At 39.5% G+C, this 144179-nt stretch overlaps 8 protein-coding genes, 1 long non-coding RNA gene and 3 other non-coding genes across 17 annotated transcripts in view; 2 read left to right on the top strand and 10 right to left on the bottom strand.

Moving 5' to 3' along the window:
* Positions 1-22048: 22048 nt before the first annotated feature.
* LOC137798953 (uncharacterized) lies at positions 22049-25128 on the top strand. Its single transcript, XR_011079406.1, has 3 exons — positions 22049-22258; positions 22658-22759; positions 23786-25128. It is a non-coding gene; the product is annotated as an uncharacterized lncRNA (long non-coding RNA).
* A 6637-nt stretch (positions 25129-31765) lies between these two features.
* On the bottom strand, positions 31766-49533 carry dhx38 (DEAH (Asp-Glu-Ala-His) box polypeptide 38). 3 transcript variants are annotated; one of them, XM_068595980.1, is made up of 27 exons: positions 49259-49533; positions 48144-48466; positions 47519-47715; positions 47057-47203; positions 46810-46972; positions 45959-46077; positions 45790-45866; positions 45538-45693; positions 45246-45407; positions 44868-44975; positions 44277-44401; positions 44002-44139; positions 43687-43873; positions 42433-42618; positions 42100-42240; positions 41640-41750; positions 41277-41393; positions 41085-41192; positions 40852-40964; positions 39338-39546; positions 37559-37713; positions 36989-37144; positions 36587-36721; positions 36034-36159; positions 35845-35940; positions 35536-35657; positions 31766-32950 (listed from the first exon to the last, which is right to left on the bottom strand). In XM_068595980.1, exons 2-27 carry the CDS (start codon positions 48461-48463, stop codon positions 32869-32871), a joined length of 3756 nt encoding a protein of 1251 aa, XP_068452081.1. In that variant the 5' UTR covers positions 48464-48466; positions 49259-49533; the 3' UTR covers positions 31766-32868. The 3 variants fall into 3 exon arrangements, with proteins under 3 accessions (XP_068452081.1, XP_068452083.1, XP_068452082.1); XM_068595982.1 differs by having other exon boundaries at positions 47519-47712; XM_068595981.1 differs by lacking the exon at positions 49259-49533 and adding an exon at positions 48924-49042.
* Positions 49534-52801: 3268 nt separating this feature from the next.
* On the top strand, positions 52802-56399 carry cyb5b (cytochrome b5 type B). Of its 2 annotated transcripts, none has more exons than XM_068596031.1 (5): positions 52802-53328; positions 54206-54334; positions 54845-54871; positions 55049-55080; positions 55239-56399. In XM_068596031.1, exons 1-5 carry the CDS (start codon positions 53131-53133, stop codon positions 55327-55329), a joined length of 477 nt encoding a protein of 158 aa, XP_068452132.1. In that variant the 5' UTR covers positions 52802-53130; the 3' UTR covers positions 55330-56399. The 2 variants fall into 2 exon arrangements, with proteins under 2 accessions (XP_068452132.1, XP_068452131.1); XM_068596030.1 differs by having other exon boundaries at positions 52803-53328; positions 55236-56399.
* A 3988-nt stretch (positions 56400-60387) lies between these two features.
* Positions 60388-62860, bottom strand: zgc:162592 (uncharacterized protein LOC561993 homolog). Its single transcript, XM_068595960.1, has 2 exons — positions 62059-62860; positions 60388-60683 (listed from the first exon to the last, which is right to left on the bottom strand). Exons 1-2 carry the CDS (start codon positions 62858-62860, stop codon positions 60388-60390), a joined length of 1098 nt encoding a protein of 365 aa, XP_068452061.1.
* Positions 62861-76639: 13779 nt separating this feature from the next.
* On the bottom strand, positions 76640-80934 carry ndufs3 (NADH:ubiquinone oxidoreductase core subunit S3). Its single transcript, XM_068596021.1, has 7 exons — positions 80844-80934; positions 80418-80483; positions 79482-79579; positions 78917-79066; positions 78385-78510; positions 78180-78299; positions 76640-76917 (listed from the first exon to the last, which is right to left on the bottom strand). Exons 1-7 carry the CDS (start codon positions 80896-80898, stop codon positions 76747-76749), a joined length of 786 nt encoding a protein of 261 aa, XP_068452122.1. The 5' UTR covers positions 80899-80934; the 3' UTR covers positions 76640-76746.
* A 16158-nt stretch (positions 80935-97092) lies between these two features.
* Positions 97093-123602, bottom strand: cpne7 (copine VII). The gene is made up of 17 exons (XM_068596008.1): positions 123539-123602; positions 122410-122478; positions 121980-122289; positions 118385-118567; positions 118095-118169; positions 115797-115871; positions 112603-112686; positions 112426-112515; positions 112129-112227; positions 111854-111940; positions 111430-111489; positions 110785-110918; positions 107027-107081; positions 103735-103786; positions 103367-103500; positions 102194-102430; positions 97093-101047 (listed from the first exon to the last, which is right to left on the bottom strand). The coding sequence occupies exons 3-17, from the start codon at positions 122151-122153 to the stop codon at positions 100895-100897; spliced, it is 1692 nt and encodes a 563-aa protein (XP_068452109.1). The 5' UTR covers positions 122154-122289; positions 122410-122478; positions 123539-123602; the 3' UTR covers positions 97093-100894.
* A 4146-nt stretch (positions 123603-127748) lies between these two features.
* On the bottom strand, positions 127749-132435 carry rpl13 (ribosomal protein L13). The gene is made up of 6 exons (XM_068596060.1): positions 132351-132435; positions 131761-131881; positions 130995-131136; positions 129468-129641; positions 128417-128473; positions 127749-127955 (listed from the first exon to the last, which is right to left on the bottom strand). The coding sequence occupies exons 2-6, from the start codon at positions 131862-131864 to the stop codon at positions 127797-127799; spliced, it is 636 nt and encodes a 211-aa protein (XP_068452161.1). The 5' UTR covers positions 131865-131881; positions 132351-132435; the 3' UTR covers positions 127749-127796.
* Positions 128113-128192, bottom strand: LOC137798996 (small nucleolar RNA MBII-202). The gene has a single exon (XR_011079408.1). It is a non-coding gene; the product is annotated as a small nucleolar RNA MBII-202 (small nucleolar RNA).
* Positions 129764-129844, bottom strand: LOC137798998 (small nucleolar RNA MBII-202). The gene has a single exon (XR_011079409.1). It is a non-coding gene; the product is annotated as a small nucleolar RNA MBII-202 (small nucleolar RNA).
* LOC137798999 (small nucleolar RNA MBII-202) lies at positions 131348-131431 on the bottom strand. The gene has a single exon (XR_011079410.1). It is a non-coding gene; the product is annotated as a small nucleolar RNA MBII-202 (small nucleolar RNA).
* A 2989-nt stretch (positions 132436-135424) lies between the features above and the next one.
* Positions 135425-139446, bottom strand: gcshb (glycine cleavage system protein H (aminomethyl carrier), b). Its single transcript, XM_068596035.1, has 5 exons — positions 139243-139446; positions 138074-138153; positions 136230-136293; positions 135983-136114; positions 135425-135839 (listed from the first exon to the last, which is right to left on the bottom strand). Exons 1-5 carry the CDS (start codon positions 139388-139390, stop codon positions 135742-135744), a joined length of 522 nt encoding a protein of 173 aa, XP_068452136.1. The 5' UTR covers positions 139391-139446; the 3' UTR covers positions 135425-135741.
* A 3320-nt stretch (positions 139447-142766) lies between these two features.
* Positions 142767-144179, bottom strand: part of kars1 (lysyl-tRNA synthetase 1) — a 6310-nt gene continuing 4897 nt past the window's right edge. For all 3 annotated transcript variants that reach the window (XM_068596058.1, XM_068596057.1, XM_068596059.1), the window contains 3 exons: positions 144027-144153; positions 143752-143895; positions 142767-143046 (listed from right to left, as the gene is read on the bottom strand). In XM_068596058.1, coding sequence (XP_068452159.1) covers positions 142966-143046; positions 143752-143895; positions 144027-144153 — 352 coding nt within the window. In that variant the 3' untranslated portion in view covers positions 142767-142965. The remainder of the gene's footprint in view (positions 143047-143751; positions 143896-144026; positions 144154-144179) is intronic.

Raw genomic sequence — 144179 nt, 5'->3', positions numbered from 1 at the left:
GTGAGAAAAAGCATACACAAGTTTGTTGTGCACTTATATATTTGGCCTCCAATGTAGCTAATTTCTATTAAGCTCATGGATACTATAGATTTGAAAAATCTATTTTTAGGGTCATCTCAATACTTCGATTCTGCACACCCCGCTTAACTCTGGTAACTGTCATTCCAACACTACTTGGCCCGTGGTCAACCTTCCCTTACATATTTCAGCACTTTCATTTACTTCTACTTTAAATTTCACCTGCACTCTGTCCTAATATTAAATGAGGTATTCTCAAGGTCAAGTAATGAGGAGAGGCATTTTGTTTTGTTAAAGTTTTAGATGCCTCTCACTGTAGTCGAGCAGAAAGTACACATCGGAGGGTCAGTGTCCTTGGCTGTTCCGCAGAAAAATAAGTGAATTTGGACTTAAATGGCAACAAATGAATAGCTGAGGCAAGTATGTAAACACATGAACCAGATTGTCTGACTGATAATATATATATATATATATATATATATATATATATATATATATATATATATATATATATATATCTCAATGCGTATGTGTGTGTCTATGTGTGTTGGCCAACTTTTCAATTCATTAAAGGAAATGTAGAGATTTAAGGAGTGCCAGCTGTAAGACAGGGTCTGGCCCTCAGGATGTGTACATTGGCATAACGTATACACAGCAAAGCATTCACAAACACACACGTGCACACAGGCACATACTGACTTCCGTCACCTTGATACTTTATATGCAGTTAAACATAAATCACTTTAATCACTTTTCTGGAGTAGGATGGGAAATAAAACCAGACTGACCTTTCCAAAATACCGCTTCTCTAAGCAATAATTTTTTATTCACCTCTGTAGCTTATTTTTAACGTCCATGCCGAGTTTTATGGCATTTATAACTTTTGATGTTGACCTGCTTTGTAATTTTTCCTTTGTAAGCATGGAGGCATGTAAAAGAGCATGACCCTGACTGTCCTTATTGATGAAAAGGGAATTTATTACCTTTTCATGACCTAGAATTAGTAAGGGAGACACTAAAAAGCAGAACTTTCTGTAACTATAGCTAAGCCTAGGCCAGAAGGTTGTTAAAGAGGGCTTCATGTCCGTGCCGGATCGCCTGTGTGAGGTGTGTTGAGCGCTGAGATGATGTGTTTTTACAGCAAAGTCTTGCTGTGCTTTGGGATGGCAATAAACCACGGCCTTCAAAGCAGCCAAGCGCCACTTACTGCTGAGTGCTTCTCTGGTGGTTGGACGAGATTACTCTCAAAACAAAGTGCAGACAGGTTGATTAATAGAAGGGTCTGCAGAGGTGCGTGCTGTAGTATATTTTCACATCCAGCGAACACTCGTTCATTTCATTCGCATGGACTTTTATGGGATGATCCTGCCACTGTGTGAGTTTGTCACTTCATAAAAAGGTCCCCCTCTATGAGTGTCTTTTAGTAAAAACTTATCAGGGCTGTTACAGACATGTTGTTTTAATATTGAGAGAGCAGACTGTGACTCGACAGGGCAACGCACTTCACAGTCCATATTAGTCCATATCAACATTCTGGTTGTAGGAACCTAGTTGTGCCTCTAAGCATCTGGATGATATACATCCAAACATCTTTTTACAAACTGACGTGCGTGCGAATGAGATTCATAGATATTACTGATTTACTCTCTTACTGATCAAAGAGATTATCGACTGAGGCTGCACTCCTGCTGACTGCCATTTATGAATACTGTGCCATAGTAACTCTGCCCCCGGTCCTCTGCTGTCAGGTGGCTTGGTCCAGCTTCAGAGCTAAGCTAAGAATGACGTTGTAGTAGAGACGCTGTCTGGCCCTCCAGAACTTGGTTCTGCAGGAGGAGAGAAGCCTCCGCCTGGTGGCTCAAAATGTAGGACAAGGTAAGAGACAGAGATGAAGATTGAGAGAGGGAGAGGGCAAGACTAAAAGGAGACAGCAGAAACAGGGCGGCACCTTCAATCTGGATGAGATGGCCTGCAGTAATGATGAGTGGGCTTAGGGTGATTGCAGTCGCGCAGGGGAGGGAGGGGAGCTGGTGGCAGCTTACCGTTCGGTCACCCCCTCGTCACATCAGATCCCAGGGTTCTAATTAACTTCAGCACCGCATCAGACTGCAATCAGCAGAACCACAGAGGAAATTAGATTTTTTTTTTTCCACGCCGTTCAAAAACCAGGCGTTAAAATGCATATTAGCCTTGTGGTTTTAATTAACATTTTGTGCTTAGGAAGCATGTTAACAGTATCCCTTAATGAGCTTTGTGGAAAACAAGTCAGACAGAGGACAAAGGGCAACTTCCCCCTGTGTTTGCTGATGTGCTGTTATTTTCTAATACAATGAGATTCGTAATCATCTACCATTGTCTATAGAATTAGACGTTAGTTGTGATAGAGTGAGGCACTTTATTTATTAGGATGTTGCAACGTGGACTGAAAATCTGTCTGATTCAGACGTAGTTTACTGTGCACATTTAGTGTTCACCGAGACGACAACATTGTTTGAGTACACAAATGCAATGTTACTACCTTTGCAGCTTTCTAATTTCTATATTAGGATTTTTGTAGAATACAAAGTCAACTCGGATTAGTTTGGAGCTGTGTACATGCTCCTGTAACAACATGTGTCGGAGAGCTCCCAAAGAACATTGAAGAGCACCTTGCTGCTGCTGCGGTCTGTCTGGATTGATACCTCATCCTATAACCCGAGGCTCCACCTGCTCTTATTACCTTGCCCAGGTATGGTAATAATTATACTACGGAACTATACATCTCGTGTATCTTATGTCTCAGTGATGTGTGTCTGCTTGGTGTAGCACAAATGGATTTGTTGCACTCACCATTCCTGTGCTGCTGTTTGGATTCACTGGGGAATGCACTCACGAAAAACAAAACCTCTTTCAAACCGAGTATCGGACCATTTATTCTGGAAACCATCCTCGTCTGCTGTAAGTATCTCTAACTGAACTCTGTCTCTTCGTTGATACAACATTTAAACTTTGGGTCGTCCCAGGGAAACTTCATTGGCAATAACTATAAATGTATATTTTCTTGTTGTGTTTAAATATTTCAATAACTGTTCAAGATGAGAATTCAACGTGTCACGATGCCTCCTGCTGGACTTACAAAACATTGTTTATTTTCTAGCACTAGGTGTGTAATTTATTTTCCTTTAAACAACTAGCTGAATTTTTGGACATCCTGTCAATGGCTGCCAACTCCTTGCTGGTTTATTTATTCCTTCTTGCATCTGACTGGTCAGTTATTTGTTTTCCACAGTGTCCCTGTGTGTTATAAATGGGACAGGCCTGTCACTTCAATGCTAAGAGGATGTTTTGAGTTCCTTAAGAATTTTTTATTTATTTAATTTTTGGTTAGAGCAGAGCATTGAATAATGCATCTCGGGCAGCTACATGTACTGTTTTTATCATTAGCATGCAGCCTGAGTTATCTGTAGAATACTTATGAGTACCGGCGAAATGTTTGTGATGTTATTTATTTATGTTGTTCCTTTCAATTATTCATTTGTTTATTTATTCATGGAAGAACTAACTGAAATTGGAAAATTCATTTTTGCTGAAGGGCACTTGGCCCCACTCTATCCTCTACCTACACAAAGGGAATGGAGGGGGGTGGCACATCAGGCTTGTTAGTAATTGCTTTATGTGGTATTTCCTTATATTCACTAGAGGATGTCATTTTAATCCAAACAGATGGGTCAGCAGACAGAAAAAGACAGACAGGAAGAGAGACAAGTGAGCTGAAGCTCGAAGGTGGAAAGAGCATGTGAGAGAAAGTAGGGATGATGATTCTATGAGTTTTCTCTCAAATCTTACCGCTTGTTCACAAGGCTGAGCTCAGGCAACATGCAGTGATGAAGAAGAGAATCTGAATCTCCATACACCCGACAGGACTCCACAGGTTGGACTGGAGGCAGAGGTTCAGATAGAGACGAACATAATAAGCTGTGGTTGCCTTCGGTTGTATCCACGCCTTCACGCTCTCCTGGCCTCTCCATGTTTTTGTGTGCTCACTGTGTTTTCTTTAATTACATAGAGTGAGATTTTGTTCAATTTCACACTTGCACAAACATGCAGCAATTATTCCCGATAAGTGATAACAATTCACTGAACTTCAAATGTGTGTGTAGTGTGTAAGGGCAAGTATGCATGTGTGTTTTGTGTCTCCGTGGCAACAACTTTAGCCTTATGTCGCATTGTCATATAATTCATATTCAATGTAAAGAGTAAAAACTATTTGTCTGTCTGTATGCATTCATAATACTCAATTATCATTTATCACTTTGTTAATTTTGACATTGTTGTGACCTTGAACCTTTTGCTTGCATGTGTCTCTGTTTGCACATGTAACTGGCTGCGCTGAAGCTGGAGGTGTTGATCCTGAGGACAGAGGTGAAGAATCAGAAACTAAACTCACATGTTTACAAAACCTTTAGGAACCTATGAATGTCTTTCTTATTTCATGGCTTCTCAGAGAGATATGTATGTTAAACAAATACAATTTAGAAGTAATTAATATACCATATTTTGTATGATCAAAACTGTCTTCATCACTTATTTCATGGCCAATTCTAGTGCAAGAAAATAGTGCAATTAGCAAAATAACATTCCTATCAAATGAGAAGAGTCTTATTATATTATATATTTAAGAATTTTAGTGTAAGTGTTAGATGCATAGAGACATCAATAGGTGATTATGTTCATACCGCTGGCGTTTCTAGTCCATGTTTAGTAGTTCATTGACAACACTGGGTAGACGTTAGTTTGTTGGTGGTTAGAAACGGTACTGTATCTGTCAGGCTGCAGGAAAAGACCCAAAACTAGATTCTTAGCATTCTTTATATGTACTTGGACCTTGTGTTAAAAGTAACATATAGAGTTTTCTTGTAAACAAAGTTATGCTTGCATTAAAATACAATATGTGCATCCTTGACCACCTTCCCAAATAAATAAGAAAAAACATAACATGAGAATAAGAAAGCAGGAAAAAATAAACTGGGCCGTAATGTACAACTGTCAGCTGTAACAACCACATTTTGGGACTCTAAATGGTTACCTTCTTGCATGGAAGCATAATAAAACTTAATCAAGTGAATATTAAACACAATGAATAATACTTTTAATTCACATTAAGTAGCAATAATGTGTTAGTATGCTTATGGTTAGGAAAAGCTTGTGGTTGGCGTTACCTTGACTGAATAAAGACTCACGTGACTGTTGAGTTTCTAACAAGCCGCTAATAACTGACAAAATAAGTCAACTTTGACTTTCACACAGCACATAGACAGCAGTCTCCTTGCTGAAAGTCCTGAGGTTATTTGACTGATTAATGTATCCACGATCATGTTTCCTCAGCACACACTTTGGAGTTTTTACTGCCCCAGGGTTGTCTCCCACATAGCCTTCTCATTTCCAAAGGTCGATCCATTTTGTGTCAGTGCATCCAAGGGAATGTTAGCTAGCCAAAAGTGACAAAATATGTTTGTCTCGATCCCATAATGTGTAATTTTTTGGTGTTAATATTCAAACGGAACTGGTCATTGAAATTATGCATTTAAATTGGAGCTTTTGTAATTATCGTAATACTTGAGCAATTCTTCCTCCCACATATTTCTTGGCAGTAACTACAATGCGCTCTTATGGCCAATGGTTGAGAATCGCTCCCTCATGGGTTTTCACATACATGTAGTCTTATGATCCATCGTTACAGATTTTTTAAAACTCACTCTCAGAGACCAAAAGATAAGCAAGTCTACCATCTGGCTAGGACAACATTTACCATGTGCCCTGAGTCTAATGAATTCTATTCAAGAGGCGACAGCATTGAGCCTCATGAGGGTGGTCAGGCGTGTCGCGCTCTCTTCTTCAATGTGTCAACAAACAGTGCACAGCCATGAAATGAAAATTTGTATCATTTAATTATGGCACGCTTCTCTTGGCGCAGTTCATATATTGTAATCTTGTTTATGCAGCTTCACAATAAATGTATATATTTTTTAATTATCTCAGATTGTTTGAATTTCATTGATTCCATTTCCTTATTAACCCCCCCCCCCCCCCCCCCCACTGCTCTCCTTCCTTATTTTTCATAATTAATTGTGTGTGCCGCTGAGGAGGAGGCACCAGTGACAGTGTTACACATTTTATAATCAAAGCAATGGTTAGAATAATTTATTGCGGCGGCTGTCGCATTGAGTTTTTGGAGGTGTTGTGATGATAGATTCAGATATGTAAAAGTGGTGCTGACCTAAAACACCAGAAAATGAGAAATTAAGCTGAGTTCACATGTTTTGTCCTAGTGTTTTAGATGAAGCCCACAGACGCCACCCCACCCATCCACCCAGAGCTGACCTTGGCTGTTCGGCCCGCAGCATGTGAGTATATATGCAGGCGTGCACGCATGCGTGCATACGTGTGCCTGTTGGACAGAATCTCATTCCAAACCTAGTGCTGTTTTAATTTTGATTGATGACTCCGTTTATCTTTGGAATAATAATCCTCTGATACCCCACACCACCTCGTCGACCCCCTCCCTTTCTCCACACCGTAGCCCCTGACTCCTCTCCCCATCACTCCCCTCGTATCAAAATGATTTTAGAAACAAAATGAGATTTGAAATTTTGTGTTTGACAAGCAGCTTGATGAAAGGGATTCATAGCTGGGCTTGATCCATGGACATTTTATGCTAATAATACTGCTGGCCAAGCAATCTAGTTGGAAATTAATCAGGGGGCTGGATGGATAGAGGGAGAGGAAAGAGGAGAGGAAGGTAGGTTGCTCCATAAACACCCTTCCCCCTCCTCACCCTCATTCCCTCTTCCCAGCTCCGAATCTCATCAGAAATAGCCATAGGGTGTTGTCTGTGTGATGGGGTAGGGAGAGAAATAGGGAGTTGGAAAATTACACTGCAGCTTAGCACTGATTGATGCAGTGATGTATGCAGTAATGTATGCAGCCATGCAGCGAGCTGCCGTATTATGGATTAGACCTCTCCCCTTCTCAAGCAGTCCCCTTCTGCATTGGAGAAGACTCGCACACACATTTAGAAATGGATACACACACACCTCCACCTCTTTAGCCATGTCTGTTCTTCTGTTATCATATTTGTCATGTGTAGCCTTTAGTCGAGTTTTTTTGTACGTGTTGTTTTCATTGTTTTATGTGTGTATCTAAATAAATAGTGATTCACCAGACAGCCCCCAAGCATGTGTTCTTTCTCGTCACACTGTCTCACACACACATATGCACTCTTCGTCTCTCTGTAGTTATTCTCTTTCCCTCTAAACCCTGGGAGTCATCATTATACTGACTCACTAATGAAGTCATTATCAGATTTCACTTGTTTAAAACAACACAATTAGTACAGAGGCCTTAATGATGTTTGCAAGTTAAATGCAACCAAATTGGATTTCTTCCACATTTCTCCGTCTCATTTCCGCTCTCCTGGCTTGCTGCTCAGTTGGAATAAAGAAAGTAAATGAATCCCTAAAGTGTTTTGTGGATGTGGGTGTGTTCGCGGCTGCATATTTCTCAACCATGTTACAAGTCTGTGTGATTTATTATTTTTACCCCGAGAGACATCTGTTACACCATTCCTTATTTTTGTAATGCATCATCAGCCAGAGGAAACACAATATTATCCAGTCTGGGATATTGTACTCTGGAGTCTAATAATCTAATATACACTAGAGCTGGTGTCATTAAAGTGCCAGTGGAGCTGTAGGGAGATAGTAGGTACACATCTGTCTGAATCCCCACCGGTGATCGCGCTCCATCCCACCACCTGCCTCAATGTAAATACACACATACCAGAGCAAAACACAGACTTGCACACTCAGTCACAGAGTTCGTTCTGTTGCTGTTGGAGTTGTCTTGCCAGCCCGAGGCAGAGAGGAGAAGGTGACCAGGCGCTGAGCTCCAGGCATCAGAGGACAGTGTGCAACAACAAGTCCATGATAGCACTGCTCTGCTCTGAAATGGAGGACACACAGACTGGCTAATTGGATGATATATAAACCAAACCGGGAATTATGTGACTAACAAAAGTGTGTATCATGATATACCTTATTCAATGCTTCTACTAATTAGATAAGACTTTTGTGTGCTTCTCACATATAGTATGCAGGTTCTGGGGGCAGACATCCCTGCCAGCTCTAATAAAGCACCAGGCTTGCCTCCGTAAACTGGCCCAGCACGACAGAACTCCACCAACTCCACACAAGGACATGAACGATCACAGTTCACAGGTCACTCCCACAGCAAGTTTCCTGAAAGTGCAAGTGTGCAAGTATGCTTTTTGTGTGTGAGGATCCACTGATGCAGGCAAAGGGCAATTTAAAATGCCAACCATAAAGCTTTTAGACATCCTTTTTGTATTTTCACACTTCACCTCATAAAGTATATTTTCCATTTGCTATCAAAATTAGATCAATATCCTTCTATATGTAAACTTGTATCTATGATGAAGCCATCAGTTAAACCTTTAGCTTTCCACCATCAATATGGACATCTTCTTGCCATATGCCATGTTCTTCTTGTATACATGAAGCTGACTTAAACAAAATATGTTCTTTAGGAGCTGTGCTGCTAAATAGACGGGTGGGTGGGAGGACAGTGTGGTTAGAGACTATAGAGACTGTGTGTGTGTACGTGTACGCTTGAATCTGCAGGATTTTCTGCACACACATATACATGTATCTGTGAATGTATCCACTATGAGAGATTGTGTGCACATATGTGAGCCTGTGGAGAGACAAAGAGGACAGATCATTTCAGAACACTGATGGACTAAAGTGGAAAGTCATGCTGAGGAAGAGATGTGTGCATGTGTGACATATAATGGGTGTTTGTGCCCAGTAGAGACCACTAGTAGAGGAGTGGAGGTGGCTGAAGGTCTAATGGGGATCTCTCCTCCATCTGTGATTGAAGTGTGGAGGTGCTGCTCCCTACACACTTACTTTCACACTCATTTTCTACTTGGTCATAAGCGTAGTAAACAGACACAGCAAATCCCAAAGTGCTCAGTCCTGCTCATCCCTCCCTAGCGCCTATCCCTGTAAGAATCCAAAGCATGTGAATCTCTCGATGTCACCCTCTTATGCCAGACCTCGATTAGCAATACAGTATAAAACCTATAAACCACGCACGAACATGTGCATATCAGAGAGAGAGAGAGAGAGAGAGAGAGATGTCAATATGATCCTTTTGGTCAATAAAACCACTTGTGATTTAATGCAACCCTGTACCCCTGCACTATTTACTATATCATTTAATTAATAGATGGTACTATTTTTTTGGTCATGAACAAGAATGATTTTCTGATGATGAGACCCAAAAGTGTTTTTCTATATAACTTAACCCCAGCCTCTACTTTAAATTCTGTTGGTACTCTAAATACTTGCAAGAAGGATAAGAGATAAGATGGTATTCTCAAAACAGGATCAAATCTTTTTAACAGGACCAAATGTGTTCATTAACTTGCATCAAACAAATCGTGTCTGAGCAAAGGTTGAAGACTACCCATTTAGAGCATGTGATCCTAATGATAATCAATGGTATTTACTGAAAATGAAACTGTTTCTACCAGGAGGAGCAGAGGGAGAACATAGTAAAGAACCCTAACAATTTCTTTGGATCCCGCTTCCTCCATTCCACCAACTACTGAGTTGATGTGTACAAGCAACTTCTACAATTTATAGCCCGTTATTAAGTCAACCATTTTACTAACCAGTAAAAAAATAATGAAGAATGCATTTTCTTTCCCATAAAACAATTGAAAAATGTCATTGTTTTTGTTATTTGAAAGCTGCATTATGATCCACGTTTGCTTCTTCTTTACTGCCTTTGTTGCAGCATTGCTGTGTTTCTTGGCACACGAGATAGAACAGTGACAGTAAAACAAATGTCATGAACTGAAAAAGAAAACATTTGCGTTTAAACTCTTGGAAAAGTTGTATTTTCATTGAGTTCACACTGAGAAATAAAACACAGAGGAAAAATATGTTCTATTCTGATATGCATTTTGAGCTGTTATTTAATTGAAAATCTTTAGATTTTTCCTACATGGCACTTTTTCTAAGTGGGATTTCTTTTCTTCCCCCCATCAACATATGAATTATGATGTAATTTCACCACAGATTACTGTACAAGAAAAGTCCCGCAAAGAACATCGGTGTACATAAAAACTGTATAACTACAAATCGTCTGTTGATGAAATCAACAACAGAAAGCTGTATGGTGGGACTGTCGTTCCAGAAGAGCGCTGCTCTCTGCTTCGCATGCACATTATTAGTAAATCCCACTCTTCTTGACGCCTCTCCTCAAACCCTTCCTCTCCACCACAAATTGGTGCCAGAATAATGGAACTGAAATCCACCAACACTGTAAAAAAAACCTGCTACTTAGCCTTTTATTCTCATAAAATAACCAGGGACCTAAAGTTCCTCAGTCCCGAAGAAAGGAGGTGAGTGCCCATCACCTGGCAGGCCCTCAGCATGTAAAGTCCACACCCACAGCAGTGACTAATTGTTTGTTATGTCAGTGCTTGTCGTGCCTGTTTGCCTTTAATGGAGTGTAGTGTGGTGATCCATCAGGCTGTCGAGCAAGCCCCATGTCAGTTGAAGTGGCTGTGTGTCAGTGGGGCGAGCGTGCCGTGCAAATGTGATTTACTGCCCTGCTTGTTGCACCGCACTGTGCCTTGCCTCTTTCCCACGCAATGCAGCCCTGCTCCTCTCCTCCACTCTTCTCCACTTTCCTCTTCTCTCTCCCCAGATTGATTACCAGCACAACTGGCTCACGACATTCGCCATCTTCTGGCAACCTTTTAGTGCCATTTTATAGATGGTTAGCACACCTCATTTGGCTATTTATACATCTGTAAGTGGCCATGAAATATAGATTTATCTTGATGGGTGTCAACATCGGAGCTATGGAAGCAGAGTTCAGTGACACCTTGTTATTTTAATGGTGTGGGATAGCGAGGCCCCACAGCAGGAGTCATTTTCAAACATGGCTAAATTATACAGTTTTTATTTTTATTTAATGTTTTCTCTCATATTACACTCAAAGCTAAACACCTTTTTTTTCTTGCAGTGTTTGGTTTGTCCCGAGAGAAGGAAATAGGAAAACAAGTTATTGGGATGGAAGGGAACACCTTAACCCTCTCAGACACAGGCACACATGCAAATACTCTAAACCAAATATTCTACATGTGAATGTTGAAGTGGTTCAGAATGACAAGATTCCTTAACAGTAACATAAGGTGTGACCTGTCATCAACACACACACACATATTTCACTCCATTCACAGGCAAGGTCTCAGAGGTAATTAGGTGCTGGCACCCACTCATTGCAATGTGCTGGTTAATTGAATAGTTAACACATCAGAGGATGTGCAGATTGAAGGTGACACCTGTCAGGAAGCTGTGCTTTCCCGACCCAGGACATTTCCCGCTCCACCAGATACATATGTCATCTTTGTGAAAACACCAAATTAGAGGCAGGCAGCCGAGTGAGTGCAGTGCAGCAGGTGTGGAGATAGCTTGGGGGTGGAGGAAGGCTGACGCTCTTCTGCTCTGTCCTTCAAGAGGATTTGTTAAGCTCCGGGCACCTATCCTTACTTTACCTTAGGCCATTTCCATGGGTATATGACAGGAAAAGTGACAGCGCTGTGTGTGTGTGGGTGTGGGTGTGTGTGGGTGTCCCCTTTGGCAGCCTCTCCCCCAGTGTGCCCAAGGCATCCAGGAGTTGAGTATGCATTGTGAAAAGGTGTGTCAACCAAGTAAAGGTGTCCAGACTCGGCCAGCTCAAAGATGGCTTTCTGACAGGTAGACCGGCATTTGCACACACAAAAGCGTTTCTCAAATGGTACTTTTTATCTCCACATACCATAAAATTGACTGACTGAGTGCTTGCATTCTTGTCTTTAGATGTTGCACCTTCAGGAGGCAGGGGTTCAGCTGCCGGGTGCTGATGCAGTCAGTAGGAGATAACAGCTCGAGACTAGAGGATTACCAAACTAGAGCAAGACCTGAAGGCTCCTCAGAGCCAAACCACCGAAAGGAAGCAGGTCCCAGCTGGGACATGTACCCATGTTACAGGTATAAGCCATACCCTGCACATAAAACAACTTACAACAACAATACAATCACACACTCAATACTCAGTATGTCCTCTCACATTCTCTCGAGCAGGGCAGAAAAGGGATGGACTACTGGGCAGAGACAGATCTGTAGGACACTCAGGAAGCTCTGTAGAGAGAGGCTGTAAAGGCATAGCAGTGTACAAAGAAGCTCAAGGAAGACTAAGACCACTGCAAAGACTTGGGTATGAGAAAAAAAAAGTGCAGTTGGTCTCTCTACCTCTCTATTGTCTTACTGTTCTCAGTGGTTTGTGTGACAATTGCTATAGTGCAAGACATTTGTATCTGTGGGTTCAGCGTATCACATGTGGGACACATCCCATTCCTTGACAGTCATTCTTCATTGTCAGATGGCGCTAAAATGTCTTGAATCTTGAATAACGTCTTTTAGAGGGAACGTTCTCAGACAACTGCTTTACTGTCAGCTTCTTATCAGTCGCTCTGTTTTGTCTTTAAGAAGATGCCATTGAAATTACAAAATGAAAAAGACATTGAAATGAAGACAGAATGATTAAAGGAGAATAAGTCTGGGAGAGAGGGATAAAGGAGGGGGAGTGACAGTGACAGGTTTCGCATCAGGTCAGCAAGCCTCCAGTGCTGGCTTTAATATATTGTGTGAGACAGTCACCAGAGTATGTGATGTGGCATCTGCCTCAGCCACTCACCTGCAAGGAAATTGCCCATCAATTCACAGCCTAGGTCTCCTGAGTGATACACACCATTAATCTATACAACATGCCCACTTACAAAACCCCACTCACACCAAACAGTCCACCATGCATATCAAAATATTCTTCACATACGGATGCATATTTATAGAAACATGATCTGCAAAAAAGTAAATACAGGAAAAGCAAATGAAGTCTCAGTAAAAGAAAAGATGTGGAAAAAAAAGATTATTTTATTAACTACAATTATACAATACCATAATATAATTGTATTATTTAAAAAGTAAATGTGCCAGCAGGTGACCCCCAGCAAAGGTGGTGAAGACTGTGCATCTCCAGAGTAGTAACCCCAAAACTACATTACTATACATGTACTATATTACCCAAAGTGAAATATTTCCATTTCTCAGCGCTGTCACAATATAAATTATCATAAGGTAATCCTTTGACTGTTCACGCTTGAAAAGCATTGCTATGTTCACAGTCACAACTGCACTATGGCTCCCGGGGTCTTGTGTCCTCTCTCTCTCGCCGATCCTCTATCCATTCCTCCCATTCCCCACCATCCATCTGAGCTGTGTGTGGGCCAGGCACTCAATAAGCAGATCATTACAGGTCGGGGCCCTCGTGTGAAATCAGATGTTTAACTGGCCATCTGAAGTGGGACAGGAGCATCTTAACCAGCACCTTGCCAAAGGTCTCATGTTCACTCAGCCACTGGGGCTGCTGTGAGAACGGCTGCCACCTGCCAATAGGCATTAGGCTGGATTTAGTAATTAAGTGATAGGCTGAGGACTAAATTGGGTGTTTGTGGGCTTGCGAGCCACCCCAAAGTCCCTACAACCATGCAGATAGGGGATTCTAATTGCCAAGAATATTGATCAGCCTGGCGAGGGGGTGCACAGGGAATTCACTAGCCATCGATTAGCTGTTACTGCACCTCACTTGTCAATGGAAGAGGGAGGTCAGCATTGGAAAGGCTCCGGGGCTTTTCCCACATTATCCCCTCACCACCACCAGCTCCTGACACGCATACACAGTCAGTATCCGTGACACAGCATGTTGAGATGAAAGCACTCTAACACCCTGTACCGCCTCCATATCTGTAAACCAACGCTATTCTCGTTCAGGCAGTCCAGAGGTGAAACTGGGAGCAGAAGAAGGGCTTTCCAGATGGCTCACTGCTAGTGATAAAGTGCCACGTTCTACCCGGCCCCATCTTTCCCACTGCTATGTTTTTTTTTTTCTTTTCCATACAACTTGCCTCCCTGAGTTTGTACGGTTTGGCCTGTGGCTGTGGTCCTCGGTAATGTTAGAGGGAGAGAAGGTTTTGAGTTTGCTTGCCATCTGATATTTAATGAGTTGCTTCAGCTGGCAGTACATTCGCTCTCGCTCTCTCTCTCTCTCTCTCTCTCTCTCTCTCTCTCTCTCTCTCTCTCTCTCTCTCTCTCTCTCTCTCTCTCTCTAAAACGTGGATTTAAAATGTTTTGTAGTTATGTTTTATAGTTGACTCAGTCTACTTTTTCTCTGCCCTCTTAGCTGGTGTTTCATATGTGCTGAAATTAATTGCACAAGCAGAGAAAAGGTTTGCTGCACAGCAGTCTCTAACCTGAGTCATTTAGAGCCTATTACAAAACATCAATATATTGATTGAAGCAAGTGTCTCAGTGTACTGCTCTGTAAACACATGGTCGTTCAGTTGTGCATGTTTTATCTGCTTGAATCTTATCAGGTTTAAATCTTTTCATCTTCAATTCACTTAATCCTGGCAGTATCGGCTTTTGAGCCAAAGATTCCACCCCTTCCCCCCTAAGTTGTTCAGGTAATTCTTGTCAACCTAAAGAAAAATAACGACTACTTAAAGGACATAATGTTAATAATATATAATTTGTTGTCAATTTCATACACGTGTTTCAAGGTTCTGCTTGCAAAGGTTAGATACTTTTGATTTAATCGATCCCAGCATCCTTGAAATGTAAACGCTCACTTTGAATGAGAAGTTCCCACAATTGGTGAAGCCTGTGGTCTGCATGCCTTCAAGAGTTTTAATGAGAAGCAAACTGAAGACTGCCTCATGAACCATAAAACAATCCAAGCAGCAGAAGAAACAGGGCACTTTAATTGGAAGCAGATAGAAAGTGACTGGTAAGTTGTGACTCAGCTCACAGGCATGTTTAAAGATAGTTACAAAAATAACCTTAAACTTTTAGCCTGTCCAACTTTGCTGTTTTACTGGAATGATCAAGCTTGTGTTGTGACATAAGAATCAGTGTCTAGTGTGACATTAAAGTCATACAATTGTTGTCAAGTTTTGCTCTGCTCTAAGTTTGTGTTTTGTTTGTTTCATGTTATAAATTCATGTTCAATGTTTTATTGTGTTACTCACCTCTGCTGGTGCACTAACCAGTGCTCATTTTCACCAATTCCCGCACCCCCGGTCTTTCACTACATATTTCAGCTCAGTTGCTTTTTGCTTTTGCTTTTGTTTCGTCCTCGCCACATGGAGTTGTTTTTTCTTGTTATCTGACAGCTGTACCTGCCAGCCTTTTGGGAACTTGTAAGACTTTTTTTTTTTCTATTAAAGTACTTGATTGAATCTGCCAGTCTTTGACTCTGCGTTTAGGTCCTCCCTATTTGTGCTGTTCCCATCAGCTGCTACGATAGTATCGCATACAAAGTTATGGCTTTATTTATGGGGGTAGCCATAAAATAAATAGCTGCGTCACAGCGACCAGGGAGGATTGCCGCAGCTCAACCGTGAAAGACACCCGACAACGTAGCCAATGTTCGCCTTTTCTCTGATAATTAAAGCTAAAACTAACCCGGCAATAGCATGCATTAATGTTAGCTAGTGGCACACAGACATTGTACTAAATAATAGTTATTCTGCTGGACCATTCCTTCAGGTTCACACTGGACCCAGAAGCGCCAAGCTTTGACAACAGCTTAGCTGTTTACACCAGAAGCTCAACAAGCAATCCTGCTAATCTGCTGTTATCCATAGAGCTACTCTCTCTCTGTCTATTGGTCTGCATGTGTGTGTGTAAACTCGGTGCGCTCGCTCTGTTTTGACACGCCCGACAAATGTGTAATAAGTGCGTAATTTTAAAATCGGTGTCACAAACACACATAGGATTGAAGTGGATGGATTTTGAAATTGTATAATGTGGGAAGCGAATCGGGTTAAATGAAACTCAGCAGGGAGAGAAAAGAAAGTCAAAATCATATGTTTGATGCATATTTTTTTCTGTTATTTCAGACAGATTTTCGATTTAATGTATAATATGTTTGTTTTTTGTTTATAGTTGGTAATACGTGTATTTCTATTGCCAATTGCGGCAAAGGGAGAAAACAGACTAGACGTCGAAACTATTGTTGAAGTTTGCAAGCTGGCTGTGTGAACATGGTCGCCTAAAGGAAAACTGCAGCCTAACAGCCGCGATCCTGCTAAGCGCTCCTACGAAGCTGGTTATCAACAGGGATTGAGTGAGTGGCGCTCGCCATCAGTACCTTTGCAGAGGCCTGACCAGAATGTTGCCCACCCCCCCGTAGTGAAGTAGAGGCTAGAAGCTGTTTGTGACCAGAAATGTTATAAAAGTCATGTTATAGTAAATATAAAAATACATAATATAGCATGCCATAACAAAGTCAAAGTATATAATGTATTGTACAGTCTTACAGGATCAGCTCTGCTCAGTCAATCACCTTGTGATTTTTTTTTATTACAATAAATCCTTCTTTACTCTCCACTTTGTCTGTGTTTGCTTTTAGGTCCCCCTACACCACTCATTACACATAGCATGTGGTAAAAAGTAATATTCTCGTATGTTGCAAAAAGTCGCAATATAATGTGTTGAAAAAAGTAATTGTGTGTTTCAAAATTATTTAAAAAGGGTAAAAAATGTCTAATTATATGAAAGTCTTTGGAGAAATGGCCCCATAGCAAACATTGTAAACATGAGTATTGTTTTAAATGATTGCTTCAGGTCTTGTTTATTTATGAAAGTATGAACCCATTTGAAATCAAATAGACCATAAAGGAGGGTATGCTATAAAGCAAGCTACCTTGTGACAAGTTGCTACCAGAGCCATGGAGGGCGTCATTCCTACGCAATCCATCATGGTCATTTTCGCTCACTGGATGCAAAAAAAAAAAAAATTAAATTAAAAAAATCAAGACTACAGCCAACACTTAAGATGTCGACGGCCAATATGCAGAACTTGAGGCATCAAAACCACAAGCCAATGGGTGACGTCACAACAACTACAAGCACTTCTCATGTAATGTCTATTATGCCACTGGTTGAAACTACACTTCAGGAACATATCACTTATGACAGATATGGACCGACCACTTTAGTCTTATCACTCAGATATTGTTCCTGAGAAAAACTGTCAGGCCGGGACTGGAATGAGGACTCAGGTGCAGGAAGAATGTCCAAGATCACACTTTATTTGTGGCTCACAAAAAAAACACTTAAAGGCAGAAAAGGGACAAGACTTAAAGTACAACCTTAAATTCACTCTTACGAGGCAAAACTACTAGGTTATAAAAGTACAAAGAAAAACACTCTGTCGAGGCAAAAACACTTTCGGAAAACCACGATGGCTGTGGCAAACCGGCTGTGGCAAGTAGCTGAGGTAGGACAAGACACATCCGCACAAGACAAAGGGAAGATGCAGACTTTAAGCACATGAGAGTAATGGGGAACAGGTGGAAACAATCAGGGATCAGAGAGGCAATCAGACATGAGGAAGGGCAAGTGACCTGAAACGAGAGGGAGGTAGGCTTTCAAAATAAAACAGGAAATGACAAGACAAAACCCAAGACAAGACAAGGCTCACCACGGTGTGACAAAAACGTTGCCACGACCGACTTTCTTTGTAATCTTTTATGCATTTCATTACATTCTCAACTTTTTACGAATAAAGCCTTACCAAACTGTATGAAGGAGGTAAAGAAAAGTCTGTATTGTTTTCATGGCTGAGCAATGAGTAGAAAACGGACATTCTGTCACCGATATAACAGCACAAAAGTTCCACCTCACTAGCACTGCAAAAATGTATTTCTAACTTGCTTAGTGTATTGAAGAATAGATAAACATACCAACATAAAAGCATAAATTACCCGAAATAATTAGCATGAGAACAGTTACTCTCGATTTGTATCTCATAAATGTTCTCAAACTACCTTATGCGACACACTATAGTGCCTTTATCTGACATACAGTACTGTATGTCAGACACAGTACACAGACACACATAGTCATGGTATAGTATAATATGAAGAGGTCATTGATAAAAGTCATAGTTTAGTCTCATATAAAAAGTCCTAGCATAGTATTTCCTATAAAAAGTAATAAGGAACAGATGAAAACTACACATATATGTATTACAAAGGAGCCAGCATTCTGGTTAGTGCTTATCTGTTGATATTTACGACATCCTGCAGCACCAGATTGTAAGATGGGCATTATGATTTGAATTCATGTTCCCATATGAGAGTCTGAACTGTGTGATTTCCAAGGTCATTTTGCCGTCTCTGAAGGGGGATTGTTTCCCCATGCTTGTCTTCTGATTGAAGCCTCGCTTTAACGTTTATTCGCCACTCAGTCCCCCTCCAGCCATGATCACAAATTGAATTAGTTTCAGTTGGAATTTGTGTTTCAAAACTAGTAATTATTTTTAACCCCAGAGGACGCCAAGAGAAATGAGTCAGAAATGTGAAGATATATGAATTTAAACCAACCAAAGGGACACAAGCCTGAAGCACAGCAATTTACCAACCATTCATCTGTTAGCAAATTAAATCACCCACATATGACATCTTTTAGAAAGTTTGATAAATCTGATGAAAAAGTTTCTCTCTCAATTACCATCTGAAATTAATCTGCTTAATCCCAATTTGATCTCTTTCATGCATATAAGGGGTATCTTTCATCTTCCCACCTATGTGCTTTAAATCTTCTCCACAGAATTAGGATGGAACGTGACTGTCAAACTTAGTCCTACGTGAAACTCCAACAGCCATGCAGCTCCATGAGATGAGGGAGATGATTAGGAGAGATGAGGACAGAGGGGCGTGACTGACAGCCGCCCATTATCTGTCTCTCTGTGAAGCTACTGGAAGACGGTAAGCAACCTCCAGGAGGCTGTGACTGAGCTGTAGAGCAGAGGTATGCATGGTGCAGCTGCAGAGCTGGAAAACAAGAGACAATCATATAGCTTATTTACACTACAAATATACATATATACATATATATATATATATATATATATATATATATATATATATATATATATATATATATATATGTATATATTTACATATACAACTACTTGACATTCTGCATTAAGAATGTCTGTGATGATGTGCAAGCAAGTGGTTAATTTTAATTTTAAGGGATCAACAGTCAGGAGAGTTATTAGATTCAGTGTTTTATGATCATATTACTCTGCCATATGCTCTTTAGTTTGCTCTGTACATTTTGTGTATAGGCTCGACAGCGTACGTCTACCAATTGTTACACAAGTCAACTTGTTCTGTACAGCACCTTTCATACAATCAGCCCGAAGTACTTTAAAGAGCAACAATAAAATGTTGGAAAGTTAATAAAAGTCACAAGAATAGATAAACACTATTGGGATGAGAAATTATGTAAAAAAAACAAAGATAGATTTTCCAGGGGACAAAGACAACAGTAGAAGAGAACTAAGCACCAGAACAAAAGCCACTGACACACATGGTGAGTTGCAGATTCTGAATATGTACTTTTTGTCACCCAAAACTGCTCCCAGCATCTGAGCAGGCAGACCATAATTGATACAGATCAGGGCTAGTTTCACACAGGCTCTATCTTTAAGATGCGCTTTGATGTGAGAGATCTAGAAAAATTAACATCATCTCCTTTCTTAACAGTGAGTATTGGTTTAAGATAGCCACAGCAAAGAATGGGCCACAGTACTCTCTCCGTCACACCCCATTCTGGTCATTAGATTCGACCACGCAGCCTTTTTCTCGGCAGGAGTCACAACCCCCAGAGGTCACGTCACACTATTTACTTATTATTAATTCTACGCTAAAGGCAAGATCAGATTCTGTTGTCAAGAAAAGGGAAGACTTTCCTTCGCCTTTTTCTGTATTCCTAAAGATATATGATGAAGTATATTTCCTCACTGAAGGCCGGGATGTTCAGTAGTATTTAATGATTTTGGATAATACCAATTGGATTTTTTTATTATTCTACTAGCCACTTTACAAACCTCAATACTATGACCTCATGTATTTATATTTTCTTAGTTATACACTTGTTTTGGTCTGGAGCTCCAGGTGTACACACTGTTACTTGTTTTTTGCTCTACTGTGCTATTCCTCTAATTGATGTGTGTGCATGCATGATTGCATACATGTTTATTTATCTGTATGTATATGTGTGTGTGCGTGGGAGCGTTCGCGCGCACACACATACGTGTGTGCGTGCATGTGTATGTGTGTCTGTGCTAGCTCTTGAGCCAAAAGCATATCTCTGGCTTATCTCTAAGGCCTGGCGTCAGCCTCCTTAAGTGCTGTCAATGTCACATGGTAACAGCAGCACTGCATTCTCTTAATTGGTTTAGGAAAAGCATCCTTGTCATTTTGCGGTCAGTAAACTCCGCTAGAGAAAATGAAGTCCAAGCTGCTGCCATCTCCTCAACCCCCACACAGCCAGCCTAACAAAAAAAAATAATGATTATGTGCCGTGTATATTTGTGCGTTCGCTGTCTGTTTTCACTTTTTGCTTTTAGAAATAATTGCTGTTGGTTGTGTGGCTGCATCAGAGGAAGGGCATTAATGATTCTCACTAGCGGCGAGAAAACACTGCTCTGCAAAGGGCGGGAGGAGAGCAACTCATTTTCTAGAACTAAACGTGTGTGTATTTGTGCCTGAATGTGTTTGTGTTTGGTAATTTATTTTTAGTCGTGTCCTCATTTTGTCGTGCAGTACATATGCAGCCTATAACAATTACGCTAGCAGTGAGTAGAGAAATGTTTGTATCTCTGAATGTCTTTAATACGTGTGTGTGTGTGTGTGTGTGTGTGTGTGTGAGTGTGTTTGGGGGGCGGAGGGTAGAGGGGGATGCGGACGTGTGTGTGTGTGTGTGTGTGTGTGTGCAATGTATGTGCATGGCTGTCCTTTTGCACGGATTAGCTGGTGAATGCTGCGAGAGGGTGATCAGACTGGGAGCACACCAGGGTTGCTCTGCGATCACACAGGGATTATGGGGGATGTGGAGCTGTAGTGCATTCCAGGGCCGCCTCCAGTTAGGCTCATCTCCGCCACGCTCCCCTCACACACACCACTTTAATTGCCTTTGCTTCTTTCATTACTTTTATTGCCTCTCCTCTGCATTGCGTGCTCCCTGGGCTTGTGGAAAGGTCACTGTGATGGTGGCGGTATGCTCCCAGCCTCCTTCTCCCTGACTAGCAGCAAATGGCTGTTGGACTGACGCTGAAGGAATGCGGCACACGTCAAAGTGGGAACTGACTGCGTTTCATTACAAAGTCTAGAATTTTTCTTTTTTTTAAAACAAGTCGGTGAAGTAAGACTATTTTAATGCCACCCAATGTGTCATGAGGATGCAGTGTTAATGGCATTGACAATATCTTGGCACAGAAAGCAGTGAAGATATTGCAAATGAAGATATCTGTATACAAGGCTGTGTACAGATTGACTGTAAAGCCCTCTGAGGCAAATTTGTAATTGTGATTCTGGGCTATACAAAATAAAATAAAATTTAAAAAAGCAGTGACGGCCCTCGGATGAGGGCCATGTTTCTGCCTTATTGCATCCCCTGTGCACAAAATGACTCAGTAGTGGTAACATCAGTTTGAATTGTGGTCCAATAAAATGTGCAGCTCCTGCTAAATTAAAGTTACTTCTCCTAAAACACATTCAAGATGTGCACCCACCTAATATTAGAGAGATCCCAGTATGTTTACTATATGTAGTATGAACATGTTTTATTTTTAATAATAGTGTTGGTTGTATTAAATCATATCCTCATCAAGAATTACAATCATTTTTAAAATGCTCAGTTTGTATCATCTTAATTTTAATAAAGAGAGCGGTAGTATTTTTTTAGGGGTGACTAAGTTTTTAGGTAGTCCCATCAAAACGAAGACACATAAGCCCTGGCAGTCTAACAGCATTTCTTTTAGGCTTTATACTCAAAGCTTGAGTGTAAAAACAGAAGTACATAAGAGCAGCAGCTACATGTTGTAGATAAGGGATTTTTAATACATACATATGTTTATATCTGCCCTTTACTCCCTATCTCTCTCTTCCTCCCACTCTGTCCCAGTCCAATGTGGAGGTTTTGTGTTCGGTCATACGTCTCTTGTGGCCACAAGATGCTCTCCACTGTCAACTAGTTGCTCCTAAAACGTAAGTAAGGCCTTAATACACACCACATTACTGCTGATGTCTCTCGGCACTTGCACAATAATTGGTTTCTATCCCAACAAAAGCTAATACACATTTTATCATATCCCTACATTGCTTCAGGCAAACAAATGAAAAACTGGCATTGAAAATAAAAGAGCAAAGCATGAATACCATCCATCTCTGCCAGAAAAAGAAAAAGTGGACAGAGGAGAGTTATATTTATGTGCTTTAGTTTCAAATACAACAGTGCGTAAAAAACAGTGCACTTTCGCCTTGCATGTGCGTGTCTGTGTGTGTGTGTGTGCGTGTGTGTGTGTGTGTGTGTGTGTGTGTGTGTGTGTGTGTGTGTGTGTGTGTGTGTGCATGTGTGTGTGTGTGTGTGCGTGTGTGTGTGTACAGGCACACATGAACCATCTGTAAGAGGGTGGGAAGCTCAGCAAATTGAGGTCAGGAGACTAAAGCTGAGCTTGATGAGAGGAGGATTGAAGAGAAGCAGAGCAGGTAATGTATGGCCAGAGAATAAAGACACTGGGACATCTAGAAAATATTGTTGTACATTGTCAAATGTTTACATTTGCTTTTATTTTACTCAATATGTTAAATAAACAGAAGCCTCAGTGACGCCTTAAGAAAGTGCTTGGACATAAAATACATTTTGCATTATTAATATATAATTTGCAGTTGTTGCTGTTGCATGAATCTTTTTTTGTATTTATCTTTTATACAAAAGTAGCTGTGACTGTTGCTATTAAAACCACAATTAAGTTTTTCGACAGGCCTCTCTGTGGCCAGTCTGAAATCCCAGTGCAGAAGTCTCGCCAAAATAGGTCCACTTGATTTCCATCATAGACAGAAAATAAAATGATCCTTGGTGGTGTGGCTGCCTCCCTCTGCATCCTTTGACCAAGTTGTCTAAAGTGCGACATGGCAGCCTCTGACCTGAACCAGTAGGCTACATGGTTTAGTGACGTTGCCTTTGATCGTTCTGCCCTTTTAAACTATCGTAGTCCTGGCAAAGACTCCACTTCTCCAAAAGAGGCTGCAAACCTATACAAGCTCTGTGACAACATGTTCTCTGCTTTTGCTCTGGCCGACTCCAGAGACAGTGTCAGTGACAAACCAGGGAGCTTTCAGACAGAGCAGGAGTGTTTCTGGAGTGGCTCATCAGAAACACGGTTCAATACAAACACTCACCAGCACATCACAGACAGTATCACTGAAAAGCAAAGCTGCTGCATAACTCCCAGGATTTTATCGGCTGTCATGTTGATTTAGCTTGTTCTGGGATTAGCATAGGCCTCAGTGTGTTTGTGTGACTAATGGTCTGTGTTTTCTGGCTGTGAAATCAGCAGCCTGAGAGCCCTGAACAGCCTGCGCATCAGTGTTTGAAGTCTGCCGCACCCCCTGGGTTGTGCCTCTGGGTGCTGTTAATGCAGCCCCAGCACATTTTGTCTCTCTATCTCACAAAGCAGAAGCTCTCCTTTACATACAGCACATGTACCAGCACTCCTCTCCCTCTGCACCCAGGATGACCTCCACGGAAATCTGCTGGACTCTGGCTGGCTTGGGTCATCCCCACCTGTGCGGCCCAGTTCTGACTGATGGCAAAATCTTGTAAACACATGTGTGCAATTAGCTGGGACATGTTGAGGGTGGCAAAGGGAGTTGGTGATCAGGACGTAGCACCGCAGAGGAAGAGCTCCCTCCTCCAGAGCAGACCTCTCCCCAAACTGACCCAAGGACGTTCTCTCCTCTGACCAGGAAGACAGTGTAAGCTGTTAATGGTTACCAAAACCACACAAGACACTTAGCAGGTCACTCAAGCATCACTATTGGAACTTCGAAAGTTTTTGTTTAATGAAATAAATAAAAATGTGTGTTGCTTGAGAAAGGGTTATTTGTTGGTGGAATTATGTCCCAAAGTGAAAGCCATCTATTTTTTTTTTCTCAGCCAATACCACCTTCCCTGAAAGTAAGCCAGATTTCTGTTACCTCGCATTTCCCTGCAACACATTCCTCTGATATCCTCTCAGATTGAAAGCAGGGAAATGGGGCTGATTGAATGGATAAGTTTTGGTGGCAGAAGGACCGAGTCAGCGCGAGAGCAAGGGGGAAGAGATGTGAACCCAATCTGCCATGTGTTGACTGTACTGATTAGGGGCTTGGGCTAGGAAGAGCCTCTCTATCCCCTCATTCCTTCTGTTTACTTTGAGCCCACCATCCTTCTCCACACAGGCATCACTGCAACCAAAGGGCCCTCCTCACTCTTCTCTTCTTACCTTAGCCATATCACCTGCATCACCAGAGACACAAGTGCTCCTTTGTATGCCAAACTAATCCAACTGAAAAGATGACAGCTTAACAAGGGGTCGAAAAGGTTTGGTGGAGTTTGTTAATCTACGAGGGAAAGGGGAATAAGCAGTGTGATTGCTTGAGATGTCTGGGTATTTGCTGGATTTACAGTGTTCTGACAGCTCTTAGTGTGTGTATATTTGTAGAGACCAGTGGTAAGCTGATGCAAACTCAGCCCATTAAGGGCAGCAGGGTGATGGAGCAACATCCAGCTAATGTTTTGGGATGCTGAAACGCCTGCAGGGAGCCAGAAGTATAGAGGCTGGCTGAAAGCAAACCAGAGATCCAGGGAATAATAATAAATAGATAAATAAGAGGACAGAATGGCATAAGAGAAGCTAGGGAAATAGCACATCTATTCTCAAGCGGCACGTTTGTTTATTAATGGCGTCTGAGGGCCTGGTCTGGATGCCGAGTGGGGGCTGGGGGACTACGAGCGCAGGCTTTCCCTCTCAGAGCTCAGGTCCCTAGCTTTCATTAAGTGTCATTACCAGTACTTTGAGAAAGCTGGCCAGGCTGAGACCTGACATCCCCTCTACAGATAGTTGGCCATGCATATGGATGGATTTCTGATCCCTCTTATCCACCACTGAGGAGGGGGAATTAGGCCAGCGAGAAGGAGAGCGGGGGGCTTAAAGGGTGCATCCATATCTGAATTAAATGCCAACCATGGAGCTATTACTCCAATTGAGGGGCAGTTTTTATGCTTGGTTTGTTGTTATATGTCACTCAGGTTATCAACATTGTAAGTGTTTCACTTGAAGATTTGCCTTTTTATGAATTGGTCATGCACAACCATGTCTATACGATCAAATACATTTTATGCTCTTGTAAAGAATTCTATTTTTATTTGGGACACTTTTAAAACATACCCACAATGTCCTTTTAACATGTGCATTTTTTATCAGCATGGTGTTCATTAGCAATTTGGTCTTCCTGTTGCGCTGTGGGAATAAAATATACATTTTGTATGTTTTTCTGAGCAAAAGTTACCTAGATTCTGTGTAAATGGTACTTGGGATTAGATTTTCACAGCAGATTGCTGTTATTAGGGGAAAAAGCCAACCCATTTGAGCAGTCATCTTCCTGGGAGGCAATCTATTTCTCTTTCACGCAGAAAGAGTGCTGGACCAGGCTCTTAATGCACTGAAGCAAAAGTGCTTCAGTCCGCAACCTTTCACGCCTTCAGCTCTCCTTTATGTGATTGAATAGTTAATAACTATGAGTCGCCTTTGAAAGCTCTGTGCCGTTGGTCCTTCTGAGGCACTTCTCTTCTTTTTGTCTGTTTGGCTGATGTACCTGCCCATTGCCCTGTCTGACTGCACATCTTGCTCCAGATGCCAAGTCGACTGATAGCCTACCTCTTTTTCCACCAATCCCCTTACTTTTGTCTTTGTATCTCGCCTGACTTGCCGCTTGTGTGTCTGGCTGTCTTTGTCTGTACATCAGAATTTTAAGGGCCGCGGGTTCATTTCTTACATCTTTTACTTCCTCTTTCTCTTCCGATACACACACTCACAAACACACACACACACACACACACACACACACACACACACACACACACTTACACAGCTCATTAGCCCATCCCACGCTCACAGCTCTGGCAGAATGTGACCCTCCCTAATTGTGTACAATGCTCATTTGTTCTCCCTGCATGATGTGACGATTGCTTATTTATTCTCCTCAGGGCTCCCATCTCACATTAAAATGATTGACTCATTTCATTCACTGCACATTTTCAAGCTTTATTTGATAAGCTCATTTCCCTTGGCATTCATATACCTCCTTTTCCCATGCTTAAAAGTTATAACATTACAGATGAGCATTATTATTCATTTGTTTTTTTCGGCTAATTATCTGTGTTCGAAAATAATTTTGCATGTGTGATTCTGTTTATTCCGGTAGAATTGAGCAGCACAAAAGGGCAGACATTAACGATGCTGTTGGAATTGCTGAGGAGCCAATTGTGTACACAAAGCTGGCAGACGCGGTCAACAAGAAGCTTAAGAGGGATTGGGACACTGCGGAAGCTCGGTCAGAATAAACTGAGCAAATTTGCATTCTGTTAGAATTTACATCTAGTTAGAGACCTGCTTTACAAATAAAAAAGCCATCAATCGTGTATAAAGGGAGTGTTTTGACACAGACAAGAGCATAGCAAGTAATTGCTGATTGGGGATTTGGCCGACATTGTTACAGCGGGATTTTAGCCCTTGTGATTTTGCCAGCTGACAGTCAATGTTTTTCCCCCCCAGCTACTCTCCATCGACAAGGCCTCAGTGACACAGCTGCTGCTGAAAACCTGCTCAGTGCCTTTGTAGGACTTGTGATGGTGTCCGGCACAAAAAGTGTGTGATGGACTAATGACACTAACCCTTATACATATGAGGTGTCATCAGGCTGGATATTGAAATATTGAAATAAATATGACATTTTGACGCTTGAGAACATTTAGTATTTGAGAACTTTTAATTCTTTTGATTAATGGGCACTCTAGCAATTTGGTATTACACTTCCATAAAGTTGGCAAAAATATCCTCTGTCTTTAAGTCCCTAAGCTCCAAAAACACTGGATCTTGATTTCCCTGAATGCAGCAACAGTATATTTTATTAGACTACAGATGACATTAGTCGTTACTTTGAGAAGGCAGATTCCACCTCTCCAAACCCAGGGACGGACATTTATCTATTAAATACTTATAAAAGAGGATTTGTAAACCTCAACAAGTTTTCAAGAATGTATTTTACAATACTATTTACACAAATGCTTGTGTATAGTTGAGTGTAAAGTACAGTTTTGTTATTTTGCATGCAGTCTTGATTTAACAGATGTTATTTTTGCTTCGATGCTAGATGTTACTGTAATCCTCAGAATGTGTGCAATAAAAGTTAATAAATTGAACTTGAACTAGTTGTAATTGAAAAGCTTTCTGTATCATACATAATAAGTAACTATATTTGTCGGCGAAAACTGCTTTATTATTAATCAAATTTAATTGTGTACCCAGATATGCTAGATCACATCAGAGCTTTGATTTCATTATTTTTTAGCACAATCAAGTTGAATACATGATGAGCTCAATTTCATTTTAATCCATTTTTAATGACTATGTTTCTGTACGTTGATTTCAACAAAAGAAAAATGAAGCGCTGAATGTGTTTTGAGTCACATATTGTAACTATTCCTAGAGCCACAGACCCCACAAGCCAGTGGAGCCAAATCTTAATGAATATGGGCAGATAGACAAGAAATTGCAGCCAAATAAAAGAATAATAAAGGCATCTAAACCCTAACAAGTCTGCCTTTGTTCTTCCACTCCACCCACCACAAGTTGGCTGTGTGAAGGCAGGCATTGTTGCAGCTTTGAGGGCAGCTCTGAGAGTTCCATGCCCATCGGCCTTCAATCACATGGGATGTCTGAGTTTGACAGTATAAAGTCTTTCTTCTAGAACAAAATAAGACCCCTAAGCAATAGTGGATGAGCTGTTAGTAACCATACAGTCCACAGAGAGGTAGACCAAGCATGGTAGTACAGCATACACAAAGTGTTGGTTAGGGATAAGACAATGGACCAGTAAAAACATTACTGCATGCCGCAACAAATTTCTTGCATTTGACAGAAGTAAACTATGCCCGTTTTGTTTGGTAAAATTCCCTTTGACTTTATACAGACCAAAAGTAAAGTTTATGAAAACAGCAGTTCATGTTTAAAAAACCATGTCGGCTTAAACAATCAATATTAAAAAGTATTAATTTTCCTCTTGCAGGAGTTGTAGTGAACGAAAGTGTTAGTGCAGTTAGAGCTATCATCGGTTTACTGTTTCTTGCAGCCTCTTACTATTCCATGCACTTGGTGGTGCTCATCTCTTGGTGGTTTGACTTGTCAGAAGCCCCTGAAGATATACCATGAGTTCACACAAAAAGTGTCTCTCCAGTCGCAGGGTCACAGCAGGTAAGTTATTTACTCAGTGGCAGCATGTAAGGACTAATTCAAGCCTCACAGGAAGAAGACACCATCGGTTTCTGCCTTGGATCAATAGGCAACATTCTTTCCAGTATAGCAGTCAATACGCCACACTTAAGGTGTCTGAGGAAACTAAAGAACACCAATAATTGTTATTAATGCGTTGGATGTCCCCAAGCATTGTATTTAAAGGCGGCCCCCATCTAGAAGACATTCAGCCATCACATATCCTCCCAGGCTCTAGTGAACTGTGAATACTCCGGACCAGAATGTGAACACAAAAAATGGTGACCAATATTAGATAATGTGATTTCCCAGATGGTGGATATGCTTGTAATATGCATGCGATAAGCCTGTAATATACCTGTAGAGTTGACCTTTGGGAGGACTTTAGTCACTAGTGTGGCTATAAGTGTGCCAATGTCGCTAGGTCCTGAGTAAAATATCTTGGATGGAATAGCATGACATTTTATTCAGACATTGTTTTATGCTAATTAGTCTTTGGAGTAAATTGTGTTGGCTGTGACTTATTATTTACCTTAAATGGGATTTAAAATGGTGGCATATGTGTTTGTGTTCTTGACATGCTGACATTTACACAGCAAATATAAGTGTAATATAAAGGTAAAAATGCTATGCTAAAATGTTTGCTTTTGGTTAAATAAAAACATTGTTTGTTGATTGACCTAAAATAATCTACAACACTGACTTAATCAGTGTTTATTCATTTTTAAAATACCACAGCTAACTGATTCTAATCTCTTTCTTACGATTCATTTTAAGAATATGCCATATATTGTAGGGTCACAACACATTGTATATAAAGCCTCTCGATCAGCACAGGCTGTTATCAAGTGAAGGACATCCAACAACACGCATACATGGCCTCCTGCTTCCATCGTAAACCACATGTGGGTTCAGAACTGGTGAAGGTAAGGGACTACAGAAGATGATGGGTGTGTGTGTGAGAGTGTTTGTATGTGGGGGTGTAACATTAAAAATTCAATCAAGTGAAGGCCGTGTCCAGCAGAGTAACAGGGAGTGGAGGGGCGGAAGGGGGGATGAGGGGAAACTCAGCTGAAGTTTCCACCAGGCCTGCTGTGCTCCTAATGCAGCCTTGGATGTAATTGGGTCCCAGAAGGCTGTTCATTATCGGGGGCGAGCGAGGCAACAAAACAGAAAGGGATGGAAAGTGAAAGAAAACGTCTCATTCTTTGCTCAGTGCCTCTGTCCGAGCACCATTATGGGACAAGAGTTAATTAAAAGAGCAGTTGATGCCTGTGTTTTTCTCATCAATCTCACTTCTGCTCTTATTAAGTTTGTAATGACAGCAGAGCTTGTCCCCATCTGCCACCTGAAGCACAACAAGGAGGAAGAATCAGATGAAGGCAAGGGCGGGGCACTTAATGTGAGGGACAGCTCATCTTAACAAATCTCACAGTGGTCAACAACCAGCATTCACCCTAATCCCTCCATCAAATCTCAGGGTGATGAAATGTAGTCATCGCAAGAGAGCTGTCCTTTATTTGGGGTGTGGTTGAGGAGGTAATTCAAGAGGCGTGGCTTTGCACTGTAATCCCATGGCTCTCATCTCCACCGCCTTGGAGGCCATCTTAATTCTCTACATCATTACAGGGACAATCCCTGAAAAGCTTTGGAAAAGGTGACTGCTGACACTGTCATTCACAAGGACTATTTCAAAATGTCAGCCCGCAGCTGAGATTTGTCTCATTAAAGTTGCCGGAGTCCATTATATCCATTCCCTCCTTCGCCTGCCACACTCAATCAAGATGACTTAGAGAATTGAGGGAACGCTCATAATCATGCGTATTTGCATGAGGGTTACAGTGAGACGGACTTTCATTGACCAACAAGAAAGGAGAAAAACACTGAGTTGTTGCACACTGACGAAATCATAAGCAGACCAGCTTCTTTTTTGTCTTTTCCCTCCAAATGCCAGCTAGTAAGAGCGGTTTCAGCTAAGAGGCATCAAGAAATGTCAACCTAACCGTGATGAAGGCACTGGAACACCATCCAAGCGTTTGTTCAACAGTCTTGTGACCTGGAGATTTACATACAGCTTCAATAAAGCCAAACACGAGATCCACCCACATATAGCTCTTCATCTAAAGCACATCAACGTCTCTACAGCTAAGGGGTTTCAAAGCCCAGGGATCACTCATGTAGATGTGTGACATCTGTGGGTGCGAGTGTCTGCGTGAGGGAGGGACAGACCCGGGCTTTTTGTTTCTCTCTGATCAGTTTCACTCGCCTCGGCTTGCAAATGGGAGCTGACAATGAAAACACCCATTCTGGGAATTTCATTAAGACCATTCCAGTTGTGAAACTTACAGATTTACAGGCATTTGAGTTGCTCCATATGTGCATTTGCATTTTGGGCTACGAAGGCCCAGGACGTCACTGACCTCAAGCTAGATGTAAGAATAAGTTCATTGAATGTACTACAGTTTGTTTCCCAACTAAGTGTTCAATGTCATCGTTTATCCTAATAAAGTGTTGTTGCTGATTGACAGAAAAGTAAACTATTACTATTTTTATTGTCCATTATTGGGTTGAATAAAGATAGCAATTTGAAGTAGATATAAATTAGTGAATTAACACCAATTCCTCTGCCACTATTTTGATAATTATTTCAGGCATTGTTTATGCAAGAACATCAAACATTTTGTGGTTTAAGTTTCTTGAGCGTGAAGCCAGTTTAAGATGTTACCGTGGGCTATTTAATGATCGACAAGATGAATCAATTCACAATGACTAACACAATACAATGGACATTGTACTAGTTTCTGAAATGTTATAGAAATAACTAGTGATCCCAGACAAAGGCAGATAAACGTATAATGAAACTGATTGTTGGACCCATGAAGTTTAGTTTCATTTTCAGTCCCGTATAAATCTTTCTGTACAAAATGATGGATATGTATTGACATTGTATGTGCACAGACGAGAACTTCATCACTGTTTTGTTTTAAAGGGAGACCAAAGCCAACATGAAGAAATTATAGCCTCAACTAATATGCATCATTTTCCCTTATTGAGCTATAATTCATGCTACTGTAAAACTTACTTAAAAATGTGCATCTAAATTACATACTTATGTTAAGCACGTGCAGTGCAGACACAATGTCACATTAGTCATTACAATATCAAATGAAATCACCTTGGATTTAAAAAAAAAACAACAACATTTATTTGTTTCATTTACAAAAGATGTTGAAAGAGAGAGAGAGAAAAAAAAATCCATTAGCAGTCCTTCTGCTGTCTCAGATCCATGTTAAAAAAGACCAAACGGACTCACTGTCACTATGCAAACATGGCCCTCACTAAACTGTTTTCTTACAGACAGACCAGTCTATCTGATGCTGCACAATATCCTGATCATCTGAGAGGGCAGGAGATAGATCAACAAATAGATTTAACCACTTAAAAGACACATTTGCTTGGGAGATAACTCAAAGAAAACAGTGTGCTATTTTGAAAACAATGACCATAAAAATAAAACAGTTGATATGTTTAATCCATTGTGGCAATGTTTTGTATGAAGCGAAGCTGTGGTACATTACATTGGTGGAACAAGGTTAACAGAAAATAAAAAAGGTCAATTGCCTAAGACTGCATGAGTGTGTTGTGTGTATTGGGGGTCATTACAATCCAACTCTAGAGTCTGAAGACACTCGTGCCACAAGTACAGTTTGAACAGTGCTTCAGTCCATAGAAGAGCACTTCATGGCAGCACACACGCTGTTCAAGCCACGACAGAACAAGAACTAGTAAATGCATGGACACACCGACAAGTAACATTGAAATTAGATCGCTATTTCACATTTACCGGTTCCCCTGTGACAATACACTCAGGATTGAAGCAATGCAACAGAACATAGAAAATAATGTTTCTAGCCCAGATAAAAAACATTACTTTATAGAGACATCTGTAAAAACACTTCAGTAATGACAACATATAAATACTAAATATACAAAAAAACAACCTTTATCCCTTAAAATGCATCATGGAAACAGCTATCCGCTGATGGAGGTAAGCTGGAGGCTTTTTTGATGGACCTGGCTCATCTTTGAGTCTTGTGCCTTATACAAGTTCTCACTCTAGTGGTCTGTACATGAACTGCAGTTGATTCTGGCCATGCTGGGGGGAACAAATGGCAGTTGGATTTACACTGTTTGCTTGTGCTGGCATGGTCCAGGTCAGGATGATAATGAGTCTAGCAGAGCCAACATTGAAGGTTGATGGGCTTTAACCTCCATGAGGGGGTTTTACAGTCCAAAGCGGGCAGGGGTGCGTCTGGGCGTCATCGGGGCTTCTTCTTTTCTTCCTGGTGTGCAGATTTTCGGAGCCCTAAAGCAGAGAAAAGTCTGTGTTAAGCTTCATTCTATACTGCGCTCTTCAGTCTAGTCTAAACGTCCCTTACATTAGGCAAGCAGTTTTGGTTGGAAAAGGCTGAAGGTGAGGGAAGACTGGCCTGAATGTGAACATGAAAGGAGCAGGCCTGCAGGAGATTGGAAAGGCAAGCTGGTGTCTCTGTGAAGAGTGTTGGGACGTGGAGCGCTGACGCCTCTGACAGCACAATCTATCATCTTTAATTACAGCAGTAAGACACCCTGACACTGCCCACACTTCCCTCGTTTGTGACACACACACACACACACACACACACACACACACACACACACAGAGAGAGACACACAGACACACACAATTCTCTGGATTTGGGTAAAAAATGTTTCGCGGTTCCTTCCATACACAGGCTGCCTGTAGCTTCCTAGCAGCAGCGCACACAAATACAGACAGTATTGTATACAAGAAAGTGGACAATGCACACTTGTGGACAGTTGACTGATTTTAAACAGATTTTTTCTGCAGGGTGGTAAATGGACTATACCATTGGTTTAGCTTGTTTTAGATCATCCCCTATAAATTCTGTGTATTTTACATTTAACAATACAGCAAATCATGTTTCTGTGTTTCAGAATGTCGTCGTCGTCCCACAAATCTAGATTTCCACTGGTATTCTTTCATTTCTGTAAAACAAGACAATTTCAAACTTTCAAAACTTCCAAATCATTCTGTATCTCAGCAGTCCTGTACATTTCACAAACATTAAGTAACATTTGTGGCAAGGGCAATTGAGGATGTAATGTTACGTTAACTAAAAGTGCTCTTTTTTGTCCACTGACTGGCTCAGATTGTTATAATTGTTGTTATCAAGTGTCTGTCAACTTTAAGGAGAGGAATCAACGGAGACATTAAACATAAGTCCGTTCCTTTCCCTTGATCCAATCAGTTTGTTAATGTGTCCAAGTCCCAGAGGTCTCTCTGTGAAATCTGAACATCAGGTAGGGTGAGGTCCCACTCTTTACATGAGTGTCATAATTCCTCTCTTTAGCAACATGTTAGCTCGTTATCCGTTCACACTGGCTAAAACAAAACAAAACAAAAAGACAGCCATTCAAATCAAAGGTCTCATACACATGAACAAAATTACCTAAATATTTAGCTATGCCATTGAAAATCTTTAAGATAACACTAAGCTACGTTTTTTTCACTAGAATGCATGACCGTCATTTCAGATCGAGACGTCTCCTTTAGTGAGATTCTTTCCATAATGTTGTTGGACACTTATAGTAAAAATCTGAACCAGAGTCAGTGGCAAAAACAAGCACTTTTAGGGGACGTAAATTGACAGCACCAAATTGTCTCGATGCGATTAGAAAGCAGCCTGTGAGGGGCTGCTGTCAGCGCAGCGCTCGCTCAATATTGCACCAATTTCAGAAATGGTTGTCCCTATTAGCTGTTAGAAACAAAACAAAAAGACCCACATAGAAAAATACAGAAGTTACCTTTCAAAACGTCTTGTTTTCTTCTGTCACACAAATATATTCAAATTACAGTAATGTATAAGAAAGACCAGTACAAAATCTTAACAACTAAGGAGCTGGAACCAAAGACAGTTTGGCACTTCTCTCCTCATCCACTTGAGAGCTTTTGACGTTCGGCCCTACATACACGTTTCAGACGGTACCAAAAAGATTTATTGAGTTTTATTGTACTTAGGAAGCTGAATCTTGTTGTATTGTCCTTTAGCTGCTCCGTATGGAAATAAAAAAACACTTCTCTTACCATTGATGTGGTTCCAGAAACACTCTCTCACTTCACCACTTTTAAAACACAAAACAACCAACTGGGTCATTGACTAATTCACACCATTGATCTGTGTCGGTGAGCAGGGAGACAGGTGATACACAGTCGGCACATGAAGGCGTACCCAACGAAATATTTCATCTTGGTCACACTGAATTCATAGAGACACTTGTGAGGCCTGCCGGAGGACAAAGGCAGCCAAGTAAGAGCCCAGGAGAGCAGACGACATTCATTATCACACGTCGAGCTTCCTCTGACTAAATCTAATTCTTAATCCTCTACCTCCAGTGTGATTACATTCAACAGATCTGTAACAGCCGTGGTCACGCAAAATCAAGACAGATAAACCAGCTGATTAATTAATAACCTTGTTTTTTAATGTGTCTTTATAACCTTATTTCTCTCTGTAAAGCATACAGGATGGGTGTGAAATACATTTTTTGGTTTAATTTGAAATTGAACGTTCCCCTCCTTTCTCTGCTCTGCTATGGCACAATTTAAATTGCTGCAGTAATGGGGGTCAGCCAGGAGTCAATATTATTTCTTTTTGTCTCGTCTGCAGGGACCAGAGGTGAGAAAAGCTCATCATGAAGAGAGAGAGAGGTGGAGTAGAGCGAGTGAGAGAGGAGGCGAGGGAGGCGTGAGGATTGGCAGCGAGGTAGGTAAATTTAATGTTTCTAGCTTGAATGTGAATGGAAAATGAGGGCCACGGAGAACTATTGTTAGATGAGGACCCATGTATGATGAGGAGGCAAAAGAAGGAGAGATAGTCACCGACTTACTTAACAGTGCCAGTGGTGCTCTTCTTATCCTGCTCTTCTCGACGCGATCGCAGCTGCTCCTCAGCCATGGACATCTCCTCCTCCATGTTGGTGAGCTCCTCCTTGGCCCGCCGACGATTCTCCTGGAAAAGCGACACAAACCGATCAGACAGGTATACAAAAATGAACACACATCAGACAGCAGACATCTGCAACCAGTGACAAGATGTCACAAGTAGCCATTTCTTCATGATGAGATGTTACAAGGGACAAAGGTTGGGAACTACAACCAAAAGTACATAAACATGAGGACATTTCTGTTTACTTTACCTGTCTGCTTTTTCCTGCATGTTTGATGCTGTAAAACATTGGTCCAAGTTCTGCGAGCCACTCTCCATCCACTGATGTCACACACTGCATGTACTCCTACAACACAAAAGAGCATGTTAAACATGAGCAACAGATATGGAATTAATTGTTTTAATGCTTGCCGGGCTCTGCAGCCAACAGACTTTTTACCTTGGTGGTCATGACAAGCTCGTGGTAGATTATGTAGTCGGGGGTGTAGCCCATACCAAACAGGGAGCTGGTAGGATGGAGGTGACATGGCATGCCTGTCCTCACGTTCACATATTCACCAATGCCCTAGGAGAAAACACGGGCATAAATAACAAATTAAATGTGCAACTGGGTAGGAAAATGGGACCCTATGTGTAGTGTGCTGCAGGTTAAATGCGTTCGTGTTCGTGCCTGCATATATGGGAGCATTGTACGGTCAGAGTAAAACAGGTCTTATAAGCTAATTTGCTTCTCCACCTGGCTTAGACAGCAAGAAAATACATTTGAAGTATATCTAACGCTGCTACAATTGCGTGGGTTAGCTGGATAGTCATAAGTCAGACAGAGAGCCTTGATTATACAGTCATGATTTCAAATTCTCTTTCAGATTTTAGCGCTGTATTAATGGGAGGCCAGAAGGGACATTTCACCACTCTGTAATTATGCGGCTATAAATCTGCTACAACCAGTTGCCACGAGACATAACATTAACTGAGGAAAGTGCAGGAATTACCTTGAGCTTGGCAGCCTGGTGGAAGTATGCCGCACAGATGCACTTTCTAATGATGTCCCAGTCTGACCCACAGGAAATCAGGTTCATTCTCTGCTGCACCATGATGTCCTTTAACTGGGAGCGCACCTCACGCACCTGCACAAAAATAATATGTATTGTAAGTGGAACCACATAGATAACAACTCCAATCTCTTGGCTTGCAATCTACTGTTTTCGGGGAAGATTTCTATTAACTAACTACGGTATTTAAAATAATTCAGCAGGATAGTGAATATGCCTTAAAGGACCTAAATCATATGCTATACATATTCAAACAACTAATAAAAAGCAAGAATGCACAGGAATGAAATAGAAAACTCAGAAGGTGTTGATGGAGAATAGGTGAGGCAGTGGGAGTCTGACCTTGCGCATGGCCTTAGTGTGGATGAAGTGATCGTTGCACCAGATGCTGGAGTAATTGTTGTTCTTCCACTGCATGTAGACATTCAGGTAGGTGAGGTGGTCGCTCTCTGGGACTGCAAACTTCTCCCTCACCTGGTCACTCTCCTCCTCACGGCCCTGAAGGCACACATGAATAAAGTTTGACATGTATCCCTGAGAATTTTATTTTTTACAATACATTATTTCATGCATTTAAAAGTGTATATTGTTAAACACAAATATATTTTCATGGTCTCGTGGTCCGCTTTTCTTCTTTTTGTAGGAGAACGCTATGTGATAAAAATTCTAACCAGCGTACTTCTCCGACTCTTGAGTCTCCCGCGTCTTTCCCCCGTGTGAGTAGATCTCGCCCCAGAATACACACATTTGATTGGCCGAATAGCACCACGTAAGATGATTTATAACGCATTTAATCTGTCGGTGTGTTTCCTGGACTTCTGAGTGAATGCTGTCAAACCTAAAAAAGTCTGCCTATTAGTGACCCCCGTATTTAACAGTATGCGTTTCAATTATACAGCAACTGTCTCAAACCTTAGGTCTGTAGAAGATGGCTGGCACAGACAGCATGGAGACAATGATAAGGATGTCAGCACTGCAGGCCATGTCGCAGGACACAATCAGCATCTTGGAGAGGGCGGGGTCGAGGGGAAACTCCACCATCAAACGCCCCGTCGGTGTCAAAGCACCTGAGAGGACGAAATAGAACACAATTGCGAGGTTAGTCTTGAGGATTATAAAAGTGCATGCAATGTGAAGAATTACGAAGGAACAAGTATAAGACGAGTGATAAGCTCCTTTTCCATCAAAAGCCTGCTGGCATGAGGGAGAAGCCAGCATAATGTGACACTTATTTGTCTATCACCGTGAGAGAGGATGAACTGCTGACAGTTGAGAAAGAAAAAAAGAAGAGTAAGATCAAAAACTTTGCCAGTTCTGATTTAAATGATTAGACGACAGAGTCTAAGAAGCTTATAAGGAGTAAAAGCAGAGAAGCAGAGCAGCCAGTTTGGGGCAGGTAAGCCTTAATCAGAGATAATCTGCTGTTAACACACCATACAGGGAATCATCAAAAGTCCCTCCTCATCCCCAAATCCCTAAATCCCCTGGAATCTGGCTAAGGATGAGACAGAAATGAGACCCGACCAGTCAAATCAAACACAGGATCAGTTACTAGGCAATTACTCCACCGGCTAAACTTCACAACTACTTCCTCAAGGCTTGTTTGCAGGGTCTGCATCATCACTGCAGCATAGTCCCCTGCCTGTGTTTGTAGTGTCAGCTTCACTATATAGGAGCTCAACGCAATGCTGAGGGGGAATGCAACCGCGAAATACCCAATATTCTCTGTCACAGCATCATCTTTATCTCAACAGGAGGAGGATTTATGTTCTTTGGCCTTTCTATATACAAGACTGGTCTAAGACTTCATTGGCTTACAACTAGAGGCAGGGAAAAGAAACCTGATATAACATGTTATTAGGATACTTTGCATTACGTTATTAATACAGGATTTTTCTGGATTAAAAGTTCCAACTAGTTACAAAAAGAAAAAATATCTGTGATTTTGTATTACGTTCAACATTTGCTGATATTTACAGCAATCATGAGATTGGTAGAAATACAGTGAAAATGTTACATAGTGTAGGGTAATAAACATTATTAGTTGATGATTTTTCTTTATTCCTCATGCAGAATACCATCTTATTGACATTTGCATATGTATTACATGAATATAATGTAATGAAACGGAAAGCATCGCTATTTATTGAATTTTATTAAAGTTTTTTCTCTCACCACAGGTCCACTCAAGAGGGAATTAAGTGGCCGGGCATTATCCATCCACTTGAGGACGGCTTCACCCACGAGTGTTTTATCCAAGCACATTGCGTTTCTGTCTCCATTACTAGCAGCCATGACTATAACTCGTTGTTTAAGTCAACGACACACGGTGGCTTGAGGAACAACAAGATTTGCTGCTGCATGTCGGTGTCATAAGCGTCGAGGAGACTATGTTCTTCATTGAGGAAAAATTACTTCCAGTCATGATTTGAGCACCAGCCTCAGGTAGGCAGCCGGAAGAAGATGGGGCAAGGAGAAGTATTATGGTATAAAAGTTTTAAAAAAAACTAAATTACTGTATTTTTCCATATAAGTTTGCACTATAACCATCGCAGCCCGACTTTAAATGTACACTTTCACAAAGATAATACATTAAATCATGTTACCATACTGTGCATATTAAAAGTGTCATAAACACATACACTATACAAATTATGATATTATCAACATTGTATTATGTTCACGTCACACCTGTGTTGTCTAGGGCTCCTAAGATCCACAGCTGGTACATGGAGTTGAGCATGTTGTCTTCAGGTGGTGGATCCATAAAGTGGAATTGAAGCAAATCCTGAACACCCAGAGACTTCAACAGCAGGACCACATTGGCCAGGTTTGTCCTCTGGATCTCTGGTATGGTGGTAGTCAACATCTCATTCTTATAGGCGCTCTGAGTGTAGAGCCTGAACGAAGAGGAGGGCATGAACACAGACGTGGACAGAGACATGAATAGGAAATGTATTATTTTTGAGACATGGAATTCAATTATTGGGGATGAAATTGTCCTATTCTCCAATATTTGGAGACATGTCTGTTGGAAATAAGCAGTAAGCACCAGAGGAAAATTCAGGAAGCTACAATTTATTAAGGGGAATATCCAGAGTCTGAGTTAAAGTAAAGGACCTGACTTACAGCTCACACAACAATTACAGCTGAGGTAGGCGCTTATAATTACAGAATGATTTGAATGTATATAGAGGGTTTGAGCTGGTGAGCGAGTGCCTGCAGTCACAGCTAAAAGGGTCTTTGAGTGGGGAATTCTCCACACAAGCGGAGCAAACCAGCGTGACTCACTATCTGCTCACTAACACATACACACATCCGCACACACACACCTTAACTGTACTAAGTGTAAAGCTCCTCCAAAACTGATTCTTCATAGATTTGTGTGCGCTTGTGTGTCAGAGCAGGTGGGCAGGATTAATCCAGAAATATGTGGAGTTTTATAAGTATGCTAGCTCATTAGCAATGCATAATGTAATGCCCTGTGCGTGTCGCTGTCAGTCAATCTTTACTGAAGTGAATATGGCAAAGGAGAGAAGAGGCCAAGTGAAACCTCTGACGGGGTCTTTTGTGGCACATTTCCTTGCCATAAACAGAGTTAAACTGCATGAAATTCTTTGGAGATTGGAGTTCTGGCCCTCTTCCCGCCTCTGACTGTCTTGAAAGCAATGGCATGTCACACATCTAGAGCTCTGAACAAATCATCTGAAGATGGCACTGATATCAAACAACTGCAGGAAAAACACATTAACAGGTATGTGTGGGGCCCACATATTTTATATTTATTATTTTTATTGATTGCTTTTTTGTTTTGTTTGTTCACCTGGCATGTTTTTGTGTATCTGCAATGTATGTTTGAGTGATTTGGTTAATGTTTTGGTTACGAGAATGAAGTTTAGGCAGACCCTTGTTCAGCTCAGGGGTTCTTTGGGGAAAAGTGAGGGAAAAAGAAACACTCGCGCTAATCAGTAGTGGACAAGAATAGCCTGCAGTATGCAGTTCGGGGCTGATCAGAGTGTCTTTCTGTATGTTCAGTGCTGTCAGTAAACTAATTCTTAAAAGCTTATGCATGGTTTAGAAGCAGCATCGCGGGAATCTGAATATGGCAGTTTCAACATGCATCGGATGGAGCTCAACATTGATTGTGTCTGTGTGCATGTGTTAATAAACCCAAACACATGCAGCGTGAAGACATGGGGCATTACCTGTAACACTGTCCAGGTCCTGTACGCCCGGCTCTGCCAGAACGCTGGTTGGCATTAGCCTGGCTGATGGGATAAACCTGTAGAGCATCCATTCCAATGCGAGGATTGAAAACCTGTTGACAGAACAATAGAAGTGAGTAATATAAAAACTATGTCAGATTGGTTTAATCTTGTGCATAGGGAAAATAAATTTCTAGAACTGCAGTTTGAATACAGTATAAACACATTCCTACCTTAAGTTTGCAGTAACCTGCATCCACCACAAACATGATTCCATCCACAGTGAGGGAGGTCTCAGCGATGTTTGTGGCGACAATGCATTTCCTCACACCATCTGGAGCCTAGAAGAGGATAAATTAAAAGCCAATCAGCTTTGTGTTCTCACTTGTGTTTATAACAAAGATTCAAAGTGTACTGATACAAACCTTCTGGAAGATCTTGGCCTGGAGGTCAGAAGGCAGCTGGGAGTAGATGGGCAGCACGGCCAGAGCAGGAGCGTTCTCCAAGTCCTCCAGCCGCTCCACGATCTGATCCGACGTCACCTGCAACGGCAAAGATATAATAGCCTTAGATTTGGGAACAATGAAAAGATCCTCCTGTTAACAGAAAACATACAGTACACGTACAATATAAATAAATACAGCAAACTACGGACATAATCTAATTCCTGTCTTTCTGAGGGCAAAAACAACTACTTTACATTAATACATGCAATTTGGATCACCGTCCTTTATGCTAAAGCTATACGCAACAAACATTTGAATGGAAATAGCAGCCATGTCCCTCACCTCAATATCTTCCTGCCCGGGCATGAAGATGAGGATGTCGCCTATCATTCCACTGAGGTGGATCTGCAGGGCCTGCTTCACTGCTGCCTCCACATAGTCCTCCTGAGGAGTCTACACCGCACAAACCACAACAAATAAGTCCAATACAAACCACTGAAGTCACCTTACAACAAGCAAAATATAATTATGTATATTTGTATATGCCAAAAGTTACAAAATACAGCTGAATGTGAAGCATAATTTTACTGGCCTTTTTTTTCACAAATGCATTTTATCTTATATGATTGTGCTTTGAGAAAACATATGTCAGATTGTTATGAAGACAGTCATTGAAAGATTACAAATGAGCAGTAATTCCTAAAATATAGCATAATGATCTGAAGCGGTCAATAGGATGTACTGACAATGATTTCATGCATTTAGGATCATCATTATCATTAGAATAGAAACTAAAACATACCTTGCTAAACAAGATGTCTACGGGAAATGTTCTTCCTGGAATGTGGAAAATGGGTACATTGCCAAAAAATGCAGCAAACTTGTCTGAGTCCATAGTTGCAGAAGTAACTATAAGTTTCAAATCAGTACGTCGAGCTACAACCTGATGGGAAACAGAGGACAGAGGACAGTTGAGCGGAATATTTAAGTTGTGCGTTTCCACTCAAATCAGTCGAGGAAACAAATACATTTCTCTGTAATTTATCAAGATATACACACACAGCAGATTCAGCTGTGTGTGTATATCTGAAAAATAAAACTCAATTTTTGTGGAGTGTTGGGTAGTTGTTCTGACCTCACGTAGCAGGCCGAACAGCACGTCAGTATTCAGGGAGCGTTCATGAGCCTCATCCATGATAACAGCACTGTAGTGATCCAGGTCGGACTCCCTCAATGACTCCCTGAGCAGGATACCGTCTGTCATGTACTTTATTAAGGTTTTCTCGGATGTGCAGTCCTCAAAACGGATCGCGTAGCCCACCTTAAGACGTACAGAAATTATTGCATGACATGTGTAGGGATTAAAAATATGTTAAAAAAAAACAAACACTAACTCATGTTAACGTTTGCAATAATACAGCATTTTTTGCTGATCTCCATGTATTTTTTTTAGGCAACTCCAGTGTTTCCCTTATTGCTGCTCCTCAGTTCAAATCCCAGGCAGTAACAGACATTTTATTTTTGACCACTAGATGGCATCATTACACAGCACATGACTTGCTATTGAGATTGTGCAAGAGAGCATTCAGACACAATACTGTAATTACTGTAGTTTACAGACCATTGACCTTCATATAGCAGAGAAACAAGGACACAGTAGAGCTTTTTGTCTCTACTTAATTACTTGAGCAATCAGACAAGATTCAAACAAGTCCAGTTTTACAATATTAGTTAAACTACTTATTTGATATTGAAAAAAGGCAAGAGTTAAGGTTCAGAACAAAAGATTTGGGAGGGAAATTGCAGAGTAAAATGGTTTCATAACAGAATTTAGGAAGGGGGGGGGGGTTAGAGAATGAGATGAATATAGGAGGATAACTCCTATAAACAAGGTTCTAGATAGGATGGATATCTGGTTCAAAAGTCATACATTCTCTCTAAAAGTTCAAAATGAGTGCTATAATGATCGCCAAGCATAAAAATGAACTGTCAGATCATTTTTGCCTTTAACACATTTCCCAGGTTAAGTTCTTAGATGTAATCATTGACAATCAGCTTACCAGGAAAACAAGTAACAAAAAAAATTCTGGATCTAAAGTACTTTTAATTAATTATTATTTTAGTATTATTATTTATCCTTCCATACATTACGGCAATAAATCGATCCTCATTTCAGATTTTTGTACAGTACTTTGAAATGTACTTATGATAGTGTATGACAGCAGTGCAATTGGTATTGTAATCATTTGTATTTCTCAATCTTTTTACCTCCAGTATTTGTTGATACTTTCTGATGTTAATGTCTCACAATCTTTTTTTCAGAGATCAGAGATAAAAATGCACACATAATACCAAATGTACCAAATTGCTTCTTGAGCAGTTGTCTTACCTCCTCTCCAAGGTTAGTGCCGATCTCCTCGCTGACTCTCTTGGCCACACTCATGGCGGCTACTCTTCGGGGCTGAGTACAACCCACCATGCCATAGCTGGTGTAACCGTCCTCATGCAGGTACTGAGTCAGCTGTGTGGTCTTCCCACTGCCCGTCTCCCCAACAACAATCACAATGCTGTTGTCCCTGCAGAGGCCAGTTAACATATTAAAACAGTCAATGTTATAACTCTGGCAAGTAATAAGTCATCACAGTTTTCATTTAACACTTTTAAGGAGAAAATTGGGAACAACAGCAATGCACTCTGAAAATACCGTATGATGTTGAGAAGTTGTTGTCTGACAGCAAAAATAGGCAGGTACTGTCTCTGTTCCAGAAGGGTCTTCTTTTTAGCAAAGTCACTGCTGGCCTCAGTCTTTTCTTTCACGTGGTCTGCAAATTTCTGCTCCGCTCTGTTAGGCAGAGAGGAGGAATCACCAAAACCTTAATATGGCAGGTCAGACATGACAGTGCAAGTAGTTAGGCTGGTGAATTATCAAAAAGAAAATAGGAAACGTCATCTAGATCTTTGCAGAGACAGTCTGGTCACCTGTAGTCTACTTTGCCGTCCTCTCCCACCGGTTTGCCCGCAGAGGAGTCTTCAGCTTCAGTTTTCTTGATGCCCATGATATCTCCCAACTTGGTGCCTGCCAACTCCCAGTGTTTGTGCTGTGCCTGAAAACAATTAATTATTCCAATTATATCAGATGAATATGAAGATTGAAGCTCAAGTCAGTTGCTTCACACATTTGCATTGTAATTTTGTGCACATTCAATGGATAAGAGATGACGGAGCATCTGGTGTTGCATTTGTCTAGTTGCTTCACCTTACTGATGGTGGTGTGCAGTTAAAATGTCATCAACTGACCAGGTAATGTGATTATGAATAAATTATTTACTGAAGTGAGAAAGTTAGACAGCGATGGCATTATCAACCGGACAGGTGCACAGCAACAAACCCCAGTGACATTTATCAACAGCAGAGGATGAAGATCATATCTGCCATGTGTTCAGCACTTCTCCACACAGAGGAATATAAATAACCCATATTCATTTAAAGTCCTCACTGGTTTTCGCTATAAACATGTCGACTGTATCAACAACAACAATAACATTAGTCTCAATTGTTAATCTAACTTACCTTCTTGCGTTCCTTCTGCTCACGATGTTTACGGACAAGCTGGCTGCCTTTACGAGCAATGATGGCCATGTCAGAGGTCGCATCTTTCACAGGGATGACGGGCTCCGGCTGCAGCAGGAAAAGAAATACACAAATACAAAGTCTTCAAGTTTAGTTTAGAGTTGTCATTAAATATTTTGTCAGAACCATTGGTCAACTTCAACGGTAAACCTAATGACTAGTGGGCTCAACATTTTTTACTCTCCCCCAACAGATTGTTGTATTTATTAGCACTGGCAAACTGTGTCATACAGAGATGGATTCGACCCAAGCAAGCGTGCAATAATTATTGTTGAGCCTGAAGAGGCCTTCGATCATTAACTGTTAGACCTTGCTTACCTGCTTAGTAAAGACAATTCTTCCATCCAGAAAAGGTGGAACCAGGTTGTGAACCAGCAGATGAACCTTAGCAGCATTGTCCTCCTCAAAGTCTTCATCCACCTCTAACCTCTGCACTACACCACTGGTCAGCATACGGTTGGTCTCCCACCGCTCATTATCCTGAGAAGAGAAACACAGCCCGTTACAAAGACAGACCAACAAACAAGCATAGGACTCACATGAAGAGTAGATGCCTGCGCTTGCGGACACGCAGTTCCAATAAGGTCAAGATGAAGCACTGTGGTTGTACCTCATTGATCTGTCGCTTATGGGCAGATATCCTTTTTTGAGTCTGCTTCTGAAGGATCTGCTCTCTCTTCTTCACATATTCTTCAGAGGTGGTAGTGAAGGGGTTGTGGAACTCATCATAGCCTTCATCCATCATGTACCAATCTCTGTCAGCTTGCTGCAAAACCGTGAGACAATGAGACACGTCCAAAAGTTGACACAGAAAACCGTTGCAGCTTCTATGAGGCACAAAAGAGAAATAACTGCCACTCACCTTCTGGTCCTCCTCCCACTGGTCTTTCTCGTCCTCATTATCAAACATAAATCCTCCCTGTCCATCTTCTTTCCTACCTGAGGAAGAGACAGATTAAGTAATGTTATGGGAAATATAGTATTTAAATCCTGACTGGAAGCAAAAAAACAGCTTGATTTTAGAATAGTACCTTTTCCTTGTGATAAACGAGGGGTAGAACCCAAATGCTTTCTGTCATTGGCCCACTCGTTGTACTTGTATGATGGAGTTGGCAGAGGTGTGTCGTCAGGGTACCGGCCTCTGACTGACCTAAGCACACAGCAGACAGACGTTATGGACGGATCAGAAGGATGAAGTGGAATCAGCTTCTCAGCAGCCAAACATTTCGCGTCAGATATGACGAGTGGAACTAACGGTGAGGATTTATAAAAGCCTTTTACATGTAAGAGTGACAGTCCAAAAGGGTGTCATAATAATGTAGTTATAAACCTGGAAAATGTGGTAAAATCACATACAAATGTATATATTAAAGAAAAAAGAAAAAAGACTAATAACCTGAAGCGTTCAATAAACATTGTGTTGGAAAAATAAGTGTTTGGAGAACGTTAACTGACCAAAGATTTGGTCTTTATCTTTGTGAGGACAATCTTTTTGTCTTAGTTTTATGCAAGTAAGTGTCTGCTAGCAAAAAAGATTAAAAAGCAAAAATTAAATAAAAAATATTTTTAGCATTTTGCAAAAATGCATGAGATAAAACAAATACAATCAAAACTGTTCTGATATATTACTTGTTTGGATGTTTTACTATGTCTCTTGTGTGTACTTTATCCTGTTTGCTGCTGTAATCCTGAAATTTCCCCACTGCGGGACTAATAAAAGGAATATATCTAATCTAATGACATTTTTGTTTCTGTCGGTCTTCAGTTTGAATTATTTCAATGCCATTTAACAATCTACTATTGACTTCAAGTACATTTTTCAACGAAGGCTTTGGGTCAGGAGGATAAAAAACGTAAGATAAAATAATTGACCGTTGTTTACCTGTCTCTCCTCTCACTCTCTCGGCCGGAGCGATGGCTTCGCTCTGAGCGATCCATCTCTCTGTGAGGCAGGGCAGGGGACGGAGATTCCCACTGGGAATGCCGTGAACTGGAATAACCACTGTCATCTTCCTCCCAGTTGGAGCGCGAGGGGGTGAAAGAATCTATGATGAAAACAAAATGAGTTTAGTCAACCAATATAGTACAAGGGCAATTACAAGCCCATTAAAATAAATAAAACATAATACCTCTGGGGCGTTGCTGTGGCGACAAGGGTTCTTCTCTCTTAGTCCCTCTGCTGATGCGATCGGAGAAGCCATCTCTCGGCGAGCGCTCACTCCTCTCACCGCGCTCCAAACGGCTGCTGCTGCCACCACGACTGCTCTCTCGCTCATCTGACAGACAGAGAAAGTTAATCTCAAAGACCCAGACTGGTCCAACGTTTGCTTTCATTATTGAATGATCTACCGGTTCTGTTTCCCAAATTCATCATCCATTTTATACAAAGTAAGTGGAAAATAATGAACAACCTACAATCCTAAATAAAATTGCCTACTTGATTACTAAAATGTATTTAATATACCATATAACGATACAGATAAAATATCCGATCCTTCCATTTGAACAGGCAAATGTTTTTTTGACTTTGAATATAATAGTCTCCTAACATTAGAATACAAACATGTAAAATAAGCGATCATTAGAATCACCTCTTTCATTCCTTCGATCTCTTCCCTTATCTCTGCTCCTTTCTTTGTCTTTTTCTTTGTTCTTGTCCTCTTTGGAGGAAGCGTAGACTCCATGTTCACGTCTGTCTTTCTCTCTCTGCTGGTGTCGGTGTTTGAACTCTTCGCTGACCCCTCCGGGGCTTGACGGTGTCTCTGAGCCAGTCACACGATACTTCCTGCTTGAAAATTTTAATAAAATATTACACGTTAGTCATAGTATACATATTTTGGCGCAAAGGTCAACAAATAAAATACAAGGAACACACGAACATTAAAAGAAAGGATGTTAACGGTCCACATTCACTGAGGTTTCGCAATGACTCACAGTGACAGTACTGGTTAAATACTTGTTTTGGTGAGCTGGTCGTTTTCCCAAAAATGGGCTAAAATCTTCACCAAAAAAGTGATTTAAAACATCCCAAACAGTGAGGTCCAGAAAAATAAAGATCCAAAGAAATGAGTATGAAATAAATTAGAAACAATGATAATCTCATTTCACATGAGGGACAGGTGTTGCTTGAATATTTATGCATCATCCATAACTTAATATTATACTATAACTTACTTAATAAAGTATTATCATCATGCGGGAAGCACCAGCACTTACCTCTCCTTCTGAGCATCCCTGTCCTTATCATCATCTTCTTCATCAGACCCAGAGTCACTTTTACCTTCCTCCCAGTCCTTGTAGGAGGAAACCTTTGACTTCTTTCTACTGCTGTCATCGGCCTCAGCCTGCTCCTTAGTCTCACGCTCCTTCCTTTTCTGGGCTGCCAGCAGATCCAAGCCGAGCAGCGAGGTCCGAGGAGTGGGTGCTCGAAAAACGTGGGGCTCTGCAGCGGCACTCAACTTCTTTACCATCAGTCCACCAACCTGAGCAGCTGGATCAGTCCCTTCCAGCCTATGCATGGACTCATCGTCATCCATTATCTGTGGCGAAATAATAATAAGTGGAAACGGTGTTCATGTGTGAAACTACAAAACCATTTTTCATGACAAGCTCAATGAGATAAAACTAATTTGTTATTTTTAACTTATAGTTCAAGTTTTAGTGCACCGTGAATGGTATGATTTATAAGATGTCAAAGTAACCTCTTCCTATTGTCTGACCAACAGTGGAAAGCCCAAGTATCAAATCCTTACAGTGGAGAAGCTGTAACAAGAAAAGGTTCGCTATGTTTTTTGGTTTTAAACGTAGTCACTACAGTTAATTGGTCTAACTATCAAAACAGCTCTAAAACTACATTTGTGTCCATTTCTGACCCTTAATACCATGGAGGTGTACAATTCTAAGATTCTGTGTTTACCTTCCACGGGATCAGATACTTGTTCTATCAAAATGTACTTTCAGCTGAAAGGGACAACGTTTAGTAATATATGAACTTACTCAGAAACGACCCATCAAGAGAAAGGTAACTTTAGTTTCTCCGTGTGTTAACTACAAAGTCACAACCAGGGACAGACTCATGCTAACTACACGTTAGTTCTCCTGTCCTTTGCGTCAACTGTCGTGTTGTTTAACAATGAAACGTTGACGTTACAAATGACATGCAGTAACTAAGGCTAAGTCAACATTGACCCGATTCAGTGAGAGGAAACGAGTTGTAAATCCAAACGACGTCGATGCAGTGACTGCTTGCGATGGTGTATTTGTGAGTACAATGATTACACGTCCCCTTGTATAATAACAAATATACTAAATTAAGTGAAACTATTGCTTACCTGACAAAGAGCTGCTAGCGTCAGCAAGCCTGCGAGCTATCAGGTCTTGACCTGACAAGGCCGGGCGGCAAATTGCGGGAATATGCCGCGTGCTTCTGTGTCTGAAATGCAGAAACTCTTACATCCAGATTAAGATTTGAGGTCAACTAATAGACGGGTAAGTGCGCCAGGAAATGGAGGCTCTACAGCTGTCACTGGTAATGATCTAAACTGTGACTTTCGTAAACACAACGCATATGTTTACAGACAAGAGAGCAGCCATTGCGATCCCACAATTCTTCTTTTCTTCTTTTAGAGTTTATTGGGTGTTGACAAACCAATGTAGAGGCGCATTAGCGCCACCTATTGGACCGTTACTGTTCTTCTTCTTCTTGTGCTTTATTGGAGGGTTTGTGACCGTTGCTTATAGAGGGCTTACCGCCATCTATTGTACCCAGTAGGCTATGTAGTATAAAACATTGTCCCAAAATACCTTCATAAATTATAAGTCTGTAATTCAAGTAATAAGTAGTATAGTATTATATATATATATATATATATATATATATATATATATATATATATATATATATATATATATATATATATATATATATTATCTCCTTTAAATATTCCACAACTCCTTTCTGTGTAAACTTGAATCCTCTCCCGTTGTTCCAAGAATACATGTAGGTTCCTTTTCCTCTCTGCCTAAAAAATATCTTTTAAAACTTGTCTTATGCTTTCCTCCTTCCTATGTTCTGCATTCTCTCTAACTTTACATTCAGAGTATTCATCTGATAAACTTCTCCCTAGCAGAAACAATGTTTTATTTAATCGTGCGGGGTTGAAACTGTCTCCTGTCTTCTGTTTCTTCTTCTAAACACAACCAACTGGACTGAAATGTGTAACAATAAATTATAAATGATATTAGAGATAGATACATAAATAAAAAGACACAAGTTTGATTATTATAGTTTCTTCCTTAAAAAAAAGCACGCACACCCTTCAACGTTCAAGTCGCCTGGTACCATGTCCTGCTCCACAAACTAGAGAGAGAAAGGAGGAGAGGGAGAGAACGCTGTAGTGTCATCGATGAACCTGGATTCAGTGGCTGTGCTACTCGTGCCATGACATTTTGTAACCTTTGTACAATAAATTACCTGACACCACCTTGAGACTTGTTTTTTATTTTCACTCAATGATGTTTGAGACATTATTTCACATGTCACAAAACATTTAGATAACTCCGCTCGGTTCATCTCTCAAGAAATCGCAGCCTTTGCAGAGTGTGTGTGTGTGCGTTGCACATAGTTGCAGCAGATGCAGTTACAGATTGAATGCACTGTGTTTTTTTATAAGGTGACTATTGCCACTGTGGGCTTTAGGAGCCTCATCGGGGTTGTCACCTCATGGTCCTCAAACTAACTAAACCCAGTTTGTTTTTTGACTTTTTTAAAAGTTTTTCCCAACTCCCGGTGACCAGGCACAGGCTCAGCATCCAGGTGATGGGTTGTGTGACCAGGCACGGGGTTTTGTTTTTTGACTTTGTCTTCCTTTTTGTCTCAGAAAAGTTTTTATCTCCTGGTCCTCAAACTCAACACTTTTATAGGAGCATAGGCTCTGTGACCAGGTGCAGGCTCAGTGACCGGCCGCTGGGTTTTGTGAACAGGCACAGGCTCAGTGAACAGACAGACGGAGGACACAGCTGTGAGACAGAGGAACAGAGGACGCGCTCAAGAACTTTCATCTTGAGTCACCGTAGGCGCCAGGAGCCTCAACGTGGTTGCCACCTCTGGACGTGTACAAAGTCCAGAGGCCTGTCTCACGAAGCTGGATTTCCGCTAAGCGAGGTAACTTCTGGATTAACTCTGGGTTTTCTGTCTCATGAAGCTGGTTCAATTCTTAGCGGGGTACATTGCCCTGGTAACTTACGCTGAACGCCTAACCTGCTCCGGAGCAGGTTAAGTTCCCGGATAAGATCTCAGCAGGGATATAAAACGCCCAATAGCCAATCATTATCTCGGAAAATGGCCTGCACATTTCTACAAAATCCTGTTGAGGAAGGCGTGTGGAAGATGTTATAATAAACTTACTGAACTATGAAGTTATGAACTGCTACCACAGCTGACCTTTGGAGTCCAACGGTTTAAAGAATGGACAAGCCCCCATATGTCACAACCCGGCTCCAAGGCTGCAACAAAGAGGGAGACATACGAGCAGCTGCTGACAAAGAGCAATTTATTTTAAACAATACCACAAGTAGAACCAACTCAAGGGAATGTATAAGAACAAAAATACAAATCAAAAGATAAAGGGTGTCAGTGGCAGCAACACTCCAGATGCCCTTCCACTGAGAGTCTCTTTTATGGTCCGGTCCCTCCGACTCAGGTGTTGCTCATCCAGACTGACGACACTCCAAAACTGCACCTGTAATATAATCCAAACAGTGACCCCAAGGATACGTGAGGAGGAGGATCATCACACCATGGGTTGGTTAGCACTGATATTGGTTATACTATAACAATGGAACGCCAGAAGTCTACTGGCTAATGGCCAGGAATTCAAGCATTTCATTAAAGAATTGGATTTAAAACCAGATGTAATGTGTATTGAGGAGACTTGATTGAAACCTACTTTAGATTTTGTAATACATGAATATTAAGTAATAAGGAAAGACATGGATCCTGGGCTAGGGGGAAGGTATGCCACATTTATTAAACAAAATATTCCACATGAGGTACTGGAAAAGGGAGACAGTTAAGAGTATATAGTGATGGAAGTGTTGGAAAAAGCAGAGCAGGTGGTTATAATTAACTACTTCAATTAGTGCAAACGATTGGATTTAGACAGCCTACAAACAATTCAAGGACAAAACGGAAATAGAATAGAATAGTATGGTGTGCAGATCAATAAGAGCAATAAATGGATCAAAACCCACATCGCCAGGGGACGATCAGATATGCTATGTCATGTTAAGGCACTTGGGAGAAGGAGCACTTTTGAAGCTGCTGTGCCTTTTTAACAGATTGTGGGAGGAAGGAAAGTTACTGAGCATGCCAATTAAAAAACCTGGCAAGGATCCATCTAAAGCCACCAGTTACAGGCCAATAGCACTAGCATCATATGTAAAATAATAGAAAGGATGATAACGGAAAGATTTTCATTTACGTTCGAGAAGAGAGGAAGGCAAGTTTTCAGAGTGGTTTTAGGAAGGGTAGAAACACCATGAATCTTGTGATAAGGCTATAGACTGACATTAGAAAAGCCCAGGCAAATAATGAGTCAGTCATTGCAGAGGGGTTTTTTCACGTTGAAAAAGCTTATGACATGATGTGCCTCAAGGCAGTGTGATACTCTTCATTATTATGAATATTGACATATTCATAAAGGTACCAGTAGATATTGGTAGGTCTCTGTTTGCTGATGATGAGGGTTACTTAGTTCTTGCTTTTACCCCCCCCTCCCCCCTCCTTTTTTTTAAATTAAATTGTTTGGGGTGATTTTGTTTGTAAGGAGTGCCTACTGTCTGATTCATACTCCGGAGCAGAAGGTGGTGGTAATGCACCAAATGTATGGTTGACAACCGCTGTTAAACTTCAAGAAGAAGCCATCGGTCTATTTGACATGTCTGCTGATGTGCCGGGTTATAGTGTTTTGCTATTTCGTAATTTAGCATTTGTGTGGTAATACTGTTGTTGATGACATTTCGCCTCTATCGTGTCAATGTGAGCTTTATTTGAGCAAAACTATCCTCATTTAAACAGCGTGCGAACTGATCTTAGACGTTACGTCAGCAAGCTAGCGTTAAGCAACACTTGTATAGCGTTAGCTAACCTCAGCTAGCTAGCTGGCTGCGTTGTGGGTGTAGAGCAGTTTACACTAACGTTAGAATGGGTGAGGAAACGAACGACGGCCCCGTTCACACAGGCAGTGGCTCCGCTAATGGCACCAATGTGGAGGAAAACGGTGAAACGGTAGAAGGTGTGAAATATTACACATTAGAAGAGATAAGAGTGCATAGTATCAGCAGTGACTCTTGGCTCATCATCCACGACAAAGTGTATGACATCACAAGTTTCCTCGAAGAGGTAAGACATATAAAACCCTTTTCCGTCGACTGGTAGCAACTATTTTTGCACTGTTTCTTTCACACTTCAACGGGCCTCAGCCAAGTCACTAGTTAACCTAACGTTAGCTAATGCGAGTCATGCTCGCTGTTTCGGCTCAGATTACTTCCCGGAATTCCAAACTGTATTGACTTTTCCTGACTAACATCAAGACCTTCCTGTGTATATAAAGCCTGAAGTTTCGCGTTAGCGAAGGTCAAATCAAGTGATACCTGCTTTAGAAACTATCGTGACAACTTCTAGCACGATGAGTTGTACATTTACAAACTTTTAGCTGACGTCGATGCCAAACATTGTCACCGTGTCATTATTGCTTGTGATTATATAAGTACAGATGCATCGATATAACAGCTACCTGCATTATAACAGTAACTACACACGTTAACATGTCTAAAAGTTGTAAACTCAATAATATATCTATGACTTAGTTAACGTTACTCGTATTGTGACTCCATATACAAAATGTATTTTTTTTTATAGAGTTTTAACATTTTGTAATGTAAAGCTTAATAAATACAACTTTTAAAACTAGTAATGTAATACAGTAGCTTCTTGCAGTGGCGCTAATTCTAACTATTACATGTTAACAAAAAGTAATTCATAATAGAGGGTGGACGTATGTATATCACAATTTGCCTTAGCTTTCAATTTTAGTGGCATAAAATGTAAACACATTAGTACATTGTATATCTCAAACTTATTCGGGAATTTGACTTTCCACAACTGATATATCATAATGGTGCATTTTATAAAATTACCTGTGATTTTCTTTAATTTATTTAGGCTAATGAAGCATACAATAATAATATTAATACGTTAACCCATTCTATGATTTCAGCATCCGGGAGGTGAGGAGGTTTTGCTAGAGCAGGCAGGTTCAGACGCCACAGAGAGCTTTGAGGATGTGGGTCATTCCACAGATGCCAGGGAGATGCTCCAGCAGTACTACGTTGGGGAGGTTCACATGGTAAGATCAGGCCTCTGTTGGCTCCGAAAGACCTGATTCCCTGCCTGCAGTATCTTTGATGGAGCCCATATCCCTCGGTCAAATACTCAAGTTAAGCAAGTAGAGTAATAATCATTGTCACCGAATTGCATTGAGAGAAAAAATCAGCCATTTGTTTCACAAAAGTTGCTTGTCCTGTGAAAATTTGGGATTCAGATGCTTTTTAGCAATTCGAGGGAGATGACATCCAGTCAAATGGAAATGTTTTCTAACATCCATTGGATAAGATTGCCATGTGAGCAGCAAAAAGGAAAGAGGGTAGACCATTCAAAGATAATTTTAAATTTCCAATTTGATTTTAGTAAAATGTTTTATAAAGGCTCTTTTATAAAATATGCATTGTCTGATTATTTCAGTATTTTCTAAAAACTATTTTATAGTTAGACACAAAGTTTATTCTTGGCTTGGTTATGAGTGTAATTTGTCTCAGCCATCACATTAAGATGACACATGTATTTATTTTCTTTGCAGGATGACAGAAAAAAGGAGCAGACAAAGGTAAGCAGCAAAGTCACTGACACAGAATTGACAAAGACAATACAAAGTTCTTGTTTTGTGGCTAAATTATATATATGTATGTATGTATGTATCTATCTATCTATCTATCTATCTATCTATCTATCTATCTATCTATCTATCTATCTATCTAATTTGTGTCGTATCTTTCTCCTACAGAAGGAAAATGCGGGAATCTCGCTAGACTCCAAGTAAGTCATCAATATCGACACTGATGGCTGCAAATTAAAAAGTTGCTATTGGCCATACAATATACATTTTTGTAGCTTGTTTTTGTTGCCTTTCTCATTTTTGTTCATTGTAATTGTTCTGGCTAAAATAAATGCATATTTCTATATCTTTCTAGCAGCTCCTGGAGCACATGGCTGATATCTGCTATTGCAGCAACTGTAGTTGGAGTGCTGTATCGCTACTACCTGTTTGAACACAAGTCTTCTTGAGCTGGCGTCCTGTTTTCATCTGGAGGCCTTAAAATGTTTGACCAAAAAACCTCTTCACACTGAGCATGCACAATTAGAAATGTCTGCATTCTCTGCAACAAGAAAAGGTGAGCAGTTTGATAAAGTACCTTTGTCCTTGACCATTTGCATAGACGCAGACAGTCGGCAGGTGACTATTAAATTGTCTGCCTTCTCTTTCTTTGTATTTATTTGTCACTGCCTGATGTCATTAATGCTGTCCTTAACTTAATTGTTTATATGCATTTGAAACATTTTGGGGTAATTTTTTTTATTATCCAATTTACCTGTATGGTATACATGCATCACTAATAAGATAGACAGGAAGCATTTAATGCTGAGATGTTGGTATGCAGAATGGTGACATTTCTTTTTTTTTTTTTTTAAAGTGAACATTTTTCACTGCTACCTTGTGATACAAATCAGAAGTTTATTCCATTCACTGTTTATGTCCCTTTTCTGGTTTTAAATTGCTTGATCACTTGGTTATTCATGCATTCTTTCCAATTATGTAATTGCAGTTTCAAATCTTTGGTTCTTTATATTAATTAAATGGTATCAGTGGTTATTTAAGTTAGAATGTGTTCTGACTTGTCCCATATTTCTACAGTTCTGTTATAAGGAATTTGTGTAAATGTTCAAACTGCTTGAAACCTATATTAATATAAATGTATGTAGTATGTAATACAGTAATATCTTATTACCTCACCAGATTAGCTTACAATGAATGAGGAATACCCTTGAAAGAATAATTATTTGTTTTTAACTGGTGCTTTGCCATAATCTTGTTTCATTGTAATGCTTTTTAATTTTATGTTTTGGGTAAGTGGAAATGCTGCTGTCAGAGGGTTTGAACTGTAGTAAATAAAGTCTGGTGTGTGTGTTTCTGGCCACAGAGCATATATCTTTCATCTGTTTTAATTATTCAACATCATTGATTCTTGAGGTTGCTGTTAAGCTGTTGGTAAAAAATAAATATTTGCCATCATTCAATTGTAATTTCCTGTTATTAAAACGTTTTTGAATAAAATGTATCTTTTCAAAAAGTGGAAGAGGCTGGTCACTAAAACTTTAAATAACCGAGTGTATGTATGAATGTGCTACTTAAGAATGACGTTATGTAACCATTGTCGTAGTGGCATGATTGTAGCCTAGCTGATAATGTAGTTATGAACTTTCCCATTGATTTTATTTTACATTTGATAGTGTCATACCAGCACAATGGGAATACTAGAGTCTGTATATACCTGCTCCCTTCATCTACTTGTTTGGTGGAGAGGAGCATGAAGCAGTGATTGAAATTAAAGCCTTCCCATTTGCATTGTCCACAAGAGCCCTCACAGTTCAGAGTGCCCATGACCAGCAAACTGCAGAAAGCACAAATTAACACCCATTGATTCATCCTAGTTAATTCAGAGAGAAGATAAAGAACTGGATGCCCCCTCGATACATACATTTCTTAATTTCTTTAAAAGAATAAAGCGTTTCTCTTCAGCTGAAAGACCTCAACATTACATTTACTGCTGGTCTTTATTGTGTATCAATGCCACACGTTTAGCAATAAATAACCAATATACTCATTCAACAGACTAAAATGAGCAATTCATCCAAGCACTACCACAACTAGTCACAAATAATTATACATGTATTGATAATTTTGTCATGCCTTAATATTAACACAGGGTGGCACTACAACCTCAAGATATGTCAGTTGTGTCATTTGACTTTAAATGGCAAAACTATAGATTAATATGGCTAATCTGATAGGTGCATACACTAATAAATTCAGTGCAGAAATTTGCCATGTTCATCACTGGGTTTTTATAGGATGGAACAGCAGTAAACTGAAGAAACAATGCTGTCACACATTGCAAATGCATTATGCAATGATGGAAAACAACCAGAAACAGTATTCCTGTGACAGTGTGATGCTGACAAAGACTGTACAATCAGATTACTTTTGTCAGACAATATTCTGACAAAACATATTTTGGCACTCCTGTTATCTACAGTAAGCCAAAGTAAGGATTGTTTTAGAAATTTGTCAAATTAAATTGTAGATGTTTTGTCAGTTTCTGTCATAAAAATCGTTAGACACATTTGCATTTACATAAGCCTTAACGTAGTAGACAGCAGTTATAACAATATTATGAGCTCTTATGAGACAGCATATTGTATTTGTGGGAGTATATGAAGCCCTCAGACAGACATCATTCCCCATGACTGGATTGCCTGTCATTTCTATTAGCAGTCATCCTCAAGGAGAGCTGAGGCTGCTAATGCACAACACTCCAGTGTCTCAGGAGACCTGCCTGGCAAAAATCTCAAACGACTGAAAAAACACTTATGGATGCTGCAGGAGCAAACATGCCCGACTAGTGGACAGACCTAATCCAAAAAGTCACCAATACGTGGATAACAGTTTAATTTGTTTTATCTGAGATGTTTGTTAAATCAAATTCCTTTGTCTTCATGCAGAAACACCATTGCAGCAGCGATACAGCGGCACACAGAAACAACCAATGTCAGTGTCACATTTTGTTTGCAGAGGAAATCCTGAGAGGGTTTTGCAGCTGTGACACCTAAAAGGTTCACCAAAACATGCCCAACTTTCCTTTTTTTTCTAAAGGATTTAGACCCATGAAAGGAATAAATCCACTCTAGAAATGTCTTTGCTGCAGATTCACATTGCTGAGCATGGGGCTCTGCTTCACACCACATTGAGTCAATTAAAATTATATCCTAAATATCAGTAAAAGTACAAATAAGTAAAAAAATAAATAAATGGAAAAGCTTTCAAATGTATCTATGTATTTACACCTGCCTTAAATGGATTTTTAATTACTAATTAGCAAACCATATAGTCACCTCACTCGTATGGAAGTATGTCTGTCATGGTTTGTATGTTCCCAACCCAATTTTTTGCAAAACTAGTTTGGAGAGATAGAGAGATAACTCGACATGTTGCTCTGTTGTCATGATGCACACTATCAAATTCACACCAATCCATTATTCAGAAGTCAAAGCATTATATTCTCAGCCCCTGATTAATTTCAATGTTATTTAACTCCGTACCCCTCAACCTTTCATCCAACAGGCCATTGGTATGTGGTAATTTGCATAATCAAATTCAAGTGACTCATCATAATACACTTCATCAGATATACAACTGCAGAAAGTGAACACTGGCAGCAAACATTACCAAAATCTAACATGTCATATTTTTGTGTATAGTATATAGCAAATCCCAATTGTTTAGTAATTTAACAGATTTTAAGATTAATAATAGCCAAGTAACACAACAGCAGGAACTATGTTAAATTATTCCTACTCCAACACACACATGTCCTACTACACACCACATTGTCTCCTATAAAACATGGGAATATGAAACAAAATAATCTTCCATTTCTAAATGAGTGGTAATTACAAAGCCATGTATTAAATTGCTCAAGCATAAATTGCTTGGAATTTTGCCTTCTAATTCAAATTTTCATAAAAACAAAAACAGCAACTCCAAGTGTTGCAGACCTATAAACCACCTGCCTCCAGATCTATCCAGAGCACACTAAAGCTGAGACATTCACATGCTTGGTCTGACGAGGCTGTGCTGCTCATGTAGGAACGTGCTCAGGTTCTACGAGTAAGCGACACTGCTCTTCACTGTTCCTTTGACAGGACTGTTTTGCTATTTGTCAGAAGAATAAACGGCAGAAAGTTATGATGATAGTTAAACCCTTTCACTTTAACCCCATTAATGTTTTACAAATAATGCATTTGTACTCAGACAAAGTGAAAACACAATACAAAGGCATAATGCTTTATTTCAAAGATCATCCATAAACCAATATATTATTAATTGTCATTTGTTTATTCTTTATAAAATTAGGAATTTAGAAACATAACAGCATATACATACAAAAAGTTATTAAGTTAGTTATTGTTTTTGCATAATTTAGTGACAGACCTTCTGATGCTTAATACATTTGCATATGCACAAACATGAATGATGAGGACACCCAAAGGCTAAAATAAATTGCATAAAATGTTTCTGAATTTCTGTTTCTCTGAATTTTTTTTTTTAAATATTCTTAATCCTGATTAACTTTAAAGCTAAATCAATCTTCCCTGTGACTGTTCTACTGTGGTAGAAGATACTGAGAGGATGATCTTGGAGCTAATATCTTAAAATAAACAACTGCAGCCTTAGATGTTACCCAAGCTATCTCTTCCTGTGGTAACCTTTCTACAGTGTACCTGCATAATTAGTTTTCTCCTTGCATATACTTAAATGCCGTGACTTAAAGGTTAACTTCTCACAGCGGTTATATGCCAAGGTCTTCGACTCACTGTTTGAATTGAAGGAGAGTTTGATGGCTTTAATCCTTCAAAGCGGCTGTAATTGGATAGTGATGTTAGTTCACAAATGCATCATGTGAATAGGAATCTAAATTTCATTTTCTTGTGATGATCCAATTGACTAACATCAAATGTGAGGTGAATATGTTGACCTAAACAACAAGTCTAATACAGCTGACACCAATAATAAAATTGGTTCTATAGCTGCATCCAAAATAATGGTAGGCATTTCTGGGGCACAGACGTGACTGATAACCAACTATAAAACAACTAAAAAAGGTGGTTTAAGATGCATTCTCTGACAGTAAATCAAATCTTGGCAAGACTGTGTGCATGGGTAAAACAAAAAAACATCCAAATAGGTTATACATTGAGCCTGTGTTCCGCTCAACTGAAAAGTATTTGATAAAAAAAAAAAGAAAAATACACAATGATTAATAACTGAAAGCACAATGACTTACACTGTACATTGGTTATTTCAAGTACTTGCCATGATAGACCAACTTAGTGCTAACCTGTCTGCTTTGCAATGTGACCCACATCGGACCCTTGATACCTTACCTCGGAATATGCCATAAGTTGGACCTCCATTGACCTGCCCAGTCGGACAATACAGGACAGCACAGGGGTCACTGACGATGTGTCTTACCCTGCTAGTGGTGCTCTTCTGGGTCAGACATCCTAAGCCAAACTCAACAGGGTGCAGGTGGAGGATACACTAGAAGAACGCTCATGGACACTGTTGTTATTATCCAGAATTCCTGACACAAACTGTGTCTTTAAAGTGCTGCAGCATCCAAGGCTGTCAGCCAGTTTGGGGCAGACGGCCAGAGCCAGCCTCTGAAGTACGAGGTAGAATTTCCTGCGGAAGCTTCGGTTCACCCAGAAGTAGAAGATGCAGTTGAGGAAACCATTAGAAGTCGGCAGCCATACCACCACAAACTCAATCCACTCTGGTGCGCTGCTACCGGAGACTGCTGCGGGGTGAAAAACATGGCAATGGAAATTGGGCAAGTATTCACAGCAACCGTTAACACAAGACAGCAGCTTCTGACTGAGAGGAGTTGTGATCATTTTTATAAAAGGGTCACAAATAAAGTAAACACAGTTTAGCTATAGCTGGTTTTTGTTGATGTCTAAAAATTGATACATCTATTTTTCAGAGATACAAATCAGTCCACTAACAGCAATAATACGAATTTACCAACCAGTATGGTGTATTTATAAAAATACAAAATTAACTGGTAGATTTGGTGAAGCAGAGGCAACCACTTTACATTGGAGGCTCACTAGCATTTGGTCAGCAAAACACTTTGAAGTTCAAGTTAAGACTGTCAGCTTCATTTTGCAGGGATTTTCATATCAGCCCTCTTTGGAAAATGTCTTCACTTTCTGTCTCAATTACTCCAAGACAGCACGAGGTCGGGATAAATGAGTAAAAAAAAAAAAAAAAGGCAAAAAAGGCCGGAGTCATAAAGCCGGCCATGGGTCAGTATATTCATGCCCATAATTACTCAAATAACTTTGACAGCTATTTCATCAGCACAGTCACAGCCCAAATCGATAGAGAAATGTGTAGAGGGGAAATAGCCATTAAATACATGTTCGATTGTGAATTCAGCATTTAGTAATGTTCTTAACGCCCTGGTTTATCAGACTCTGAACGTTGTTCCTTAGATTAAAAAGTATTTGACGAAAAACAGCACAAAATAAAAAATGCTACACAATGACACCTCATATCCTATATGAACTTAATGAGCCATCCCGGAGTTATTTTGCAGTAATTGTAAAAGTAATAAGCTGGGTCGACATCAGGAGTTTTTAGTTCAAAACACCTAAACTGCCCTGTATTATTAAAACACATTGCTTCAGAAATGGTGTTGCAAGAGCAGTTTTATGCATTTCAAAACAGTTAATGCCATCTAGTCTAGGTCAACACCAAAGGGATACCAATAAATTTAGTGTTTTCATATGACTTCCTCAGATGTTTCTGGACACCTGTGTTTACATTTTGACTAAATTCACTTATTTAATTAAATGAGTTGAAAGGAGCAAACATGTGGTAAATGTGCAGACTGGAGTCAAACAAGATGTTCCTCACAATGAACTATGCAGGTAAATACAAAACAAAGTGTTTTGATTGCTAGAGAGTCTGTAGTCCTGAGACATTCATTATCTATATTCCACCAATATCCACTAATAAATCGTTAAAAGATATTTTCAATAGGAATGTACAGGAACAGAATTAAGGAAAGAAAAAAAGTGATCTCTATATTGCATGGCAGGCCCTCATTTATTGTTCAAGTTACCTCCCCCCTTCTCCATCCCTGCACCTCCTGATGTATTGCTTACCATTGTAGATCATAGCCGCCATGCAGGGTGTCCAACAAGTGTAGTAGGCTGCCATCACAGGTACAAGCACTCTGGATGCCACATTGTGTCTCCTGCGATGCGCACAGTTGTATTTGCGCAGTTTCAGTCTCTGTCTCTTTGCCGCCCACCACACTCTCAGGTTTGCGTATGTCATGATGATGGAACAGGGGAAAAATATAAAGCATGTCAAGCTTAGGGAGTATACAGCATTGGTGGAGTAGGATGGATTGCAGACCAGGGATGCAGTTGAAAAATGAACCTCGATGATGCCATCTGGAAATGATATTGGCGACAGTAGAAAGGGAGGGAAGCACCAGGCGAAGGCAATCAGGAGCAGGGTCCTTTTTCTTGTCATCAGAGATGAATATTGCAGCGGGTAAAACACTGCAATGTACCTCTCCAGGCTTATCGAGGCCAGTGTATACATGCAGGTGGAGTAGACGGTGGCATTGCAAAAAGCCACGACATGACAAAGAGCATCAGGCCCTTCGGTGTAGTCCTTTAGCAGGCTCACCCAGAGATTCAAGGGCATGACCAGCAGTCCAAACGCAGAGTCTGCAGCAGTGAGAGAGAGGAGAAAGTACCGAGAGTTTCTTGACCAACCAGCCACGGTGGAAGTAATAACCAGGAGAACTGCAATATTTCCCAAAGTTATCATCACGCCAAAAATGATAATAATGCTTACTTTAACGGACCGGTGAGTCAGCTCCTGCAGTCTCTGAGGGTCAACACCTGACAGGTTGGAGTCGGCAGAAGTTGAGAAATTAAGCATTAAATACATTTTTCCTCACAGTGGCATCATGGTCGCGAAAAAAAATCATGAAGCACGTGAGGCAAATACGTCCGCTGGAAGACAGAAAAAGTACGCAAAGGTTTGGGGTTACGTCCGAAAGCAGCGCTGCAGATGCTTGTAGCTCAACAATCACAGGCACACCTGATGCAATTAGGGTTGAGCGGAAACGGTCTACTCCAAACGTCCACTGCAACCGTATCAATATTACTTAAACGTCTATGAGAACAATTGCTTTGTAACTTACTTTCGAAAATTGTATAATGTATATATAATATGTCTCTGTGGCTGTTCATTATGTGTTGATTCCACAATAAGATACTCTGGCTGTTATACATTATATTGACTCAGTACAACATAGTATAATAACTTTTAAAAAGGCAATGGAGGGATATTATATTTCATTAAAAGTGACATGCCATGAGGAAGAAATATGTAGGTGCGAAGTCCATTTATTGAGTTTTTGCAAAGCAGTGCACTTTTGTATTTTTTGCTTATGTCATATTGATCAAGAAGCTTATTAGTAAGTTATATATTTTTTGGTCTCATGTTATCTCCTTAGAAACAAAGATAGGATAGGTTTGGATTATTTCAGGTACATCTTTATACAAATTATATCCAATGTAATCATCATCTTCTTCATCTTCTTCTTCTTCTTCTTCTTCTTCTTCTTCTTCTTCTTCTTCTTCTTCTTCTTCTTCTGTGACTTCTCTCTGGGAGATGGTCACACAGTTTTGTGTCTAAGCTCAAGTTAATCTAATGAGAGTTCAGATGTTCAAATGAACCAAATCAAAAAACATAAACCAATCTGAACCTATCCTTCACGGTATAGTATTGAGTCACACAATCACACTGTTCTTCTGTTTCTGTGACATGCTATTGACGTATGTGATCGGTAGCAGGATTTCTAAAGCCATGCAACGATTTGTGTTTTTCTTTTTTACTTATTAGCACAATGTACATGAGTGCTTAGCTATCCACACTTAATCATGTAGAACCTGACCTGAAAGCTCTCTCTTTGTCTTTATTAGATAAAAAAGGCAAGACAGTTCCTTGCAGGTCCTTCAAACAGGAAAAATGTAAATAATATTTCCGGAGTTAATATTATTTTTCTCTAAAAGGAGTAATATTGCATCTTTATGGAGCGTACTACTGTATCCAGTAGAGTCGGGGCAAATATTTAGGATTAAATCTATTAAAGTTTAATAGTGTGACCACGCCCACCACTGAAGAGAGTTGAATCCAATTCTATAGAGTAAAATTATACTCTAAATGGAATAAAATATAACTCTGAATTGAGTGAAATGGCATTACTGTATATTTTAATTTTATGCTAAATTAACATAATGTAGAGTTATATAAACACTGAATGAATAGTACAAAAATACTCTTAATACTCTTTTATTAATTAATATGTTTTATTTTTTAAAGTGGACAATTTACTCTGACAAATTCACTGTGCAGTAAGGGTTGCCTGTTTTATTGTAATTAATAAAGGTGCAATGTTAGTTTAAAATGTGGCCTCTACAGTAAATACTAATAACTTATATGTCTCTATTCAAACTTACCTTGTAAAACAGAGTTAATTTAATGTTTTTACAATAAGCATTGCTGTAATTTAAATGATTCTGCTGGTTGCAAGTTGTCGAATGGAAGCAAATCAAAATGCCACTGTTGACTGCATCCACCCCATCCATCAAGCTTCAAGTTTGCAGTGCAGCCCAGCTTGGCAGCTTTCATCACCCACAATAACAACAAGTCAGTCAACAATTTATCACTATTAAGATGCCACACAAGATCTACGCTCTGTCACAGCCGAGGTAGCCGGACATCTTACAACCAATCATGGTCCAATTTTCCCGATCACACACCCTAAGTGTCAGGCTTTTCTCCACCTCCTGTACCAATGACAAGTTTAAGTGTTTTTGTCTGCACTGCTGAGTGGTAGCTGCTATCTTCTTTCATTCAAAAAACAAACAAACTACATGATGCAAGGGCAAAGAAAAGGGCAGGAAAGATTGTCGCTGACATTTCCCCTCGGGTTACCATCTGTTTCAGAATTATTCTTCTGTGTGACAGTCTGTCCATTAAACCGCAAACTCTTCCCATGAACAATGTTTTATTTCCGTGCATCCTCCAGTACACTAAAACCACCATTATGATTTATTATTACCCTAGAAGACAAGTCCAGTGGCTCCCATATATATATATATATATATATATATATATATATATATATATATATATATATATATATATATATATGTATATATGTATATATATATATATATATATATATATATATATATGTATGTATATATATATATATATATATATATATATATATATATATATATATATATAATTAAATATATATTAACCTCATATACAAATATATAAGCGGTTAATAAGAGGTTAAACCTTGATATCACAGTAAATACATTCTATGACCATTAAAAATAGCCTTTGTGAAACATAATTTGACTTATACATGAGTAGAATGAACGAAAACAGTGTTACATTACATTATGCAGACAACATTTAGATCAATGACAAAAGGTTTGTATCGTACAATTTGTTTGATAAAACAATACATTCATTTCCATCTCTTTGCAGAGCCCCACAGTGTGTGACAGAATGTAAAGTAGAATAACAGCTGCAACAGTGTGCCATGGCAGGAACTTCTCCTATAACAAGTATATAGCACACACACACACACATTGCCTGTAAATATTTATATACAATATATAGTACATGGACTGAAGACAGACGGCTTAACTGTTCCGCTACCACAGTTGCCCCAGAGGAGAACTGACATACAGTATATGTTTTTCTCACTGTGCTAATGAGCAGAGTTGTTCTTAAGGATTTCTAACGCAAGGAGGTGGTCGACTTTGGCATAACAGATTCACTGACAATTATTACAGTGGTTTGTCAATGAATTTGAAGTCAACGTTTGTTTTTAAAGAGTAGCCTAATGCATAATTCATTCATAAATCCAGCTGGCAATGGTATTTCTGTGTGGCGGAAATCATGAGATGTTTTCATGTCACAGAGAGGGAGTATGTGTGTGTGTGTGTGTGTGTGTGTGTGTGTGTGTGTGTGTGTGTGTGTGTGTGTGTGTGTGTGTGTGTGTGTGTGTGTGTGTGTGTGTGTGTGTGCGCGCGTGTGTGTGTGTGTGTTTTGGGTCTACATCTGTGGGTGTGCACACTCTGGCAGTACTTGCCCAAAGGTGTATGTGTAAATGTAGTTGATCCCATGTGAACATGAGTGAGATAGAGAGAGGATAAATTTGTACATGCTAGCAATTGAATATTCTGTGAGTGGGTTGACTCCTCCATTGGACAGCTACTGTACAGTACTTCCTGATGTGGAATACCATTAAAAAGATATTTTTTCAGAGAATGACCATTGAATTGAACTAATGCATATCTCTGTAGAGATTTTGCAACGTGGTATTGTTATTTTTTTTATCCTAGAAAAGGGTTTGTCTGACATTAGAAAAGTGACCCTCCAGGACAATAATGATTTGATATTGCTGTGCATTCAGCATACCGTAGCCTCAAACTAAATGTATGAATGAATAGAAGTGTGAATGTGAGTGAATAGTCCATGGGTCCAGAAAAGCGAGACCTATTGATTTTATCTTTAATGTTTTGCCAATGGTTGCAACTTGCATATAACCACTCAAATCCTTGATAGCCTGGCTGGTCAGCAGCACACAACTTTATTTTGAAGCTCCCCAGTGACCTGAAATGAATGCAATCTGTCATGAACAGATTTGAAGATATTTTAAGAAGATTTTTGAACTGACATTTTTACTGAAAGTGCATCGTGTGTACTGTTCTCATAGTCTCACGGCCAGTGTACACAATATAATGGAGGTAGAAGAAACATTACAAAACATTTAAATAATTTCAACATTTTAATCATGTTTAACAAATATGACCAAAATGTGATCTTTCCCCCGACAGTTTATATAAACTGCCACTTGCCATTTATTGGTTTAAATAAGAGAAGATAACAAATTAGACACTGTCATTTCACCACTTCAAGATTGTGTACAGCCTTTACAACAAATGAGCAAATGCCTAAAAAAAAAATAAACTGTTGTGTAACTGCAATATTATATGGAGGTTTTTGTGTGAAAAAAATTGCAGCACTATTCTAGGCTAAGACTAATAGATAAGGAGTAACAGTAACAATACATAATAAAGTAGACAGGAATTGAAAATGCTCAATGCACGGCTGAAGTAAAAGTCTTGTTTGCAATTGCCCTCTCTGCAAAGCTGATACATTTTTCTTTTATAAGTTGGCTCCTGGTAATTGTGCAGAGAAATGTTTAATATTTGACGTCATCCATGTGTGCGTCAAAGGTGTGATGCTGAGTAGCATGCAGTGAATGACAATGAGCTGCTGAATGGTTGAAAGGGCTGCAGCTTCCAGTTATGGCAACCAGTTCTCCCCTTCAGCTTTACTCACCTTGAAGTTTATTAACAGCCTAATAATATTACAATAACAAGTTTAAAACAAAATAGTTCCTCATGAGAGAGCCATCACAAAACATTGTTTTTAAATGCCTGTGTTGGATTTTGGTATATTTTTCTGATCCAGTTACTTCTAAGTTTTACAAGGAAAAATAAATACTTCAGCAGTTCTTCAAGGGCAGTCCAGATTATATGTGTACATTGGCAGTCTAATCTTACATTAAACCAACTCTTCTGAGAGGACAATTATAAGCTAAATTCTATTTTCTAATTTCAGCATGGTAAAATGCTCAAAATAAAAACATCAACATGTTGATGTTTTTTAATGTGTATCATGTTCATCACTTTAGTTTTACATGTTAGCATGCTAACAATTGCTAAATAGAAACAAATGCAGCTAAAGCTGATAGAATTGTAATTTGTTTTAGCAGCCCGGTATTATGGAAATTTTAAAAATGGTCACAAAATGCAATTAATGGTTTTCATGTTCCAAGACATAACTAATCCATTTGGTTTATCTACTAAAGTCAGCGAGGTTGTAGGTCTATAAGGAGAGGCCAGAGGGTCCAAGCACTGAATAATCAGTGTTTCTGTTTTCTGCAGAGGCTCAGAGGTTTGACCATCTCCAACAAGATGCTGCAGATTATCTACCAGTCTGTGGTTGCCGGCTATCCTTGATGCTGCCATGTGCTGGATCTAAAGCGCGGGAGCAAGAGATACTAACGAGCTCAACAAGCTAGTTAAAAATGCATTATTATTACAATTTTTACTTACAATTCATAATTATGACAATTTTGCAAATATTTCTGTAATGTGCAGCTTTGTATTCTTGCACAAAAGGGACATACTTTGTGTTTCCTCTCATGTTTGTAATTGTGTTTTTACATTTGTTCATTCTAATTGTTTCCACCATAGGGTTTGTTGATGTACTTCTGCTATGACGTGAACTGTACATTTCTTCCAAGGGATTAATAAAGTATCCACCGTTTACATTATATATCATATTGAATTTATCTGACTTACAATAAGTGCATTCAACTATGAGGACAAACTCGGAACAACAAGAATCAAGAAAGTACAATTTCTTCAAGAAAGCCAAACTATAAAGTGCTATAAGTAAGTGCTATAAGTAAGTGCTATTTAAGTGCTACTAAAGTGTTACTTTATCTGTATGCGACGCACCATGTTTACAACTAACTTCAAAGTAAACATAACTGACCAAGCTACGTCATTTGATGCATTGGGGAAAAATAGTGGGTTGCTGGTTAGCAACTATGGTTACCTCGTTTTACGCCATGTTTGTTCACACACACACACACACACACACACACACACACACACACACACACACACACACACGCACACACACACCCACACACATTCAAATAACTGAGAAAACAGTCACTTCATTGGCTCTTCGATGCTAGGAAAATTAAAAATATTCTGATGTTGAGCGTTATTAATTTTTCTATCCATTTTACATCAAGCATCTTAAAAATGCCATTGTTGAATTCACACTGCACTCATGGAGAGCAAAAGTCTCTTGCTATTCTTCCTTCCCTCCCCCTCAATCTACATCCCCTCCTGTTCTGGGTTCACTGCTTTTTTATCTAAGTAGGAGCAGGTGCTTGCAGAAGAATCCCCCAGGATTTCATCTTTATATGAAGCTTGTTTACCATTCATGTCCTGTTCACTATCAGTGTGGAGCTGCTGCCTTATTGTGGAGTAGAGAAATGGGAAATGGATTTCTGGTATCCAAACATTACAAAACGCAGCATATTCCATCACTGAATACAAGCTGAACAGACAGTGGACCATTATAATGGGGTTGACAGTTACATATGTATTATGGAGTTGTCAGCCCATTATTGAGAGGTAGCTTGTCAGTATTATACAGTTTTTGCCATATCTACCTTGTTGCTTGATAAATGAGACTGGGTGTATTGTGTTTTTTTAGCCATTATTTCTCACTCCACCATTCTTTCAAAACCACTATCTTTCACTTTTAGGTTGCACAAAACCAAAAGATACAGGATGTCTGTGTTTGACCTGTGGGGAGAACAGGCTGTCCTGTGTTTGGTAAGTCATACGACATGGGAGGTATTCCATGCAGACAAACCACTGATAAATACATTATTTAACTGTGTAAAGAGATTGCATATTTGTATTGATTTATTACCTGGCTTTACAGCAGTAAACATTATACCAATCCACAAATCAATCAAAACATGGACAGCAACATAACATATATTGCCCCATCTAGTCTACTGTCAACCATATCTAGCAGCTCTACAATGCACTGATAATGTACAGGCCTTATATAGGTTGATATTCCACAAATGAGTCAATTTATGAATCATTAAGGCAGCAATACTGTGGCAGCCAAGGTGATAATGAATATGGATGTTGGCAGAATCACTTCCATCAAATGGAGGCTTCTGTATGGGCACGCTGGCACAGAGCAAGAAATATGCTTTTTGGCTGCCGTTACATCCAATGTGTCACAGACTTGACAACTCTCTTTCATCCACTCCATTTACTGCCATTTTCACTTGTATTTATCAGAAATAATATGAGATTCAACAAAAAAAAAAGTATTTTGGTTGGCATTTATTGTTCAGCAGATTGAGACAAGAGAAAAACAAGTTACAATGTAGAATTGAAGTAGAGTTTGATCATGGCATAAAGCGAACAATAACACAATTATTCTTTTATAATTCTTCACTAAAATGATGCAGAATAGATTAGACGACAGAACAGGTATTGTCCAATTACCACATTTCATCCACAATGTTCTTATCCGATGAGACATAGAGTATATGATAACAAGTGATAAACTCACTGGTGTGACTTACTGGTACTGTACTCTTAAATGTAAAGGAACAAGTAAAGATAATATCTGAAATGCAATCGGATTGATTTTTAATCAATTTGAAATTTACTTCACAATGGAACGACAAATCAGAAAGGTTTCACTGACAGCAATGCTTTATTTGTGTAGACCACCTTGCTGCCACTTAAACACAGTCACACCTGGAAGCTGCCCAGTAAAACTACAATGGTGGTAATGAGCGATAAGCAAGATGTGTCCTGACAGATTGATGAATAAAGCCGTAGTCTCAATATTTAGACAACCAACTGCCAAAGACTTTATTAAGCACATTTTTGTATCAGAAAACATTTCCATATTTATGAACAGGACATACAGCTATGACGGGTTAAGGCTCAGTGGGTTACGAGTTTTCTTTTCCAAGTAAAGTCATTACAGTACAATTTTTTTTTTCCACACAGTTGTATGTAAAAAAACACATTCATCATGTTTTATTTGTAATGCCTGGTGAGAATATTCATGAACATTTCCTCATACTCTTCAACTTCAAATGAGTAATTTTTAATTGTGGTTTCAAAACTGTCACAATAAACTGTTAAAAAATGGATTTTTCTCATGCTGAATACAAAGAGTTAAAAGCTTTCTCGAACAGAGGGTCGCCTTGAAAATTCACTATGTGTTCTCTCGAAATCATATTTCACTATTCAATGTAATTCTCCACACAAATAAGGCAGGAGAAATTATAATCTGCAGAACTCGTCTACTTGTGTTTACTAATTTAAACTCAACTCAGAAAAACTATGAAACTGTCTCACAACAGATCTAAAAATGCAACACAATTGTAATGTTTTTGATAGAGTTATCAAATCATGGCTACAAGAGAAACAACATTGTTCTCACACCTAACACCCCTGTAAACACACTTGTACTTTGTGTATGTATCAGGCCTGGCACCAGACACTGACGTGTTTTAACAGCCATCTCACACCCATAGTGCATAGCCCAAGCAACAGGCACTTTGGTAGGCGGCACCATTTATTTTTCACAAAATACAGCTGAGAGCAGGGCTGTACTGGGACAAAAATTCGGCCCTGGACTTCTTGGTCCAGACTGGCCCACCACAATCCACGCGCAGATACTGTGCCAACTCGGTTGCAATAACACTACTATACTGAATAATATCAATAATGTAATCAATGGGTGGGCTTGGGGTCTCTGGTGAGAGAGATGATGTACTGGGCACAAACCTGGACGTGAAAAGTAGAGAAATAGTATTAGGAATTACGGAATATGTTTGAACACCCCTAATATGTATGCAAATGTTTAATTATTATTCAGTGTTTCATTAGTTTTAACTGTATAATGTGAAATGGGTCATTGTCTCCTTGTCTCTTATTTGCTGTAATTTAATCTGAAAACTTCCAATAATAAGTGTTAAAGAAAATAAAAGCAAGGACAATAAACCATAAACATTGACAGAAAAAATAGGTAAAGAATATTTGAACAAATTGGACAGTGGGCTTGAAGAAAGTGTATTGATACTTAAAACACTTAAACTCTGGTGACCTGATTTGTAATTATAAAAATGGAGAAAAAGCAGATCTGCATGCTCAAACCACACCACCATAAAATAGTGGTTAATTGATTTCCAATACTTTAGAATTAGACTTACACCACACGCTATCTATTATGTCAAGTAAAGTTCATAGACAACGTTTCTGAACATTTAGTGAATGAGTGTTTATCCACAACATGTTAGCTAGCACACACACCTGCTATCACCACCACCACCAGCCTCCTCCTCCCCCTCCTGTACCACCGAGCCTCACTTTCACTGTCCGAGACACCTCCCCCCAAGAGGGACCCGCCGCGCCTGGCGCAGCCAAAGCCCCGGAGCCGGAGGCTAAGCCACCGCCGCCGGCCCCCGCAGCAGCAAACATGTTTATTATATTTCTGCTCTTAGCAGCGTCAGTTGCGACTTCTGGGCCTATCAAAGGGCCACTGGGCCGCTGTATTCACACCGAACGCAGCGCGAATATTCGTGTCGCGTCTACCGTGTCAGTTTACTCGCTTGACAATGCGTCTTCACAAAAATAATCAGCCACTGCTGTGCCGGCCCATTACTGACCGGCCCGCCGGGAAAACTCCCGGTACTCCCTCTGGCCAATCCGCCCCTGGCTGAGAGAGCAGCGGTTGCTAGTTACCTGATAGGGTAACAACTTTAGTAATGGTTGCACATTCATAAAATTACACCGCCGAACTGCATGCGGAATAAAGCTCGCCCATTAATCATGAGATTGCGATGGAGTTTGACAGGACCACCCAGCAAGCAGTTTGGCGGTGTAATTTTATAAATGTGAAACCATGACTGAAGTTTTTACCCTGACACTTAAATAGTTCCCTCCACCGCTGCACTTTGAGCTATGGCGTCAAATAAATATTGCTGCCTGCAGAAGAATGACACCAGCTCCTACAGTATCGGTATACCGCACATCCCTACATGTGATAAGTGACTGACAGGCTTCGCCGTCCAGAGCGGGCCTGGCAACAGAACATTGGCCCAGATGCCAATTTGCGCTAGTATAAGGCAGAACTAGTGGTTATTTATTCCATAGTCAATAGAGGAAACGATCACTCTTTTCATGGAGTGAAATAGTGCTGCACTTATCTCATTGTTGGATTTGATTGGTTTCTGTCAGAGAGTACAGCAACCGACTCACTGCTTTGGCCATAAAGGCAAATGTTTCTACATCAGTTGTCTAGCTGACAGTGCTGTTGTTAGATTGAAGGAAGTGATTCCTTCTGTATTTGACTCATTACCGTCTCGATATAACAGAGGATTCCTGAGCAAACTTCAGTCTGTCCCAGATTGATCATCTTATCAATACCGGCTCACTGAAAATGACACTGGACTCGATAGCCCTTCTAACAAAGAGGACCATCAAACAAAGGAGACTCGCTCCATGGTCTAACCCTCAGACCCACATATTGAAGCAATCATCATGAAAGCTTGACGGCATGGTGTCCCAACGGTCTGGAGGACTCCCGGTTGGTTTGGTGGGATAGTCTAAGAACATATATGAAGGCCCTCCGTAATGCCAGTGGAGCCTATTACTCATCACTAAGAGAAAAAAAGAACAACCCCGGGTTTCTCTTTAGCACTGTGGCCAGGCTGATGGAGAATCACAGTTCTGTGGAGCCGTGTATTCCTACAGACTTCAATAGTAATAACTTCATGAACTTCTTCAATGACAAGATTCTGGCTATTAGAGGCAGGATCAGTGATCTCCTGCCCTCGGCCAATGCTGGTCTATTCTCAGGTGGAGTGAGCTTGGAGGTGATGTGGGCCTTGATGTGTGTTTGGATGTCTTTTCTCCCATCAACCTTGACCAATTGAGTTATATATATATATATATATATATATATATATATATATATATATATATATATATATATATATATATATATATATTCTGCTTGCATTCCTCTTCATGTGTTTTATGTTCCATAATGTTGTAAAGGTATTTAAAGTCTGTGAGTCTGTAAGGGTGGAGATTGGGATTGGGCCATAGCCTCCTGTCAGGTCTGTCTTCCCTCTGGCTGCTTCCCAGCTCTGAGAAGATAAACTCTAGTTTATCCCCCCCAGCGCCCTTCCTCCCTCTCACACTCCCCCATCGCTATATAAATTAAATGAATAACATTTGTAAATGTTACAACCACACGACTCAAAGTGGAAATAACATAGTAGGGAGACCACACAGAGTTAAGGTTTAAATTCAAAACATAATTTATTAAATGATTAAATGAACTATTTACAAAAATCCGTAACTGAGAAGCAAGAAAAGGTAAAGCGAAAATGTAGTGCAGATCAGCATAGTGAATGTGTAGTGCAGATCAGCATAGTGAATGTGTAGTGCAGATCAGCATAGTGTATGTGTAGTGCAGATCAGCATAGTGTATGTGTAGTGCAGATCAGCATAGTGAATGTGTAGTGTAGATCAGCATAGTGTATGTGTAGTGCAGATCAGCATAGTGTATGTGTAGTGCAGATCAGCATAGTGTATGTGTAGTGCAGATCAGCATAGTGAATGTGTAGTGTAGATCAGCATAGTGTATGTGTAGTGCAGATCAGCATAGTGTATGTGTAGTGCAAAAATGGCAGCAGGGGAGCTGGGGATAACAGGTGCTGCAGCCAGCCCTGGTAGCTGCAGGGCCAAAGCAAGCAGAGAAGAGAGTGAGCTCAACGTCAAGAACAGACGACACCAGACCGCTCCTCCTGCAGACCGGAGGGAGGGAACATTTAAACCACCTCTAATATCAACAAGAACAAAGTCTAAAACAGCAAGCTATGGTGTCACATTTAGCAAACACAGGAAGTCTTTATAAGCCTAAATTAATCATAAAATATATTATTTGCTTGCACTTGCTTTTTGGATTTCCCCCTACAGAGTTGAAGGGCCCATATTGCATGGAGTGCTCAGCCCCTCTAAAGTCCTATACATAAACTGAGGGGATAAACACTCACTTGAAAGGTATCATGATGGTTTCTTCCTTGTGACATCTTCAAACTAAGTGAACGTTTAGGCTGTTCTTTAGTTTTTCAGTAGGACTTTTGGGTCCCTGTTAATGACATGAATGACTTAAGCCTAGCATATACGGCGCATCGTGTCATATCATCATATCAATACAAAGTTATTAACAGCGACTTTACGCAGAGGCTCTGGCTTAGGGGCCCCCTGAGCTCATGGGCCCGGTAGGTCCATTCGTTAATCCATCCGTGGCTGCAGCACCTGCACTGGGAAGTACAATCCCTCGATCACCTCCCCCAACCTGAGCTTGGGGATCCGCCCCCTGTGCTCGCCTTTCCCCCTGAATTTCCACACTATACAAAATAAATTGAATTGAATTGTAAATTAGCGTTCCGCCACAAACACTTAACACAGTACATCTAGTTAGTGTGCATACATGGATGTTACAAATATAATGCCACTGTGACGTCCATATCAAATAAAGTCCAGATTGACTCTAATTCAAGCTGCACTCATAGTCTCTGTCCCCTCAATATCTTATTATGTTATTTTTTACAATACGAGTGGACTCATTCATGAAAAATAAAACTGACAAATGTAATTAGACTCTTTGGTCATGTATTTTGCAGTGACACACATGCCCTCTTCACTACAACAGTCCAGTACAATGCCTGCATCAGCACCAAACCGTCTGTCACGCCTCACGCTTCACTGTACCCGTTATTCATAAATTCCCTCACTTGGGGCCGTGCCTCACTCAAAAAAACGGAGGGCCCAATACACTGTTTTCCGGGAAACAACTACAGTCTCAGACTTGGAGGTTGTGACTTTCATCCCAACTGCTTCACAGTTGGCTGCAAACTGCCGTGTTTGCTGAAGGTCACGGTCTAATGAAGCCAGCAGAACCATATCATCTGGAAACAGCAGGGATGCAATTCTGAGGTTCCCAAACTGGACACTCTCTTCCCTTCGACTGCAGCTTGGAATCCTGTCCATGAAAATCATTAATAGAATTGGTGACCAGGGCCGAGGCCAACATCCAATGAAAATATGTTTCAGAAATATGTTTTAAAGAAAGGAAGAGTTTTAAACACCAAGAGCAGTAACTTAAGTTGTGTTTTTGCTCATATTTGTACTCTGGATGCTCTGATCAGTGCTGCAGCACCAACTTCCATAAAATAGACCAAAAAAGTAAAATAATGAATGACTTTGAGAGTGAACGAGGAAGGAGACTCAAATGGCAATGAGACAGGATTGTGAGAGATGGAGCTGTCTGCCACTGACCAATTGCATGATGGTGCAGGAACCCTAATTATCAGGAAAGTCATTTTGTCTGACAGAATGATTCACAGCCACTAGAAATATATGTGCCATATCCATGGTGAAACTCACTCTCTCTGACACACACACGCACACACTGACACAAACACACACAATTGATGTTATAAGTAGAGAAATAGAGTCTTTCAGCGGAGAACTAATTAAAATATTTGTAAAGTTTGCTTTGTCTCAAATAAAATAACTTTAGACGGGGATCTTTTAGTCCCTTCATGTTATGTTTCTCATGTTTTATCTAGTAAAAGATCAAATGAAAACTTTAGACGCTACGCCCATTTCAGACTTTTTGAAATGATCGATATTTCCGTAGCGGTTAAACATAATAATTTGGTTTAGGAGGGTCTAACAAGAAATCTTTATTTTATTATTTATTCACAGTAACGTTAAATCAGTTTGACTGAGGGTTAAGATTTATAACTTATGATTTTAATTTCTATTTATTTGTTTGTAATTTGTTAAATGCAAAAAAGTATGAGGAATTCAAGAGCTAGTTTCTTTATAGGCCAAAATAAACCCAGATTCATTTGACCAGAAACATCCTGAAATTAGAAATAAAAAATAAATAAAATCTGATCCACAAAGACTCTTTTGAAGGTTGTTTTATGACTATTCTTTATTTACATAAATATTTCAGGTGGGGTTTGTTCAGGACACCAGTAGACGTGACGTGTGGCGATGACAGTTAGGGACGCTTCACTTCTTCTCAGGGGCGGCGGTGCCAGCCTCCAACTTTGGCGCCACCTCTTTGGGTTCTCGGTAGGCAGGGAACACCTCCCACGGCGAGTTCAGGTCAAACTTCCTGAACTCCTGCGACAGCTCGACAGGCTCCGCCACCACTCGCTTCACCTCGTCATCGTAGCGCACCTGCATGGGCAGAAAGGTGTGCAGTGAGGCCGTTTCAAGTGATCTTACAGTCTAAACACTGTCAGGTCTTTGTGGAAAATGTCAAATAAAACCATGCGAGAAGCCTTATCTTGTTGTGACATTCTGATCAAATTGTGAAAACAGAAAAAAGTAAAAGATGCTGACATTAATACTTTACCATATTCAGTTTAAGAAAGGATTTAGGCCGTTAAATATTCCTTCTGAACACAAACCGTCAATAATTTAAGGTTTTGTATTCATTATCATAAGATTAGGGCTTGGCACGATAACGCGAGATTAATCTGGCAATCCTTTAACGACGTTAACTATTTTATCATGCGTTAACTGCATTTTTTTTTTATTTTTTAAATTGGGCGGAGCTTATCGCTTTAAATCTTTCCAGGCGGGGTAGTTCAGACCTGGCGTCTTACGGCTCTCCCAATCCGGCCCGCATGAGGTCAATTAAACATGAAAAATAAATAAATAAGATAAAGGCCATGAATGCATTACAGCGACACTGCTTTCACTTTGAAGGCGCGCGCGCTGCCGTAGCCTCGCCGACAGGCAGCTTGACGAAGTTAGTCTGACGTGAAAACACATATTGTTCTGTAGCTTCTGTTCTCAACAAGCAGCGGTGCTGCCGTAAGTCGCTTCACACGCGCTCATAGGCAGGCAAATACACTACATGTATATGCGTCCAGATTGAAAATTAATCAACTATTTCAACTATGCCCAGCCCTACAAAAGATCAATAAATTTATTTGTTTTTAAATCACAGGGTCCTGCAAAGTATTAGCTTATAAGCATGTTAAAGCACAACGAGACAGACGGCGAGGTGAAGACATTTCACTCATCAAGTACCGATGGAGATTGGGTGACTCACCTACTTGGTTATTTGACTAATTTCAAACAGGTTCCTATATAGAATTGAGTTTCTAGGGAGCAGCGTAGGAAAAAACACTGCTATCAATACGAGTGACAACTTTGTTCAGCGCATTTTTCTGGAACCAGTGTAGCACGAAAGCACGGTGGAATTAGCACACTTAATTAGCTAACAAACAGACAGCTGGCCGGTTAGCTCACGTGCTAACATGCTACACCGGTCCCAGTAAATGAGTGACGTCATCGTACTCCCTGCATCGCTGGAAAAAGGACATGCGATCCAGCTAACCTCTGGAGCTGCCGCTTTTCTCTTCCCGCCCTGGCGCTTTACGGCACCGACTGACAAGCGCCAGAATAAACGAATGAAGCAGACAGAGTACCTCCACGTATCCCGAGAGGGGGAAGTCCTTCCTGAAGGGGTGACCCTCGAAGCCGTAGTCCGTCAGAATGCGCCTCAGGTCCGGGTGGTTAGCAAAGAACACACCAAACATGTCCCAGACCTGCAGAAACATAAACACAACACTTTTACCCTCAGTTTGTCCAAACAGTGAAATTAAAAGAAAACCACAGTGACTCGACACTTACCTCCCTCTCGTACCAGTTGGCAGCCATGTGGACCGGAACGACGGAGTCCACCGGCGATAACTCGTCTGTGTACGTCTTAACACGGAGACGAGAGTTGTAGCGCAGCGACATCAGGTGGTACACAATCTGTACACACACACAGGCAAATCACAGAGTAAAACCACAGAGCAGAAAGACTCTTTGATGATCGAGAGTCACTCGTGTCATGTGACACTGTGGGGAATAGTATCATTCTTCTTTGTTATTTGGGGCCAAAACTATTTCAAATAATAAATTTGGTGTCAGAATTGTACCGTTTTTGTTTATTATTACTGCACTGATCTGTTAAAATTGTTTTCACTGAAGGAAACCATCAACCATTAACAGTTAAATGACTTCCACTGAAATGCATTGAATACCGGTGCTTTACTTCAAAGGTAAAAAAAAGTGTGGCATAAGATGGAGTAAAAGGAAGACAGTCAGATCAGATCCGTTACCATTAGTACATGTGTCTAGCTAGGTGTGTGTGTACGTTTGTGTGCGTGCCAGCTACCTCAAAGCGGTTCTGTCTAGATGGGATGTCGACGGCCGTCAGGTCAATCATGTTTCTGAACTGGGTGTTGGTGTGATCCTTCAGGAAGGTCAGCACAGGGATCACGCCGTCAGGGTGGATCATCAACTCCAGCTCGTTGTAACAGGTCACCTACACACACACACACACACACACACACACACACACACACACACACACACACACACACACACACACACACACACACACACACACACACACACTATAGTGAGTCTTATAGTTGCCCGCGGGCAAATGTAAGATTAACTCTTCTTCCTTATATTTATGGATGACAGGAGATATCTGCGGGCTGTGATTGGTCATTCCTTGTTACACAACGCTGGTCTGTTTGACTCTACATTACCATCATTTACTAAATGAATGTCATGCTGTAATGAAGAAGACTTGAAACTAGAGATTGAGACATAAACTCTTGTTTACTTAGGGAATAAATCCAGAAAGAAGTAGTAATTTATTTAGACTTCTATTCATCCAAAGAAGTCGCCCCACACAAGGATGGTGAGCTCTGAAACTCGTATGAACTCACCTGGACCTGCTGGATGTATTTGGGCATTATCTCAGCCACGTACTCCCCAAACGCTGCCAGTTGGCTGTGAGTGACGGCATCTTTGGGCCGAATGGTGGCTGCATGAAGGACAGGAGGAGACAAGAGGTTTAGGGAGACTGAAAATTTTATCCCTGAACTCTCCCGCCTCATCTTTGTCACCGAGTATCTTTGGTATTAGAACGGTCATTTTAGAAAGGAGACAGACAGTTTCACAAACACGATTCTATCGTTGTCTTAATTGGTTAAAGTCATTATTAGTTCTAACAATAAGTAACAAACTGCTTATGATGCCTTATCTTTGTTAAAACAAAATGAGCATCCAGTCATTTTAAATAAACTATTTATTGGCTAAATGGTTAAATTATTCTCGTTGTTGGCTTATTTAGGTAAATGTTTTGCTGTATTAGGATTGTTTTTTCTTTTTATAGTTATTTTTTTAAATTATATAATTATATATATATATATATGACGAGCATGCACCTGGGTAGGTCTATGATTTTTTTTATCAGCGTAGGAAAGGCCAAATGGGAAGTTCCTTTTTCTTTTCTTTTTTTTGTTTAGTCACAATAAATATCCGAAAAAAAACAGAATCCCTTATGGACAATGCATTGCATAATCTATCACAGTGCATCAGTGGCCTTTGATTAATTTTTATTTGATTTGATTCATTGGACAAATGAGAACTACACGCACACAATGTCACTCACATGTTCGTTTCATTTTTGGGGGGAAAATGTGCTAATTACCTTAATAGTAATATGTGTATTTTATTATACATGCAACACTTAATAGAAAACTAATAATGCTGCGAGAATAAATTGCATTCTATGTCTATGTTGGTCGTTAGGCACCCAGTCATATCCCTTGTTTCTGCAACTCATTGGTCTCCTGCAGCATCAGTGAGTCAGTACTCACGGCTGGTCTCGGTGGTGGAGCTCTGCAGACGGTTCTGCTGCTGGAAGAGACACGAACTTCTTGCGACTGGGGAACATAAAAAATACGGCGGAGGCGTCAGAATAATAATATAAACACGCGACTGGTGACTGACTCCAGCTGGAGAGACGTGAGCAACACGACGATAATAAGAAGCAACAAAAACTGCGCCCTGACATCAACTCATAACATAAAGTTGTCGAAATAAACTGGCACGTAAACGGTGTCATTAACATCAACGTGAGCTAACGTTAGCAATAGCTAGCTCGAAGGTCAAACCCGACACGTTTGGAGGTTATAAAATGACACTTCATTGTTCTCACCGCGAAGGAAAGACACATACAACACTGCACGTATCGATGCGGCAACCGGTGAGGATAAAATAAAAGAAGTATCGGATCAACTCACGGTTGTAACTCCTTCCGAGACCTCCGCGGACAAGCCGTGCTAAGGACGCCGCCATGTTTGTTTCAGAGCAATTTCTTCTTCTTCTGGGGGAAAGAAGGCGCGACCGTGTAGCGGGCTGTCGCCTCCTGTCGGGACGGAATGTAAATAAACCCTCTGCTTTTCATGTATGGAGCAAATAATACAAAATGATACGACACGTTTGGGGGTATTTAAAGATACATAATATTTGGTGCTCGCTGTGAACAAAAGTGGTCGTGTTTCTGTGCACCAGGGTCCTTTGAGAAAAAAACAACAACGAAAGCAAAATTGTGCTGCACCTGGATCTGCCCCACACAGTTCCGTTTTTGTTTCTCTTAGGCCCCCATTCTTTCCAACGCCTGCAACACGGCTGTTTGAATGAGCCCCGTCAGTAATGTATCAATATATTACTGGATCATTATTACTGATGCATTAACATTTAAACCGTTAAATGTTATAAAATCTTTGCGGTGGAAATCATATTAAATGCCTTATATACTTTTGACAGTGATGGGTCGTCAGGGGCTTCTAAAGCCTAGTTCATGCTTCTGCGTCACCTCGACTTCGTACCTACGGTGACGACGTGACGCTGTCGACGTGACGCCGTCATTGAGCATTCGAAGTTCTGCGTCGAGGGACCGTGTCGCTCTGCAATTCATGGCCATGCCGCCAGGTGTGTGTGGCTGTGTGGTTTCAGGGGTTTTAGAGTCGGAGCTCATCAAAATTAAAGAGCAAATGCTTATATTGTAAATGTTGAAGCGCAGGCGACAGAGAAGACGTTTGCGGAGGTGGTCTGTTCGACTACTAAAAAATAAGAAGCACCTGCCGGAAATTACGTTCTGAGTGGACCAATCACAGCGCTTGCGGTCCGCGTCGCCGCGACGCGTAGTTAGGATTTTGGGGAGGTGCACGTCAGGCTACGGCGTAGGGGTGTGCATCGACGCGATACCTACGGCGTAGGTACGCATATATTGTGCTTTTCAGGGCAGCAGACTTTCATCCAATCAGATTTTTTTTTCCCGGTGTCTCTATGGAAGCAAAGCAGTTTAAGTTGGCCTTTGCAGATTAAAGTACACTGAGAGTGGTGGTTGATTGTCATAGACTTTAACAATTAAGATCTTTAGTCTGACAAGCTGGGTGGATTTTTGACGTGCAGGGCCTGCAAGGTGGCGTGAACGTGTATGATTGGTCAGTGGCCCAGTATGACCAATAACATGTGGTGTGATTAGTCAGTGGGGCACAAAGAGCTACTAGAAAATTCTAGCTTCAACCTAGAACCAAAAAGCTACCTTGCTGGTGAATTATGACTTGCATGTGTACTGATGATGCCTTTCGCGCCTCTCGATGCACCCAGCCGATCAAGAGGCGCTGCATAATTGTGCATTGCTGGCAGGGGAATGTGCGTCTATGACAGTAACTCCCGGAACATTTTTTCCCCCAGTCCAAGTGTGATGTGGACTGTACGGTAACCTTTAAAGGCCTACGTCTAAAACCCACGGCCCGCCACTGTCTTTCTAAAATATGTTTTAACAACCTCAAATGTTCTTACTCCTTCTTACCGAGGTTAGACAGAAGTTTGTTAGACAGAAGTCACATTGGCACACTGATCAATCACTGCTTATGTTAAAGGTCACTCTGAGCCACTCACCTATCAAAGAGTACACTCAGCTTGTCAAACTAAAGATCTGATTTGTTGAAGTCTATGGCAATCAACGACAACATCTACTCCATGTGTACCTTTAACTGCAAAGGCCTGCTTATACTGATTTGCTGATGTAGAGACACATGAGAAGAAAATCTGATTGGATGAAAGCTTCTCCTTAAACTAGCTGCACTGAAAGCAGTGCTGCAGGCTAAAGGCAGAGCAACAGGAGCTGGGCAATGAGAAAATAAACTGATAGGGAAACATAATTACAATACATGTAGTGCATTTGTGAAAAACAATTAAATTATATAATAGCTATAACTTTGTGATTTTGTTTAAGCCAGCAGAGAAGGCGTAGCTGGCCCTGATGGCCCACCACTAGTCTGCATAGACTGTCTCACAGACTCGATCACAAACTGTTTTACAGAGTGGATCACAACCTTGCGTTTTTTTGCGAATGGTACATTTTTGTACAGCGTCGACGATAAGGAGAACATCGGAAAAACCACTGCAGGCCATGCTGTTCGTAAAGTTTATTTAGTGCTTAAGAAACTTCTGGATGTGTTCCTTACATGACCATGGCACATATTGTATTGACTCAACACTCCGAATAATGTTTTTGTGCTTAGTTTTTACTTGCTCCCATGTCCTCTTGATCGCTGGCTTGCAACGACATGGGGCTTGATAATTATATGACAGTGTTATAAGTACTCCTTACCTATCATTATTGTAGAACATGAATAAGGTAAACTCGTGATAAGAATAGAGAGAAAAACACAATTTCTTTTCACTGCTTTAATTGATTGAATTCTGATTATGAAAAATAAATACATACCTGATCCGCCCATACACACATTTAAACTCCTAGTTATATGGTAATCTACACATACATGTATATACACATAGAGTACATGATACATACCTGTACAGTACATATATCCTCATAAGTATCTATTGATTTGTATCAGTTAGATACTTTTGGGGCTTATTTTTTATTCTGAAATAGTTGAGATCATTATTTCTGATGATGTATTCCATAAAACTTACTGCCAGAAGGCACATTTAAAGAAATATAATCTGATTGATCGGGGCGATAACACACTTAAATATACACGTCTGTGTACATACATAGACTGCTGCCACTCAACAGAGACTGCCCTCTTTGCTGTCTCTGAGCAGCCTCTTTTTTCAGCTATTTTTTTTATAATATATTCAGCTTTTTCAAGTTATTTTCAGCTATATTGATATTACAGGTACATTTAGCTATTTTAAACTCTATTCTCATATGTTAAGCTATATTTAGCTATTTTAAGCTATATTCCGCTACTTTCAACTATATTCCACTATGTAAAGCTATATTCAGCTATTTAAAAAAATATTTACACTTCAAGCTTTAGCTTTTTGCATTCACCTTTTTTTATTTTTCCAGTTTTTTAATGTCTTTTCTAATTTTTTGTTTGTCTGTTATATATTTGTGTTTGGTCATTGTCAAACAACCGTTCTGTCAAATGATACAAAATAGATGACAGCATAGTTTAATAACAAACTATTCTGCATACCCAGTGGAGGACGACAAATACACATGTCATCTTTATCTTTAAGAAGCGCTATGTTTGCGAGATTGTTGTTACCTCACTACAAAATCTGAGGTATTTTATTATGTTTTCCAATAGGAATCTGAAAACCATGGAGCATAAAATATGGACTCTATTCAAGACCTAAATTGATTTCCTTCTTTCTAGAGAGCTGTTATTCATTTTCTAAGACACTACAACACTAAACCAATTTGCAGACACATGAAACTTGTCACTTTTAGTCTTTTGTTATATTACCACTGAGTAGTAATGCAGGAAATTGTGTTGTCCACATGCTGGGCCGAAAGGCATTGCTCAAGTTAACAGACTATTATTTTTTAATTCAAGAGCTCATGGTAAAGATACATAGATACATGTGTAAAATGTTTCCCAATAAATTCTCAAGAGGTTAAGAATCAACTCACAGCATGGTGTTTCTAAACAAAACACACATTTTGAAGGCACAGTTTAGCTATTTCAATAATACAACATTGCTCCTCTGTCAAGCAGTGTTGGTCTCAACAAAAAGATTTCTGCTGTTAAATCTGTGCGTTGGATTTTATACTGGAACGATAGTATCTGTTTTAATAAACCACCATAAGGTTTTCAGGTGAATTTATTACATTGATTTTATTGATTTTAATGTTTTGGCTGCAGTTCAGGAAATGGAATAATACACAGAGCACTCTTTCAAAGCGACCAACAATGTTTCACATAATGGAGCTGCTTGGAGGTCATTGAGTCCTCAGACCCCTGAGGACATCTGCTTTGTGTGAATTCAGGTGGATAACAAAGGCTGAAGCAACCAGTGTTCCAGCTCAAAGACACCCGTTTACAGACTTATACCTTCACCAGTTTGACCAGGAGTCTAAAACACTTTACTGACTCAGGCTGAACGTTGAATATTTCCTCAGTCTGCCCGTTTGTTCACTAAAGGTGACAACTAATCTGCCAAGCTTTCAATGAAGTTGAGGAATAGTGATAGCAGAGAGAGACAGGAAAAGGCATATTGTGCTCGCTCCACATCTGATCTTCAGAACACAGTGGACCTGTGGAGAATCAATGGCATTGATCACAGTATTGTTGTGCAGACCAGGATGTAAACGAGGAATCAAGAACTTGACCAATATGCTGCTCGGCTGCCAAAAAACACAGTTTATTTAGCTCTGTAACATTTTCTTTTCCAACGAGAGATAGACTGTGTGTGGAGGAGGCAGCCCCACATCCTTGTTAATGAAATGTTCTATAAATTAAGTGAAACACTTGTGAATTATTTTGAAGGGTTTTACCATGGGAAGAACGCAGTTATGGTTTCTTTAGTTTGAGAAACATTTGCTGAGCATTACATTTGTGATATGTTCTTTTTCAATCTTAATTATTCCCATCTTTAAGCATTTTGTGGCAGATGGACAATTTCCTCTCTTTGATGTTATGCATAACTTTTCATCCAAACCTTTTATTTGGAATGAGGTTTCACTACATCCACACAAAGTACCTGATTACATGCAAGGGGAAATGAGAGCTCTGAAAAATAAAATAAAAAAACAGTGGGGATGTGGGGGATGTCTCGTGAAGGTGGTTGCCATTCATCCGAACAGTCTGTCTGGGAGTAAATACGTAATCCATAAAGTGTAGAAATCTGCAGAAATCTCACTCTCAGCAATTCTGTGCTCTGACTGGTTCACTCTTGTTTTCTGAATTTCCAAGCTTACTGCGATAAGAAGGAGTGACTTGCACCTGCTGTTAATCAATTGTCCAGAGAAGAAATTTCATGTATAAATTGTTTTCAATGAAACACAACCCTGTGGCAGCGACTGAAAGCCTTAGAGTGGAAGTAGAAGTTTTTCAGGCAGCTGGTAAAGACCTGCAGCAAGCACAACACACAGGGGAAGCCTTAGTTATTTACTAGTTACTGATGAACTGAACATCTAGGATTCTCTTCTTCTGTCTCGTCGACATGTTGCTGGCCCAAGTTGCAAAGGTTGGTGGTACCAAGCAGAATGTTGGAAGCGGACAACACCTAAACTGTGCCACAACCTGTATTTCCCTTAAGTACCCACATAACCCACTACTCGAGATTCCTCTTTCATATCTTGCACACCTCTCTTCCTCCGTCCCTGCCTGTTCTTCTCATCCACTCCTCTGCGAAAGGTCCTGAGGGGGTTTGTCGTGCCTAAGTGCTAACGCAGCGTTCACTTACGAAGATACCCTCGGCTAAGTGGATGAGCTGCAAGCGTTCAGGCCTCACATATTATTCATGTTTTTTCTTAGATATATCGTTAAACGCAACACATTGATGGTGTGATCCTTGCTATTGATTGACTGGGGTGGCTCGGGAGTTACTGTCAGACCGGCCCGACCAATACACTGCAGCTGCCCACTCAATATACGGTGCGTTCATAATACAGACTATCATGTGTGGACAGCAGACACTCACTCTGCTTTACCGATGATTTTTTATTTTTTTTTGCACTATTACAGGCATGCACAGATACAACTCATGGAGCTATTTTAACCACTTTGACAGAAAAAAAAGGCGAAGGAGACAGAGGACACTCCCGTGGAGCAAGCAGCGCTTCTCGGTCGGATGCCTCCAGCCTCACCTCGGCGGTGTTGTGCGTCTTGACTGAACCACTTGACCAGCCCAACCTCGTCAGCCTACCAAATCCCCAGTATCCTCTATGGCTAGCCCACCCTTGCTGTCTAACAAAGAAAATGCATTGTTTTGGAAAGTGCTCCATGTGAGAATTTTGGATGAATTCAGAGATTGTGGCACATTGTTGTTTTCTCAACTTCCCCGACAAAACATTTTTGGCAAGCGCACTTATTCTCACCTATGACTGGCTTCTTCCACATGACAGCGATGGCCAAAGCTTGAAGGTATGGAAGTATTTAGAGGCATGTGCTTTGCCAAAGTGATGGACCAAACATGAATTCTCTATAACAAAGTTGAAATAATTAAAACTCGTGGTAATTTCATGAACCTGAATTAGTGTTAACATGTTTGGAACAGCGTAAATGGAAAACGAAAGCTGAGCATACAATATGCTGATAATTGGAAACTAATCTCTTGGGGATACTGATAAAAAAAAACAACAACACACTGAAGAGCAGGACCAAAATTAATCTCCACCAGGTGTTCAAAAACAGATTTGGGGAGATGTAACTCACCTGCCAATAACACGAGTCAGCCAACTCTCTGACCGTTTGTCTCTGTGTCTCTTCCTAATACTAATCGTGGGCATTTGTGTGTATGTGTAGAATAGAGTACAACATTGTGCACTATCACGTATTGGCAATAACACCAACTCAACATTTATAGCATCAGCATCACAAGATAAATTGCGTATTCTAGCCTCCAGATTAATCTATAATTAAAATGGGACTCGGACTCCTTCCTTCCCATCAGGGCATTTTGTGCTTGCAAAACACTGAGATAGTATCAACATGAATGTGGTGTACTAATTAAGGGACAATGGCATCAAATCACAACAGACAGTCAGTCCCAGAAGAAGCTTTGACTGTGTCCACACTGGGCAACTATTTAATAGACCAACATAACCATTATCAAGTTCCTAATGGACTATAATCTGTTTCTGTGCATCACCCACTCTTCCCCTGATAATTTATGACTGGTACCTTTCTAAATCTGTATTAGAGTTGCAGAAAAAGGCTCACGTAAGTCAAAGTGGCACAGTTCATTTAAATACATGCTTTTGGGATTTATTAAGCAAGCATATTAATACCAGGAATCTCAACTCAAAAGCATTATCACAGTTACCATCACAGTGAAATAAATAAAGGTACATGAAAGTAAAGCACAGTTCCAATATCTAACCTCCTTTATTTTCTAATGTAACATAGCACATCGTTTCCAGGTTTCGGACTTGTAAAGTTGCATGAGGGAATTATGAAGGAAAATCTAGTTTGCTTTTTCCTGCACTCAGCTGGTCTCCTTCAAAAAATCGAAAGGACATGAGCCACACAGCACACGTTGCATGCTGGGAAATATTGCCTCTATAGTTTCAGTAAATGACACCACACGATACCAACTGCAGATCCCTCTCCAACTAAAAAAAACCTTTCTCACTTACCGAAAGGATGTGGTTGTGTGTCTGAGAAAGGATTGCTTTTGTTTGTCGGGTCACTGCTGATGTGTTCTGCTCTCACTACCAAGGCGTCTACTAACACAGCTTGGTCAGAACTCCTTGGTGTTTGACACCGACACTCATTTAGAATTTGTATGTGACACACACACAGACACACACACAGACACACACACACACACACACACACACACACACACACACACACACACACACACACACACACACACGTATATGCAGTACTTGGGGAATGAGGGGAAATAGTAAGGAGGTGAGCAGGTGGGCGGGGACGCTCGGATGACTGGAACTAGGGGAAAATAGGCTATTGAAGGGCAGCAGGGAGTTGCTGGAGTCAGACGTGGCTGAGGCAAAGTCAAAGGACATATGGTGGACATGTAGAATGTGACGATGAACAGGTGTGGAGAAGTGGGAAGGTGGCTGGGAGGGATAGAGAAGCAGAATATGACATAATGAGTCTACTTTCATTCTTGAACGCACTATTCACATAAGAAAAAGCATTATTATATCATTATCAATACAGAGTAAAATGTGTCAAAAGTTGGGTGAGGTGTTTAAGTTTAAACAATGTGATCTATTTCAAGGCCCTTCAGTGGGTATTAGGCTGTGCCATCAGAAATGTAATGGGCCTTCTGACACTGCCTTTAAAAGCTTATTCTCACCTGAGCAAAGAGCAGATAATTTGCGGCATGCCCTTGGCTTTATGTCTACCTTATATGAAGTTTAACTTCTGAGGCTGGCCCAACTGGTTTCATTTTCAAATGTCCTTCAATGATATTTTTTCAAAGCGGTAACTCTGAGCATCTTTTGTGATTGAGTGAGAAACTGCGATTAATCAATCATGTCGCTATTACGCAGACAAATAGTGACAGATGTATTTATTCACTTCAGTTGTGATAGATGGCACCTCTGTCATGAGTTTGCAGTTAGAAGCAGATACTGTTGCTGGCCGTTATAAGAAAATGTCTTGTTTAAGGGAAAGATATTCGCAATACATTACTCCCACTGGATGTCTCACTGGATGTGCTTGTTGAGGACAGACTGCTCTATCTTGTTGACAGCACTAAATCCTTATTACTCTCTATCTGGTTGGGAACATTTGTCTCGCAAATGTTTTGCTGTTGTCCCTCTGATTGTTGTTGTTTTAATGTGCAGCAGAGATGTCAACTGTCATCCGTTCATCAGACCACTGACAAAAACAAACTACAGGCCACAGACTATCTTGCAATGGGATAATACAGCCTCGATGCCAAACTGGGCGGGGGGCATAAAGTTAGGTTGTCAATGAACCCTTCTTGCCACTTTCTACCACTACCTTAAGCGACCTTACTCGGACCACACCCATCTTTGACTTCATTTACATTTTAATCCAATGAATTCAATTCAGTTTATTTTATACAGCCCAAAATCACAAATACAAAATTTGCCTTGGAGGGCTTTACAATCTGTACACATGACATACCTGTCCCGGGACCTCACATCCATCGGATCAGGAAAAACTCCTCCAAATATAGACAGTAAAAATTCTTTCACAGGGAAAAAAAGGAGGAAACCTGAAGGAGAGCAACAGAGGAGGATCCCTCTCCCCGGATAGGCAGATGCAGTAGATGTCATGTGACCAGAATGAACAACGTAACAGAGTTAGAGCACATTACCTGAATATGACAAAAACTATTCATATAAGTATCCAAATATCATCCAAATAACCACAATGTCAGGAGAAGGAAATAGAGAGGACGGGCATCAGCAGAGCCAAGGCGGGTTGGAGGACCGGCTCCAGATACAGCTACGATCCAACGCAGCAGGCAGGACTGGTTCCAGACAGCCACGATTTCTGGAAACTTAAGGCGAGGGAGCACAGAGGCTGCCAGAAATTAAGTCTTAGCTATCTTTTTATTTACCTAGTGTTAGAAAATGTTCCTAATTTTTATTAAACAGAGCATTTCAAACAGTCCAGAGATAAAATGCTTAAGACAATGAGACAATATGATAAAAGGTTGATTATACCTATACACATAAGCTGCCAGTAAAAGAGAATGCACACAAAACGTTAATAAAAAAAAAGGTCAGCAGAACAATGAAAACCTCTGCCCTTACTCATAATAATGTTCAATTACATTTCAACTGTTATGACCAAGATCAAGCCCGTGCTTTAAGAGACGTTTCCTATTTACGTGCTTGGATAAAAATTGATCTTGCCCATCAAAATCAATAATGAACAAAATGTGAACAAGATCAATAAACAGTAATCTCAGTTTTCAGTAAAGCTGAATAATTTAGGAAAGTTAATCATCAGTTAGGAAATAGCAAATTGCTTTTCAGCCTGTAATCATCTAACCAGAATGAACAACTTGGGTCAGAGTTTACTCCGATCTTCTTTAATTGAGTAAATACATTTATATGTCTTTAGTCTTTAGTGTCTAAATTATGTACTTTAACTTGCTATTTTAAGTGCACAAGTACGTCTACATAGAAGTAAACACCCACAACGTGTGTCCTTTCCTGTCATGTAAGTGACTCGATAGTTATTGGTTTTTAATTAACGACTCAAACGAAGAATATATTTCAGTGGAACAAGTTTATTTCTATCAAGGTTAATAATAAAGGCTATTTAACTATTTGTGCCTTTGGATTACTCATCATTACTCGTAAGTAGTCGTTAAGGGCATCTCATGTCTGAGCTTCTGCTCGAGCTCACTTTTATGTCAACATTACCTTGGGGGAATAAAAAGCTAATCAACATACCTAAATACACGTGAGGTTGACAGGATGTCAGGATTGAATGATGAAATGAATTGTACATCTACATAGTAAATGGCTTCTAAGTCTGAATAGGACTGTTTGCATGAACGTTTTGAAGGGGAAATTGAACCCTATATCAGATTCAGAATCAGCTTTAATTGCCATGTAAATTTTCACATACATGAAATTTGACGCCGGTTTCACTTTGCTCTACCTACATCAGTGTCTGTTTCCTCATCTTTGTGCCTTGCTTTTGTCTGTTTGGCAATAGATACATGCAGGCTGAGCATTGGAGAAAATTAAGTCCATTTATCTCCTTCAGAGACAATGAGCCACTGGAGACTGTAAATTGGTGCCTCTCTTTGTTGGCTTGAAAAACAAAGAGACTGAGTGGCAACACATTTGTTTTATAATCTGTTCATTTCTTTTACTGGTAAAAGTTAAACAACAGCAATGCAAGAGCAGCCAGCCAGTCCCCCTTATTTCTCTATCATTGTTAAAACACAAAAGATACTGAAATGCACAAACACAAATTCACAAATGAAGCATCAATAAATTGTCTTTTTAAGTGTGATGTCAGTTCTAATAAAGTTGAATTAATCATGTTGTTATCTCAGTTTCTTGAATTACCTCCAATCACCCTCCAGGTTACATTGCTGTCTATGTGGCAGATGTCAAACAACAACACCCATTGAAATGATTCCTTTCATACTTGAACATTTCTTTCATGCATACTTCCCAGATTTCTGTGACTTTGGTTAGTAGCAGTATAAATATTTTCAATGCTTTAGCAACTACAAATGATGGCTGACACAATAAAAACATTGTCTCAAATTGGAATCATTGGAATGTATTTATTGGAGAAAATAAAACACCAGCTGGTGTGTCACAGATTTGAATGCAAATTTGAGATCACAAGCAAGAGATTACATTGATTAAAAAAAACAGACCATCAGCCAAAGGCAGTGTTGTCTCTTAAAAGACATCAGCGATCAATAGGCAACTAACTCAGGAGTTTAGCAACCCACCTTGAACACTGGTGCAACATTAGGGAAGAGTTAGGATCTTAAATGACATTACTAATCAATACAAAATCTTCACAAATCCAATTTAAACACATCTTGAGGTCGTTCTGGGATGCTTCTCATGAGAATGACTAGCTTTTACTCTTGTAAATACAACTTGGGATCAACAAACATGGAAGACATTCTATTGCAATTTAGTCAATACAGCCCATCTGGAGGTGGAGGGACTTAATTAGCATGACATGAAACCTTAAAGTATTTGTTCAGACTGATGCATCAACCTGGGAAATTATCAAGCCTTTAAAGTGTCCATTCTATCTAATGTTCACTGTTATGCTCTTTTCTAATATCAAGTAAACCTTAAAAGAAGAAACCGTTCTTACTGTCCTTTGCAGATTTAAGCTGAATCACATATGCACACTGTCTTTTATCTTGACTTGAAAGTCCCCAAATAGCATTTTGTGCACATATAACAGATGCCATTTTTTCTGATATAACAGCACACACCTCTGACCTCTGTATATTTGAGTTGACTCACAACATGACTCAACAACATTACTGTTACTTGACACAAATGTATGAATGTGTCTCCTTTAAAAAAAACATGACACCATCTGTCGAGATGGACTTTGACTGGACTGCAAATTCTTAAACTATACTTTGACTTTGTCAGGTCTTCTCTTTACTTTTTCTGCTAAGAATAAATATGATACAATGTTACATATCATCAATGTTCTTGTCCATTTCAAGGAATTATTTTGTGATGTGATGTGGTGATTTATTTATTTTTTGTTAAATTTACCAGTTTAGCCTGAGAATACCCGTGACTATTCTCTTCTCAGATTATGTCCAATGGTTAACAATGGTTAAATTCAGTGCATTTCACTTCAATTAAACTGTGGTGAGGGTAGAAACATATTTGTATTTCTATTGTTATAAGGGCCAGACATTGTTATAAGGGCCAGACACTGATGACATTTTAACTAGCTGAAAGATTTACTTGTTTTCAGTGAAGCTGTAAACGTCTGAACACGAGGTTAAGCTGTTAAATTAACCTTGAGCCCGACGGATGCGGCATGTTTCCGGTCTGTGTGTAGTTATAAAAAGTGCCAATGGAAGATGGTCTATGTATGTGTATTATACACAGTTGCATCATCATCCATTGGGATTTTAGACTTAAATGGTGATATTCTGTTTGAAATTTTGATTTTATAGGCAAGGATAAAAATATTATTTTTGTTCTTTAATGCAGAGCTCCATTTACTATGAAATATAGGTTTACTTAAACAAATGGGACCAAATAGATACAGTGGTATCACATCTTTTTTTTGTATTTTGTCATTTGAAAAAAAAATTAAATGTATCAAATCTTAAGATTAATAAGAGGTCAAATTTACAGTATTTGAATGAAGATTATTTATCCAGTTTATTCAGGGAACTCTAATCATGAAACCCAAATGTTTAACTGCACCACCGACTCAATGTTTCTTTAAATTAATCATAATCATTGTGAAAATGTGCACTCTTTCACAAGCCTAATGGCGACCCACACAATAAGTGCAACAGTGTAGACAAGCCCATTTAACTTGGTTAGCACATAATTGGCAACATCATTATGGACAAATTAGCAATGTCTCTCTCAAGACTCATTGTTCATTGTCGTCTTGTATTATCCACATCCTCTAACAACTCTAAAGCAGCCATTGCATTACACAAAGATATTATATACCAACATGAAAATTGTTCTTTTTTTATTGAGTGTATAACTATTTATGACAGCACTTGAAGAATAGCATAAGGGAAGCGTCAAAGAGAAAAATACTCTTGTATTATAGTTTCATTAAGGTCGTTCTGCTTCAATGATTCATCCAGCAGGTGCTGCATTCTCAAGGCTCCATGTTGCTGTCATCATATTGTGGATGACATCATTATCCATAGCAGTTGTTCTCAACATGCTTGACTCATGGCAGTTTAAAACACAAATATAATAATAATACAAATGCCTAATCCCGACCCTGCCGCATGTGCAGTGCGCTTACCAGTTCACACTAATTACAATTACTGTTATATTTCTAAAAATCCACTGTACACATGCTCAGTACCAAATGACAGACAACACAGTTAGTGATTTAATGGTAAACATAGTAGAGCATTTAACAAATAAAGAGCCAGATATACCTTGCATTCATTATCACAATATGTATGGCTTTCATTTGATTACTGAGACCTGAAAGCTGAACACTTTAAATACATTATTACATACATACCACATTTGTTGAATATAAATGTGTTTTACCATGTGCCACAAATGCTGCCATAACCCCTAATATGTTTCTAAATTATGCAATTAACACTCACTTACTAAATTGATGAAGTAACAAACCGAAGCAGCAATAGATGGCACAGATTTGCCAATTTAAACATAATTTATTTGTGATGCTTTATTTTGCACAGCCTCTCTTTGTATTGTGAGCCAGGAATTTAGCAAGCTGCTACACTGAGAAATGACAATGAATAGCAGACATCGCCAAGTCAACATTGTCTTAACATCTAACAAAACTGGACAAAAGAAGATGGCATCAAATGACGATTATTTACAAAGTTATGGATTTCATCTCTAACAGGCATCCTTATTGCCATATGTCCTCAAGAATGATGATGATGATGATGATGATGATGATTTGTCAAACAGACCTTCTGGCTGCTTTGTTCCATCAGAAATGGAAGAAGTGGACATGTGCTTCAAGTGTAACTTGGCAAAATGTTGCGATATGAAAGTTCAATCCAACTCTGGGATGCGCGCTTGGTCTCTGGACTAATTACAACCAGGTTCTGTGGCTCTGCTGTGTAAAATATTAAAAGGTGCAATTTCATATTGGTCAAGGGACACAAGGGGGGCGAAGAAGAGTGGGAGGTTTTGTCAGTGGGACAGGCCTTGAGTCGAAGTTGTGCAGTTATTTAAGGAGGTTTATGAAGCAGCAATTGAGCACAGTTGTGAGAGTGAAGAGCAGTCCAGCTGGCACACAAGACACTTTCTAGAGCCTAATTAAATAACTATATCTGTGGGTGTCGAAGAGATAGACAGAGGAGACTGGGACTGAGGCACAAAGTCACACTAGTCCTGCAGTCTGAGAAGCTTGTTAATTCTTCTACTGTACTCTCATTTACAGAGAAGAGTTGTAGTTTTCTTTTCAGAAAGACCCTCCTTGGAACACTGAAAATTGCTGCATATCAGTGTGACTAAAAACAGTGTTCTGCACTTGTCTTACATTAAAATTATTATTATAAATTACATCCCGCTCCATCATGAGATCCAAATCCCCTGTATTTTTGTGAATGACCAAATATTTCCACAACTAATGGCATTTCAATCATTCTCAGCTCAATTAGTTACTTTGCATATTTAGCATGCTTAAACACTAAATTACGACCGTAAACATTGTAGGCATATTTGCTAAAAAATCAGTATATTAATGTTATCATTGCAAGCATACCAGCATGCTTCTGAGGGTTTTCTTTGTTTTCTATCAAGCAGTCACAATGACTAAGTGAATCACAAACTGATTGGGAATATTAAAATGTGCGTGTGAGTCAGGACGAGATTGGAATGCATGAAGGAGCAGGAGAGTGAGACACAATGCAAGCCCATGATATGACATTGATGGGGTTACATTTTCCCAGAAGGTTGATTTAACAACAACTACAGTCCCCTCTGTTGAGTCATGCCTGGTCTTCTTTCTCAGCATTGTGTGTGTGTGTCTTGAATCTGGATGACTCACTACATCCATGTTCAAATCGACGAGCTTCAAGCTTTCTGAATGCAAATAACAACTATGATTATTTTCCTTATTGTAATGTGCTGCATTTATGCCTTTTGCGTGCTAAAAGTATTTTCTATTGTATTTCAATTATATTCTAGATGTAACACTGTGCAATGGGCTTGTAACAAGAGCCTCATTTATTACGAGTGTTGTATTCTCAACTTTATTCTTCAAAGTGTGTATATATACATGTCCTTTACAGTAAATGTACAAACTAAAAGGGAGATAGATGGCATGTGAGAGACAACATCAGAGAAGTTAGCTGGAAGCATTTCAAAGGTATGTGCTGTTCCCCCGAGGGAAGGAGGAGACAGCTAATTACTACTGAGATTTCCCATTCTCCAGCTCTCATTAGTCATTTCCTCATTACTGGCAGGCAATATGCAACAAGCCACTGAAAATACAACCAATGAATCCTCTCTGTCTTCCCTTTTACAGTGCTTCAAGCGAGATGCGCATGCATACCAGGGTGACGGAAGCCCAGCTATGTTTAAAGCCATTAAAGGTAATCTGATAACATGGAGGCAATGAGCTGTTTTTACTAAACAACAGCGCCTTGTCCCAGTGTGCAACTCTACTGTTGATTTCCTTGGCAGTTAATGTTAAGCAGTGTTTTGTTTTAATTGTGGCCATAAATCAGTCGGTAGGGCACCAAAGGGGATATTGGGGAGTGAGAGAGAGGAAGTGTCTGTGTTGAGCACAAAGCTCACCTGAGGCTTGTAGCCCCGCTAGACATTTAGTGGCCTTGCGAAGGACAGCAGCCATAACTATCAAAGCCTCATCTTTTTCATAATAATGCGCAAATAGTCCCCTCACAGAGTCCTCACTACATCCTGAATCTTTGTCCCTGAATCTGACAAAAATGAAGGTCTATGTCTCCCCACAAGTAGGTGTCACCATGGAAACAACCGCCATTCAGTGCTCTCAACAATAGCCGTTAAATGAAAGGAGCTGTCTGATAGAATAAGAGTAGGCTCAGACCCTCTTCCCATACAAAAACTTGCAGCATTCGCAGCAAAACCACACAGGGCAAGTATACATGAGAACATAACCAGCATTTTATCAAGCGTGTCAATATTTGTCTCCCATTTCTATGTCTGTACAGTGGTGATCAATGACAAAATGTGACATGAGCGGATAGGGTCATAGGAAACTGACAGATAAAAGCAGACAGATGTAATATACAATTTTGTGTCTCCCACTCAAAACATGTTTTATTCAATATGATAAGGAATAACAGAGACCTTTTCAGTTAAATGATGAGATTTATTGACCTAACTGCAAGCATAAAGTACAAGAACAGAGGTTTGTTTTAAAGCAGGCTTGCATACAAGCATATCATAAGACCCAAAGGAACGACTGAACAGCACAGCTTAACAATAAAAGTAAGCATGCAAAAAATCCCTTTCTTGCTTTAAAAAAAAAAATCAAATATTTACTATTGATGCATGGGTTACTTCCCTCCCATGCGGCCTGCAATTATACCAGTTGCATATTATGGGTATGGGCTGTAAACCTTATCCTGATTAGTAGTGGATGGGTGAAAGAAAAAGATAGAAAGAGTGGATGAGAAATTTCAAATACATCAGTGTGGTATAAATCCTACGACTTGTTAATTTTGTCGGACAATGGTGCAAGTATAGATAAGGGAAAATAAGCAGCTCAGTTAATTCTTCCCAGCTTTTTTTAATCCGCAGTGCAAGATGGCCACATGAACTGTGCTCTTAATGTCTCCAGCGTTTCCGTTCACTGCAGATGGACCACTTTGGTACAAATGACGGTTTCTTATTTAAATATGATTTTTTTGGGGCGGTCTGGGGGAGGGACGTTGTGAATTTTTTTGGAGTAAATAAGACACCCAATTGCTGTGCACTTGGGTCCAACTCAATGAAAACAAAACAGTTTAAAAAAGCATTTTCAAAACAGGTATGAAGAGTTATTTGTTTGGGGCTAATAAAATGAGGCATGAAAGACCCTTGCACCCATGCTGTTTCACATGTTTCACTACCATAAGACATCCACATGTTGTAATTCGGCTATCCCCCAGAAGAGCATGACAAACACTTATTTTGTTGTTTGATTATAAAAGAAAATATTTTCAAAAATACATTTAGTGCAAGGAATACAAATAGGAATTTTCTGAGGTCAATTGTAAAATCACATTTGAAAAGTTAAGAGTACAGGGTAATTCATAATTCAAGATGCTGCAGATTGTAATTTCAGGCAATACCAAGATACGGGTAATAGAGAGAAAAAATTGGGCTGATATCTGCACTTCCTGTCGTAATTAATCAGAAAAGGTAGCCAGGTTTTTGTGAAAGCACAAAGCTTGTTAAATGTTTCAGTTTTTTAGGATAGTTATAATTCAAGATGGGTAACTTTTTGCTCATACTTTGTGTTGAATGTATTTTAAAAACCAAGAATCCTGAGAAGACTGTTTTACTATGAGAAAATATAAAAGGTCACCATACACAGGAGCAACCAGGTCTTTCAATAAACAACCTTTTCATCTATAACTCCAACCTGTGAATCATCGCGAGACCAAAGTCCCTCCAGGATGATTTACAATCAAGTGACAGAGTATGGCTTCAGATCTAGACCTGCTGAATCAATGGGCTCCATCCTGTGATCCACACTGACAGAAGACTCCTCAATAGGTGATCTTCAAAGGAGTTCAGAAAGCAGCCAACAGCAGAGCTGGCTGTTTTAGGTGCAGTCATGAGAAGTCAATAGTCTGTATCTGGGGAGGGCTGGTGAAGCTCGAGAGGACCAATCAAAGTCAGATTAAAACATGTATGCTAGAGAAGCTGCGTAAAGCCGAGATATTCTTCCAATGCATTTCATGGCTTTTGTCCTTTTAAATTTGTTGCCATTCAGCGTCATTCAGAGCACAAATACATCATATCAGATCAATGCAAAAGCCCAAAGCACATATACAAAGCATTCAGGTGTGAATATAAGAGGCAGCAAATCAACCGCTGCCAAATCAAACAGTATTGTTATTACTGTATTGTGAATGGTGAGGAATTAAACGGTAGAGCATGTATGTCTCTGATGCTCTTCAGTTAGGCTGCTGGTACGTGTAACAACTGTTAGTTCTTTTCATAAAATCTTTCAGTTTTAAGGAATATATTATGCTTTCTTTGGATCAAAAAGATCCACATTTTACTTTTTTTTAACAATACTAGATTGCTTATGCAATTCAAACCCAAGGGACAGACAAGAAACAGGACCATTACAGTAAATAATTTGCTTGGCTTTGTTATAGACTTTGTGGGATTCATATTTAATTCTAATCTCAAACATTTTGCTCTTACAGATGCTTGATAATAAATTGACTCGTCATCTACTTTCAAGGTGAAATCTGTGTTTTGAAAATATTTCCTTGATAAAGTTAAGGAAACATTTCAAGGTACGTGAAGGTTAGATCTTTTTTAATATGATGAAACAAAAAAATCAAATGCAGCCTATCAAGTTAACGTTGATCCTTGCAGACAAAAGATTCTTGGAAATGAAAAGAATAGATTCACAGATCAGTTTGCTCTGGAGATGCACATTGATGAGAAAACCCTTAATACTAATTGTATGGTAAAAAAAAAACATTTCAGTCGTCACTGAGGAATTTTGGTAATAATGATACTTCTTTCACATTTTATTATTTTACAGCACTAACTGATCGGTTTTGTGCTTTCATTAGATTTAAACTATGTTCACAAATCCCTTATGAAACATTAAGCAGAATTATATTGAATATAAAAAGCAGCTCAAAGGAAAAATAATGAAACACACTGCAAAAACATGAGGAATGCTACCTGTATGTCGACTGGCTCAGGGATGACAACAATAACAAACAATGTAGATGTTCACAGTTTATAGCGTAGCCACCTGACAAAGGATCAAAATGTGGCTGTTGTTCATCTTCTCTTGGGAGAAAAATGTTGTCCAGGTTTTTTTCAGACATAACCTCAGAAAAGGCAGAAACCCAAACACATATCCTACTGTATCTTGCCAACTAAACCAGGCTGTAAGTTCTGTTTTGCTATGATTTATTTGCTCCCTGTTGTAACTGAAAGAAGCATAGAGAGCTCAAGCTACAGCAAATACATCACATTGCGGTAGTTATGTCACTTGCAGTTTCATAGATGTACGAGGTGAACACGTCTGAAATGGTGACAGACTTTTCCACTGCTGCGGTTTCCCAAACTGGTATTAAGAAAGCCTGATTACTGGGTGATTAGCTGGTTATTTTTTATAGAATACACCAACTTGGCAACCTGCCCCTGCTAGCTGTTTGCTAGGTATTAGGGTTGGTGTCATTCATGTTTCACGCTATTATAGACAGCACATTTTGGAGTTTGTTGAGATTTCAACTTAATTTATGATTTGCCTCTAGTCTGTCCCAATGTCAATTCATGGTAGGTGGATTTGAAATTGTGACCTGTGTATGTCTGAAAATATTGTCTCATTGTCATCTAAAATAAGGTCAATCCTGCAGATGGACAGACTTAGGTACATGGGGAAAGGTCAATGAAATAAGAGATCTGCCTGCACCACCGCCAGCAATATTTACACTTCCTGTAATTCAATCTGGATTAAATATTGTCAGTATTTATAAATTGGGCAATTTCATTTTCATTGTGGCACACAGTACATCTCCAAATTATCTTAAGATACGACATAAGGAAAACAGTAACATAAATGACAGAGGTTCTGAATTTCAAGACCAGTCAGGAATAATAAGCCTTCATCCGATGGATGGATCAGCACTGAGGGATTGGCCTGCATGCATAAAAATCAGGGGGGAAAAACAACAACACAAGCCTCCAGGACTCATGATGCTGAAACAGCTGGATGGTCATGTTTGCACAGCCAGAGATAGGCGCTGGATCCAGCAGATAAATGTAACTCACAGCCTCTCTCGTACTGTCCTTGTGTAAACACTTTGATAGGTGTGATTAATGAAATAAATGAGTTAAAACACATTTTAGAAAGATTTTCTCTCTAATCCTTCTCCAAAATCGCAAGGTATGCGTCCTTTCTCCCTCTCAGTTTGCTGGACTGGTGCTGCGGTCAAAGCTTGGTCCCAAAAGCAGGAAGGCTGGTTATTCTGTTGGGGTAGTGGCAACAGGACTGAGGATGGGGGTCAGTAGGTCCCTCAAAGGAGACATAGGGGAGATGGCCTTATGGCTGTAGTACTCCACTACTTGCTTAGGCACCTCTGCCAGAACACATTTGGCCAGAGCTGCAGGTGAAGCCTGCAAAAGAGACAGAGAACATCTGGAGATGTCAAAACAACTGTTCAATATTGTTTTAATGTAGAACATTTACCAGTGAAGCTTTTAAGTATTTTATATTCCCGATTTAAGTGAAAATCGACAGTCTAAGGATTACTTTCTTTGTTTCAAACAATTTAAAAGGAGGTATGTCAGTATCAGACATTGTATTCAAGGGTAACTGTTCTGTTAAAAATTCAGTTCTACATCCCGAGAGCGACAACAAAAATATCATATGTCTTGCAGTGTTTGCGTTGGAGTGTTTTAGAGTTCATCATTACATTGTTAAACCAGTTTGTATAAAATGCCGTTAAAGCAAATTTTCAAAAACAATACACAGTCCTGTGCAATAAAGAGATTCATAACAATGTTTCACGGTGTGAAAAAAGGAGTGCAGTTTGGAATTTGCAGTTGTGATTTAAGACAATGTAAGTGGTTTCTCAAACTCTGGGTGATTTACAAAAACACATAATTAGGTTACCTTCACATATTGGATACCACGCTCTGGATTGCATAGATTCTGTAAGAGTCAACTTTTTCAGAGGAATGACCAACATGTTTTCCCTTTTACAGTGTTTTGATGATGGTATTGGAAAACCATTATGCAAAGCACCAGTTCAAACTCTCCCAAAGGTGTTTAACTGGTCTGAGATATGATGCCTGAAGACAATATATAGAATATAATTCACATAATTATCATACCTATCTCCTCACTTCTCATCACCTTGTTTCCTGTATGGAAGCGTCTGGATTTAATAGCTTTATCGACTCATTTTTTCAGTTTGTTTTCTAATATATAGGCCTACCATAATGCAAATTTTCGGAAATGTTTTTTTTAGAACGTAATACTTCTAATCCACAACAGACAGTGTAGTTGCACTACTGACATGTTGCAGATTGCATGTAGCTAGTAGATTTGTTTTTCTGGCTCTCCTCCAGTCTATGATGTCCATCTGTGGCACTGGCAATGTATAAGCTTGCAACATGCTCTTTTGATTAACAAGTGAAGGGGACGTTATGTAGAAAATATTTAATGTCCATGAGCATCGCTAGCACAGCAGTCAGAAGGAGTGTGGTTGAAGCTGAAAGTAAACAAGTGAAGATTGACAGACGGAGAGAAGAACTGACCGTTTTGAAGTCTCTGAAGGGCACGAACTGAACGATATCCCTCAGGACTGACTCGCCCTTCGGTGAGCGTAAAACTCCATCATCGCCATCCAAAATCTGCATGTCTGTGAAGTCTGCATTGCCCACACCAACAATGATTATGGAGAGAGGCTGGTAGGCGGCTCGCACAATAGCTTCACGCGTGTCTGCCATGTCTGTCACCACACCATCCGTAAGGATGAGCAGGATGTGGTACCGCTGGAAGAAGATACAAGCTTTCAGTATGTATTAAACCCTTTGGACATGAACCACAGTCTAACAGCATAGTGTGGTTACACGAAAGAACAGTGCATGTTGTGGTCTAAAGGCCTTTTGTGTTATCTTTGGTCATTTTACAGCCTCCACTGAGTAGATCCTTATCTACTCAGTGGAGGCTATGTGTTTATGGCACTTTATTAAAATGTTACATTGAATTAAGATGCTCAAGAACAGATCAAATAGGAGGATATTAAAAATAAAACACATGGGACTAACTCACAAACCATCATCTACAGAAGAGACATGTTATGTGTGTATGTGTGAAATGAATGTATGTATCCATAAGCCCTATAATATGAGAGTATAAGAAATACAAGAAATTAGCATGGCGCTGATAGTTTCCAATTTACCCTGTGAGTAGTGGTTAGTTTTATGTTAGTGTCTTTATTGGCAGTAAGCTGGCAGTAACTCAATGTCCTGAGAGTGTGTATTTCTAATGTGTGCCCTCGAAGTCAGTGCAATTACAAGAGTGTAATATTTTAGAAGAACATAATCTCCATGCAGCCGGTGGTAATTTAAGAGTCTAAATAGATACAACACTTGTTTTCCTACCCCCAAAGAGATATCAAGGAGTGATAAGGAGCACAATAGCTAGTTGCCACTTGCGTTAAGTCACATTGAACAGCAGTCAATGAGGTAATTTCTAACAGAAAAACGATCAGTAATATACATATATAGTATATACAACTCCCTAACTTAAAGAATACTAATTTGTTGTAGAGTGGGCCCCTTCTTTCTTTTTGAGCCGTAGGGCATTATTACTATTAACAGCGAGGTGAACCAGAGGCTACTCACTCTGGGAACGCAGAGGGATTCACTTCAACAAAACCTGTATTACATCCATATATTTCTAATATGGTATAAAGAGTCACTCACAGAAGCATCTTTAATGTTGCCGTCGCCTGCTGCCAGCTTGGCTATCCTGTTTATGATGGGAGAAACATTGGTTGGGCCATACAATTGGATCTTAGGAAGGCAGTTCTGGTATGCCTCAACCACTCCCTGGATCTCTGATTGAAAGAGAGCACAGAGCAAAGTGAAGTCAATCAACACCATTATCACTTCATTAAATATGCATATCATTAAACAATCATTGTAAACTAAAAAAGGTACAGTCAAATAAATTATACACTATAGTCTCCCAGATAAGTAAAAGAGGCCTAAATAGGTTTCCTGCCTCACAAGGTAAATAAGTTAAATACTGATACTTTTTAGGGAAACTAGTGTACAAAGCCATTCCTTACCTTCACATTCATCATCCTCTGGGTTAAAATTAATGGCAAAGTCATGGGACACCTGCAGATTGAGAAAAAGGAAGTTGTGAAATACTTGCTAGGTGTGTAAGGCAGCTTTTTGCTTCTTCCATGTTTGGATTCTGTGAAGGCCTGGACTGGGAGTCAGTTCGCAACCAGGCAGGTTAATTAGTTCGGCAGTCATTTTTTAAATCATGAACTAAATTAATGCATAACTTGAGAATTGACAAAATGTTTGCCTTGGATGTATGCATGTATACTGTTACCACAACAGACAAGCATGATGATACGTTATGCATGCAAATTAACTAGAAAAGTCCACTTAGTTGAGTGCAGATCTCTGTCAGGTGTGTCTTGAGCTAAACTAAGAGTAGTTGAATTTCACAAGTCTCATATTAGGTGCAAAATGTCAGTTTTTGAGCCATGACAAAGCCCAAAATGTGGCGTAATGCAAACTACATAGGCTTGTTTGCCTAGCAGATGGCCTGGAAATGTACTTTGCTCCTGAAGCAGTTGTTGGTCACTTGCTACGAGTAAGCCATTAATAATGCCCTTGAAGAGGTCCTTGAACATACATAGTACCACAAAAAATATGAGGTTTATGAGTCCAATAGTACGCAAAGTTAGCTGTGGACAGACCCCCTCCCTCTTCCCCCACAGACACACATACATACACACACATACAAACACACACACACACACACACACACACACACACAACTAATTTCTTGAATCATCATTTCATCCCCCTATACAGTGGCAAACATTTAGTGTGCACTACATGCCTAAAAACTGTTTTTTAAAAGATTGCAACCCATCTTCTTTTATCTGGTCTATTCCAAATGTCAGATTTACTTTGATTATCTTAAAGCTGTTAAATTGGCAAAAACAAAATCCCCGTCTTGACAACTAAAAAGCGTTTTTTCCCGCAAGCACCGCCTGTCAGCCAGATCAGTGACAGCTGACTCTTCTCCAGCTGGCTACTTTCTTCTGAATCATTTTTTTTTCTTTAATGTGATTAGCAACCGGCAATCAGTCAGTGTATAGAAAGATATTAGTAGTCCTAGAAAAATTATTATTATTATCATACAGACCACCATTTTGTCTTTGTATTGGTCCACGGCAAAAGACGAGGTCTTGCTTTGTAGCTCATTTAACAGGCCTGTTTCATGACTAACCTTTTGACGTGAAAACCACGGGCGTAACTAATAACATTAATAATGGTTGTATTTCATTTAGTGTCTCCTTTTGTGAAGCTCTGGTATTGTGCAGGCAGGTTCAATGCCATAGCTTATAGAGACACTTAAATGAAATTGTGATGATATTTGTTACACCTATGTTTTCTGCCATTCAGTATTACAATCCAATTGTCGTCGTTGTCTTCGCTGTGTTCTCACTATGAGCAAAGCGATGAAGAGTCAGTTCTGTGAGTTTGGGTTATTTCCATTGAGATAGTTCTGTATTTGTGTTTTCTGAAGAGGAGAGCGCACATTTGGAAAAAGGTGATTTTGCATCTTGTGTAACATGTTACATGCTTCGCAACTCTAATCAGGATTTGGCATCATTTCAATTGAAATCTAACCGCAGTTGTGGGGTAGTTGCTTATGTTGGCAGGCCACCGGCAAACAAATACAATCAAACCACAACCACACAATCCCAGTGAAGCAGAATTGTTAAGTGTTCATTTGGACCTGACAAAGGAAAAATGTGATACATCGTGACTTTTTAGAATCAGAATCTAAATAAGAGATATTATCATTAACAGGTATGATTTGCCTGCAAAGCGACTGCTTGTTATGAATAATGACCTACAGGTAGAGACAGGATGAAAAGAGACGTCTTGAACATTTTACCTGAGGGGATTTCTATCGCTGTCACTCATTTTTAATGAACTTATTGAGATGATAAAGTACACGCAGTAGGATGCACGCTCAATACTCTGCACTGCTTCCGACTGTCAGATTGTTCAAGGGAAAGCCCCGCACTCACATACATACATGTCCCCATGGTTACCATATGATTTGCATAGCTATATACGTCCCTTCCTGGACAGTTTGCAACAAGCAGATGAATTTGATAGAAGATTAAATTAATGCAAAAATGGACAGCTTTTACACCAGCAACAAACAAAATCGCACTAAACGGGCAAACGCACCAGTCCATGTTAACAATACTAAACAAGTTAGATGTGAATGCATCCTTAAACTCTTCCTAAATATATTCAAACAGAAGTGATATCATCTTCCAAACTTCAGCTTTAACTAGTAAACGTTTTCTGAGGCATTAAATTAAAAAAACACAATAGCCCATAGTTATTGTAATGAAATGTGGGGCTTAACATTTATTCTCAAGACTCACTATCAGATGCATCCTTGGCTGGCAAATTAACATCTTATTGTTTGTATTCAAATCACACTTTGTATGCAGAATCCATTATTATGTAGACAAGAGTGCACTTCAAGCAGCATATACTAGTCCATCACATCTGCACAGAGGTGTAGCCTATGAGTGAGACGGGTTCATGATTAGTACAATGACTTAATTAGCATTCACCTGCACCACCGACTACAATTTGGCAACAGCATGAAGTAAAATAAATTTGACTCCTGCAGGGCATGTCATTGTCATGGTAAATTCATAAATTATTAGTTTGCACTTACTGAGCCACAAATCTTTGCATGGTTGAAATGATAATGATCAGTGTTTCATGTCAGCACATTGTACAGTACAATTTCACATAAAATAAATATGCCGTTGTAGATATTAAATATCAAACAGAATAGTCATTCAACTGTGTGTGTGTGTCTGTGTGTGTGTGTGTGTGTGCGCGCACGTGCGTGGGCACACACACTCACCCTTCACATGTCAAACCATCTCCCCAGGGCTCAATTCAGAATCACCGAAGGCTTTTGCTTCTCGAAGTTCAATTTGCTTAAACAAACGCTCTCAAACTCATGAATTCTTATGTTAATTGAGCATCATCACTGTGGGGCTTTTATTTCATTGGTGCATGTCATTTCCTCAGGACAAGTTGATATTTTAGGGCATGGGGCTTATAAATAAAAATAAAGCATAGTAGTTCTGAATGACAAATTGTGTGATACAACAGGTCATGGAAGTCAGATGCTTAGTTTAAAGTCCAAGGGTAGTGGAAAACCATGCAATACGTTCATAATTTTGTTTGTGTGAAGGGAAAAACAGTGTTTTGGAACACAATAGAACAAGGGGAAGTCGAGTATCAATGAAAAACAAGGAGGGCAGAGATATGCAGAAAGATACTCACCTCATAATTTGGAGGGATTCTGGCACCAAACCCCAAAGCTGAAAATCTTTTGTCACTGTAAAGATAGCAAATGAACCCGTCATGAACATTTACTGCACTTGAATAGCTTTTGCCAGTGATCCAAAAGATATTGATGGCCTACCATATGTTCACATTTTCAAAGGCAAAACCTGTGCTTTTTTTGCATTTTGTGAATGCAAAGAGCTTGAATGCCCTCATCGTGAAGACAATGTTTTTTAATAAGCTTTTTAAAGTCTGAAATAAGGTCGGAGGGTAAAACAAGATTAGGATTTTTTAACGTTCTGTTCTACATTATGACAAAGACATTATAGATACATGTCTACCAAAATCTGTCCTCCGTGCACCACTCCAATGCTGTAAGAAACTATCACAATACAAAAAAAATATGTTCATGGCATGTGTGTAAAATGTTTGCTGTTCTCGTTTGGCTTACTTTATCTACTCCTTCTTTAAAGACACAAGCTTTTACCAGGCAAGGAGGAACTTAAAAATAGTTGCATTGTGGGAAGTGTATATACGACCCCAAATCTCCAGCCCAATCACAAATAACATCTCAAGCTCGACAGAATTGTGAAATGATGCGTTTGATTCATTTACTCTGGAGATAGTGTGGGTGCGTTGGAAAATACACAGTAAAATGTACACTGTTAATAAATGTTGATTTGTTTGGTTTATTGACAAGTGTTGATTGGAGACTTGTTTGTCCACTCATAGAGCTAACATGGCTTTGATGCAGCGGACGTTTAATTAACTCTGATGGATGTGGACATATATAAACACTGGCAGAGTGAATAAAAGCTTAACTGTGACCTCTTGACAAAAGCAACTTTACTTTGGCAAGTTTGAGTTACTATACTAGTAGCAGTGTCAGTCACTGTTGTTGGAGCAGCATTAGTAATACACTAACATTAAAAAAGTTATTATGTTATGAGTATCTGTAGTAGTACTAGTAGAAGCAGTAGTATTGAACATTTGTAATAATACGAGGACATTTATATATATATATATATATATATATATATATATATATATATATATATATATAGCAATTTTACTATTATTGCTCCTCCTCAAGGACATTGGATGAAAAAAAGAAAGTAATTGGTGTTTTTTCCATAACCTTTAATAAATAGTGTTTATTTACAGTGGCTGTAAATGGGAACAGCAACTGCCTGTAGGCTTAGTTAGGAAGACACTGAATATGAGCCATTTTGACCACATATTTGGTTAACATCATTATTCTCTGTTCTCAAAAAAAAAACATTTGAATGAGTGAACTTTTATTCTCTGTAATCTCCCCACATATCCTGGCTAATGTGCTGTACTATATTCAGATACAAACACACTCCAGTAATGTTCCAAACAATTGAAGAGATTTCAGTGTCCAATGAGCTTGGAAACTGATACAACAGCACTCAAAACTGTCTTTCTTCAACATTCCCCTTTAACATTTACATGGTTTCAATACCTTTTTTTTTAATCCATTTTCCCATAACCATTCGCCATCCACTGAATACAGCCCTTACGCCCACTATTGTGACCTTTCAAACACACTGGGGTATGTTGAATGGATGCAAAAATATACACGTTTTATTTGGTATTATATTGGTTTAACAAATGAAGAGCAATAATGTTAAGGTAAAATATTCTTATAAGGAAGAAATTATTCATACTGAGCCAATTCCATCATGAGATGTATTGTGCAGCACTCATTATCTTGACCTCTTCACTCTTTCCGTACTTTTAAAAGTTTTCCCTTGGAACTTTAATTAATTGATTTCTCTGCACAATTCACAAATGTCTTAAAAGATTGCCTATTGTCTCTCCAGGTGTAAAGGTATCAGTACCGTCAGCCCAGACATGAGGATAGAGAAGACTGACAAATCATTTTCATTATATGTATTTCACTATTAAGTTCAGGATGGTCCTTGTTTTCTCTCTTTGTCAGCACACGTGAAACGCCACGGGGAGATGTGCCCAGTATAATAGCCCTCTCAGCAAGGTAAGCGAGCCTCTGCCCACACAGACAAAAGCTCGTCACTCCAGCTCCATAATGCACTCCTCTGCAAGGACTCTAAAATCCCACATCACCTATATTCACTAAAGGCTAAAAGGTGTGCTTGCCCACGTAGTTTTACACCTCAATAATAATTGCAACTTAAGAGAGAATGGCTGCCTACACTTGCTGTCACTGATCATGTGTCCATGTATGATGCTCTTCTATGTTTAGTAAACAATAAAATTATAAATCTACAAGAAAGAACTGCTCATTTTCAGGCAGGTTTTCAGTGTCTCCAATGCTATCTCTTGCTAACATTTGCCAGACAGGGTTCCCCTGATATTCAATAGGATCTGCATAAATCAAGAGTAGTAATCCTCATCTAGCTCAGTTTTGAACAATGGCAGGGTCTTTCTCCGACACGTATCATATGATTAACGATGTCCAATGAATTAGCAAGTACCTGCAAGCCTGCCTCCAATAACTAAAATGTTATTTGTACATGTGTACGTTGTTTAATATTTGTTTTAAAAAAACCAAATTATCAAAACGAAAATGCATATGACTGAATCCAAAATCTGAAAACTATATTAACCAGTTTGTCTTCAATGAGTCCTTTAAGGCCCCATGCTGTGCTGCACCTTCATGTGATTCTACACCACGCTGTCATTTCACCAATAATGCCTCCCGCAGTGAGCACTGTCCTTACAAACAGCAAAGACGCAGGTCTTGTATTCTCTCTCTCTCTCTCTCTCTCTCTCTCTCTCTCTCTCTCTCTCTCTCTCTCTCTCTCTCTCTCTCTCTCTCTCTCTCTGACAATAAATAGAAGTTACATGAAACCATGATATTGAGGAGTTCATTATAGTAAGAAAGGTTTTTTCAGTGGTCGCCAGAAAAAAAAGTAAAGGACAGAGACATTGTTTTACTTTAGTTTGTTGTCTTCTTTGCAAAAATCAATTTGTTACAGATGTGGTGTTTGTTAACATTATCTGTTTTTTTAAACTGTTAAGCGAGAAGTTATATTAGAAAAAGATTCATCAAAATGTTGGAAAGTTCAGTAAGAAAAATGCATGTGTCTATTAAGGTCCAAATGTAATCTTTTTGATGGGTTGTAAAAAGCTGTAAAGTGGTGGATACTTTGACAAAATGGTTTGTCAAGTGTGTCCAGAATATTGTGTCAGTGTCCTTGACTGCTGCTACCAAACACCAGCTTCAGCCCCAGAGTAGCCTCATGCATAAGTAATGCCAGTGAAGGCCAAATTAGTTTGCTCTAATTTTCCAGGTACAAACACTCTCTTGTGCATTACTTTGCCATGGTTAAACATAGATTAAAATACATTCACCAATGTCTAGATGATGAAGATAGTCAGCAAAACTGTATTTGTGGTAACCCGCTGCTGCTTTTACAATGAGAGACTGTTCACAACACAAAATACATTTCAGTAAAAAAAAATGTGATGAAATGGAGGAGCTAGCGGCCAACCGTGCAGTTCCATCAGCTCTAAACCAAACTGGTGAGCAGAAATGTGATGACTTGCAATATGTAGTGCCATTCTGTTTCAGTCCTCCATGATTTCCATTCCTTTCCATAACCTTTTGCTGTGATTCAGATAGAGTGGCTCATTTCAGTGTGAGCGATCCCATCAAAATGGCGTGCAAGGCCTGGAGACACTGACAATCGCTCAAGTTACAAAAGTGCGAAAAAGAGCCTTTAATGAGAAACAAAAGACTGACAAACCTATCGTAATCTTGGCAGATCTCCCCCACTGCTATCAGAGCCTTCAGGTACTCGTTAGGCTGGTAAGGGTTGATGTAGTGCAAAGAGCAGCTGTTCCTGGGGTCTCCATTGGAGGCTGTGAAGTCAATGGCAACCTGGTAGAAAGAAATGTGAGGCATGAACAATATAACATAATCAATTAAGTTTTTATTTTGCTGCTTGACATTTTTATTTGGCTGCTTATGATATTTTAAATAATGCTGCATGAGCGAGCCTCAAATATGCATAATCAGAGGTAAGAACTTGTGCTTTTTACACCCACATATATGGAAACAGCTACAGCTCCAGTACACAGTAGATCTCAATATGCAACTATTTCAACTATTTGGAACTGCATCTACGAGAGAAAATTTCTCTTAATTAATATTCGTTGCTTCAGTGATCCAGCGAGAATAAGAGGGCGGACCAAAAGGACAAATATATTTTAATTACTTTGTCATCTTTCACAATCAGAAAATGGAACATTCCCTGTGTAACGCATGATAACGGATCACCAAAAAAAAAAGCCAAACCAAAGTTTGTTATTCTAGCAATATGATCTTAAACAAATAACTGACAGTAGCTAATTCATACAACTAGCGTGCCGAAACAGACTGCTCAATTTACCGTAAAGTGAATCTGGCATCCTCCCATTATGTAGTCTAAGAAGGAGTACACTCTGTGGAGCTGCAAAAAAAAAAAACATAACATTTTTTGAGGCAAAAGCTCAGAAGCATCTGGTCTTTAAACTGAATTACCTTGAATTAAATCTGTTGACAGTAAAGGATAAAGAGGGGATATATTTACAGAAAACAGGAACTAAAAACACCTTATGTTAAGGCAGCTGTGAAATTTCTTCTTTAGCTGTACAGTACGAGAAACCAAATCATGTTCAAAGCATATGCATAAAATGACTTCTTGCTACAATTAATTCATACTGTTGCTCAAATTCTTAGCAACTGTTTCTTACAACAAAAAGCCTCCAGGACAATTTTTTTCTTCCTATTTCATAATGTTAAATAAAACACTGATTGGTTCCACTGATTCCTACCTTGAGGTCAGTGAGGATGACAACTCCTGAATTTTTATAGTTTCTCTTCTTCTGTTTGTACTTGGGATTGATACAATCCCACGTAACCTTAAACAAAGCAGGAGGAAGACAAAGAACAGGAGCAACAAGCGGCATTGTGAACATTGGTGGTAAGTCTTAGCAACACAACATGTGTTTCATCTGGGATGGATTTCAGCAGAGTAAAATGAGAGGCATATTGGAAATGGATGAAACGGTTACACGGCTGTCTCTGCTCCGCCTCTCCATTCACTGACCTTATTTCCACTGGAAATTTTCTGCATTTCTCTGAATGTGGCGTAGAACTCGCCAATGAAGTCATGTTTTCCCCTGGAGTCATAATCCCACACTAGGCACTGTGGCACACAGAGACAACACTGTTTACTACTTTCTGTCTGTTGGTTTGGCCCTATATACAGTATCCCCACAATATATATGAAATGATCCCTAAAAGATTCAATGAAAGTATTTTATTCTATTACTGTTAAATCCTGACACCTGTGTCTTCTACTGATGAGGACTTATTGATGTGGATGTTGCTAAACTTCTCTTACCTTGAGCTTCCGCTCCTCATCACAGCTGCACAGAGATATGAGAGACACTTTGAAGGGCTCCCACACAGGATTCAGGTTGTTTTTAATCACCTGTTAGAGTAGGAACACATTACATATGAAGCAAAGCTGCTGAAAAACGCCATCGCTTAAACTGAAGCGTGTATATGAGGAATGTACCTCAGTTCTGTGCACAAGCTGTTCGGTTCCATCATCGTTGATTCGGTATATTTCCAAAAATGGATCTGATTTGCTGAAGAGGTCCTGCAGAGAGAACAGAATATCAAAACTACTGACTCTGAATACAGGACCTTGTAACGATGGAGCCGAAAGATTAGAAAGTATATTTAATAAGTATTGCTTTTAATCAAATCAGGAAAAGTCAGCAGGACTCACTGAGACAAATATTTATTTCATTAGAACAAATAGCACATAAAACCTCACATTTAACACTGACATTTGACTTCATTTGTTGAGAGAGATGAATGTGTCAGATGTTACATACAATCTGACACTTTGATCTTTTACACAAGCAAAATTTGAGAAAAAGCACATAGCTATTAAAAAAATCTGCATTTGGGTTATTTCAATACTTATCTTGGGTTTTTTGGATGGTTTGTATAGCAGGAAACTGTTTATATAAATGGCTGTTGACACTGATTTGTATTGTTGCTGATTGCAGAGGTGATTGTCTCTGTGATTAAAGGTCATGGAGAAGCAAGCATAACATTTACAGCACAGCGGGGTGGCTGTTTGGAGAGGACACCATCAATATTCAGGAAAAATCTTTTGGTCAGAAAGAAGCTTAAGGAATATTTGACATGCTTCCGGCTCTTGCCATTCCCTGGTTCTTCTTTTTTTTTCCTCAATCATTGACCTGCTATTTCCTTCCTTACAGCCTTCATTGCAGTTCTGAAATAAAATTATTGGTTTCTTCAACCAATAGTTGAAGCGCAGTATCATTTAAACTTTCTATTACTTGCGACATGCAAAATTCATTGGAAATTGCCCAACATAAAAACAGAGTAATTATTAACATCTTGCATTTGAGTTAACTCCGCGGTGGCTGCGTCCATACTATCATCAGTGTTAGTAAATACCATGATAAGTTGAAAACATGAGTAAGATTTTCACCATTACTTGGGGTCACCTTAAACCATCTCAAGTACAGGCGTCTGAGAGCAGAGCAACACTGATTATTTAGGTCAATTGATTCTTCAGGGAGGAAAACAAATGATTACTGTGTGTGTGTGTGTGTGTGTGTGTGTGTGTGTGTGTGTGTGTGTGTGTGTGTGTGAGTGTGTGTGTGTGTGGCGGCTGAAACGGGGATTTGCGGGTGAGGGGGGCTCTGTGTAAACCAAATGAGACAGTTAATGCTGCATTCCCCGCCACATTAGCCAGACACATCTCCCTGGGGAGTTGAGCAAAAAAGAGCTGTAGCGTTCTCTCTCTGTTGTCACGGCAACCGCTAGCCAGGGGTCATCAGCGGCATGGACGCAGATGTCAAAATCTAATCCTGGGCCAGTTATGTTATCTCATCATGAATCCTCCTGGTCATTTACATCTGTAATGTGATCCTTCAATATCTACAGCAGGTTGAGGTGATACAGAAAACAAGCAGCTAATTAGAAACTGTTTGCTGCTTCAGTCATCGTCTGTGAGATAAACTCTTATGCTGACATCAACCTGCCAGATTAGTGGCTGCTAATTTGCGTTGTTAAAAAAATTAGCATGTATTACACCTGATGAAATCAAATAATGGTAACTTTATTCTAATAACGGGAAACAGGTTACTACCTGAATGAATTAACGAGTTAAAGTTACAGTCCAATGACCCAGAGTTGTGCAGGAATGCGTTCTAAAACCGGGAAATTATTTTACATTTATTTAAGCTTTTACGTTTCTTTAAAAAGGCGATCGCTAACAAGTGACTAAATTACACTTCAAAACTTCATCATTGATTTTGTGGGTTCTGCCATTACTATTGTTATCATTCTGAAAGTAGCATTACATGGTGAAAAAGCGAAATCTAACCGAAAACCCATTTGAGCGTTTTTGTGTCGTTTATTCGTCCCGTGGAAACGAGACACTAAGCTTTCATTTGCCTACATCTACTGAAATATATATATATATATATATATATATATATATATATATATATATATATATATATATATATATATATATATATGAATTCTAAACCTGTATGTGTGGCAGCAAGCATAGCTCACACCCATCTTCTCTAAATGTGCCACACATGCTGCATAAATGAGCCCCATTCAGTGAGACTGCCAAACAAGATATCCCAGAACCAGAGCTTTCATTGTTAATTTTGACGAAATTACTTTGGAAATCCTCCACATCATTTGGTTGGGTAAATAAACAAACATGTTTACCTAACCAGACAGGAATTGTCTGTGTGTTTAAAGAAAGACTATCATTTATTGTTTGATATTTGGCATCCAGAACCAAACTCTGTTCCAAATAAGCGGTTGAAATGTTCGTTCAGAGTGAAAACATGAACACTTTTGTGTCTTTGTGGTACATGATTACACAGCATTGCTGCACAGTGATGCGCCCACAGCTGTAATCAGTTTAAACAAAGCATGCGGGTGGATTCTCCAGACAGAAATGTAATACTTCCAGTAGCACATTGGATATATGAAGCAAACATCACATGCAGGGAAAGATGCACTTAAAAAAAAAAAACTCTTGTGTAAGAATCAGGTTAAATTTCACTCTCAGAGTAACAGGAAACTGCAGATGGCAATCTCAAAAATAAATGTACATTTAGCAGAAAATTTCAATTTTCCTCCCAATATATCTTGGAATTAAGGGCAGGCTGTGAGTGTGGCATCCTAACGCTCGCTCCCAAGAAGGAGAAACTTTCGATCATCAGAGTTGTAATTGGATGTAAGCTCCCGCTGTATTTTTGATTGAAATATGCCTTTAGTAAAGTTTGACAGCGTGAGAGCAGGAGCTGTTAAGGTCAGTGATATACAGACTCAAACTAAAGTCATATGAATTCAACAAATAAATAATATTTGTTATTTGATATGCCGTCATTTAATTCACAACATTTGTATGTTGACAAAGGACCACTGTACCTTTACATGTTGAAGCATTATGTCTCTACAAAGGTGTGATATTACTTGTTATTATCTTTTTTTCTCACGTTTAAACATGAAATGATATAATGACTAAGAAAATAGTACTATACATAGTTGGATACATAATACATTGTGGGTACTGTCTTAAGGTTGCACTTCAGCATCACGATTATCACGTTGCTGCCGCTACTATCTCTGTTCAATCATATCTAATAAAATATCAACTGTCTTGGTATTACCATCAAAACCATGTGCTCCACTCACCTTGTCATCTAGCTTCTTGGCACAGAAAGTGAGCTCAACATACCCGTTGTTGCCAGAAATTTCCTCGGAGTGCACCTGAGAGGAAATATGATTTGTCAGTAATATTGTGCTAACGGCAAGAAATCACAACCACATGATCTATGACTCAGGAAAGAAAAAACTCATAAAAGCTACGCTGTTATGACCGGAAATTAAAACTCCATATTTTGAATTACATTTGGTTGCAGTGAGATCATTATTATCTATGATATTAATGGAAAGGTATATGTCAGTATTTTAAACAACAACACTTGTTTTTATGGCAGATTTTATACACCACTTTATTTTCCATTGTTAAAAGTAATTTATTTGAGCAGCGGCTGCATTGTGGTAAGCAGTTAACAAAGTGAAGTGGCTTTACCTAACATGGGATGATGGACATTATTCATGTAAACATGAATATGAGTATTAGTCACATAAACATGCATATTAGTGTAATGTTAGTCATTTAAATATGAATATTAGTGTAGTATTAGTCACATAAACATGCATATTAGTATAATATTAGTCATGTAAACATGACTATTAGTGTAATATTAATCATGTAAGCATGGATATTAGTGTAGTATCAGTCATCTAAACATGAAAGTGTAGTATTAGTCATGTAAACATGAATATTAGTGTAGTATTAGTTATGTAAGCATAAATATTAGTGTATTATTAGTTATGTAAGCATCGATATTAGTGTAGTATTAGTTATGTAAGCATCAATATTAGTGTAGTATTAGTTATGTAAGCATCAATATTAGTGTAGTATTTGTCATATAAGCATCAATATTAGTGTAGTATTGGTCATGTAAGTATAAATATTAGTGTAGTATTAGTCATGTAAATAAATATTAGTATAGTATTAGTCATGTAAATGAATATTAATGTGGTGTTAGTTATGTAAACATGAATGTTAGTGTAGTATTAGTCATGTAAACATGAATATTAGTGTAGTATTAGTCATGTAAACATGAATGTTAGTGTAGTATTAGTCATGTAAACATGAATGTTAGTGTAGTATTAGTCATGTAAACATGAATGTTAGTGTAGTATTAGTCATGTAAACATGAATGTTAGTGTAGTATTAGTCATGTAAACATGAATATGCTTATAACAGCACGAACATTGTGTTTAAGCTCTGAGTTATGACTGTGTGACCGAGCACAGCCCGTTCTTCTTTTTGAACCTCACATAAACTTTACATCAAACTGACGAAACTGTAACTGCAGAGTCGGCTCAGGCTTCACACGCCTTGACAATGGAGAATGGCAAAGTAGGAAACTTGCACTTTTTATCAGACAGCTTGTCCTGACAGGTACCAAGTCCAGGGATACATCATTATAAAAGGTAGGGGCAGAAGGTTTTCTGCTTCTTTTGCCGCATAATACTTGCTTACTGTTTGAAACAATGTATAATAAAAACATATTTATTGATGTGTACGGAAAAAAACGTAATACATGCATAAAATGTAACGATGGTGCATCAGTTGGTCAACAAAATCCCTGTGTGAGAGTTCTTACAGTTGTTTGAAAAGAAAGGTCTGTTGGTTTGAAAAGAAAGTCTGGCAGACAAAGATTTAATAAGGATGAGTTTGTAACTTTTTCCTGCATAAAGGTGCTGCAGGTACAGGACCTCTTATCTTATCTACATCGTGTCTCTTTCTGTACAAACTAGCTTTGCTTTTTTTGTATGCTACCACCACTGGCTTGTGGTTAATGAACCAACAGCTTTTCTTTCCACATCAGACACATGTAGTTTCTTATACATGCATCATTTCCTCTTACATCCCTGTGTGCATTGGCATGTTGTGCATGAATGGAGCTCCATGGCACCACTAATAGACAATAGCATACATAGAAAGTACTCAGAGAGGATGTGTACTTTTAACAGCTACCGCCACACAACAACCAAACAAAGATGTACAGCAGCAACATACAGCTATTATTTGAGTGGCGTCTTCAACTTTGTTCTAAGAAATTATTTTTAAATGGTCTTAAAAATGAGTGCATATAGAGGTACACACTGTTTGTCAGGGTAATGAGGGATCTTTAATGAAACTCTATTATTATGCCTGAGAATGAACAGATGTGACACTGGGAACAAACTCACATGAATACAGAAATCCATTTTACCCATCAATTTGCCATTTATTATTTCTTTCAATTTTCACTGGCCATTAGCTACTAACTTCCACTTTTTTTTAACATTAAGCCATCTAGAAATGCCAGTCACCAGAGCAGCAAGGTCACAAGCACAAAGTAAGAAACCTACGGTGATGATGGATTTGCCAGCATATTTCCCATACTTCAGCAACAATGGCTTCACCATCTTCTTTTGGGCCACAATCTACGAAGAGCAAGATGAACGCATTTTTGATCTTGAGTTTTCCATAGCAATTAAAAGCAAAGTATGGGGATCTATATCATCAACACCAGCATCAGGTATATTTACTCCCAACATGTTTTAGATTTTTTTTTTTAAGGCAGATAAATTACAGTTTTTAGGGCACGAATCGAACTAGCACAACTGAAATACATAGATTAGTCAGACTATCTGCCTACCTGGCCAAGAGTGCACTCCACCCCACCCAGAAAGTCATCATCGCGGGTCCCAATGCTGTGCGTGCCATGGATGTCATAGACCTCAAATCGCAGCTTCTGAACCTCCTCAAAGTAGTAGTCCAACGAGAAAACCTTGGCAAAGACTGGATGCAAGTTGCTCTTGATCACTTCTGTCCTGTCCAGCTGAGAGGAAGACACACTTTCAATTAATACACAACCACTGTAATGCTGTATGTTCTATTTTAATTCACCACATGTGTGATTAAAGCAAAAGTGGACCTTATTGAGTGATAGCGCTTTTACAGATCTCACAGGAAAACAGGAGTGGAAAACATAACATAGTCTGCTTATTTTGAGGAACACCAGCAACTACAGAAGGGCAGATGTTACTACATTTCCTCTTCTCTTATACCATCGTATGAGAGAAGCTTAGGGGGCTTGGACATTCAATCTCAGCATACAAATGTCCACGCTTGCCTTTCAATGCCTGACAAGGAAAAGCTCAGCTCTCCAAAGCCCCATCTGCTCACGAAGGAGGATTCTGCGCTCACGCAGCTCTACACACATGTCTGTGTCGCCCAATTTGTCACAAGGACAAATCATCATTGAACATAATATATAAGTAATTTAATAATGGCTAAAATGCAGCAAAAATCCACACACTCAGGATCTTCATGATATATGTAGTTATGTGTTTGTTTTTGGACTCAAACCACAGAAGAGAACAGACCCATCCAAAGGTATAATCTGAGACATTGACGTTCAATCAATGACTGATCTTAGGTCTATAGATGGTTTCAAATCAGTAAATGTCTCTTAGTAGTCATCCTAAAAATAGTCATATACTGGGCTACAAGTCCATATTTGTGACCTCGTGCCATCAGAAAATGGTGACTCTCCGATGTCTTATCTTCTTGCTTTGGTTTAGGGATAGTCTTTTCAGAAAAGGTGAAACTATAAACTTGGTTAAAACCTCTCTCAAATGATGTCTTCCTTCATTATTCATCCACTTTTTCTGTCACTTTTCACATTCCAAAACAAGTGCAACGCTGTGAATACTTCCCACTGTGAATACTTCCCAGGGGAGAAAATGTGTGTCATTACATTATTTCCATTTTTAGACTAATACAGGATATCCCCACCTTCATGACAACAGGCTTTCACACAGTGTATTCCAAAGTGGTCGTCATATAAAAGTTAAATAGATAGACAGACAGACAGACAGACAGACAGACAGATAGGTAGATAGGTAGATAGATAGATAGATAGATAGATAGATAGATAGATAGATAGATAGATAGATAGATAGATAGATAGATAGATAGATAGATAGATAGATAGATAGATAGATAGATAGATGTATAGGTTTGTTTTTCACATCTTCACATCTTCTTGAACTGAAGAATAACTGGGTTTAAAATTCTGTAACCTGACTAGTTCTCTAGTTAACATCCACCTAACTTCAGCTTTGTGGAAACAATAATACTAATTATTAGTATTAGACAATTACAAATGCGATGGATGGCTAGCAGGGATTGCTCTACTGTTTCCTTCTCACTCTGGCAAACATCACAACGTAAGAGAAGAACTTCCAGCTGGGACTTGGCTTCCTCAGCCTCATGCATCTTCATTTCTCTTTATTGTCTTCTCCTGCCATCTCCTCCTCTCTTTGTGCCATCTGGATCGACAGATTTGGAATGAGTCTGTTTGTTGATGAAAGCTCCTCAGAGCGATGAAGGATAGATGGTGCCGAAGTCTGTGACGCCTGTTTGTTGTTGGAGTAGGGCCAGAATTATAGAGCGATCCCTGACATAGAAACAAAGGTTTTCTCTAATCAGTTCTACCAGGTCAGTTGAGCGTTGTCGCTGTTGCTCAATCAAAACAAGCCCTTGTAGCTCAGGTCAGATATCAGCGGAAATATCTGGTTTCGAATGAACTCACTATCACCGGCACACGTAGAGTCCAGTTTACACAAATAGAAGACAGATTTTCTGCGGGAGAAAACCTAAAGTCACCTGCACCTGGCCTCTGAGTTTGTCCTTGGAAGTAGAAGAGGTGGTGAAATATTGTGTTGAAGTAAATGTTTGACAAATAGCAGGTCAAATTCACAGAGAATGAGCTCAAAAAAAGGGAAAGAGAGTGACGTGATAGGAGTGGGCTCAGCTTCTTACTCAGTTGTTGACGTAAGTAAACAATTTATGGTGCCTCCCAGTACTGATGGATTTGACAGCGGAGGATTGGACAACTTCTGTACACTGTCATGACTGTCAAGTCTCAGATAGATAGATAGATAGATAGATAGATAGATAGATAGATAGATAGATAGACAGACAGACAGACAGACAGACAGACAGACAGACAGACAGACGTTTCTTCTGAGTGTAATTCTAATACTGCACTGTGTGAATGTGCGTAGTTGTTTTTTAATATCATATGAATTTGCTTCAGTTAGTGGAGCTAAAAATAGTCACTCATACATGCTACATTGAACCCAGGTCAGTCATTTCATGTAACAGCCTGCTATCAAATTACAACCAAGAAAAATCCATAACTGTGAGCTCAACACTGCCGTGTGTTTTTATCATAATAGTGTCTAGAGGTTCCACATTCATACAAACCAAACAATAAATGGCAATGACAATAATCTGAGATTTCTCTTTTTGTTGGACAAGGGGTAGCGAGGGAAAGACAATGTGTGTAATTAGATACCCTCTGTTGTGTTTAAACACATCCTCTACTTAATGTAGACCTGAGCTTTGGCTTTCCCTAATGAACTAAAGGACTTCATTAACAGGGAAATGAGAGACCCACTGCCTACGCGCCAAATCAGCTTGGGACTAATCCAAGAAAGTAAACATTTTCAGCTGGAACACACCTCATCCCACTGTTTATCAACAACCCACTGTTTGTCCACACATGGACCAGTGGCACATAGAGAGACTGCACAGTTGTGCAGACTACACAATCTGCTGTAGCCTGGTGAAATGTGGAGACAGACAGTGTTCACGCCTTCTCTGAAAATATACTCTGCATTTGACATTTTACATTCTGAATCAGACATCTGTTGTGTAAGCCATGCTTTTTTTTTTCAAGTGATAAACAGCTGCAAGTTCAGCAAACCATTAACAGATTTATCTCCCTGGTTGAGCTTGTGCGACATCACAGGTTTGAGGTTAAACTGGAGTGGGGCGGAAAATTCATCCCAATGTATATATAGCATTTCACACACTGCCTCATCTTCAACTCTGAGCTTTGACACAACAGAGGGAAGGCTGTCCAACTGGACTCTCAGTTTCTTTATGTACAACAAGTTTGTGTAACCATCAAGAAATCATGTTGCCCAGATCACCCCGGGACACTGCAATTTGAATTTAAACTCTATTCATGTGGGATTCGAGGCACGATTCTTTACACATTAAATAATGTGGTTAATGACTCAGATAGGGAGATTAATAATAGATGGTGGATAAATTTGTAAAAGCTACATACTTCTGCTTATTATAGGGATGAACAGCTTCACACTTTTTCCCAACTGGTGTAACTGTCAGATTCTTTGTATTTGTCAGATTTAAATTTAAAAAGTGGGTGTGCTCACCTCTGTCCACTGTCCGTTGTTCTGCACCATGAGAACGACACATGGGTCTGACTTGTTCAGCGTGTCTCGATCCAGCAGTGCTTTGCAAGACACACGCAGCTCTACTTTGGAGACGCAGGTAGCTGGGCCGCTGAGGCTGGTCGCAGGGGAGATGGCCTCCAGAATATCATTCATCCTGACTCACGGCGAGAGGAGCTGCCAACCAGTGAAGCAGTGCGATGTGGGAGCTCCGATGGATGGGAAAAGGTAGTGCTGGGTCAAGGGATTTCAGTAAAGACGTGGCACGCCCACAGGAAACAGGCTCTTTTGACTTGGTACAGATGCCATGAAAAAGAAAAAAGATTCCTGTTGAGTCCGAGGAGACCAAAGCAAACCCAATCTGTTATCACTGCCTGTCAGAGCTATCCCCTTGTGAGGAGTATCATCTCACCTCGGGAATGACGAGAAACAGTACATGAAGGTGGTGGGGTTGTGTCTCTCAGGAGCTTGGATCAGATCCCTGGAAAAAGGTGTTTCAAACGGTCAAATCTGGTGCTTCCTCCTTTTAAACGCTGAGTTACACGAAAAAGGTCAGAATTACAACGCTATTAACATAAATATACAATAAATATTTATATTATTATGTTCGACATGCCACTACGTATCTTGTTTCCTGTTCCTGTTGAGATAACAAACAATTTTAGATAAAATCATTATATTCTCCCTTCCTCAACAATGGGTACAAAAGTGAAAGTGGCAGATCAAATCAGGAGTCAAGCAGACACAATGGCTGATTGGCTTAATTGCCCAGAGTTAAAGTAAACAAAGGACATTGATTTTTATGTTTGTGTGTCAAGCACCCGCCCCTCAAATGCCCTTGAGCAAAGGCTGTCTGACCCTGCTCAACTGTTTTTAAAGGTAACACAGTATTAGGGCTGAATTTATCTACCAGCATCCTTCACTGTAAGTGTCACATTATTCTCTTTAAGAGGCAGACAAGTGAACGGTTGGCTTTCAGCACCAGGGACAGCGCCCGTGTTTTGTTTTAGTTTTTGTTTCTTTTTTGTGCGCCAGCTGTGAGTCTGGAAACCACGAAAGCATCGATCTGAAACTTAACACAATAAGGCTGGAAATACAACCAGATTCAGAAGCTATGATACATGAGCCAAGGCAAAGTTATCATGTAAAAGAAGAAGAAGAAGAAGAAGAAGAAGCACCCTCTTGGTAAAGCAACACGTCCTCTACCGATTCGCTCCAACAACTTAATAAGGAAGGCGATACAGGAAACGCTCCTCAATGGTGTCTCAGTCGTTCAGCACAAGAAATCAACTCAGCTACAAATCTGTAATCCTTAAAAATCCAGTGAATGATTGGGGTCACATGACACGTCCTCATCACAATTAGCGACGAAAGCGCAGAACTATAAATGCCCCGTCTACTTTGACAACATCGTGTTTCATTGTCCTACCACTTCCGAGAAGAAAACATACAGCTGATCCAAACACCCGCACTTAACCCCTGACCACACGCGACAAACTGCCGAGGATCAAGTTAAAAGCGAAACAAAACTCACTTCCTACCTGTCGTTGTTCTTTGCTGTTAAGCACACTTGTTTTAATCCTCTCACACAAAACACTGCTTTTTTTCCCTTCTCCGCCGCAACTCATTGGTTGCTCCTGGTGAGGAGGGAGTCGGCTCTGCTTGTCGAGGGATGGGGAGTGGAGAGTCCAGCTGCTGATGTAAGGATGGGGCTTTCGCTAGGACTCGATTATTGGGAGCTCAGTTGAACGTTGAGCATAAAAAAAACAGGACACTATGCTATGGAAATGTATTAGAGGGGAATTTCACGCATATGAGTATCTGGCGGCGTTCACAAAGCATGGCAGCCTGAGATAAATCCGGAAAATGTGGGTATAGTTTCTATGTGATTTCCAAATCAATAACATACATTTTAATCTAAGGGTAGGACAAGCAATATCTTTCATACTTCATTTGAGTCGAAGTTAAACTCTTTGCCCCAATAATACTCTGCAGGTTCAACAGATGGTTGTATATCAATACAATCAATTGGGATATATCAATCAGATGTCTCCAGCTTCAGCCATGTAATTAATGTGTCACATTGAACATGCTTTATTAGCATCACATGATTACCACTTTGGTCATGTTCAGTTTACATAGTTCGTTACGCGGCATAGTTCTGCGTGAACAGTAAACATTTGACAAATGGAGCAACTGTTTGCGCTCAATCTAAAATGAGACGTGAGACAGTGGAACCAGATGCCTGGACGATAATCCTCTCACTATAGTTTTGTCAATTTGCACTCAGAAAAGAAGTAGATGGCTAAATCGACTGGTCCTGATAGGTTTAGTCACACCTCGATGATAAAATTTTTAAAAAATAGCAGTGATGAATGTGAGACATTTCACAGCAAAACAACAGAAACATAGATACATTGATTGTCCTGCAGCAGCACATCACAACCAGACCTCCATGGGAGCACCAGACAGCTATAAAGACCTGTGACTCTCTGCTCTCTTTTCTTTATCACATGGGCACATGGACACGTACACCCGCCTGTAGCCTCTACAGGCTCATGACTATTGTCACTCACATTAAAGGGACCATGAGCTGATTAATAGTGTTAATTTTCATGTATGTTACGTAAGTATTGTTTTCTACACAACGTTTATGCTTGAACCTTTTTCACAGTCCACCCACAAATGTATTATTTTCATGAATGTATTTCCAGACATTACATAACGTTTATAGATTTTCAGATTGCACTGACAAAACATCAGCCCTCCAGTTCCTGCAAAACAAAAGCAAAGGCCAACAAAGCCAAAGCAACTAAAGAAATAGACTAAATTATCAAATTTGGTCTCCTCAGAATAAAGTGAAAGACAGAAAATAAGTGTTTGTTTAAAGGTACCTTGAGTGGTTATAGTACACTTTATGATAAAGAAAATATGAAAGCTTCAGCTGTTATTGCATTTTATGCCTGAAGGCTTCGAGATTTAATCATTCCCTCATGTCCTTCAGACAGAAATAACTTTTTTTTTCATTTGCATTATAGCTTTTTTTCATTTCAAGAGGACACGGCTGATTCTCTGAGAGTCGAGCCACTCAGGAGCTTTCAGCTGGCAAAATGAAGTTGTGTGCAGACAGGCAGGTCAATCAAATTATTCAGACAGCTTGAAAAATAAAACATTTGGGACCCTGTTTTTTAATTATCTGCTCTGTTAAGCAACCATGAAACTTGCACACCAAACAACACAAAGACCACGCTAATTTTCCCCACAGGTTAGTGTAACTTATTCGACAAAAGTAACAAATCCGTGCCTGGATCTGAACACATTGTGAATAACAAGAAAACTGGCTGTTTTCTGACATGTCCATCATCTAAAATCATATTCTCTCCTACAGTTTTTTTTCAACCCCACTGCCTCTTCTTCCATGGGTATTCGGAGTAAGTAGGATGCGTCTGCTTTGGGGCTCACACCTGAGCCCTGTTATGCCACAGCTCCAAACAACGGCCATCTGCTGCTGTTGCTGCTGTCGGTTCAGCACCTCACAGGACGTTCCCTGCATTTACACATGGATTATCTATTCAGATTCCCCCCCGCTGCCTTTCTCCAGTCACTGACCACATTGCATGTACAATAACCCAAATAGAAAGATCTCTTAAAATGGCATGACTCACTTACATTTTCAGTCAAACTAGCTCCATTGTGTTGGTGTAACATCATCCAGTTTTCCACCAGCAGCTCTCTCGAGTATATGGGTATTTTTGTACACATGTAGGTTTTTGGGATATTTTCAAAGACACTATCCATTCTAAAGTGTTTCTGCTTGCTGAGGGCAGCAACCCTGTTAATGGTGATCATCCAGTGAGCTTGTTGTGTTCCAGCAGATTCGACTTCAAGTAACAGCATATTATATTTGCCGTTTTGGTCTACGATCACAAAGATCTCATTTCACTTTTTACATACAATATATCATATACAATATGACATTGCATACATGCAACCTCATTAATTTCAGTTGGATAGTGGAATATTTGAGAAGCAATAACCAGAGAATGTTTAATGTATGATGAAAGACTCAAACGATCAATTATAAAATGTGTTGCCCATTCCATTGCTGTCAATAGACGCCTTGATTAACTGACTAATCTTGTATCAAATACATTGAATTAACACTCTCCTCATCCTGTTTCTTATCAAAACAAAGGAAATATAACATTTAAAACACATCAAGTGATATTGGTCTTGCTTTCTACATGTACTGGACCGGTAGTTGATCATAGGACAAAGGTAATTCTTATCTGGCGAATAATGAAATGTAGGAACCGTTAATTGTGCTTCACACACATTTGGGATAGGTTTTGAGAGGCAATGGTTACTAGAATCCATAGTGTCCCGTTGTGTTGTGACGTGCTTTAGTACACAGCTTATTTTGCAATATCATCCACAGGATGTATAGAACCATCCATTTGAGATTCCATTTCAGCCACATCAATCATCTCCCGTCCAAAACTGTCCACTCACCTTCATTAACTGAATTATTTATTTGGGTTGAGGCAGATAAAACACAGGGAGACACAGACAAGGACATTATATCTCACCCCATCTTCATTTTTTGAGTCCATGTTGACTGGGGATCACTTTTGAAAGTGGATATTTTATAATAGAAATGACTAATGCATGTGAATGGGTTTCTCTGTACTTATGTTTTGTTTAGCTTTTTACTCATTGATCCGAATGCCAGAGACCCAACATGAACACTTTAGAAATGTCCTGATTCTCTGTTGTCATGGCAATGTATGTTTTGGGTCATGTCTGGAAGCTCATAATCTCTATGAAAATAAAAAAAAAATTCCCTCTGCAGAAGCCTGGTGTAATATTGTCCGTGGAAAGTTTTTTTTCTTTCTTCCCACCTCTCGACAACTGTGATTGACCGACACTTCCATCACCTGTGCACGAATTAATGCAGTATGCATTGCAGTCTTTAATTATTAGTCACACCAAAGACTCTTCCTGTTTTAGACTTCAATTAGTCAAAAATGTTTTTTCTTTATTTCTCGTGTCCTGAATGAAAAAAGAGAAGGCCTATACAATGTTTTCAGTAATAACTTAAGTTTGAAAGATCATGCATCAGTTTGTGCAAAGCTACTGATCGAAATAATCTGGTAATACAATGTTTAATTGTATGGCAATTCCATTAGTTAAATGTTCTCAAAATATTCCATTTTAAAAAGGTTTGTACAATTCCTCATTTACAATCCGTAAACCTTGCGCTTGAATTCTTTGTCCATTCATTGGCTACACGTTGTGCCTCTAGTGCCACCTACTGCTGCAAATATGAACCTCAAACGGATGCCAATTTATTATCAGTGAATTTTATAAAGTATAGCAAGTGGGAACTACTACATTTATTCTTTCTTTTGTACTATTCAGTCCGATTTTACCACCGACTGCTGCCCAGGGCTCAAATCTTTAAGTTACTGAAATATCTGAAGAATAAGATTTGATCACACAGTTTAAGCCTTTTTCATAGAAGACGATGCTACAAGTCAGTCACAACAGTAAATGAGGAAAACGGAGGTCTTAATAATCATTCAGCTGCTTGGGTTTTCTACTCATGGATTTGTGCATGCTGCCTCGGTCTTACTGCACAGTTCAACGGAACCATTAGCACCTGGACTTCTCAAAAGGTCCGCTGGGTTAAAGTATTTATATTAGAATTTTTTTCAAACTGTAAAAAGGGTCATAATGATGAGTCTCACGTTTATCTTTTTCAACTCTTTATTTTGCAAAGTTCCATAGTGACCATTATCACTTCTTCTTTTCCACGTCCTGCTCAGCAGCCTCTTTGGCCCTCTTGGCACGGATGCCGAAGAGACGAGCATTGGCGCGAGCCATACGCAAGCTGGCGAACGCCTTGAAGTTCTTCTCATCCTCAGAGATAACCCGAGCCTTCTCCTTCTTGTGCACCTGCGAGCAGAAAGACAATCACGTAAGTGATTTTTCACATATGGATTAATAATTTTATACGCAACAAAATCCAGCAAACGTAATGTTGACTGATGCAACTAGCTGCCCAATGTTGTGGCATCAATATTTTTTGCCAGCCACAATGCTTTTCCAGCTTGATATTAATAAACAGTCATCAGAAAAATAGGTTCAAGTGTTTCATCAAAGAAATACAGCGATTCCGGAGATTTATCATCATCTGACTGCTATGAGGCAAAACAAACTGATTTGAACTTTCATTTCTGATATCAATGATGGCCAAAATACAGCCAGTTTACTGCAAGTTATTAAGGATAGAATACTGGCAAATTGTCTGCCTGAAAATGCATCAAATTCATTCCCAGTGATCTTAATGTAATCAAGAGGAATATGATTTTGCATATGTTGGGTGCTGGTGAAATCTTTAAAGAATGAAGACTTACCGTTTTGATGGGCATGACTTGACCAGTGAACTGAGTGGCCATCTTAAGTTCCTCCTCCTGAAAAGATAAACAGTTAATTCATCATTGCAATGAACAAGATCCACATTACAAAGTAAGGCAGATAAACATCTATCCATTACTAGCATTTGGGTAAATTCTACTTAAAGAAGAAAAAAAGACAGCAAAATGTGTAGGATTATATCATAATGAGCACTGAATCAATTATGGGTGTACAGGGAATTAGATTTTGTAAGCAAGGGGCATTCAGTCTAGTTGCGTTTACTTTTTAGCGGAAGTTTCTCTAACAGTCCTCAGTGACGTTTTATCAGTTGTGTAATCTCAAAACATTTTTGTAGTAATGTCGGTGAATTAGTTGTCACACTCGAATATGAAAAATTAAGCATTTACTCAGTCTCAAGAGGTAACCTCCAATTCCATTTATCAAAATAACTTGTGATGCAACCAATTAAACCAATAAAATTACATTAAAAATGCAAATGATGACCATTCAGTGAAGGTGTGAAGCCGTCAGAAATAGAGTTTAGTTAAATAAACCGTGTCCTGCAGAGCTTACGGAGGACTGGTATCACAACCTCATTTATAAAAGTTCAAATTCACAGATGGACAGATTTAAGCTCAATATTTAAGCTCCTTCAAAGACAAATCGCAACACTTATTGGTGCAGAACGAATAAAGTTTATCATTTCAAAAAGCATGATGAATAAATTCAAATTTTAAGCAGGGTTATTTTGATTATTAATCTTAAAAGCTTGTGTAAGAGCACCTGTTCATTTCCACAAGATGGAGCAATAGTAAAACACTCGAAGGATTTCAAATTGCACTTTACAGATTTTACAGATGACTCACTCCTACAAACCACATGCCTTTGATGAATGTTTTAGCACTTGTATTTCTCAGGAAAATGACCACCCAATCAAAACAAAAACAATTAATTAACAACCACTATAGTCTGCCATTTGTTTTGAGACTAGAGGGGAAGTTTCTTTTGAATGTATCTTTTAAATGCAATAAGAAAAAAAAAGACACTTACAGTGCTGTCTCCCTTCTTGGGAGCAGAAGCCTTCCTGGGGAACAGGATGAGCTTGGAGCGGTACTCCTTTAGGCGCTGCACGTTGGCCTGAAGAGATTCTGTGGATCTGTTACGACGGCGAGAATCGACTGAGATACCGATGGTGCGAGCTGTCTTTTTGTGGATACCAGCTGCCTGTAGGGAGGAGCACAGCACAATAAGTTAAACATAACTTGAAGGAGATGCTGATTTAATTTTTAACACACAAAAAAATACATGGATATGTACTTTATCAACCCCCCAAGAGGATTTTTTTTGGTCATAAAAAGAGCAGTCATCAGATAAAAGGGTTCAACGTATCATCAAGAAAATACAGCGATTCCGGAGTTTTGTCATCATTTGACTGCTTTGACAGGAACACAGATAATAATGACACGCTAGCCCAGATTACTTATGCAATTTTCTATTTACACGGGACACTTAACTTGCAAATGCAAACTCGGCATTGATTGACCATTCGCCAACAATTTGTGTGCTTAAATACAGATTCACATTTCAAATATGAGCCTTGTCCAGACTGGAGTCTTAGTAAGGACACCATCAAGTTTATTAACATAATAGCATTGACACGACTAAACTATTTGCATATTCTGGTAGATATTGACAGGCAGGTAATGGCACTAGATTATATTAATTAATATTGAGTTGAAGTGTTGCAGCATTAATAATGATTCTACCCATCACCCCAATAAACTGGGATTCAGCACGCTCCAATCCATTCTACAGCCTATTATGGTGGAGAAATATCTTGCGTTTCCATTTTAAAATGTTGGACATTTTACAAGAAATGGGTGCAATATTTGCTCAGATTATCTGGCTGATGTGAAAGATGAATCTGCCTAGATGTGACATGTGCCTTCATCACACCATGAGCATTGGTTGCCCTCTATAACTTGAATAAAACTGGTGGTTGAAATAAATCGTTATCACTGAGAACGAGGTCCGACTGTAACGCAACTTGTACCGTGTATGCCGTAAACTGTATAAAGTGGCTCATCCCGGGGGGAGAAACACTAGTAATCATTTCTGAGCCTACTTCTTATGACTGAGGTCGATATGTTCTGGGATGATGCACATCAACATTCATTTAGCCTTCCTCCCACAGCAGGAAAGAACCGGAGAGAAATGGGAAGGTACGTCTGGCAAGAACACCACGTCTTTGAGCAGCCCGTTGTTTTTCTACAGCCACTGCGTTTATTTTTGTTGGGTGGGAAGCATGATTCATCACAGAAAGATTGAGTTTGTTGTGGTTTGCATCCACAATAGTGCTCAATGGCATTTCTGCCAGGTTTCAGAGTTTCGTTCATGCTGACAAAAACATGTTTTAACCCGCCTACACAAGACAATCACTTGCTTTTAGTGCTTTATTTTTCCCTTTGGTGTTGGATTACATTATTTGAGTTATCCCAACAGTGCCAAGTATTTTGTCATTGTTAATTAATATCCCTGACTGTAAAACAACCATCAAACAACAACTAAAGGTATTACCTTGAGTTCCTCCAGAGTGAAGCCACGTCCAGATCGAACCTTGGTGTGGTACCGGACTGTGGGACACCTGACCTGCGGTCTCAGTGGTCCAGCGACAGGACGGGGAGCAATGAGACGGGCCTTGGCCTGACGAGCCTTTCGCCTGGAGAAAGAGGTATCTCAATTAAACCCACAGTAACAAAAGGCCTCTTTTGGATCAAGAAACTAAGAAGCAACAACAAATATAGGTCTGTTTTGCATTCTCTTGTGTTCCCACCATGAAACCGGGGCAGTCACATCGAAGCAGGATCACCAATATAACATTTTGCATACATGGCAGGTTGGCAATGTCAGATACACTTCAATGGGTGTAAAATGACTGTATAACAAAGCAGTCATCAGATAAAAGGTTCAATGTATCATCAAGAAAATACAGAGATTCCGGAGTTTTGTCATCATTTGACTGTTGCGACACAAGATGGTGCTTAGATTTCTGAACACATCTGTCAATAATGTCATGCTAGATATGATATTGTATGCTATTTTGGTTAACACTTGAGTATACCCAGACAACACACACACACACACACACAGTATTAATGTTAGTAGAGTGCACATTCGGGTTATTGTACAATACACCTTGTCCGTGCAAACAAAATACGGATCAAATGTAACTTTTAATTTAACCAAAACGGTTATTCCCCATTACAAAACAAGTTTGTAATTTCTAGTTCACCATGATGCGACTGAACGGCGTGCTGCGCAGCGCAGTGCAGACGGGTCTCACCTGCGGATCTTCCTGGCGGGCTGGTTGAACCAGGTGCGGACTCTTTTCTGCCAGTCTTTGTGGAAGTGAGGGTTCAAGAGCATTCCATTCCGGCTGGGGGCCATGGCTGCCTGCTTCTTCCCTGCGGAGCAGCACGACACATGGACATGAGCGGACTGTCATGCAGGCACACCATGGTCATCGGAGGCTACAACTGCGATGCTAAGTGATAAGCTAGCGGGTTAAGGTTACTGGTCGCTTTGTTAGGCAGTTATTGTATGCGGCCGCTACAAGCCGTGATAACTCGGCATTTTTATTTCGGTATTCGTTACGTGTGCTGGATTTTACTTCGTGTAACATTCAAATGTGGAGCTATAGTTAGGCCTAATGCGGTGTGTGCTAACCGTCACACAAACACGACTCAGCCGAGGACCACTACTAATACAGATGTTGTTCAGCAATTTACAAAACCAGGTTTAACACAATAATCACCTCATTTCAAAGATGACGAAATTCTCTATCACGGCTTGTAATTGAAATAAACATACATCGATAAAATAGCAAGGATTACAATAGATTACTTCTAAAAGTGTAGAGATAAAATACCGTACCTGCTAGGGAGGAAAATGGCCGAAAGGAAAAAGGAAGTTGTAATACGGTGGATTGTGGGATATTCGTCAAACAGCCAATGGCTGAACAGACGTGATCAAAGAGTATATAAATGAGCGAAATCGTCACAGAGAACATCCGCTAAAACGTTATTGTGATAATATATACTGTAAAAATCCATATAATCCTGCTTTTGGACGTCTTTCGATATCAAAACAAATATTTTGTCGGTACCTTAAACCTTTCATGCATGAAGTATGGTAACCTCAGTCTGATTTTTTTTTACAATGTGTTTTTATTATTGGAGAAACTTTAAGCATGAAAAAACAGATTGGAACTTTTTTTTGAAGACTGTTTTAAATGTCCACTCATGTGGACAGCGTGCGGAAAATGAGTAAAATAATATATGTCTATCCAAAGAAAATGAGCGGACTATCTTTTATTATAATTGGCAAATCCTGCAGGCCACAAAGCTAAAAGACACTGCACACAGATGTACTTGGTTCTACGTATGCATGCAGCATCATGTGACTTCAAATCTATGCTTGTGTCCAGAGGATCATGCTCTTAACGACACTTTCTGCTTGTATTTTCAGCTCTTTTTTTCCGCTTTAGCCGTAGGTGGCACATCCTGGGCTTCCTCAACCTTATCTCTCCTCCAACTCCCTCCTCCCAGCATCAGCCAGTGATGCATGATGTCCAATTTAGTGAACAGATGATTCATTGTAATTTCCTTGCAAAATAAAATCAATACTTGGAAAATGTATGAATGATACGATTTCTTAGTTGTTACTTGTTGTCACAAACATCAAGTAACAACCGCAAGGGTCTCTTTCCATAGAAGGATTGGCAAGATATTGATGAGTGACTGGGTCTTTCTGAACTTCTGTCAGCCATCTTGGTTTTCAGAAATGTATCTTGCACTTACAATGGCTTACGACTGAGCATCAGCGTTTTCGATGTTGCAATAGCGTTCACTTCGATGGTTTATGTGCAACTATGCCATCAAAACCCATGAAAAAAAGAGAACAACATTGTGATCGCTGTCCACTGTAGTGACCTCTATGTATGAAAGAGTTAAGGAATAGATTAATGTGCACAATGACTTTCTCATATACGGTAAAAGGATAAAATGTGAAATCACGTTCAAACAGTTTCGTTTACTGGAAGTAAGCATGGAAACATCACACTTTAACTATCTTTGTTATGATGCAGTGACATTTAACATGCTTATGTATGATGTAATAGCAATGTATTATTATTATTATTATTATTATTATTATTATTTATCAATACAAACATCTATGGCTTTACCACAGCAGTTGTTGAGGCTGCAATTAAGTTTGGACATTTAATGTCATACAAAGACAATTACTTATTATTACTGGGTTTAAGGTTACAGTATGCACGTTTCAACTCTATATAGATTATGATTAAATTATATTTATAACTCTATATAGAATTAGATTTAATTATACATAGAATTAGATTCAATTTGATATCAAATTTCATATAGAATTGGATTCAATTGCCTTTAGTTCTCTTCTGTCCCATAAACCGTCATATATATATATTACTCCCTTATAATAGTAAAAAAAATAATAGTAACTCTGGAAAAATTACTTATTAGCGATGACCTATAAAGATTCTTTATTTCTTTTTTGCTCTTGCTCCTGATCTGAGTCCTTTCATATTGAGAAAGCATAGTATACATCTGATTTAATTATTTATTTATGTTAAACGTTATTATGGTTGTTTTCTGTAAGGTAGGGGTGGGTGTACATATCTATTACCCATTGTCTCATAATCCTTCCATGAAGCAGCAACAACAAAAACTCTCCTAATATGAAGACAAGGCTTGCATCCCTGCATGTTGAATAAAATGTTGATGAAATGTAAAAAAACACTCCCGTGTTGAATGTTAATTATGAGCATAAATCAAAACAGCCCTCACATGGGAAAGAACTTTTTTTATTTTGTGCTTGATGTGCAACCTTCAGCACACCGTGACTGAGTGGTGCTGCGCAGCACAACAATTAAAGTAACAACATTTAATGATAAAGCACACCGCACTATCTGTAGAAAGATGTAATCAAGGCCATCTTATGAAAAGAGTCACTTCTTTATCCTAAATCTGATCATATGTAAATACGCTTAAGACATTTTTCTGTGTGCACTTTGTCGATGCTCAACCTGTCTTAATTTGTCTCTCTACATGTCCCAGAATCAACTTATCCCCTATGAACACAATGGAGGTTCATAAAGACATTCAAAAAGATTATAGGCCGAGATCACATTGAACTCCTTTCATTCATTGCTATTGCAGTGAGTGTAAACTGTGCCATGGGTGTGAGATGAAAGTAAAAACAATCACAATTTAGTGATTAATTGATATTACATGCATATGATTACTTAGATTGCTTTTAGAACTATTTTTGTACTGCATTGGTTGTTAAAGGCATCTGACCAGCCTAATGTTTGATTATTTTGGATCAGGATAATAAGTAGAGACAGGTTAAGTTCAAATATTTTGAATGGCAGACCTGGATGGTACACAAATAGGTCAGCACAATATACCTTATTAAGTTATTGTAAGGACATTTGGTTAATAAATACAATAAATCATACTGTCCCATTTAAAGATTTCATATGAATGGTTATGATATTAACTAGATTTTCTCAGTGACTATTTCTATTCGTCAGTTTTAGCCATCCTATTTATGTTCTTATTTTCTAGTTTTCAGTTTGAGAGTGCAGTTTATTGTTCACCACTTCATTAATCATTGATCAGTTGCAATCTTTGCCTTTCTTTACACGGGGCAAAAGTCAAGGTGTGTGGAACTATATCAAGCAAAAAGAAGAAGCACATGTAGAGCAACATGACTTGAAAAAGCCTGCAGCTCATCAAAAACTCTGCATGAGCTAAGTTGAAGTTGAATTGTCCTGGTTGCTGTATGAATTTGTGTCATCTTGACACCAAAGACATCACAACACACCATTTCAACTTGAAAGTTGTAAGTAAGTTCACAGACATAAGAATAAGAAAAGGAACAAAAAAAAGAACTCACATTGGTGAAAGGAACAAATTTTATTAAATTAATGTGACACTGCTCTTACAATCACTTCCCGGGCTTTTCCCACATTTGCGCACACGGCGCAAAGCATTAGAAACAAGTGTGCCAACACATATCCAGATTAAGAGCCTTTTTGGTTGGCTGGTAGCTAAACAAAACCTAACTTTATGTGTTACTGATGATTTTTGTCATTATTTTGATAGCACAATTTCAGTACTAAAATAAATAAGAAAGAGTGTCACACAAGAGTTTAGTAATGCTGCCTACTAATCTTTGATTGCAATTAAATTATAAAAACTGCACAGTGGAGTTTACCTATTTATTCTTCAAGTGACTTTATAAATGTATCATATGCCGCCTGATCCATGAGGCCTTCAAGTTCTTCAGGCTTTTCAATAGTCATCTTTATGAGCCACCCTGAAAAAGAATCAAATTAAAAAGAATGTTCTCATGAACAAGCGGTTACCTTGTTCCGGTTTGGCAACCTTTCATCTATCTTGGCAACAAATGCACTTGGAGAAATGTACTAGCAAAGATCCAGCGAGACCGGAGACACTTACCCTCTGCATAGCAGGCTTTATTCACGAGTCCAGGGTTCTCTGCCAGCTCTGTGTTGATTTCAGTCACTTCTCCTGCTACTGGTGAGTAAAGCTCGCTGGCAGCCTTTACACTTTCCAAAGCACCACACTCCTCTACAACACACACACACACACACACACACACACACACACACACACAAAACATGACACTTATCATCACACTGCTGGAATTACTTTCAGAAATGTTCTGTGTATTTTAGGCTCTTACCCAACTGTTCAAGTCTTTGGCCAACTTCAGGAAGTCCACAGTAGACCACGTCACCTAATGCTTCCTAAAATGAGAACATTTTTATACACGCAATCTATTATAGCAAGTGAGTAAAAGCAGTAATCCAAAAATGTCAAACAAATTAATCTCACATTTTAAGGCTCTTTCGATTGAAGAAAAAAAAAAAAAAAAAGGCTAAATTATATAGTTCATGAAAAAAAATATCTAATTTAAAACATTGGCACTGTCGATTTACGCAAATATTACTCAAACAGAAGGAAATAATTTCATTTTTAACCACAGATTAATTCACATTTGCTCTGGTGAACATTTATACCAGCAGGATAGTGAAATGTCACCCAGATTTTATATGTTGAAATCGTTTTAGAATAGAGCCCATTGCCACAGAGGACTAAAATACATATAAACTATGCAAACACAGACAATTGTTAGTCTGCTTATTCTTTCAGTCTACCAGCATTTGAAAAAGGCTGCATAGTCAGTTGCAGTGAAGATAATATTAGCAAACAGAAATCACACTAATTTGGACATCAGTTCGTCTCGACCTGCGAACTATTGGAGTATTGACCCAATCTGAGATTACTGGCCGAGAGAACTTTGTGTGTCATGTTGATTAGGTGCAGCTAATCAGCCCGATCAATACTTTTAAAGCAGAGACACTGGACCCAAACTGTTGACGTCACTAAGATGTGAAATGTTCTCCCACTCATTCATACACAATAAACTGGAATTTGTATACTTCATGATATAGACAGTTTCAGGTTTGCTTTTTGTCTGAAAATACGACTGTTTAATATGCAGACATCGTCCCTGGCGATCTGAAATTAGCTATTTATTAAGAATTGAAGTTTATATAATATCTGTATATTTTTGGGCAACATTAAAAAGGCAGGTAAAATAGACCAGTTGGATGCCATATTTGTTAAAGGTAGTGGTATGCACAGTATGAACTGGCTGGAGGTATAATGTGTCTGCTATACCTTGGCTTTCTATATCCATGCAATTGAACAAGTGGGTAATAGCACAACTGATTTTTGAATTTAAAAGGTATTCTACAAAACTCAAAAGTGATGGTGAGTGCAACATACTCTACTGAGTGATGAGAATGCGCTTCTAAAGATCTGCCTGAGCACGGCTTTAACAGGGCACAGTCTAAGATTAGGAAACTATATTGAGACTAGTTAATAGTTGAAGGCTCAATATCATTTTAACTGCAGGAACACTGACTTGGTCATTCTTATACTTTTCCAACACCATGAGCAAGTCAATAGTTGTGGCACTGAGCCAGTCTTCTTTAGAGATATACTTTCAATATTTGACTATACAAATACTTTTTTCTTCAGATTATACATTTGCAGTGCTGCTTTAGAAACAGGCAACAACAAATACAGTCGACGTCATCATCTTGCATTGCATTAAATAACATTTGTCCGTTCAGCAGCAGAGATGAAATAATTAACATTTTTGATTTAAGTGTCTGTCAGATTAGTCCTTACTGCTCAACATATGAATACAACGCCTCCAAGTCGAGCAATCTTTTCTCTAAAAGCAGCATTCAGGCCAAAGACTAAAAATACACCTGCCGTCATTAAAAGTTTTGAACATCCTTGAGACTTTCTGAACACCACTGCATTTTGGTGGTAATTGATTGTCTCAATAGTCATAAAACAGGAGATTAGTGTTTCAAAGTACAATTGCTGCAGGTGAGGACAAAGTGCAGTTCTGCTGTCTGCAGTTCATCATTATTTTTAGATTGCCATCAGTGAACCTCTGAACCAATTGTGTCATAAATTAAAGATTATTAACAAGAGCCAACGACCTACCTGAGCATACTTGCTGATACCAATTGTGCCGATTCCACCGTCCACTCTTACCCACTCATGCTTTTCTGAGAACTTTAGGGCTGCAGCGAGAACAAGGGAATAATTTAGCTTGGCACAGATTAATAAATTAGTGTGCGTTAACAAAATGATAGTAGATGTGTGAATGTTCAAATGATGTGTGAGAACACATCATTTGAATGTTCAAAGCACATATTTCTGTACTATGGACTGACATGGAAGAGAAGGCTGTTTCTTATGAACACCATGTGCTTTCAATTAGACATAACAAAGCTGTAGTTTACAGGTTACAATGGAAAAAAAGAACATCTCCAAAATCAGGACTATTCCGCAGGTACAGTTTTTGATCCTGACCATCCGTGTTTAAATAGAAAAAAAGTAGAGAATCTGGTTGATTCTGTAATTAAACAAACTGGAGTTAGATTATTTTGATTCCACTGTCATGCTGTTATCATTACAATACCCCGAGGGAAGAATCACAATGCCTCAACAATTACCAGACCATGCATAAAAAAATACAGGTTTGAAGCAGATTGTGAACCGTGCAAGACGCTGATGCATGACAGGGGAGAGCAGAGTCAGAGTTTAGTCATTTCTAAAGGGCTGAGGTAATGTCTTTCTAAATATTGTAATGAGAGACTTAAAAGGGGCAACATTTCACAGGCTGGAAGAAAGCAACTTGGTGAAACATAATTAAATTGTTAAAATGTTAGACCACATGTAGAACCACACAGGCAATGCATTACCCCACAGCTATTTGTGGTACATATCCATGGTCATGGGTGACTTCCGTTTAATAAGCTGCACGAGACAGGCCAGGCCTGTGGTAATTTGTTGTTTCCGTTTGTTAATTAACAACCCAATTTGAACCTCTGATTTTTTTTAATTGTTGTAAAATTTAGACAACATAACATGCGGCTGCTAAAGTGTTTTTTTTTTTTGCGCTTCAGAGTTAAAAAAAAAATAAATAAAATAAAAATCGTGTATCCGCCCTTCCTGTTCCCCCTCTTTTCCGCTGTGGGAAAGTAACAAACTGCGTGAGTTGTTTCGCCCATTACAGACAGCCCGCATGTTAGTCTGTAACATCACAGCTACTGTGCACAGCCATGTGAATGTGCTTTGTTTATTTATTGTTTTCTTTTTTTTTTTACCTGTGGACAGGACCGAGGTCGAGCTCAGTGTCCGCGGAGAGTCGCTCCTCCACAGCAGCCGAGCTGAAACCTGCGCTGCCGGCGAAAGCTGAGGCAGTCTGGGAGAAAAGTTTGCAGAGAGGCGCCGAAGAGCCACTCTCATCGCCATCTTCTGTCAGTGTGTGTCTGTCCCAGTCTGGTGCACTCACATTTGACTGCGGGAGCGCGCACCATCCCACTGCGGACTCCCGCCGGGAGGAAGCGCGATGGTGGGAGGAGGGGGAGTTCAACCAACATTGCAATGTTGAAATAACTGCAACAGTTTCCACTCGTTAATCATTAGACGTGAACGGGCGAAGTATTCAGATCTTCTACTTCATTAAAAGTAACTTTACAAATAAGCGCATTACAAGTTAAGCGTTTACATTCAAAATTGGACTTGAGTCACAGTTTAAAATGGCTACCTAAAGTCCCGAAAATAAAATAAATACCACTTTTAGACTTTTTAATTTTTATATTGAATTATTATTATTCATGCATTTACATTGAATAAGTATTTTAATGTTGTGAGAGTTCGATGACACCTAAGGAGCTTATACACATGGATACATTTTTACAAGATGATGTATGTTTTGCATGAATAATGTGTACATTAATTATAACTGTAGCTGTCAAACAGTGTAACAAGTAGGCTACAATATGTTCCTATGACATGTCTTGAAGAAAGTCAAAATAATCAATTAAATAAGGACATAAAAGTGAGTAAATGTACATAGTTACTTCCTCCTTTGCAAAAAGATGGCTTTGAAAACGACATGGTGGGGCATATTCACCTATGAATGAAATGTGCTTCTAATGAATGTGTGTGATCAAGCTTCTTGGTCGACTTCGTCCATGACAGACCAGGAAGCAGAAGCAGAGTTATGGTCTTACACCCTTCTCTGAATTTTCTTTGGTGGAAGTTGACCACCTTTAACTCTTTAGAGACTGTCTGACACACGGCCACTTAAATGAATTAAATCAAAAGTACACAAAAGAGGAGTTATAGAAAATTGCAACAATGCAGTCCACTATTGAAACAGTGCAACACAATAAGATGATTAAATGTGGACTCCTAAATATTAGATTGGTCTTCTTAAACTGTATTAGTAAAATAATGAATATCAGACAATCATATTGATTTATTTTGTCTTACCGAAACCTGGCTGAGACATGAAGATTATGTCAGCCTAAAGAAACCTTCTCTTCCAAGTCGTATTAATGCTCACATTCCTCGAGGCACCGGCCGAGGAGGTGGATAACATTTGCTTTCATACTACCGGATTGTACGGCATTAGGCAAGAGTTTCTATACCAGTTGTCTAGCTGACAGTGCTGTTGTTAGATTTAAGGAAGCGATTGCTTCTGTATTTGACTCATTACCGTCTCAATATAACAGAGGATTCCTGTGCTAACTTCAGTCTGTCCCAGATTGATCATCTTATCGATACCGGCTCACTGAAAATGACACTGGACTCGATAGCCCTTCTAACAAAGAGGACCATCAAACAAAGGAGACTCGCTCCATGGTCCAACCCTCAGACCCACATATTGAAGCAATCATCATGAAAGCTTGACGGCATGGTGTCCCAACGGTCTGGAGGACTCCCGGTTGGTTTGGTGGGATAGTCTAAGAACATATATGAAGGCCCTCCGTAATCCCAGAGGAGCATATTACTCATCAGTAATAGAGAAATACAAGAATAACCTTAGGTTTCTCTTTAGCACTGTGGCCAGGCTGGCTGAGAGTCATAGCTCTGTGGAGCTGTGTATTCCTACAGACCTCAGTAGTAATAACTTCATGAACTTCTTTAATGATAAGATTCTGGCTATTAGAGGCCAGGATTCATCAGGTTAAAATTATGAAAGAGTGGTTCAGGGAGCATGAGACATAATTTTCACACAAGGAGTCCAGACCTTAACCCCATTGACAATCTCTGGGATGTGCTGGAGAAGGCTTTGTGCAGCAGTTAGACTCCACCATCATCAATACAAGATCTTGGTGAGAAATTAATGCAACACTGGATGGAAATAAATCTTGTGACATTGCAGAAGCTTATCAAAACAATGCCACAGCGAATGCGTGCCGTAATCAAAGCTGAAGGCGGTCCAACCAAATATTAGTGTGTGACCTTTTTTTAGTGGCGACTTTTTTTTTGACCAGGCAATATTATTCACATTATTCAACATAAACCTGAACTACTGTGATCTGGGGTGGAATACTATTTACCAACGTAGCTGCAGTGGATTATTCTGCCACATGATGCAAGCTACGCTCTAACTACTGAACATACTCTCCGTATCGGTCTGGTTGTTTGACATCTCTGCAGCTGGAGGTTGTGCGTGTTGAAGTCTGTGTCATAGTATCTTGAGATGTAACTAAAGGTGTGTCTGCATCAGAACCAGTACTCCTTTACCCATCTGGACTATGTATGACCTTGGTGTGTCACCTTGCTTAAGGACTGAAGCAGACTTGGGATGCACGACAGACTTGGGACGCACCCTATTGCTGACAGGTTCGTACACCTCGAAGTGTGGACTAAACACGCCCCCCTCCAATATCACATATACCTGATCCTTCCGCTCTGTATGCCAATAAAATAGGACCATTACTTTGCAATGTGCACATTTCAAAACTTGCTTTAAAACCCGGGGCCAATTAATTTATATTATATATTATATTTAACTACTGGAGTAATATACGACGCTCCCTCCGACGTGGTAATTAAAGGTGGGAAATGTTGTGTTCACTTACTTTTTAAATAGTGGGTAAGGAAATAGTTGTGACGTGGAATTTGACAACACACACACTAATAAGAAATCATTAAGATTGTCATAAGTATAGCTTCTCATTTAATAAAATGAATACATCCTTAGGAAAAATAATTGCATACTGGCATTTCATTATAATTGTATGCCCAATTATTTTTCTTGCATCACTTACTGTATGTTGATTAACTTATTTATTCATTATTATTATTTTTAAATCAGCGGGCCTCAAAAGGCACTAAAATCTTATAATCATATTCTGTAAACTATTAAAATACATTTAATGTTGTTCTGTGAACAGACCAAGAACATCAAGAGTGCAAACAATGTTGCTTCATTCTTTATTCTGACATAGCCATGTTTCAACTTTTTGGCAGAAGAATATTTAATTTGTGGAGTCGAGCTTGAAAGGTCTTTAACATGGAGTACAAGCAAATCTGGTAAAACGGATGAATATACGGTGAACACAGGGGCTTGAGCTTTAATATGTGGTGCTGCATCTGCTCAGCATTTGGTCGCCAGAATTAAGCATCCTGTTAAATATCTCAAAGCATATAAAAAAATATTTCAGCTAAGTTTGCGTACAACAGCAAATCACACATGACTTCCTGATCAAATACCATCTGTTTACCGTCTGGACGACAATGCAGATTAAAACGTCTCCTTAGAGTCACAAGAGGAGGACGCAGCAAGTATGATTTCAAAAGTGTAAGAAATACAAAAGGAAAGAAAGAAGCCTTTGTCATCATTTACCAGTCAAGTATGTAATCGAGACAAGAGGATTTCCCTTAACGACAGCACCGATCAAACCTTTGACAAACCAACATTGAAAAAAAACACACAAAAAAACTGTCGGCCTCACTGATGACCACAGTGAGGTAAAGGCTCCTCCTCTTACTACTACTGCACAGATCTGGTCGCAGGAGCAGTCATGTCATTAGACGGAGGCGCCCTCTGTGGGCGCCGTGGCTGCTGTCTTGTTGTCATCAGGCTTCATAGCTGGGAAGAGCAACACCTCCTGTAAGAGAACAACACTGTCACCTGAGGGTTTCAAGTCTTACAGCTCGTACATAAAAGGAGGACCACTGTGACAGGACCACTGTCTGACAGATGTTGGCAGCTGAAATGTGTGCAAGAAATGTGCTTTCTTGATGACATCTCTTTGACCCAGTGTTCCTTCTGTCCCACTAATCATGTGTTCTGTGTTTTTTTAAGTCTGAACAAGCCTGAAATCCTAATGAGGACAACGCAGCTATGTTAACAATTACAGCCATGCAAACAAACATTTGCATTCAGTGTTAATCACCAAAAAGCATTGCGTTTATTTCTGAGGTCTAATAAACTAGCCTTGTACACTGAAAAAAGCCACCGGGTCCAGTGGGACAGCCTGGTATTTTGTGGGATTATACAGAGTGTTGAGACATACTAAATATCTCTCTGGCATTCTAAATAGTATGGTAGTATGGATATTGGAACGCAAAGATTGCTGCATATTTCGGCAAATTCCCACTTACTGTTGATCAGTAAACCCATTGGCCCTTGTGAGCATGCTCATACAGGGGTACGAGAAACAAAAAAGGCGACCCACTCATAGAAAAACAGCTACAGAGCAATAATGGAGTTCAAAATGCCACAGTTTACCTTTAATTCTCACATTCAATCTATATAGTATTTTGTCATTGCGGTAAGTCTGCTAGCATCATGTTTCTTATGACAGCTTTACCTTGATGTTGTTGGAGTCCGTGAGGAACATGGTGAGACGATCGATGCCCATCCCCCACCCGGCAGTCGGTGGTAGTCCATATTCCAGAGCTGTGCAGAAGGTCTCATCGATGAACATGGCCTCATCATCACCTTCTGCTTTGGCCTAAAGGAGATCCACCAAAAAAACTTATTAACATGCACCAATATATACACTCACAGTTTAACAATACATAGCCATAACTGACATATTGTGACTATGAACCAGAACAAACAAATATATACTGATAAACATACCATGGCTTGTTGCGCGAAAAGCTCCCTCTGTCTGATTGGATCATTCAACTCAGTGTAAGCATTGCAGATTTCCTTCTTCATCACAAAAAGCTCAAAACGCTCCGTTAGACCTTTCTCTGTTCTGTGCCTGTAAATAGAGGAAGCGTTAGTGTG

This window comes from Clinocottus analis, unplaced genomic scaffold, assembly GCF_023055335.1.
Source record: "Clinocottus analis isolate CAN_PGR_092001 unplaced genomic scaffold, fCliAna1.0.p SCAF_33, whole genome shotgun sequence".
Taxonomy (NCBI): Eukaryota; Metazoa; Chordata; class Actinopteri; order Perciformes; family Cottidae; genus Clinocottus; species Clinocottus analis.
Note: the sequence above shows the minus strand (reverse complement) of the source record. Positions and strands in the feature narration are given on the sequence as shown.

Bases quoted from the DNA above. Each gene is read 5' to 3' on its own strand.
- cyb5b (XM_068596030.1), top strand. From the start codon at position 53,131: ATGGGTGAGGAAACGAACGACGGCCCCGTTCACACAGGCAGTGGCTCC. The intron at 53,329-54,205 runs GTAAGACATATA...CTATGATTTCAG, and splicing joins TCACAAGTTTCCTCGAAGAG to CATCCGGGAGGTGAGGAGGT. The intron at 54,335-54,844 runs GTAAGATCAGGC...TTTTCTTTGCAG, and splicing joins ACGTTGGGGAGGTTCACATG to GATGACAGAAAAAAGGAGCA.
- gcshb (XM_068596035.1), bottom strand. From the start codon at position 139,390: ATGGCGATGAGAGTGGCTCTTCGGCGCCTCTCTGCAAACTTTTCTCCC. The intron at 136,294-138,073 runs GTAGGTCGTTGG...TTCTCATTTTAG, and splicing joins GTATCAGCAAGTATGCTCAG to GAAGCATTAGGTGACGTGGT. The intron at 136,115-136,229 runs GTAAGAGCCTAA...TGTGTGTTGTAG, and splicing joins CCAAAGACTTGAACAGTTGG to AGGAGTGTGGTGCTTTGGAA.
- ndufs3 (XM_068596021.1), bottom strand. From the start codon at position 80,898: ATGGCGGCGTCCTTAGCACGGCTTGTCCGCGGAGGTCTCGGAAGGAGT. The intron at 80,484-80,843 runs GTGAGTTGATCC...TATGTTCCCCAG, and splicing joins TCTCGGAAGGAGTTACAACC to TCGCAAGAAGTTCGTGTCTC. The intron at 76,918-78,179 runs GTACTCTGTCTG...CTGCCCATGCAG, and splicing joins CCCTCTCGGGATACGTGGAG to GTGCGCTACGATGACGAGGT.
- rpl13 (XM_068596060.1), bottom strand. From the start codon at position 131,864: ATGGCCCCCAGCCGGAATGGAATGCTCTTGAACCCTCACTTCCACAAA. The intron at 131,137-131,760 runs GTGAGACCCGTC...CTCTTTCTCCAG, and splicing joins CCCGCCAGGAAGATCCGCAG to GCGAAAGGCTCGTCAGGCCA. The intron at 128,474-129,467 runs GTAAGTGTCTTT...TTATCTTTTCAG, and splicing joins CCAAGAAGGGAGACAGCACT to GAGGAGGAACTTAAGATGGC.
- cpne7 (XM_068596008.1), bottom strand. From the start codon at position 122,153: ATGAATGATATTCTGGAGGCCATCTCCCCTGCGACCAGCCTCAGCGGC. The intron at 111,941-112,128 runs GTCAGTGAATGG...GCTTTGTTTAAG, and splicing joins AAATTTCCAGTGGAAATAAG to GTTACGTGGGATTGTATCAA. The intron at 107,082-110,784 runs GTTTGTCAGTCT...CTATCTTTACAG, and splicing joins ATCTGCCAAGATTACGATAG to TGACAAAAGATTTTCAGCTT.
- dhx38 (XM_068595980.1), bottom strand. From the start codon at position 48,463: ATGGATGACGATGAGTCCATGCATAGGCTGGAAGGGACTGATCCAGCT. The intron at 39,547-40,851 runs GTAATGCCCCAT...CTCTTCGTTCAG, and splicing joins GGACCTGGACAGTGTTACAG to GCTCTACACTCAGAGCGCCT. The intron at 36,722-36,988 runs GTCAGACTCCCA...ATTTTTGTGCAG, and splicing joins ACACTAAGGCCATGCGCAAG to GTGCGTGAGGTGCGCTCCCA.
- zgc:162592 (XM_068595960.1), bottom strand. From the start codon at position 62,860: ATGTATTTAATGCTTAATTTCTCAACTTCTGCCGACTCCAACCTGTCA. The intron at 60,684-62,058 runs GTAAGCAATACA...TTCACCCCGCAG, and splicing joins GGCGGCTATGATCTACAATG to CAGTCTCCGGTAGCAGCGCA.